Source organism: Pongo pygmaeus, chromosome 13 (genome assembly GCF_028885625.2).
Source record: "Pongo pygmaeus isolate AG05252 chromosome 13, NHGRI_mPonPyg2-v2.0_pri, whole genome shotgun sequence".
In the NCBI taxonomy this organism is placed as follows: Eukaryota; Metazoa; Chordata; class Mammalia; order Primates; family Hominidae; genus Pongo; species Pongo pygmaeus.
In genome coordinates, this window is record NC_072386.2 from 20,900,448 (window position 1) to 21,042,797 (window position 142,350).

A 142,350-nucleotide genomic window follows, 5' to 3' on the forward strand; every position below is an offset into this window, starting at 1 on the left:
GGTGGCATCTCCTCAACTCCTATCCCCCAGTCTGAATCTTGGGATCTTAGCAGTGCATGGGCCTGGAGACCAAAGCAATGTTAGGAGAAGGATGAAGGCCTGTAGGGAAAATAAAAAGTGTGAGCATGGCTGGCTTGCCCTGAGCCAATTTACTCATGGGGGTGCCTGGAAAGAGGACATGAAGGAAGAGAAAGAAAGAGAATACACACACACACACACACACACACACACACACATACACGCTAGCCAAACCCACAGAGCAGGCTTTAGTCCATTTTTCCTGCAGTCACCTATAAGGGAGAATGAGATGAGAAAGCGAATACAAGAAGCCAGGCCCTAACATAGATCCCTCCATGACTTCTGACCACTGCATGGAGGCAAATGAAGAGTAGAAGAAAGCTTCCAGCGCCAGGCCTGGGATTGAGTGCACCCTGACTTGGGTCCTTGGTAAATACACCACAGAACTTCCTAAGTCATCGCTCTTCTCAGTCATGGGAGCAACTGGGGTCTGGGATCAGCACAAGTGCTCAAGAGCTTAGAACTGTGCCAGGCTGTTCTAACATAAAAAGGCACCCTCCATAGCTGCTGAATGCACGACTACTTGAATGTATTCATTATAATGTATATTAGTTATATATTTTTGAGACGGAATATCTTTCTGTCACCCAGGCTAGAGTGCAGTGACGTGATCTCAGCTCACTCCAACCTCCACCTCCCGGGTTCAAACGATTCTCCTGCCTCAGCCTCCTGAGTAGCTGGGATTACAGGCACCTGAAACCATGCCCGGCTAATTTTTGTATTTTTAGTAGAGACAGGGTTTCTACTAAACCCTGTTGGCCAGGCTGGCCTTGAACTCCTGACCTCAGGTGATCCACCTGCCTCAGCCTCCCGAAGTGCTGGGATTACAGGTGCGAGCCACTGCACCCAGCCCTAAATATCTCTTGAATGAATGACTAAATGTATTTCCCGTGCATTGGAAAACAAATATATGATTGGCATGTTAAACCCATGATTTCACAAATAATATTGGTTAGAAAAGGCTAAGTTTAAAAAAATGAATTGACTTAAAGTTGATTTCAAGAAAGACATAAATAGAACCTGGGAGGTTAAGGCTGCAGTGAGCCAGGCTCACACTGCTGCACTCTAGCCTGGGTGATAGAGTAAGACCCTGTCTCGAAAGGAAAAAGAAAGAAGAAAGAAAGAAAAAAGAAAAGAAAGAAAGAGAGAGGGAGAGAGAAAGAGAGAGAAAAAAGAGAGAAAGAAAGGAGAGAAAGAAAGAGAGAAAGAGAGAGAGGGAGATAAAGAAAGGGGGGAGAAATAAAGAGAAAAAAGAAAGAGAGACGGAGATAAAGAGAGGGGAAAATAAAGAGAAGAAAGAGAGAGAGAAAGAAGAAGAAAGGAGAAAGAGAAAAAAGAGAGAGGGAGCGAGAAAGAGAGAAAAAGAAGGAAGAGAAAGAAAGAAAGAGAAAGGGGGAGAAAGAAAAAAGAAAGAGAAAGAAAAGAAAGAAAGAGAGAAAGAAGGAAAGAAAGAAGGAAGGAAGAAATAAGTAAAATAATATTACAAGCAGTGCTTGGTACAGCATTGAGCCCAAGGTGCACTGTCTCCCCCACTGCCTGCATCACCCACAAGGGCCTACATCACCTTCTGCCTGGCTGGCAGAGAGGAATGAAACCCACTAAGTGTCAGATGGTGGATGTGCACTTTGCCTAGGTATCTCCTTCACCTGCTCCCAGCCCTCTGAAATTTATTCCTCCAGAAGTACTATCAACCTTAGAGAAGTTAACTTGTCCAAGATCAATCAACTGTAAATGGCAGAGGCGGAATTCAAACTAAGCTCTGCTGACTTCAAAGCTTGCTCCTTTCACTGTCTGCCAGCCGAGTAGAAGAGAGCGGTCAGTGTATACAGCATTGTTCAGCTTGGGAGAGGAAGGACGAGGGAGTTTACCTAGGAGTTTCCCTGTCTTTATAAAGTCAGTGGCGAGAACTTCTGCTGAGCTACTGTGGGGGAATTTGATAAGAAATAACCCTGATTGAAGCTTTTATCCTGTTCTGATAGAAAATTCAAAGGAATAAAAGCACTGGAAAGGGGAGAACCCCGGGGAGTAAATGTACCACCATCCATGACACTTTATGGTGGGACCAATCGATTTATCCATTGGGTATATACTTTTACACTTATCCTCATATTTGAGGAAGGGCCAAATTTTTATGACTTTCCCTTACTGTAGAGATATGTAACTCCTTGTTACTCAAAGTATGGTTTATAGACCAGCAGTAGGGTGACCAACCATCCCGATTTGTCTGGAGCTCCGAGATTTTCTGGGACAAGGGACTTTCAGTGCTAAAACTGGGGTAGTCCCGGGATGAGTTGATCGCTCTAACCAGCAGCACCAACATCCCCTGGGAGCTTGTTAGAAATGGAGAATTCCAGGCTTACTGAATCAGAATCTGCACTTGAACAAGAACATACACACATTCAGGTCAGAAAAGCATCTCTCTAGGTTAAATATCTGTAGAGTGGGTTGAATGGTGGGTGGGCTTTATCTAATCAGTTGAAGGCCTCAATAGAAAAACCCCCTATATTAGTCAGGGTTTTCTATAGAAACAGAATCTATAAACTTAGTTTAAGGAATTGGGTCACACAATTGTGGGAGCTCGATGAAGTCAAAATCTGATGGGGGAGACCCAGGAAGGAGCTGCGGTTCAAGTCCAAAGGCAGTTAGGCTGGAGACCCAGGAAAAGCCAATATTGCAGATGAGGTCCAAAGCCATCTGCTGGCAGAATTCCCTTTTGCTTGGGGGAGGTCAGCCTTTTGTTTGATTCAGGCCTTCAACTGATTAGATAGAGCTCACTCACATTATGGAGGGCAATTCACTTTACTCAAAGTCCATCAATCTAAAGGCAAATCTCACCCCAAAACACCCTCACAGAAATATCCAGAACAATGTTTGACCAAATATCTGGGTATCATGGCCCAGGTAATTTGACATAAAAAATTAACCATCACAGAAATCCCTGGAACCTGTGTTATGTTATCTGAAAAAAGAGTCTTTGAAGATGTTAGAAAGCATCTTGAAATGAGGAGATTATCCTGGATTCTCCAAGAAAGCCCTCAATTTAATGACAAGTGTCCTTATAAAAAACACACAGGGCTGGGTGTGGTGGTTCATGCCTGTAATCCCAGCACTTTGGGAGGCCGAGGCGGGTGGATCACCTGAGGTCAGGAGTTTGAGACCAGCCTAGCCAACATGGTGAAACCCCGTCTCTACTAAAAAAATACAAAAATTAGCTGGGTGTGGTGATGGGAGCCTGTAATCCCAGCTACTCAGGAGGCTGAGGCAGGAGAATTGCTCGAGCCTGGGAGGCGGAGGTTGCAGTGAGCTGAGATCGGGCCTCTGCACTCCAGCTTGGGTGACAAGAGTGAAATTTCATCTCAAAAAAAAAAAAAAAAAGACACACAGGCTGCCATGGTGGCTCACGCTGGATCGCTGGAGGCTAGGAGTTCAAGGCCAGCCTGGGCAACATAGCAAGACCCCCATCTCTATTTTATAAAAAGAGAGAGAGAGAGAAAGAAAGGAGAGACATATCAAAGAGACGAAGGCTGCGTGAAGGTGGAGAAGAGATTGGGGTAATGTGGCCACAAACCAAGGAAGCCAAGGAATGCCTCCAGCCACCAGAAACTGGAAGAGGCAAAGAAGAATCCTCCCCAAGAGCCTCCAGAGGGAGCGTGGCCTGCCAACACCTTGATTTTGGACTTCTGGCCTCCAGAACTGTGAGAGAATGAATGTCTACTGTTTTAAGACGCCAGTTTGTGGCAATTGGCTATGGGAGCCACAGGAAGCTAATACGACTGGGAAATGGCAAGAAGCTTGTCTACCTGACTTCTCTGCAGGGCGGTGGGTCCACACCACGCACTTGCACACATACTAGGAGGGAGGCCAGAGGCAGTCTTCCTCAGGGACCCCTTCCTGCTGGTCTCCTCCCACCTCCTGCCCAAGTTCTGCTCTGCCACAGTAGCTCAGCTCTGTGTCCCCACCGCTAGCTGGCATCTCCTCCCTGCTCCGCACCACAGTCCTGTGTGCTTCACTCTGCAGACCCCAGGCTCCAAATATGTCATCTTTATTCTCTCTCTCAGGTTTAGGAGGCCTTCATCCCTCACCTCAGCCCTGGGCCCACCTGCTGCCACTGTCTCTCAAGTCACAAGCATTTATTGTGCATCTACTAGGAGTCGGGCACTTGAAGTGCTGGGGGCCCCTAGAAGTTCCTGCCCTCCAGAAGTTCACTGTCTGCTCAGTAATTTCCCATCGTCTCACCTCTCTGAAAACATGGCCTCTGGCCACTGATTTCCAGGAATCTGCTTAGTGCCTGCACCTCCTCCCCCTCACAGGATGCAAGGATACCTGTGTGTGGGATATTAGAGCTGAAATGTAACTGCAGAGTCTCTTTCAAAGGTACACAGTTTCATTTGTTGGTCGTCACTGTGGAAAAAACCATATGCCAAATGAAAGTAAAGCAAGGGGCTGGGCGTGGTGGCTCATGTCTGTAATCCCAGCACTTTGGGGGGCCGAGGTGGGTCGATCACTTGAGGTCAGGAGTTTGAGATCAGCCTGGCCAACATGGTGAAACCCCATCTCTACTAAAAACACAAAAATTAGCCAGGCATAGTGGTGCGCCCCTGTAGTCCCAGCTGCTCAGGAGGCTGAGGCAGGAGAATTGCTTGAACCCAGGAGGCGGAGGTTGCAGTGAGCCAAGATTGCGCTACTGCACTCCAGCCTGGGCAACAGAGTGAGACTCTGTCTCAAAAAAAAAAGAAAAGAAAAGAAAAGAAAGTAAAGCGGGGGCTGAATTTGACATAAATAATGACAAATTATTATTTCATTAAAGCCACAGACCTAAGGCCTAGTCTTATTTGTATAAGAAAAGATAAGGAACAATGATGTTACATTTTCTAATCTAGAGTAGCTAAAAGTTTACATAAATGTTAACCCAGTACTAGAAAATGTGAGGATAGGTCTGATTCCATATCTTGCATCTTAAAAAAATCATACAGTAAAATCCACTTCAATAATCAAGATGTTTCATCAGTATAGATTTGTGCGTATTTATCCCCGTGTTATGCTCTGTGAGTCCAAGCACAACTCATTCTATTGTGCTTTGCTTTATCACACCTTGCAGATACTGCACGTTTTACAAATGGAAGGTTTGTGGCAACCCTGCCTGGAGCAAGGCTATCAGTGCCGTTTTTCCAACAGCATGTGCTCACCTCACGTCTCTGTGTCACATTTTCATCATTCTTACAGCATTTCAAACTTTTTCATTATTATAATTATGACTGTGATTATTATTTCGAGACAGGGTCTCGCTCTGTTGCCCAGGCTGGAGTGCTGTGGTGCGACCACTGTAGCCTCAACCTCCTGGGCTCAAACAATCCTCCCACCTCAGCCCCTTGAGTAGCTGGGACTACAGACGCATGCCACCAGTTTTTTTATTTTTTTGTAGAGACAGGGTCTCATTATGTTGCCCAGGCTGGTCTTGAGCTCCTGGACTCAAGTGATCCTCCAGCCTCAGCCTCCCAAAGTGCTGGGTTTACAGGCATGATCAGTGACCTTTGATGTTACTATTCTAATTGTTTTGAGGTGCCGCAAATCACACCCATATAAGACAGCAAACTTAATCAAAAAGTGTGCATGTTCCGATTGCTCAACTGACCAACCGGGTATTTCCCCATCTCTCTCCCCACTTCCGTGGGCCTCCCTATTCCCTGAGACACAATAACATTGAAGTTAAGCCAATTAATAATCCTACAATAGCCTCTAAGTGTTCAAGTGAAAGGAAGAGTCGCACGTCTCTCACTTTAAATCAAAAGCTACAAATGATTAAGCTTAGTGAGGAAGGCATGTCGAAAGCTGAGATCGGCCAAAAGCTATGCCTCTTGTGCCAGTTAGTCAAGTTGTGAATGCAAGGGAAAAGTTGTTGAAGGATGTTGAAAGTGTCACTCCAGTGAACATACAAATGATAAGAAAGCAAAACATCCTTATTGCTGATATGGGGAAAGTTTGAGTAGTCTGGATAGAAGATCAAACCAGCCACAACATTCCCTTTAGCCAAAGCCTAATCCAGACCAAGGCCATAACTCTTCAATTCTGTGGAGGCTGAGAGAGGTGAGGTTATCTATAGAAGAAAACTTGGAAGCTAACAGAGGCTGGTTCATCAGATTGAAGGAAAGAAGCCAGCTCTATAATATAAAAGTGCAAGGTGAAGCAGCAAGTGCTGATGTAGAAGCTGCAGCAAGTTATCCAGAAAATCTGGCTAAGATCACTGACGAAGGCGGCTGTGCTAAACAACAGATTTTCAATGTAGATAAAACAAACAGCTTTCTCTTGGATGAAGAGGCCATGTAGGACCCTCATAGCTAGAGAGGAGAAGTCAATGCCTGGCTTCAAACTTTAAAGAACAGGCTGGCTCTCTTACTAGGAGCTAATGCAGCTGGTGGCTTTAAGTTGAAGTCAGGGCTCATTTGCCATTCTGAAAATTCTAGGACCTTTAAGAGTTATGCTAAAGCTGGCCAGGTGTGGTGGCTCACGCCTGTAATCCCAGCATTTTGGGAGGCCTAGGGGGGTGGATCACCTGAGGTCAAGAGTTTGAGACCAGCCTGGCCAACATGGCAAAACCCCATCTCTACTAAAAATACAAAAATTAGCCAGACGTGGTGGTGCATGCCTGTGATCCCAGCTACTCAGGAGGCTGAGACAGGAGTATCACTTGAACCCAGGAGGCACCCGGGAGGCGGATGTTGCTGTAAGCTGGGATCACACCACTGCACTCCAGCCTGGGCAACACAGCGAGACTCTGTCTCAAAAAAAAAAAAAAAAAAAAAATTATGCTAAAGCTACTCTTCTTGTACTCTATAAATGGAATAGCAAAGCCTGGATGACAGCATATCCGGTAATTAGCATGGTTTACTGAATATTTTAAGCCCAAATTGAGATTTACTGCTCAGAAAAAAAAAAAAAAGATTCCTTTCAAAAAATTACCACTCATTGACAGTTCACCTGGTCACCCAAGGGCTCTGATGAAGATGTGCAAGGAGATGAATGTTGTTTTCATGCCTGCTAACACAACATCCAGTCCATAGCCCATGGATCAAAGAGTAATTTTGACTTTCAAGTCCTATTACTTAAGAAATACGTTGGCTGGGCACGGGGGCTCACGCCTGCAATCCCAGCACTTTGGGAGGCTGAGGCGGGCGGATCATGAGGTCAAGAGATCGAGACCATCCTGGCTAACATGGTGAAACACTGTCTCTACTAAAAATACAAAAATTAGTTGGGCATGGTGGCGCACGCCTGTAGTCCCAGATACTTGGGAGGCTGAGGCAGGAGAATCGCTTGAACCTGGCAGGCAGAGGTTGCAGTGAGCCAAGATTGCGCTACTGTACTCCAGCCTGGTGACAGAGCAAGACTCCATCTCAAAAAAAAAAAAAAAAAAGAAAGAAAGAAATACATTTTGTTGGGGCATAGCTGCCATTGATCGTGATTCCTCTAATGGATCTGGGCAAAGTAAACTGAAAGACTTTGGAAAGAATTAATCATTCTAGATGCCATTAAGAACATTCATGATTCATGGGAGAAGGTCAAAATATCCACATTAACAGGATTTGGGAGAAGTTGATTCCAATGCTCGTAGTTGACTTTAGGGGGCTCAAGACTTCTGTGGAGGAAGTAACTGCAGATGTGGTAGAAACAACAAGAGAAGTACAGTTAGAAGTGGAGCCTGAAGATGTGACTGAATTGCTGCCATCTCACCATCACACTGGAATGAAGGAGGTGTTGTTTCTTCTGAATGAGCCAAGAACGTCTTTTCTTGATGTGGATTCTACTCCTGATGAAGACGCTGTGGACGTGGTTGAAATGACAACAGAGGATTTAGAATATTACATAACGCAGTTCATAAAGCAGTGGCATGGTTTGATAGGATTGATTCCAGTATTGAAGGAAGTTCTACTGTGGGTAAATGCTATCAAATAGTATCTCATGCTACAGAGAAATGTTTGGTGAAAGAGTCAATTGATGTAGCAAACTTCATCATTGTTTTATTTCAGGAAATTGCCCCAGGCATCCCGATCTTCAGCAGCCACCACCCTGATCAGTCACCAGCCACAACACTGAGGCAAGACCCTCCACCAGCAAAAAGATGACTCACTGAAGGCTCAGGTGATCATTAGCATTTTTCAGTAATAAAGTATTTTACAAGACCAGTGCTCTAACCCATGAGCTATGGAGCTGTAATAAAGTATTTTAAAATTCCAGCGGGCACGGTGGCTCACGCCTGTAATCCCAGCACTTTGGGAGGCTGAGGAGGGTGGGTCACCTGAGGTCAACAGTTCGAGACCAGCCTGGCCAACATGGAGAAACCCCATCTCTACTAAAAATACAAAAATTAGCCGGGCGTGGTAGCGGAGCCCTGTAATCCCAGCTATTCAGGAGGCTGGGGCAGGAGAATCGCTTGAACTGATGAGACAGAGGTTGCAGTGAGCCGACATCGCGCCACTGTACTCCAGCCTGGGTGACACAGTGAAACTCTGTCTCAAAAAAAAAAATAAATAAATAAGGTATATATGTTGTGCTGGGTGCAATGGTGGATGCCTGTAATCCTAGCACTTCGGGAGGTCAAGGCAGGTGGACTGCTTGAGCCCAGGAGTTTGAGACCAGCCTGAGCAACATGGTGAGACCCCATCTCTAAAAAAATACAACAAATTAGCTGGGTGTGGTGACTCATGCCTGGACTCCCAGCTACTCAGGAGGCTGAGGCGGGAGGTTCGCTTGAGCCCTGAAGGCAGAGGTTGCAGTGAGCCGAGATTGTGCCACTGCACTCCAGCCTGGGCAACAGAGTGAGCCCTGTCATTAAGAAAAAAAAAAAAAAAAACAGCCGGGCGCAGTGGCTCATGCCTGTAATCCCAGCACTTTGGGAGGCCGAGGGGGGCAGATCACGAGGTCAGGAGATCGAGACCATCCTGATCAACATGGTGAAACCCCATCTCTACTAAAAATACAAAAAATTAGCCGGGCGTGGCAAGCGCCTATAGTCCCAACTACTCGGGAGGCTGAGGCAGGAGAATGGCATGAACCCAGGAGGCGGAGCTTGCAGTGAGCCGAGATTGCACCACTGCACTCCATCCAGCCTGGGCAACAAAGTGAGACTCCGTCTCAAAAAAAAACAAAAAAACAAAAACAACAACATCAAAGCTGAACTGACCTTTAGCACCAAAGAGACCATTCTGTCTCTCCTCTCTCAGGTTTAACTTTCTCATAAAAATCTTACCCCCAGCCCATTTTAACTTAACTCACAATATATGCCTGGCACTATGCAAGACTCTGGAAATGTGAAGAGGAACAAAATAGCTATGGCTGACCCCCTAGTCGGCCGCAGTTTATAGTCTACCAGAAATAGTTATCAAAGTGTGGTCTGGGGACCTCGGAGGAGGGAGGGAGAGTCTTGGAGCCCTTTTCGGGCTCTGCGTGAAGCCCAAACTACATTCCTGTATTCATAATAATATTGCCAGTTCTCATTCTTCATGGTAGTTATGTTCTATAAAGTTGCTGTGAATGCTGAATAAGTGAATACTGAATTATTGCTCTTAAGGGAAATACAGGGTTAGGTTCCTACAAGCCTCTGGTCATTTTTGTCAACCAACCAATATGTAACCTTGTTTTCTGTGTATTTCTATTTAAAGATACCTTAACATGAGAGGATGGTGGCATGTATGCCATCTCCCATTCATGTTCCTACTTCCCTGGAAGGCTGAGACGATTTCTTATGCCTTCCAGGTTCTGATGAGATTAGGGCTTTATGCTGTGGCCCCCTCAGAATAGAGCTGCAGAATACTAAAGCCCTTAGCTGCAGCTAAGAATGAGCTTCTCAAGAGGGCATCCCATGGCTTGCCTTGCAGTTATCTGACCCCTTTTATTTTGGTGTTGTCCTTTTGGTAAGTGGGACAAAGACCATAGGAGCTGGCACCTTGAGCCACTCTTCCTTTTGCTGTTTACGTAAGTGCCATTCTGATCTAAAAGTAGCCTGTTGTACCTTTCCAGTTCAACCAGGCAGGCCTTGTCCTTGTCCTCGTGTGTGCTCGACAAATAGGAAAGACCAAGAGGCAGATATTAGATCAGCGTATTGCCTAGGCATTCTGCTCATTACTAGCCCATCTGACCCCTACATCTGCAGCCTGAAACCCAGTGATGAGAAAATTATCCATGTTACAACCCTCATAAATGGCATTAACCTCTTCTAGAAAAGATGGATTGCAAATGATTTTTAGATGTTCTTGTGGATAATACTCGCAGTATCTACACATTTAACGTTTGTTCATATTACCATCATTGCAGAACACAGGGGTAAAAAAGCTGCGAGTTGGAGAAGGAGTCTTTGCTTCTCCAAAGGAGACTTCTCTCCTCTTTTGCTCTCTCAGGAAAGAGGGGACTCTAAAGTAGTTCACTTGCGGTGGACCATGCAACATGGCTAAAAATGAGGCCCACCCAGAGACCAAGGCTTGTCACAACTTCCTCTGTCATTCTGTGAAACTTAGTCTTAAACAGATCAGGGTTTTGCCTGGCTAAAAACTGTATTCTCTGCTTTATCTGAAGTGAAATGTATTTCTCCTGTTCCAGCCAGTGACCAATCCAACCATCTTATCCTGGAAAAAAAAATAAATTGTAAGCATCCTCAAGATGCATTCACTTTCAAAGTTTTATTATTTACTGGCTCACAAAGTAATAATGTACACTGTAAAAAAGTGTGCAAGGCTGGGCTTGTGGTGGCTCACGCCTGTAATCCCAGCACTTTGGGAGGCCAAGGTGGGCGGATCACGAGGTCAGGAGATCGAGACCATCCTGGCTAACATGGTGAAACCCTGACTCTACTAAAAATACAAAAATTAACTGGGCATGGTGGTGCGTACCTGTAGTCCCAGCTACTCAGGAGGCTGAGGCAGGAGAATCACTTGAACCTGGGAGCAGAGGTTACAGTAAGCCAAGATCACGCCACTGCACTCCAGCCTGGCAACAGAGCGAGACTCTGTCTCAAAAAAACAAAACAAAAAAAAGTGTAAAATACAAAAAGTAGAAATAAGCACACAGAAAAATCAGTCTCGCATCTACAAGAAGGCAACAACTGTTAATATTCTAAGATACTTCCCTTAAGTCCTTTATGTTTTTTTTCCTTTACACAAGCACAACTCTATATGCAATCTTGTGCTTAGCCTTTTGATTCACATCATTTCATATTTCTCCATGATTTCACATTGTAAATATTATGTTGACTAACTGCATAGCGATTTGTGGATGCATCAAAATTTACCTAACTCTTCCTCAAACATGTGGCACGTAGGTTAAGAAGCTTGTCACTCTTGACACAAGCTATCTGAATGAGTGACAGACGGTATGGTGTGGTTAAAATAGCAGTGACTTTGCAGTCACATTTTTTGACCCATGTTTGAGATCTGGGTCAGCCACTTGTAACTTGTTTGTGTGACTTTAGGCAAACCACTTAATTTCTCTGAGCCTCAATTCCTTTCCGGGTCTATAAAATAGGACACGTAACTTCTACTTCACTGAGTTGTTCTAAGTCAGGAGTAGACAGACTATAGCTCAGTGGCCAATTCCAGGCCACTATCTGTTTTTGTAAAAAAAAGTCTCAAAGGCACACAGCCATCTCCATTCATTTATACATCGTGTATGGCTGCTTTTGTACCACAAGGGCAGAGCAGAGAAGTTGTGACAGAGACATGGCCTGCAAAAATATCTGGCCCTCTATAGAAAAGATTTGATGACCCCTATTCTAAATAATGGACATGAAAGTAATTCTGTAGACAGAAAAAAGCCTAAACAAATGTGAAAGATTATTCATGGCAGAGGTGCTGATTAAACATTTGTTCTAAGGATGTGTAGCTAGATGGAGAATTTTATTCACCAGAATCCCTGCAGAATGAGTCTCTGTTTGGGAGAAGCATGAAGGAGGAGGTGATTCAGAAGAGCATCAGGATGGGGTGAGAACCCTGTGCAGACGGAGAGAAAAGGAGATTTTTAACACCTGGGAAACTATAGGGACAAGGAGAACTGTGTGAAGATGTTTAGAAGCTTTCTGGATGATGCTCTGAATAAAACTCCCATGTAGCCCAATTAAAGTAATCTACAGTAAACATCAACGTGGTTCTTTAAGACTTTCAGAGCAAGACCAGTGTTTATTTAACCTCAACTCAATGTGGGGATTGGATCACAAGGAGTATAGTTTTCAAATAGGTTATCAAATGGACAGAATAAAAATAACAACTCAGGCTGGGCATGGCAGCTCACGCCTGTAATCCCAGCAATTTGGGAGGTCAGGGCAGGAGGATCACTTGAGCCCAGGAGTTTGAGACCAACCTGGGCAACACAGTGAGACTTCATCTTTATATTTTAAAATAAGCTAATTAAATAAAAACAAAAATGTCTCTGGGCATGGTGGCTCACGCCTGTAATCCCAGCACTTTGGGAGGTTGAGGGAGGCGGATCACTTGAGGTCAGGAGTTTAAGACCAGCCTGGCCAACATGGCGAAACTCCATCTCTACTAAAAATACAAAAATTAGCTGGGCACGGTGGCACGTGCCTGTAGTCCCAGCTACTCAGGAGGCTGAGGCAGGAGAATCACTTGAACCCAGGAGGTGGAGGTTGCAATGAGCTGAGATAACGCGCCACTGCACTCCAGCCTGGGCAACAGAGCAAGACCTCCGTTTCAAAAAAAAAAAAAATCAGCCCTAATATTGAATTTATAATACAAAATTTTAATTATTAGCACTCTCCCATAAAGCACAATGAAGAACATCTTATTTAATAAAAAGAGGATAATATTTCACTGAGCAGGCTGGGCACAGTGGCTCATGCCTGTAATCCCAGCCCTTTGGGAGGCCAAGGAGGGCAGATTGCTTGAGCCCAGGAGCCTGAGCAACATGGCAAAACCTCATCTCTACAAAAAATACAAAAATTAACCGGGCGTGATGGTGGGCTCCTTTAATCCCGGTTACTCAGGAGGCTGAAGCACGAGAATTACTTGAAACCAGGAGGTGGAGGTTGCTGAGCCGAGATCGTGCCATTGTGCTCCAGCCTGGGCGACAGAGCAAGACTCTGTCTTAAAAAAACAAAAAACAGGCTGAGCAAGGTGGCTCATGCCTGTAATCCCAGTGCTTTGGGAGGCTGAGGTGGGAGGATCACCTGAGGTCAGGAGTTCGAGACCAGCCTGGCCAACATGGCGAAACCCTGTCTCTACTAAAAATACGAAAATTAGCTGGGGTGGTGGTGCACGCCTGTGATCCCAGCTACCTGGGAGGCTGCAGCTGGAGAATCACTTGAACCTGGGAGGCGGAGGTTGCAGTGAGCTGAGATCGTGCCACTCTACTCCAGCCTGGGTGACAGAGTGAGACTCTGTCTCAAAAAAATAAACAAAAATAAATAAATAAAAACAAAAAACAATTTTAAAAAAGTAGTAAGGTCAGACTTTTGATCATATATTTTTTTGTGAGTTCCCTAGTGCTATTCTGCCAATTTTTTCTATTGGACAGCTTTTTCTCCCCCATTGCTGATTTGTAAGCTCTCAAGTGAGGTCCTATAGGCAGTCTATGGACAGTACATTAAATACTGGATATTTTTGTTTATTTATTTATTGAGACAGTGTCTTGCCGTGTGGCCCAGGCTGCAGTGCAGTGGCAAGATCGCAGTTCATTGCAGCCTCAAACTCCTGGACTCAAAGCAGTCCTCCCAGTTCAGCCTCCTGAGCAGCTGGGACTATAAGCATGTGCCACCAAGACCAGCTAATTAAAAAAAAATTCTTTCTGTAGAGATGGGTGTCTAACTATGTTGCCCAGGCTGGTCTTGAATTCCTGGCCTCAAGTGATCCACCTGCCTTGGCCTTCCAAAGTGCTGGGACTATAGGTGTGAGCCACCATGCCTGGATATTTTTATTGGGAGGAGGGGGTGTCTGTCAAGATTAACCAAGAGGAAGTGAAAAAGCATAACAATTATCCATGAAAGCTGGCCAAGTGGTGCACACTTTTAGTTCCAGCTACTTGGGAGGCTGAGGCAGGAGGATCACTTGAGTCCAGGTCTAGCCTGGACAATACAGCAAGACCCCACCTCTAAAAAATATTATCCATGGATCCACTGCTTTATCTGCCTAAAAAAAGAGGGTCCTGCCCTGGCACACTTAGAAGTGCTCTCTCCTGCCTCTCTATAAAGATGGAGGAAGGGGAGAAGACAACTTTTTTTTTTTTTAACAGAGTTTTTAGTTAAGAGAGAAAAAAGAGCAGACTGGATGTGAGGAAATAGATGGGAACAAAGAGCAAAGAGCAGAGATTTAACAAAAAATGTTGTTGAGGGTTATGTATACCTTTAACATATTTGAAAAATATAAGGGCCAGGAGTGGTGGCTCATGCCTGTAATCCCAGCACTCTGGGAGGCCAAGGCGGGTAGATCACCTGAGGTCAGGAGTTCAAGACCAGCCTGGCCAACATGGCAAAACCCCATCTCTACTAAAAAATACAAAAACTAGCTGGGCGTGGTGGCACGCGCCTGTAATCCCAGCTACTCAGGAGGCTGAGGCTGGAGAATCGCTTGAACCCTGGAGACGAAGGTTGTAGTGAGCTGAGATTGTGCCACTGCACTCCAGCCTGGGCGATAGGAGCGAGACACTGTCTCAAGAAGAAAAAAAAAATAAAGAAAAATGTAAGAAAAAAATCAGTTATTTTAGCATGGTGGCTCACACCTGTACTCCCAGCACTTTGGGAGGCCGAGGTGAGAGGATTGCTTGAACCCAGGAGTTCGAGATCAGCCTGAGCAACATAGTGAGACCCAGTCTCTTTCAAATAAAATAAAATAGACTTCAGACCATGGTTTACTTCAAAATCTATAAACATATAATGGTGAACTAAGAATTTCTGTGCCTGTGGGGGATACCTTTTAGTATAGTTTCTCTTAAGTAGAATGTGAAGTTGTGTGGTAGATAAGGCTAGGCTGTTCCTGTGGTCAAATGGGCATTTACCAGTGAAATGGAGAGTTGTTTGATAAGCAGATCATCGGTCAGTATCCCTTGCTACCAATCTGGCTGTGAGAGTCCCTAAGCACCAAAAGCAAGACAAGAGCAAGACTCCATCTCAAAAAAAAAAAAAAAAGTTTAGAATTATGTACGTGTGAAAACAACGTGAAAAAAGACTTTTGTAGATTTTTGTTTCTACCTTAAGAAACTCAGAAGAAAACTTTTTCTAGTGGAAAGTAAAATTATTGGATGGAATGGGAAATCCAAAACAGGGAAGTAACACTCAGACGCTGACTGACCACCTACTTTAGAGCTACTGTCCAGGAATATGAGAAGAATTCAGAGCCACATTTTTTTTCTTCCTTTTCAGAGAGGTGGGGCTTAAGATTTAGTCTGGAATTCAGATGCCTATTGGTGACTGCTCCGTGGCAGCTAAACCAAGAAAACAGCTGCTCTGCTCATTATTTCAAACCACACTAGGGTACAGAGCTTGTGCTTCGCGATGGAAACCTATGGTTATCTGCAGAGGGAGTCATGCTTTCAAGGACCTCATGTAAGTAATTCGGAATTCAATAGAGCTTTATTATTGAAATTGCAGTCAGAAAAAAAAGGGGGGGGGAAAGGAAAATTACAAAGAGGAAGAGGAAAGCTTTGGTTTTAAATCTCTCAAATCCATCATTTTTAAAGACTTTTTTACTGCTAACTCAGTTTAGTCATTGTGTGGCTGCTACTTGCTTCTCAGTCACTGTGCTAAAATTCATGGTCTTTCTGCATTTCCAAACTGAAAGCTGAAATTGAACTCTTTTCTCCAGATTCCTGGCACTTTCATCAGATAAAGTGGGGTTCCTTTTACTTTTTGAGATCTGTTTCATATATACAGTTTATTTCCAAAACATGCAATGTTTAACTATTTTGTTTCCTTCCCTTTTGAAACATGGCATGTAGAGCTGCCTAATTTGTACTTCTTTTCCCTCAGTTATTTAACTATTGACTGATCACATGATTGGGGTGGGTGCATTTACTACAAGTTAATTAGTATCTAAGTCAAATAAAAAGGAAATTATCATGTTTATCAATATATAAATGCGACATATAGGCTGGGCACAGTGGCTCAAGCTTGTAATCCCAGCACTTTGGGAGGCCGAGGTGGGCGGATCACAAGGTCAGGAGATTGAGACCACGGTGAAACCTTATCTCTACTAAAAATATAAAAAATTAGCCGGGCATGGTGGCGGGCACCTGTAATCCCAGCTACTCGGAGAGGCTGAGGCAGGAGAATGGCGTGAACCCGGGAGGCAGAGCTTGCAGTGAGCCGAGATCGCGCCACTGCACTCCAGCACTCCAGCCTGGGTGACAGAGCGAGACTCCGTCTCAAAAAATAAATAAATAAATAAATAAAAATAAATGCTACATATAGTGTGCTATACTATAGTGTAGTTTATTAAACCTAATTTTTCACTGAGGCATATGGAAATCCAAATGTTTTAGGAAATCATCATCGCAGTTCAATTAGCTGATTAAAATATATATTCAATTTAAAGATCATCTATAGTTAAGGAATGGCTTATACAAACGTGTGTGTGTGTGTGTTTAAAGACAGGATCTTGCTGTGTCACCCAGGCTGGATTGTAGTGGCATAATCATAGCTCACTGCAGCTTTCAAGTCCTGGGCTCAAGGGATCCTCCTGCCTCAGCCTCCCAAGTAGCCAGGACTACAGACACAGACTACCACACCCTGCAAACTTTAAAATTTTTTGTAGAGACAAGGTCTTGCTATGCTGCCCAGGCTGATCTCGAACTCCTGGGCTCAAGTGATGCCCCTGGCTTGGCCTTTCAAAGTGCTGAGATTACAGGCGTTGAGCCCCTGTACCTGGCCTTATAAAAACTTTTCAATCAGATGATATTATTCCTGCAATTGTTGCCAACACAGTTTACTCCTAGCTGTATCATTAATGCATACTTTCTATTTGCCTTCTTCAATGAGAATTTATTATTTTTATTTTTTATTAGCACACTTAAATTGAAATTCAAGGTCAGACTTTCTGAGCTTCTAGCTGGAACTTGAAGTTTTTTTCCTCGTGCCATCAATAAAATCTGCTTAGAAATGGTTGTTTCTAGTTATGAAAGTAATAGTTGCTCTACTCATCTCTCCATCCATTTTTTTTGTATGACTGACTTTAAAAATGTGGCCTGAAATAATCATTTCATTCATTTGCCTAATGTTTGGTGGTTTCTATGGCCATACAAGCTCTGAAATACTCTATATGGCCTTTAAGTTATCTTCCAAGTTACTCTGCCACTTAATAATTCAATTATCTTTTCCAATATTCCTCAATAAAACCTTTCTCCTGTCAGGCTGGTCTCCCTTGTATGCTATTCTCATGCCCATTTTATTGTCTTCAATCACATCATGTTCTCTCTTCCAGGAAAATACTCTTTTAAAATGTAAAACTGATAGGGTTTTGTGGCACACTGAATGTGAGAGAGAAAGGAGGTGGAGAGCTCAAGAATGCCTCCTAAGATCCTAGTAGGTGATAATAATATTCACTGAGAATTAGGACGGAAGAGAAAGCCCAGGTTTATGAGGAAGAAGAAAGCTCAATTTTGGACAAGCGGATTTGAAGTGCTTGTAGAACACATCCAAATAAAGATGTCCTATAAGTAGTTGAATATTTGGGTTTGGACTGAGAAGATTGGGATAGAAATTCACATCTAGGAATCATTTTAAATGATTGTGAAACCGGCCGGGTGCGGTGGCTCACGCCTGTAATCTCAGCACTTTGGGACGCCGAGTCCGGCGGATCACGAGGTCAGGAGATGAGACCATCCTAGCTAACACGGTGAAACCCCGTCTCTACTAAAAATACAAAAAAAATTAGCCGGGCATGATGGCGGGCGCCTGTAGTCCCAGCTACGCGGGAGGCTGAGGCAGGAGAATGGTGTGAACCAGGGAGGCGGAGCTTGCAGTGAGCCGAGATCGCACCAGGGCACTCCAGCCTGGGCAACAGAACGAGACTCCGTCTCAAGAGAAAAAAGGAAAAAAAGATTGTGAAACCATGCAAGTGGTTGAAGTCATGCTGGATATATACTAAAATGAGATATAAGGAAGACTACAGAATTCTAGAAAATACTTTTATTTAGGAGTTTGAGAAAGTATAAGAGTCAGAGAAGTTGGAAGTAGGCAGGAAATCAGGTGTCTTGCAAGCCCGGGATGTAAAATGTCTCAAGAATAAGGCAGTGACCAACAGTGTGAAAAAGAAAGGGTTAAGAGAAGAGAAGGCAGAGGGCAGAGAAGACTAGGTACATGGACAGTTGGAAAAAGAGGGTACGTGGCCAGGAAAGCAGCGCTAAATATTCAACAAAGGTGTAAGAGCCTGGCACAATGGCTCACATCTCTAACCCCAGCACTTCAGTAGGTTGAGGCAGGAGGATTGCTTGAGGCCAGGAGTTCAAGATCAGCCTGGGCAACATTGCCAGACCCTAGCTCTAAAAAAATTACAAAAATTAGCCGGACATGGTGGCACATGCCTGTAGTCCTAGCTACTCAGGTGGCTGAGGGGAGAGGATTGCTTGAACTTGGGAAGTTGAGGCTGCAGTGAGCCATGATCCTGCCACTGCACTCCAGCCTGGGTGATAGAGTGAGACCCTGCCACACACACACACACACACACACACACAAAGTACCATAGACCAAAGTACCTGGGTTTCCGCAGAATTGTATGCCCCATTAAATTTAGTGATGTCTAACAGTCATTCAGTTGTCTAAGATTTAGACAGCTACTATATGAAAAATACCATTAAAGAGTTCCAAATTGGCCGGACGCGGTGGCTCACACCTGTAATCCCAGCACTTTGGGGGGCCGAGGTGGGTGGATCACGAGGTCAGGAGTTCAAGACCAGCCTGGCCAAGATGGTGAGACGCTGTCTCTACCAAAACTACAAAAGTTAGCCAGGTGCGGTGGCAGGTGCCTGTAATCCCAGCTACTCGGGAGGCTGAGGCAGGAGAATCACCTGAACCTAAGCCAAAAGCACACCATTGCACTCCAGCCTGGGCAACAGAGTGAGACTCTGTCTCAAAAAACAAAAAACAAACAAACAAAAAAAGAGTTCCAAATTGGCCAAGAGCGACAGTAGAACAGAGTCAGGGGCAGAAAAATCTGGTGAAACAGGTAGGGTAAGAAATGTCTTTGGGTGCTTTGGGCTAAGAGTAAGCAGTGTATTTCAAAACACGTAAAGTTTATGGAGTGTGGCCAGGCGCAGTGGCGCATGCCTGTAATCCCAGCACTTTGGGAGGCTGAGGTGGGTGGATCATCTGAGATCAGGAGTTCGAGACCAGCCTGGCCAACATGTCGAAACCCCATCTCTACTAAAAATACAAAAATTAGCCGGGTGTGGTGGCAGGTGCCTGTAGTCCCAGCTATTTGGGAGGCTGAGGCAGAAGAATTGCTTGAACCCAGGAGGCGGAGGTTGCAGTGAGCTGAGATCACACCACTGCACTCTGCCTGAGCCACAGAGCGAGACCTTGTCTCAAAACAAAACAAAACAAAATTTATGGAGTGCATAATGTCTAGCACAAATGTGTGTCTCCAATGCATATCTTCCTCCAGATCCTCAATCTCATGGAAATGTTCTGTAGGTGCTACAAATTCAACATATCCAAAATTAAAGCTATTATCTTCTCACCTACTCCAGCCCATCTCCAAATCTGCTTCTCTAAGTGCAGTGGTGCAATCTTGGCTCACTGCAACCTCCACCTCCTGCGCTCAAGCAATTCTCCTGCCTCAGCCTCCTGAGTAGCTGGGACTACAGGCACACGCCACCATGCACAGCTTTTTTTTTTTTTTTTTGTATTTTTACTAGATGAGGTTTCACCACCACGTTGGCCAGGCTGGTCTTGAACTCCTGACCTCAGGTGATCCACCCGCCTTGGCCTCCCAACTACAGATGTGAGCCACTGGGCCCGGCCCCTTCTCCACATTCTTATGATTCCAATCCTCTCATTCTCTATTTCCATTATTACCACTTTAGTTGAGGTCCTGAAATATTATTCCTAACTGGTTTCCCTTCTTCTAGTCCTTCCTCCTCTTCCCAATCCCTCTTCTGTAGTTCTTTTTTTTTTTTTTGAGAAGGAGTCTCGCTCTGTCGCCCAGGCTGGAGTGCAATGGCACGATCTCGGCTTACTGAAAGCTCCGCCTCCCGGGTTCACACCATTCTCCTGCCTCAGTCTCCCTAGTAGTTGGGACTACAGGGGCCTGCCACCATGCCCAGATAATTTTTTGTGTTTTTAGTAGAGACAGGGTTTCACCGTGTTAGCCAGAATGGTCTCGATCTCCTGACCTCGTGATCCACCAGCCTCAGCCTCCCAAAGTGCTGGGATTACAGGCTTGAGCCACCGCGTCCAGCCATCTTCTGTAGTTCTAATTAAGCAAATCTGATCATGCCATTTCCCTGATTAAAAACTCTGCTGATTATAGTGAGGGAAAGTCTAACCTCCTTAGTATAACATCATGCAAGGCCCTTGCTGAACTGACCTTGCTCACATCTTGTCTGCATCTCCCAGTTACTTTCTGCCTCCACACATCTATCTCATAAGATCGCCAAACTTCCCACCTTGTTTTTAAATTCACCATGCTGTTTTATGCTTGACTTATTATAAAGACTGAGCAAGAGTGTTGTGTTACTAAGATCATGAGCCTAGATGGTGGAGGATGACCGGTGCAGGCAGTTGAGTAGAAGCAATTTGGCCTAGACAGAGAGAAAAGAACAAGGATGGCTAGGAATCTTTGGTAGAAGATGTGATCCTCCTTTGACTGAATGTTTATTGACTGTGTTTCTTACATAAGGTATGATTCAAGGAACTATGAGGGAGACAAGCATATCAAACAGGGCTAACTTCAAGGAATTTATGATCTGATTTTAAAAACGTAGGTCATATATAGTGAGGTGAGTAATATGACTGATTTTTCTCGGGTTCCTTATAATACATCAGATGTCTAATATAACAGTCACAAACATATACATTCAAAGATACCAGGTAATTCATCATAAGTATAACTAATAATAAGTTTGAGGTCAGGCACGGTGGCTCACGCCTGTAATCCCAGCACTTTGGGAGGCCAAGGTGGGCAAATCACCTGAGGTCAGGAGTTCAAGACCAGCCTAGCCAACATGGTGAAACCCTGTCTCTAGTAAAAATACAGAAATTAGCCAGGTGTGATGGCAGGCACCTGTAGTCCCAGCTACTTGGGAGGCTGAGGCAGGAGAATTGCTTGAACCCAGGAGGTGGAGGTTGCAGTGAGCTGAGATCGTGCTACTGCACTCCAGCCTGGGCAACAGAGCGAGGCTCGGTCTGAAAACAAAACGAAACAAAAAGTTTGAGATGAGTTAAGACAAGTGCTCCAGGAATTCAGAGAAGGAACAGATTATTTTGGGATAGGGTGTTCATATTAGGTTTCACAATAAAGATGGCATTTGAAACCTGATTGGGTGTAAGCAGCAGACAAGGAAGAGCCTTCTAACTTTGAGGAATGATACAAAGGTAGAGAAAGAACTGTTTGGGGCAGAAGGATCCGGGAGGGGAATAATGTTGGTAAGATCAGCAAAAGGTCAGGACCCTTAAATTGTGGAGGACCTTAAATGACAAACTTGTTCCGCTAGGCATACTTTATCTAGCAGGGAATGGGGGACCACTGAAGTTTTTCTTAAAGAATTAACGAGATGAAAGCAGTCTTTTAAGAAGATTTAATCAGGCAGTAATGTGCAAGATAGATGAAAGGCGCAAGGGAATGCAGGCAGGAAGGGCAAGAAGAAATAGAGTAATCCAGGTCTTTGTTAATTCCACTTATTTATTTTATTATTAAGAGATGGGGTCTTACAATGTTGCCCAGGCTGGACTCAAACTCCTGGGCTCAAGAAATCCTCCTGTCAGGCCGGGCACGGTGGCTCATGCCTGTAATCCCAGCACTTTGGGAGGCCGAGGCGGGCGGATCACGAGCAGGAGATCAAGACCATCCTGGCTAACACGGTGAAACCCCGTCTCTACTAAAAATACAAAAAATTAGCCGGGTGTGGTGGCAGGCGCCTGTAGTCCCAGCTACTTGGGAGGCTGAGGCAGGAGAACGGCGTGAACCCAGGAGGCGGGGCTTGCAGTGAGCCGAGATCGCGCCACTGCAGTCCAGCCTGGGTCAAAGAGCGAGACTCCGTCTCAAAAAAAAAAAAAAAGAAAGAAATTCTCCTGTCTCAGCCTCCCAAGTAGCTGGGATTACAGGCATGCACTACTGCACCCAGGTTAATAGTGGGCTTTGACGCCCGATTTTCTTGATTCTAAAACACTATTGATATAATAGTTTTTATAAAAAAAAAAACCTCTACATTAAATATTCACATTTACATTGATTATAAATATTGATTTTAGGTATATAAAATCATAAAAAAAAAGCATCTCAGAATTAACGAAATAAGATGATAAGATCCGAACTAAGGCCAGGTGCAGTGGCTTATGTCTGTAATACCAACACTTTGGAAGGCAGAGGCAAGAGGATCACTTGAGGCCAGGAGTTCGAGACCAGCCTGGGCAACAAAGCAAAACCCTGTCTTTACAAAAGTTTTGATAAATTAGCTAGGCATGGTGGCATGTGCTTTAAGTCCCAGCTACTTGGGAGGCTGGGGTCACAGGATCGCTTGAGCCCAGGAGTTTGAGGCTGCAGTGAGCCACAACCATACCACTGCACTACAAGCTGGGCTAGAGAGCAAGACCCTGTCTCTAAGAAAACCCAACAACCGGCTGGGCGCAGTGGCTCACGCCTATAATCCCAACACTTTGGGAGGCCAAGATGGGCGGATCACCTGAGGTCAGGAGTTCGAGACCAGCCTGGCCAATATGGTGAAACCCCGTCTCTACTAAAAATACAAAAATTAGCTGGGTGTGGTGGTGGGCACCTGTAATCCCAGATACTCAGGAAGCTGAGGCAGGAGAATCGCTTGAACCTGGGAAGCAGAGGTTGCAGTCAGCTAAGATCACACCACTGCACTCCAGCCTGGGTGACAGAGCGAGATTCCGTCTCAAAAAAAAAAAAAAGAAAGAAAGAAGAAAGAAAACCCAACAATGTAAACTGAGATAACATTTTGAATTATTTGAAAGATTGAATGTTAAAGTCAGAGAGAGCGAAGATTAAAATATGACTCCATGATTTTGAGTCTGAATGAAAGTGTCAAGTTAGTACCATTAAAAGAAATAGCAAAGTCAACAGGATAAAATGAACTTTCATATATTGAGTTTGAAGTGAGGAACTATGTAGTAGGCAATTAAACATATGGGCCTCAAGCTGGGAAGAAAGGCCAGGCTGGAGTATGTATTCCAGGAATTACCTACATGGAAGTGATAATGGAAGGCTTGACAGTGAGTCAATTTCTGAAAGAATGAGTAGGCAGAGGGGCAGGGGCAGGAGCTAATCATAAGAGAGTGTTCATGTTAAGGGGCAAGAGGAGGAGTAGGGACAAAAAACAAATAATTTGAAAGGTAGAATTATATTCATTCCAGAGTAGGGGCATGAAAAACATGAGGAGAGAGAGAGGTTGAGGCCTTATGTTCATGCTTAGGCTTTTTTTTTTTTTTTGAGACGGAGTCTCACTCTGTTCCCCAGGCTGGAGTGCAGTGGCAAGAACTTGGCTCACTGCAACCTCCGACTTCCAGGTTCAAGCGATTCTCCTGCCTCAGCCCCCGAAGGAGCTGGGATTACAGGCATGTGCCACCACACCCGGGTAATTTTTGTATTTTTAGTAGAAACCGGGTTTCACCACATTGATCAGGTGGATCTTGAACTCCTGACCTTGTGATCCACCTGACTCGGCCTCCTAAAGTGCTGGGATTACAGGCATAAGCCAACATGCCCGGCCTCATGCTTAGGCTTTATAGATGTCAATTATGTATATTTGGAGATGTCTTGAACACTCATGGAGGTATTAAGAACCCCACTTGAGTGCTCCACAGGAATGTCCATGTAGGACCGCAGTTTCATCCTTAGCTGCATGCTGACCCCCAAATGTAGTCTATTCTTTTTTTTTTTTTTTTTTTTTGAGATGGAGTCTTGCTCTGTTGCCCAGGCTGGAGTGCAATGGCACAATCTCGGCTCACTGCAACCTCTGCCTCCCAGGTTCAAGCGATTCTCCTGTCCCAGCCTCCCAAGTAGCTGAGATTACAGGCACACAGCACCACACCTAGCTAATTTTTATATTTTTAGTAGAGATAGGGTTTCGCCATGTTGGCCAGGCTGGTCTTCAACTGCTGACCTCAGGTGATCCACCCACTTTGGCCTCCCAAAGTGCTGGGATTACAGGTGTGAGCCACCACGCCCGGCCTGTGGGCTATTCTTCAGTTCCAGGAGTTCTGGACTAGTACCTTGGCTGTTTCCTTAGCTTATGTTGGGAAATAATAAAATTTCCCCAGAAGCGTGTTACTGATATTCAGTGCTGTTGATCTTAGCTAGTTCCTTTAAAGTCCAGAAGAACATACTTCCCACATAACTTTGTTTGTTTTTGAGATGGGGTCTCACTCTGTCCCCCAGGCTGAGATGCAGTGGCATGATCACGGCTCACTGCAGCCTCAGCCTCCCAGGCTCAGGTGATCCTCCCACCTCAGCCTCCCAAGTAGCTAGTTACTCCAGGTGCATGCCACGATACCCAGCTAATTTTCTGTATTTTTTGTAGACATTGGGTTTCACCATATTGCCCATGCCGGTCTTGAACTCCTGGGCTCAAGCGATCCACCCGACTCAGCCTCCTAAAGTGCTAGGATTATAGGTATGAACCACCACACCCGGCTTCCCACATAACTCTTAATGAGAAGTTTAGAGCATAATTGTGTTGATCCAACATTTTATAAGAGAGTCAAAGTTAAAGGCAAACTAGTTTTTAACACATTTCCAGTTCTTCTGGAATAGCTGTGCCAATTAAACTTTCTGAATTTCTATTAGTCAGGGACGACTGAGCATTCTCTGACTCACTTCATTTCCGCGCGACTGAGCATTCTCTGACTCACTTCATTTCCCAAGCAGCCAGATAAGAAATAATTTATTGGTTTACAATATGATACTTTTTTTTTTGAGATGGGGTCTCACTCTGTTGCCCAGGCTGGAGTGCAGTGATGTGATCATGACTCACTGCGGCCTCGACCTCCCAGACTCAGGCGATCCTCCCCCTTCAGCTTCCTGGGTAGCTGGGACTACAGGCAAGCACCACCATGCCCAGCTAAATTTTTTAAATATTTTTTGTAGAGACAGGATCTTGCCATGTTGCCTAGGCTGGTCTCGAACTCCTAGACTCAAATGATCACAAAAGTGTTGGGAGTGCAGGCGTGAGCCACTGCACTCAGCCTGGTTTACAGTATGATACTTTCAATTAGCAATAATCGTGCCTCGGATAAACCTCATTGGCTACAATACTGCCACTGCACAAAGCTACAGTATGATACTTTCATAGCCCATAAAGAAAAAAATATACATATAATGTTCATATATATATAATGTTCATATATATAATGTTCATATATATAATGTTCATATATATATAATGTTCATATATATATATATATATATATTTTTTTTTTTTGAGACACAGTCTCGCTCTGTTGCCCTGCTGGAGTGCAGTGGTGCGATCTCAGCTCACTGCAACCTCTGCCTCCTGCATTCAAGCGATTCTCATGCATAAGCTTCCCGAGCAGCTAGGATTACAGGCACCTGCCACCACGTCTGACTAATTTTTGCATTTTAGTAGAGATGGGGTTTCACCATGTTGGCCAGGCTGGTCTCAAACTCCTGACCTCAGGTGATCCACCTGCCTCGGCCTCCCAAAGTGCTGGGATTACAGGCATGAGCCACCACACTCAGCCAAAAAATATATTTTAAAATCCTGAGAAAAGGCAATATTTCACAAAAACAAAGTCATTATGTTAATTTGTACCTTTCTTCTATGATTGGCAAAGGAACATAGGGATGGCTCACCACCACAGGTGCTCTAAAAAGCTGACTGGTCGGCATGATAAACTGATTTGTAATTGGGGCTACAAATAGTGATTAAATGGTCCTGAAATAAAAATTTCAAAAAGATTATCTTCCAGTTATAAGTATCTTAATCAGTACATTTGTAAGTGCATCTTTCAATGTTATGCTCTTGCAAAGCTTAAGCTGATACAGTTTAGGATATTGCTGAATTATTTTCAGCCAATATAATCTCTTTTTTTGAGACTGAGTCTCACTCTGTTGCCCAGGCTGCAGTGCAGTGGCACGATCTCAGCTCACTGCAACCTTTGCCTCCCAGGTTCAAGCAATTATCCTGCCTCAGCCTCCTGAGTAGCTGAGATTACAGGCGGGTGCCACCATGCCCAGTTAATTTTTGTATTTTTTTTTGAGACGGAGTCTCACTCTGTCACCCAGGCTGGCACCATCTCGGCTCACTGCAAGCTCCGCCTCCCGGGTTCAGGCCAATCTCCTGCCTCAGCCTCCCAAGTAGTTGGGACTACAGGCGCCCGCCACCATGCCTGGCTAATTTTTTGTATTTTTAGTAGAGACGGGGTTTCACTGTGTTAGCCAGGATGGTCTCGATCTCCTGACCTTGTGATCCGCCTGCCTCGGCCTCCCAAAGTACTGGGATTACAGGTGTGAGCCACCGCGCCCAGCCTAATTTTTGTATTTTTAGTAGAGACGGGATTTCACCACGTTGACCAGGCTGGTCTCAAAGTCCTGACCTCAGGTGATCCATCTGCCTCGGCCTCCCAAACTGCTGGGATTACAGGCATGAGCCACTGCTCCTGGCTTCAGCCAATATAATCTTAATCCTTACATGCTTTTCCTGGGAGAAAAGAATTGCTTTCCCCATGTAGTGTAGCCTCATAAGGCTATTCTGCAACAGGAGCAATTTTCTTTTTTCTGGGGAGGCTATAAACAATCTGGTGTATGCAGTGATATCTGGTTTGTAAGGTGTGTTTTACCTCTGTATACTCTAGAGTAGGGGGTCCCCAACCCCTGCGCCATGGACTGATACTGGCCAGTATCTTGTTAAGAACTGGGCCGCAGGCCAGGCCGGGTGCAGTGGCTTATGCCTGTAATCGCAGCACTTCGGGAGGCTGAGGTGGGTGGATCACCTGAGGTCAGGAGTTCTCGACCAGCCTGGCCAACATGGTGAAACCCCGTCTCTACTAAAAATACAAAAATTAGCCAGACCCATGCCTGTAATCCCACCCAGCTACTCGGGAGGCTGAGGCAGGAGAATCACTTGAACTCGGGAGGTGGAGGTTACAGTGAACCAAGAAGCCAAGATTGCGCCACTGCATTCCAGCCTGGGTGACAGAGTGAGACTCCGTCTCAAAAAAAAAAAAAAAAAGAACTGGGCCGCATAATAGGAGATAAGTGGCAGGCAAGCAAGCATTACCGCCTAAGTTCTTCCTCCTGTCAGAACAGTGGTGGCATCAGATTCTCAGAGAAGCACGAATCCTATTGTGAACTGTGCATGCTAGGGACCTAGGTTGAACGCTCCTTATGAGAATTTAATGCCTGATGATCTCAGGGGGAACAGTTTCATCCTGAAACCATCCCCACCCCTGCTTCCCATGGAAAAATTGTCTTCCAGGAAACCAGTCCCTGGTGCCAAAAAGACTGGGGACCGCTGCCCTAGAGACTCTGGTAATTAAAAGTGTTGTGGCTCAGATACAGTATGGGGTGAGATACTTACCAGCTAGGGAAAGATATTTACTAAACAGGAATACCCAGCTTAATATGGTGATGAATTGCTCAGTTTATTCCACCTCTTGTTGATTTCTTCATGATATTGGCTTAGGGCAGAGATGGCACACACATGGCAACATCCTTGACTCCCTTCCATCTCCCTAGAAAACAACATGGCAGACATCACAATGTTACCAGGGGGTCCTTGCTCCCAGAGCTCCCAACATGGTGGCGGGTCGCTTCCAAGATGGTGGCAAGCCTCTTGTTCTCTGACCTGGGGTTCTTGGCCCCATGGATTCCAAGGAATGGAATCTTGGGCCATGCGGTGAATGTTATAGCTCTATTAGAAGACGTGGGTCATGGAAGAGAACCGTGGCACCCAGCGACTAGTGTTCATCTCAGTTAGGACGAACCCAGGCACTTAGCCGTGCAGGAACAATGGCAAGCCTTCAGCCCAATCGGGAGCAGCAGTGGGCGCCTCGCTGGATCAGGAGCACAGCAGACACGCTGCCGGATCCGGAGGGGTGGAAGGCAGCGGGGGGTCTGCGACTGCGGCAAACAGCAGTGGTGGACAGCGAGCGAAAGCTTAGCTTGAGCAGTAACAAACGAGGACCAGAAGAGTGTGCAGTTGCAAGATTTAATAGAGTGAAAACAGAGTTCCCATACAAAGGGAGGGGACCCAAAGAGGGTAGCCGTTGCCGGCTGGAATGCCTGGGTTTATATCCTGATCATTGTCCCTCCCGCTGTGCTCTCAGGCAATAGATGATTGGTTATTTCTTTACCTCCTGTTTTTGCCTAATTGGCATTTTAGTGAGCTATCTTTACTACCTGATTGGTCGGGTGTGAGCTAAGTTGCAAGCCCCATGTTTAAAGGTGGATGTGGTCACCTTCCTAACTAGGCTTAGGGATTCTTAGTTGGCCTAGGAAATCCAGCTAGTCCTGTCTCTCAACAGTACATACTCTTTTCCAGTAAACTCTAGCCCCAGAGTCATTTTCGACACAGTTCTCCAGGCAGCCACCATCAATCGGTTGGAAGTGGGGATCGAAATAAGGTTGGGGATCCTCCCTGGCTCACAGTTTTACTGTTAGTATCTTCTGAATGCAAGGAACAGGGCATCTTTTTTAAAAAGAGGATTTAGGCCGGGCACGGTGGCTAATGCCTGTAATCCTAGCATTTTGGTAGGCCAAGGCAGGCGGATTGCCTGAGCTCAGGAGTTGGAGACCAGCCTGAGCAACATGACGAAACCCCATCTCTATAAAAAATACAAAATAATTTAGCCAGGCATCGTGGTGCCTGCCTGTAGTCCCAATTACTTGGGAAGCTGAGGCACAAAAATTACTCGAACCTGGGAGGTGGGGGTTGCAGTGAGCCAAGACAGCACCATTGCACTCCAGCCTGGGTGACAGAGTGAGACTCTGTCTCTAAAAAAAACATAATAAAATAAATAAATAAATAAAAAGATGATTTAAGGATACATGTAGATTAAAATCAGAAAGTTGTTCAGGATTCAAGTCAAGTCAGGGCCTGGATTCTCTCCCTATGACCTCCCTGTACTACCTCTCACAGCATATCTGTGACTATGTTTTTAAGGTGCCCCATTTTCCTTTCATTTCCAACTGGCCAATCCTCTCCGTATTCCCCAGTCCAGTGTTTCAGAGAGCTACTTTAACATGCACATTAGCTAATTACCATTGTCACTATTAGCTAGCCACAGGCTTGGTGCCAGGTTTTTTCATGGGTAATGAATAGGCAGCTCTTGAGGAGGCCGCCTATGGGCACAGGTGATATTTTCTCTCTTTAATTTAGTGACGGTTTTTACTTTATGAAAATTTGAAATTCAACTGTGCTGCTTAGGTATTTATTAACACTTCAATAAAAACTTTATGAAAAATTTGTGCCAAATAATGTCCTTTTCTTTTTTGAAAGCCTCACTAAACTAATACATCAGGAGAATGCCATAGAGATTAGACCCTGATTTTAAAGATGTCTTTTAAAATCTCTTAAGACTTTGACGTGAGCCATTCAGAGAGATGTGGGCTGGATAATAGAAGAGTTATGTGAACTCTTAACTAATGGAACAACTTAACCAAAAAATGATGACTGTAGGTAGGGCGCGGCGGCTCACACCTGTAATCCGGACCCTGGCTGAGGCGGGCAGATTAGTTGAAGTCAGGAGTTTGAGACCAGCCTGGCCAACATGGTGAAACCCCGTCTCTACTAAAAATACAAAAATTAGCTGGGCGTGGTGACATTATGTCTGTAATCCCAGCTACTCGGGAGGCTGAGGCAGGAGAATTGCTTGAACCTGGGAGGCAGAGGTTGCAGTGAGCCGAGATCACGCCATTGCACTCCAGCCTGGGCAACAGAGTGAAACCCTGTCTCAAAAAAAAAAAAAAAAAAAAAAAAAAAAAAATTGATGGCTGAGATGAACCTTGAGATAGGTTTGTGTTATAAAGTGCAATGCTCTAGTTAGTGCAGAGAGAAACACTGGGTGGTAGTAGCTAAGCAAGTGGGATCAAGGGCTGGGCTCTTCTGTTTAACAGCTGTGCAACCTCAGGCAACTTCGCCTTCCGTATTTTGGTCTTTTTGTCTGTAAAGTAGGGGGTATATACAGAATTTACATCTTAATGTTGTTATGAGTACTGATGAATATAGATACAATGTTTAGAATAGTTTAGCCTATTTTAGTTTAGAAATGTTTAGACTACGAAATACATGGGTAGAATTTACAAAGAGGCAGAGTACTTTAAAATAATTAAACCACCAAATAAAATAAGACAAGTCTGTTACAAGAAATGTTCCCAAAGTGGCCAGATAAGCATCTGTCAGGAGTGCTGTAGGAAGGTCTCCCCCTCTGATGAGAAGGTTAGATTAGAGGATCTCTTAAAGCCTAGGAGTCATTGATAGCCTAATTATGCCCTGAATGCTTGAAGTTATATTTATGCTTATGGAGTAATCTCTAGAAAAATCTGATTTTATTATACTACAAAGCCATAAGTAATTTTTTTGCAACTTGTAGAGTTCTCAGACTAAAGTCAAATGAAACCAAATCATACAAACCAAACTTAACTAGTGACGATTTTTGGTATGTCAATTCACAATGTTAAACAGTAAAGTAACAGAAATCCAGAAATGTAATATTATGTACCCATAGGAAAATGATCTCAAAAAGCCAAGAGAAAATGCCTCCTAAGGGTCCTTGAGGCAATTAGATCTCAAGAAAGCAGAGAAGAAAATTCTAAAAAGATTATTTCATTTAAGGTTAAATGATTATGGAAATATAAAATTCTCAATGTTGGTCAAACACAAAACTCGCAAGTGGCTTAGAAAGTGCATACAATTCTCAAAATGTATTCCCTACTGTTGAAGGTATTTATATTTATAGTTACATTTTTCTAGCTATATTAAGCATTATTTTTAAAACACATTACAGTATGGGGTGGGGGGAAGGGGGAGGGATAGCATTGGGAGATATACCTAATGCTAGATGACGAGTTGGTGGGTGCAGCGCACCAGCATGGCACATGTATACATATGTAACTTACCTGCACATTGCGCACATGTACCATAAAACCTAAAGTATAATAATAATAATAATAATAATAAAAGAAAAAAAAACACATTACAGTAAAATAATACACATAAAAAGTACATATATATTACGTATATGATTTGAGTTTTTACAAACTAAACACACCTATGTAATCAGCACCCAGATTTTAAATTGTTTTTGAAGTTAATTTTTCTTACCTTTCGGGAAGAAAAATTTAACGTTCTATTCTGCATATTTGGAGGTACACTATGTAACTTTAAAAGCAACATACCCATCTTGACTTCAAGTGACTTTCTTTTTTTTTTTTTGAGATTGAGTCTCGCTCTGTTGCCCAGGCTGGAGTGCAGTGGCACGATCTCCGCTCGCTGCAAGCTCCGCCTCCTGGGTTCACACCATTCTCCTGCCTCAGCCTCCCAAGTAGCTGGGACTACAGGCGCCTGCCACCACGCCCGGCTAATTTTTTTTTGTATTTTTAGTAGAGACGGGGTTTCACAGTGTTCGCCAGGATGGTCTCGATCTCCTGACCTCGTGATCCTCCCGCCTCGGCCTCCCAAAGTGCTGGGATTACAAGCTTGAGCCACTGCGCCCAGCCTGACTTCAAGTGACTTTCAATACCTCTTGTGGTAAGCAGAATAAATAGCTCCCCAAAGACATCCACATCTTTTTTTTTTTTTTTTTTGAGACGGAGTCTCACTCTGTCACCCAGGCTGGAGTGCAGTGGCGTGATCTCGGCTCACTGCAACCTCTGCCTCCTGGGTTCCATTTATTCTCCTGCCTCAGCCTCCCAAGTAGCTGGGACTACAGGCGTGCGCCACCATGCCCGGCTAATTTTGTTTTAGTAGAGACGGGGTGTCACCATGTTGGCCAGGCTGGTCTCGATCTCCTGACGTCGTGATCCGCCCACCTCAGCCTCCCAAAGTGCTGGGATTACAAGAGTGAGCCACCGTGCCTGGCCTAGATATCCACATCTTAATTCCTGAACCTGTGACTATGTTTCCTTACTTGGCAAGAGGGACTTTGCAGATGTGACCAGGACTTTGAGAAGGGAAAATTATCTTGGACTACTGAGTGGACCCAATGTAATCACTGGGGTCTTTTTAAGTGAGAGAGGAAGGCAGCAGAGTCACAGAAGATGTGGCAAGGGAGGCAGAAGTCAGAGGTGCCATATGCCAAGGAATGTGGGCAGCCTCTAGAATCTGGAAGAGGGAAGGAAATGAATTCTCCCTGGCAGCCTCCAGTAGGAAGGCAACCCTACTGACACCTTGATTTTGGTCCCTTGAAACCCATTTTGGATCCTTAACGTCCAAAACTGTAGGATAATACATTTGTGGTGTTTTTTATTTTATTATTTTCTTTTTTGAGACAGAGTCTCGCTCTGTCGCCCAGGCTGGAGTGCAGTGGCGCGATCTCAGCTCACTGCAAGCTCCACCTCTCAGGTTCACACCATTCTCCTGCCTCAGCCTCCTGAGTAGCTGGGACCACAGGCACCCGCCACGAGGCCCGGCTAATGTTTTGTATTTTTAGTAGAGATGGGGTTTCACCGTGTTAGCCAGGATGGTCTCGATCTCCTGACCTTGTGATCTGCCCACCTCAGCCTCCCAAAGTGCTAGGATTACAGGCGTGAGCCACTGCGCCTGGCCAATTTGTGTTGTTTTAAAGACCCTAATTTTGTGGTAATTTGTTACAGCATATATGAAACTAATACACCATTTATAGTCTGGTGAGTCTGTCTTCAGATTCATATATCTCACTGCACATTTAATAGCTTCATGTGGCTCACAGGCATCTCAATCATAACATGCCCTAAATTAAAACTTTACTTTTTTCTTCCCAAACCAGGTCACTCTCCCAGCCTTTCTCATCTTAGTACACAACCAACCACCCAATTACTAATGGCAGAAACCTGGAAGTCATTTCTTTCTTTCTTTCTTTTTTTTTTTTTTTTTTAAGAGATGAGGTCTCGATCCAGCACCTAGGCTGGAGTGCAGTGGTTTGATCGAGCTCACTGCTGTCTCGATCCAGCACCTAGGCTGGAGTGCAGTGGTTTGATCGAGCTCACTGCTGCCTCGAACTCCTGAGCACAAGTGATCCTCCCACCTCTGCCTTCCAAAGTGCTGGGACTGCAGGTGTGAGCCAGCACACCTGGCCCAGAGGTCATTCTTGAGTCTTTTTCCCTGCCATCCCCTTATATCTAACCTATAATTAAGTATCATCCATTTTACTTCCAAAATAAACATCATATCCATCCACTTCAGTTGAGTTTCACTGCTACCAATCCATTCTCCACACAGCAGCCAATGTGATTTAAAAAAGAAATCTGGGCCTGGTGTGGTGGCTCATGCCTGTAATCCTAGCACTTTGGGAGGCCAAAGTGGGCGGATCACCTAAGGTCGGGAGTTTGAGACCAGCCTGGCCAACATGGTGAAACCCCCGTTTCTACTAAAAATACAAAAATTAGCTGGGCATGGTGGTGTGTGCCTGTAATCCCAGCTACTCAGGAGGCTAAGGCAGGAGAATTGCTTGAACCTGGGAGGTGGAGGTTTCAGTGAGCTGAGATCATACCACTGTACTCCAGCCTGGGCGATAGAGTGGGACCTCGTCTCAAAAACAAACAAACAAACAAAAAAGAAATCTGATAGCACTTCCTTGCAAAAACCCCTTAATGTCTTCTTTTGTGCCCAATGTGACCTTTTCGTGGCTCCAAGCTAGCTGCAGGGGAACTAAGAGTTCATAAGTATTTTACAAATTAGAGCTTCATTATTAATTGAAATGCATCACACACTGCAGTTTGATGAGATTTGAAATTTGCTGTACAGCAAGAAATCTCAATGAACTGTTAGACTTAGTTTCACCTGTGGTAAATTTTTAATGGTTGTAAAAAAAAGATGTTAATATTTTGTATCATCAACTTCATTCAAAGTTTCTTGTCAATGGTGACTCAGGAATCTGTTGCCCAGCCTGGTCTCGAACTCCTGGCCTCAAGCTATCCTCCCCCCTTGGCTTCCTAAAATGCTGGGAGTGACTCAGAAATTTGAAAGGGTCATTAAAAAGTCTTAAAGCCTGATTCGGTGGCATGGGCCTGTAGTCCCAGCTACTCAGAAGGCTGAAGCCAGAAAAGATGGCTTGAGGCCAGGAGCTCGAGTCCAGCCTGGACAACATAGTGAGATCCTTGTCTCAAAAACAACAACCCAAAGTCTTATTTATCTTCAGGAGCTGCGCAAGCCCTTTACCACCGCCACGTTTCTCCCTGGATGTCCCTAGGCCTCGGGACTGGCTGAGAGTTCCCTGTAGTGGAGGCCGCCGCTGAACTGATTATAAAGATGAGAGAGGCTCTGCCATGCCTTGGTCATCAATTCACACTCCACCAGTATCTTCTAGCAGTCACAGCAAGGTTTAACGTCAGGGACCGCTGTGGGGTGGCCGCGCTACACGACAGTATAGTTGCGGTCCTGGTTTATGAAATAACTGAGGGAACGAGAGGCGCAAGAAATCCCTCCTTGGGTGCAAGACCAAAACAACTACCCCGCGGGAAGACTCGGGCTTCAGTGCGTCTGTCGCCAGTGGAGGAGGACGCTTCGGGGCAGGAGCACAGGCTGGCAGGACAGCCCCGCAGCAGCTCCAGGGCGGCAGAGGCCATGGAAGATGCTCCGCTGGTCTGCACCCGGCCTGCGCCTCAAAATACCGCCGGGAAGGTGGGGGACGGGGACCGGAGCAGCCAATCACGCGAGCCCTCTCGGGCGGCGTCAGGGCGCGCTCGCGGATTCGGCACTCCGGGTGGGCGTGGCTGGGCGAGCGAGGAGTAGGGACAAGGTCGAGCGACGAGTCATCTACCCGCGCGCCCGAGCGCGGAAACCGAGGGGCAGGCTCGCGCTCTGCGTGTTTCGTGGCGCTTGGTTCGGCTCTCGCCGGAGGAGCGCGGTGGCGGCGTGGGAGGGAGCCTCTGACGGCGTCTGGTGAGAGCCGCGCGGCGGCGGGGGACTCCGGGAGAGCATCTTGCCCACCCCCAGGGCCGCCTCCCCCGGCCTCCTGCCCCAGGCCTCCCCTCCCCGGCCGCTTTCCACCCCACCGCGCCCCGAGGCCCACACTGGACCCGGCTCTCGCCCAATGTCCTGCAGGCCTGCACCATAGGGCACCTCTTTAGCCCAATTCAGGGCTCCGCCGTGTGGCTCGGGGTGGGCCCTGATGAGCAGGGGAGGGGATGTAGAGGGAGGCCCAAGTTGACTTGTCCCCTAGAACAGTGCTGTCCAATCGGGGGGATGCTGAGTGTCCCGTTAGGAGCGGGGCGGGGCGAGAGAGGGTGGCGAACTGCCTGGCAGGCGAGCTGTCCTGGCGTGAAAAGGCTGGGCTAAAAGGTCCCCTCCCTGCTCTGAGTCTACATTCTGAGTCCGGGCTTCCTTGTATATTTGAGAAGCGTTAATTCCCCGCCCTCACACCAATTTTTTTTTTTTTTTTTTTTTGAGACTGAGTCTCGCTCTGACGCCCAGGTTGGAGTGCAGTGGCGCGATCTCGGCTCACTGCAAGCTCCGCCTCCCAGGTTCACGCCATTCTCCTGCCTCAGCCTCCCGAGTAGCTGGGACTACAGGCGCCCGCCACCACGCCCGGCTAATTTTTTGTATTTTTAGTAGAGACGGGGTTTCACCATGTTAGCCAGGATGGTCTCGATCTCCTGACCTCGTGATCCGCCCACCTCGGCCTCCCAAAGTGCTGGGATTACAGGCGTGAGCCACCGCGCCCGGCCCCTCCCCCCAGTTTTACGCTTGTAAAAGTGTTAGAACACAAGAACGTATTTTTTACTACTCTGGTAGGAGGGGTGGGGTACAGTTTCGCAGTATAGGTAACTCGTTAACCCAACTGTAGGAGCGCCGCAGGAGAAGCCAAACCGAATTATAGCGTCGGAATGGGGCCCTGACTTTCAGACCGCTTTATATAGCTCTTTCCTTCTTATTCCTGTGAGTCCCATCCTCATTGCACTGACGAAAGGGCGATTTATCATGTTTTCGAGGAAGATTTGTACTCATGGATGTTTATGGAATGAACAGACACAAGGCAAACACTGGGTGTGGGACAGTGTTCTGAGCGCTGAAGTCATTCACACAAGGGTTTGATTTTCGGTTCTCTCAATGATGAACTTGGGTTCAAGCGATTCTCCTGCCTCAGCCTCCCAAGTAGCTGGGATTACAGGCGCCTGCCACCATGCTCGGTTAATTTTTGTATTTTTAGTAGAGATGGGGTTTCACCATGTTGGTCAGGCTGGACTTGAACAGACATCAAGTGATCCGCCCATCTCGGCTTCCCAAAGTGCTGGGGTTACAGGCGTCAGCCACCGCGCCTGGCCAATGATGAACTATTAAACAGTGATTTGGGGCAAGTAAATTATTTTTTCTGTGCTTCCTGTCTGTAAAATGGGGCTAATAACGAGGGCTGTGAGGATGAAATGAGTTAATACGTGTGAAGAAAGCTATTAGCACAATGGCACTTCAGAAGCGCTCAGCAAATGTTTACTGTTGTTTCCTCTGTTCAGTGACTGCTTGACCCAAGTGTTCTTTATTTTCAGTTGATAGCCTTAAAAATATTCTCTTCACAAAGAACTCTTTCCACGTTGAGTGGGACATTATTTTTCTGGAAAGGGTTAATCACCTTTTGTCAGCATTTATAATGGACAGTCTTGAGTTGAGAGAATGCAGAAAGTAGCCTTTAAGAATTGGGTTTCTGCCCGGTGGGGTGGCTCACGCCTGTAATCCCAGCACTTTGGGAGGCCAATGCAGGCGGATCACCTGAGGTCAGGAGTTCAAGACCAGCCTGGCCAACATGATGAAACCTCATCTCTACTAAAAATACAAAAATTAGCTGGATGTGGTGGCGGGCGCCTGTGATCCCAGCTACTCAGGAAGCTGAGATAGGAGAATCGCTTGAACCCGGGAAGCGGAGGTTGCAGTGAGCCGAGATTGCACCACTGCACTCCAGCCTGGGCGACAGGCTGTCTGTCTCAAAAAAAAAAAGAATTGGGTTTCTCTGGCTGGGTATGGTGGCTCATGCCTGTAATCCCAGCACTTTGGGAGGCCAGGCGGTGGATCACCTGAGGTCAGGAGATCGAGACCAGCCTGGCCAACATGGTGAAACCCCACCTCTACTAAAAATACAAAAAAATTAGCTGGGCATGGTGTCACATGCCTGTAATCCCAGCTACTTGGGAGGCTGAGGCAGGAGACTCGCTTGAACCTGGGAGGTGGAGGTTGCAGTGAGCTGAGATTGTGTCACTGCACTCCAGCCTGGGCAAGAGAGCGAGACCCTGTCTCAAAAACAAAAAACAAAAAAACAAGAATTGGGTTTTTCAGCGATTGCCAGTGAATTCAAGATGAAGGCAAACTTGTCTGAAAACTATCATCTATCTGTCTAACATCTATCATCCATCCATCTGTCACCTATTATTTATTTTTCTGTCTTTCTTTTGGTGGCTCAGGTACAATTATAGAATTGAAGAGTGAAATGGATGCAAGTATTCAGTCCCACCTTCTGACGTTCTGAGCTCTGTGCTGGACAATGCACCTACTTCATAATGTTCATTTAAAAGATTGCTTGTTTTTATTTTTTTTATTTAAATTTTAATTTTTTAAAGATAGGGTCTCACTCTGTCACCCAGGCTGGAGTGCAGTGGTCCTTTTCCAATTTGTACTATAGTTTCTTTCAGGGAAAAGAATTATATAGCTGGGGAACACATATGAGAAGGCTTTTTGCTATTTAGCCTCTTGTGGCTTTTAATTTACATTTTTAATTTTTGTGAGGCAAGGCCAAAGCAGATGACTTGAGGTCAAGAGTTCGAGAACAGCCTGGTTTAGTTGAAACCGCATCTCAACTAAAAAAATACAAAAATTAGCCGGGCATGGTGGCATACGCCTGTAATCCCAGCTACCTGGGAGGCTAAGGCAGGAGAATTGATTGAACCCGGGAGGTGGAAGTTACAGTGAGCTGAGGTCGCACCACTGCACTCCAGCCTGGGCAACAGAGTAAGACTCCGTCTCAAGAAAAAAGAAAAATACTGTGAGGCAAAACAAATCATTCATGGTTTGTCAATTTGTATTTATTTTACAAAGAACAGTAAATGTTCCATCTGGCAGTACTAAAATGCCTCGTACTTACCAGTTACTCAAAGGTTATTCTACCTAAACTGAGAGCAAGCTGGCCATATGAGTAAACTAAAAAATAGAACAATGTTACCTAAGGCCAGGTTTATAGACAAGTTTGCCTTCATCTTGAACTCACTGGCAATCTGAGAAACCCAATTCTGTTTTTTTTTTTTTTTTTTTTTTGAGATGGAATCTCACTCTTGTTGCCCAGGCTGGAGTACAGTGGCAGGATCTCGGCTCACTGCAACCTCCGCCTCCCGGGTTCAAGCTATTCTCCTGCCTCAGCCTCCGGAGTAGCTGGGATTACAGGCGCCTGCCACCATGCCTGGCTAATTTTTGTATTTTTAGTAGAGACGGGGTTTTGCCATGTTAGCTAGGCTGGTCTTGAACTCCTGGCCTCAGGTGATCCGCCTGCCTCGGCCTCCCAAAGTGCTGGGATTACAGGCGTGAGCCACTGCGCCCGGCTGAAACCCAATTCTTGAAAGCAGCTTTTTGCATTCTGTCAAATCAAGACTGTCCATTGTAAGTACTGATGAAAAGTGATTGCCTCCTTACAAAAGGAAATTTACTTGCCCCAGGCTGGATTTAAATTTTAATTTTTTTAAAGATAGGGTCTTGCTCAATCTTTCAGGCTGGAGTGCAGTGGCACGATCATAACTCACTACAGCCTCAGACTCCTGGGCTAAAGTGATCTTCCTGCCTCAGCCTCCCACATAGCTAGGACCACAGGTGTGCACAACCACACTCAGCTAATTAAAAAAAAATTGTTTGTAGAGACAGGAGTCTTACTATGTTGCCCAGGCTGGTCTTGAACTCTTGACTTCAAGGAGTCCTTCTTGCCTCAGCCTCCCAAAGTGCTGGGATTACAGGCATGAGCCACCATGTCCAGCCAGATTTCTTGTTTTTATTTATTTATTTATTTATTTATTTGAGACAGAGTCTCTTTTGCCCAGGCTGGAGTGCAGTGGTGCGATCTTGGCTCACTGCAACCTCTGCCTTCTGGGTTCAAGAGATTCTTGTGCCTCAGCCTCCCAAGCAGCTGGGATTACAGGCACGCGCTACCATGCCTGGCTAATTTTTCTTTTTCTTTTTTTTTTGAAATGGAGTCTCAATCAGTCTCCCAGGCTGGAAAGCAATGGCGTAATCTCGGCTCACTGCAACCTCTGCCTCCCAGGTTCAAGCAATTCTCCTGCCACAGCCTCCTCAGTGCTGGGATTGCAGGTGCACACCACGACACCCTGATAAGTTTTGTATTTTTAGTAGAGATGGGGTTTCACCATGTTGGCCAGGCTGGTCTCCAACTCGTGACCTCAGGTGATCTGCCCACCTCGGCCTCCCAAAGTGCTGGGATTACAGGCATGAGCCACTGTGCCCAGCCAAAGTTGAATGTTTTTGCTAAATTTTAGGGCTCTTATAACTCTTTGTATATTTGAAAAGTTGATGGCCAGCAATTTCCAAAACTTTGCACTTTTAGACTTGATATTTCCAATATCTTTAAATGTTCTCATTCTACCATTTGAGTCATAATTAAAAGCATTTTAAAAAGTAAGATTTGTGGCTGGGCGTGGTGGCTCATGCCTGTAATCCTAGCACTTTGGGAGGCCGAGGTGGGTGGATCACGTGAGGTCAAGAGTTTGAGACTGGCCTGGCCAACATGGTGAAACCCCGTCTCTGCTAAAAATCCAAAAAAAATTAGGTGGGTGTGGTGGTGGGCACCTGTAATCCCAGCTACTCAGGAGGCTGAGGCCCAAGAATCTCTTGAACTGGGGAGGTGGAGGTTGCAGTGAGCCAAGGTCATGTCACTTCACTCCAGCCTGGGCAACAGAGGGAGACTGTATTTAAAAAAAAAGAAAAGTAAGATTTGCCCCAACAATTTGCAGAATATATTACCAATTTTGTAATATACATTGTGTATGTGTGTATGTATACACATACATACATCATATATATACACATCATATATATATATATATATATACACATATATATATATATTTAGATAGAGACTAATTCTGTTGCTCAGGTTGGAGTGCAGTGGCACCATCTCGGCTCACTGCAAGCTCCGCCTCATATGTTCAAGTGATTCTCCTGCCTCGGCCTCCCAAGTAGCTGGGACTCATAGGTGTGTGCCACAACACCTGGCTAATTTTTTTTTGTATGTTTAGTAGAGATGGGGTTTCACCATGTTGGCCAGGCTGTTCTCGAATTCCTGACCTCTCATGATCCACCCACCTCAGCCTCCCAAAGTGTTGGGATTACAGGCGTGAGCCATATATTTATTTATATTATCATAGTTTATCCATGGAAGGACAGATAAGAAACCAGTAACTGTTTGCTTCCAGGGAAAAGAACTAGCTAGCTGGGGAACACAGATGAAAAGACTTATTGCTACTTAACCTCTTGTGACTTTTCAATTTTAAACCATGTGAATATACTACCTAATCAAAAATTGAGTTAATTAAAATTATTTTTTAAAACCTCCCCTTAAAAAGGCATTTTACCTTAATTTTATTTTTAAGATTTAACTTCTTTCCTTAAAAAAGCTTTGATTTTTTAAGGTTTTTTAGGTTTCTAGGTAACATTGTTGTATTTTTCACCTTTTATTTATGTGGCCAGCTTGCTCTCAGTTTAGGTAGAATAACCTTTGAGTAACTGGTAAGTACGAGGCATTTTAGTACTGCCAGATGGAACATTTACTGTTCTTTGTAAAATAAATACAAATTGACAAACCATGAATGATTTGTTTTGCCTCAGCAAATTAAATATTACCAACAATTTATTCAGCTCAAATTTGATCACTGGAAGAAAGACTATGTACAAGAACACTTACGACAACCATTTTTGGAAGAATATTTTTGTCTCTTTAAAGATTAGATAGTGCGCCGTGTGCGGTGGCTCATGCCTGTAATCCCAGCACTTTGGGAGGCCGAGGCGGGCGGATTATGAGGTCAGGAGTTCGAGACCAGTCTGGCTAGCATGGTGAAACCCCATGTCTACTAAAAATACAAAAAATTAGCCCAGCATGGTGGCGCATGCCTGTAATCCCAGCTACTCGGGAGGCTGAGGCAGGAGAATTGCTTGAACCCAGGAGGCGGAGGTCACAGTGAGCCGAGATTACGCCACTGCACTCCAGCCTGGGTGGCAGAGCGAGACTCTGTCTCAAAAAAAAAAAAAAAAAAGATCAGATAGTGCTTGGGTCTTCTGAATATAACTCTCTTGGCGGAATGCCCGTTTCATTATATTGTAAGTGTTTGCCATTGGGGGAAATTAGCTTTTACTGGGGATTATAAATTCAGAGTGGACCTAATGATGGGACCGTTTGCATGGCCACAGAATTTTAGCCTAAGAGAGTGTTGAGGTACCAACAGCAGAGGGCTACTGATGGAATTTCCAGTGAATTTCAGAGTTTACCCTCATCTAAAGGATGGCACCCCTAGAATTGGAATCCTTACTGAAGTGTCTCTGGATTCCTGATTACAAGTTCTAAATATTGATACACTTACTGAAACATGAACATCGAGATCAGAGTCCATGAGGTGAAATTTTATGTTGATTTAGAGAAGTTTAACATGTTCCAAGTCTGGCTCAGTGGTGTATGCCTGTAGTTCCAGTTACTTAGGAGGCTGAGGTGGGGGATTGCTTGAGTCCAGGAGTGCCAGGCTGCAATGAGCTATGATCGTGCTTGTGAATAGCTACTGCACTCTAGCTTGGGCAACATAGCAAGATCCCATCTCCAAAAATGTAAAAACTTTAAAAAAATATTCCATAAAACAAATCTCTTATTCCTTGCCCGTGATTTTACTTTTTGAATGGAGGGTATAGCATGGCAGGGAGGGATGAGCAAGCAGTGGAGCTGAGCAATAGTATATCTGTGAATGGGAGGGCCATAACGCCCAGAGCGAGGCAGCAACTGAGAAATGTGGGGGAGGAGGACCTGAGGTTTGTGTGAAGCCTTTCCAGAAAGGATGACACTTAGATTGAGTTTTGAAGGATGAGTAGAAGACCAGCAAGGAGGAAAGGAAGTTTCAGGAAAAAGTAGGTGGCATCTATAAAGGTACAGATATACGGAGATTCACTAGTTGAACTGGAGGCAGTTTGGTATGGCTGGCACTTTGGCACAGAGAAGGGTAATTTTAGGCAGGGAAGAGATGGTGGAAAGGAAGATCACTTTGAAAGTTTGTAGGAGGCTAGGCGCAATGGCTCATGCCTGTAATCCGAGCACTTTGGGAGGCCGAGGTGGGCAGATCACTTGAGGCCAGGAGTTCAAGACCAGCCTGGCCAACATGGCAAAACCCCATCTCTACTAAAAATACAAAAATTAGCTGGGCATGGTGGTGGGCACCTATAATCCCAGCTACTCAGGAGGCTGAGGCAGGAGAATTGCTTGAATCTGGGAGGCGGAGGTAGTAGTGAGCCAAGCTCGTGCCACTGCACTCCCACCTGGGCCACAGAGTGAGACTTTGTCTCAAAATAAATAAATAAATAAACAAGAAAGTTTATAGGAGGCAGGCAAACCACTTGACAGCTGTTAAGATCGTCCAGACCTAAAATGAGGGACTGGACTAGGGGAAGTCCTTGTAAGGATGAAGAGGAGGAGATAGATTTGAAAGATATTTAGGGGGTGGAATTGACAGCATTTTGGAGATATGGGGTGAAGAACAGAAAAGACAAGGATTTGAAGGCATTTGGATGAATGAAATTGCATAACTCAGAGAACAATTGAGGAGGAACAGGTTCCGAAAAGAAAATGAGTTCAGTTTGGGACACTGACTTTAAGGTGGCTATAGGACATACAGCAGGAGATATCTGATAGGCATTTGGAGTTGTCAGTTTTGTTGGCACTGGTGTGTAGGTACTAATGAGGGCTTGAAGGTCAGGTTTTTATCTTACTCATCTTTCTCCTGCCCAGCATTAATCACAATACCTTGTATTTAGGAAGTGTATAGTGTGAGAGTGAATAGACCGTGTTCCTTATGAGACATGATCTTGAATGTTGGTGCAGTAATTTTCCCTCTTAAGACCTGTATTTCCCTTTCTATAAAGTGATGGAGTTGAACTCGATCAGTGGTCCTCAACAACTGATTTTGCAACAACCTACTATGTTGGGCTCATCTGTGAGTTATGGCAAGTAATTTTTAATAATAAAGAGCTGATATTTCCTCACCTTTTAAACAAGAGCTGATTTATATCACTCCTTCTTAATGGCATTCCAGTGTGTTTTCTTGAGTGTGAGAAGATGGGGTGGTGTTACAGTTAGTCTGCTGGAGTTTCTTCTTTTTTTTTTTGAGATGGAGTCTCGCTCTGTCACCCAGGCTGGAGTGCAGTGGTGCGATCTCAGCTCACTGCAAGCTCCGCCTCCTGGATTCACGCCATTCTTCTGCCTCAACCTCCCAGGTAGCTGGGACTACAGGCGCCCGCCACCACCCCCAGCTAATTTTTTTTTTAATATTTTTAGTAGAGATGGGGTTTCACCGTGTTAGCCAGGATGGTCTCGATCTCCTGACCTCGTGATCTGCTCACCTCGGCCTCCCAAAGTGCTGGGATTACAGGCATAAGCCACCACTCCCAGCCTTGGAGTTTCTTAACTCTGGATATACCAATGGGAGAGTCACACATAAGTGGAGGTGCAAAAAAAGATTAAGAATCACTGTACGAAATAGTGGTTAAGGACTTGAAACTGAAAATTTCTATTTCTGATTTAGAGAAGTTTAAAGTTTAGTTATATCTAAGAGTTATTCTGATTATAAAGTTTTTATTTTGGCAATTTCAGGAACTCTATTTTAAGAACCTCTCAAAACGAAACAAGCAAATCATGGAGAAGAATGGAAATAACCGAAAGCTGCGGGTTTGTGTTGCTACTTGTAACCGTGCAGATTATTCTAAACTTGCCCCGATCATGTTTGGCATTAAAACCGAACCTGAGTTCTTTGAACTTGATGTTGTGGTACTTGGCTCTCACCTGATAGATGACTATGGGTAAGATGAAAGCATTTTCTTATTCTTCATTGCAACAGTGTGCTAGAAGGAGCTTGGGTTTTGTAGCCATATGGGCCCAGCTTCAAATTCCTGTTCTGCTGCTTAGTTTTTATGTGGCCTTAGAGTAATCACTTGGCATCTCTGAGCCTCGGTTTCCTCATTATAAAATGGAGTGAGAACTTACATTGTAAATTATTGTGAGGAATGGAGGTCATGATATGGAGCACCCACCACAGTGATGCCGCTTAGATGATTGATAAATGGTAGCTATAAATAATATTACTGTTTATTAGTTGTTACAGTCAAAGAAATGCCACTTATAAATACATATTGTATAAGTACAATAATGTGATTCCATGTAATCTGTTTTGTGAGCTCTAATGGCAAGCTTTAAAACTGGTTTATAGGCCAACAGCATTTAAAGTAGTAGATATGGAACAAGATTTTAAAAATCTAATCTGCAAGGTAAAGTAGAGAGTTACATTACTGTCACCATTGGCATTTATTTTGCTGACATTAGGTTTGTTATTAATCACAGGCTACATTTAAAAAGTGAAAGTTGGGAAGGGCACGGTGGCACACGCCTGTAATCCCAGCACTCTTGGGGGACTGAGGTGGGTGGATCACCTGAGGTCAGGAATTTGAGACCAGCCTGGCCAACATGGTGAAACCCTATCTCTACGAAAAATTAAAAAAAAAAAAAAATTAGCCAGTTGTGGAGGCGCATGCCCGTAGTCCTAGCTACTTGGGAGGCTGAGGCAAGAGAATTGCTTGAACCCGGGAGGCAGAGGTTGCAATGAGCCGAGATCACACCACTGCACTCCAGCCTGGGCAACAAGAGTGAGACTCCGTCTCAAAAAAAAAAAAAAAAGCAAAGGTTGGATAATCTGAGAGAACAAGGCGTATTACATACATCTTAATGTATGTAATAAAAAGTCATTTAGTGCACCCTTGTGGCATGAATATATTAATGCAGTCTCCAAAGAGGATCACAAATACAATACTGTATCTGAAAGAACCTTGCGTTAAAATAAAATTGTCCTTTTCAGACTATTTTTTAAAAACAAGGTGGGAATTTGCTACTAGGAAATACTTAAAGAGTAGAGAAGGAACTTAATGGATAGCTCAGGGATCCACAGATTTTTTTTTTTTTTTTTTTGAGACGGAGTTTTGCTCTTGTTGCCCAGGCTGGAGTGCAGTGGCGTGATCTCGGCTCACCGCAACTTCCACCTCCCGGATTCACGTGATTCTCCTGCCTCAGCCTTCCGAGTAGCTGGGATTACAGGCATGCGCCACCATGCCTGGCTGATTTTGTATTTTTAGTAGAGATGGGGTTTCTCCATGTTGGTCAGGCTGGTCTCAAACTCCCAACCTCAGGTGATCCACCTGCCTCGGCCTCCCAAAGTACTGGGATTACAGGCGTGAGCCACTGCGCCCGTCCAGATTTTTTTTTTTTTTTAATATAAAATGAATTCTGGCTATTTAGGAGCATCCTCTCAGTAGAACAGAAATTTTAGCTAGAGCCTGAGATGAAAGTTTGAGTGGGTTCTTTTACTGCTGTGAGAAAGCTTTGACAGGAAGACTAGTGGAAGAGAGGCTCTCAGGGAAATGGTAGTAGGTTTTTTATCTGCCTACCACAGTTACCAAGGGTGGAAAAGTAGTATTTATCTGATGAGACCGTTAAATAGGAAATTTGACTAGTACTTAATGAAAATGCATGTTTAAAGTACATTCTAACACAAGAAATTTGTTGCTTCTTGGGAGAAGAATTGGATGACTGGGAGACAAAAGTGAGAGACTTTTCACCATGAAATGTTTTCTTAAAGAAAAAAGGTTTGGCCGAGCACAGTGGCTCACACCTGTAATCCCAGCACTTTGGAGGCCGAGGCGGGCGGATCACGAGGTCAAGAGATCGAGACCATCCTGGCCAACATGGTGAAATCCTGTCTCTACTAAAAATACAAAAATTAGCTGGGTGTGGTGGTACACGCCTGTAGTCCCAGCTACTCGGGAGGCTGAGGCAGGAGAATCGCTTGAACCCGGGAGGCAGAAGTTGCAGTGAGCCTAGATCGTGCTACTGCACTCCAGCCTGGGCAACAGAGCAAGACTTCATCTCAAAAAAAAAAAAAAGAATCTTAATCAGGCTGTTTACACTTATGGTCTATGCTTTTTGTTTGTAAGTTATACTTCAATTTATTTATTTTAATGTTTATCACTTCAGAGTTGGTGTTAGATTGCTTTTCTTGTATGTTACGGCTCGGTGTTTAAGAACATGTTCTTATATCTTTATTTCTCCCTGGCTTTAGAAATACATATCGAATGATTGAACAAGATGACTTTGACATTAACACCAGGCTACACACAATTGTGAGGGGAGAAGATGAGGCAGCCATGGTGGAGTCAGTAGGCCTGGCCCTAGTGAAGCTGCCAGATGTCCTTAATCGCCTGAAGCCTGATATCATGATTGTTCATGGAGACAGGTTTGATGCCCTGGCTCTGGCCACATCTGCTGCCTTGATGAACATCCGAATCCTTCACATTGAAGGTGGGGAAGTCAGTGGGACCATTGATGACTCTATCAGACATGCCATAACAAAACTGGCTCATTATCATGTGTGCTGCACCCGCAGTGCAGAGCAGCACCTGATATCCATGTGTGAGGACCATGATCGCATCCTTTTGGCAGGCTGCCCTTCCTATGACAAACTTCTCTCAGCCAAGAACAAAGACTACATGAGCATCATTCGCATGTGGCTAGGTACGTATCTCAGACTTTAGTCAGTCTAATGGCTGTTTTTGTCAGAAAATGTTCCGTCTATTTCAATCCCTTTGAAAACTATTATGGATAGAAAACTCTGTTAGCAATGAGGCGGCCAAGGTTTTAGTTCATAGACCTTGCCCTATGGTATGACTTTACCTCTCTGAGGTTTACCTTTTCTGTAAAATAGGCTTAGTGGATTGATTTTTAAAAATCTCTGCTATATTTATAGAATGGAATGCTTTTAATCCATTAAATATATTAGTTGTAAGAACGATCCTAATATGTCAAAGGGGGGAGCTATAAAATTATAAATGTAATATGCTATTTCATTTTATTTTATTTATTTAATTTTTTGAGATGGAGTCTTGCTCTGTTGCCTAGGCTGGAGTGCAGTGGCGTGATCTTGGCTCACTGCATCCTCTGCCTCCCGGGTTCAAGTGATGCTCCTGCCTCAGCCTCCCGAGTATCTGGGATTGCAAGCGTGCACCACCACGACTGGCTAATTTTTGTATTTTTAATTTCACCACGTTGGCCAGGCTGGTCTCGAACTCCTGACCTCAAGTGATCCGCCCACCTTGGGCTCCCTAAGTGCTGGGATTACAGGTGTGAGCCACTGCGCCCAGCCGTAATCTGCCATTTTAATAAAAACTGTAATAATGGAATGGTTAGGAAGTATGTACACCAAGTCATTTATTATATTTATTTCTGGTGTGGGATTATGGGTGTTTTTATGTTTGATTTTCTGAATTTTTTTTTTTTTTTTTTTTGAGACAGTCTTGCTCTGTCATCCAGGCTGGAGTGCAGTGGCACAATCTCGGCTCACTGCAACCTCTACCTCCCAGGTTCAAGCGATTCTCCTGCCTCAACCTCCCGAGTGGCTGGGATTACTATGCCTGGCTAATTTCATATTTTTAGTAAAGACAGGGTTTTGCCATGTTGGCCAGGCTGGTCTCGAACTCCTGACCTCAGGTGATCCGCCCACCTCAGCCTCCCAAAGTGCTGGGATTACAAGCGTGAGCTACCACGCCTGGCCTGATTTTCTGAATTTTTTTACTACATTGGCAAAATGGTCATTTTTTTTTTTTTTTTTTTTTTTTTTTTTTGAGATGGAGTCTTACTCTGTCACCTAGGCTGTAGTGCAGTGGCTCAGTCTTGGCTCACTGCAACCTCCACTTCCCGGGTTCAAGCGATTCTCCTGCCTCAGCCTCCTGAGTAGGTGGGGTTACAGGCGCACACCACCACACCCGGCTAATTTTTTTTTGTATTTTTAGTAGAGACGGGGTTTCACTATGTTGGTCAGGCTGGTCTTAAACTCCTGACCTCATGATCCGCCCACCTCGGCCTCCCAAAGTGCTGAGATAACAGGCATGAGCCACCATGCCCGGCTCATTTTTATTTTTAATGCTTTTCTTATAGAATTGTTGGAATACTCAGATTATGAATGTTGGAAGCAGTAAGCCATAAGTACTTATTAATATAAGGGATTATGATGATTATTATTAAAAAGCAAAAGTCATAGTTGTAGCCTTAGAGTATATATTTGTAAATAAGCCCTATGTTCCAAAATTTTTATTGTTCAGTGCTCTAGCTTCTTAGAAATTATCTTTTGCTAATCAGAGGTAAAAAAATCCAAGTTTACAAACAGAATGTCAGTTGGTTAATTTATAGTAAGAGTACTACCTAGGGGACAAATTAGGACTAATAATCTATTTAGGACCTTTATTTCTAAGAGGCAGATCTATTGAATTATAAAATTAATGAACAGAAAATTGATTTGGTTGGGTCAGGTATGGTGGCTCACCCTCAAATCCCAGCACTTTGGGAGGCTGAGGTGGGAGTATTGCTTGAGCCTAGGAGTTACAAGGCCAGCCTGGGCAACATAGCAAGACCCTGTCTCTACAAAAAATAAGAAAATTAGCTGGGCGTGGTGCTGTGTGCATGTAGTCCTAGTTACCTGGGAGGCTGGGATGGGAGGGTCACTTGAGCCTGAGTAGTTGAGGCTACAGTGATCTGTGATTACACTGCTGCACTCTAGCCTGGGTGACAGAGTAAGACCCTATCTCAAACAAAACAAAACAAAAAACAATAACAAAAAAAAAACCACACAGAAAGAGAAAGAAAATTGAATAAGTAAAGAGATTTTGTATATTTTTAATCTAGATTACATTACATCAGGAAAGGAATTGGGCTTTCCTGCTATATAACGTAATCCATTCTACATATTTCTGTTGTTCAGTCTGGAGTGCAGTGGTGCAGTCTTGTCCTCCTGGGCTCAAGTGATCCTACCACCTCAGCCTCCTGAGTAGCTGGGACTATAGGCATGTACCACCATGCCCAGCTAATTTTTAAATTTTTTTTGTAGAGATGGGGGTCTCACTATTTTGCCCAGGCTGGTCATGAATTCCTAGGCTCAAGCAATCCTCCTGCCTCGGCCTCCCAAACTGCTGGGTTTATAGGCATAAGCCACCGCACCTGGCCAATTCTAAATATTTCTTATCCTTGGACAGATTTGTAATTATCAAGGGATCATCTAGATAATGCTGGTGGAACAACCTTCTGTCTCTTCAGTCTCTCCTTTTAGTATGCTTCCGATGAAACACTCTTGGATTCTGTTCTAATTATACCATTAGCTCTCTAGGTATTCTGGAAAACTTGTATTACTGAAAAACTTGTAATGAATAGAAAATAATAGTGTGCCAGATGTGGTGGCACATGCCTGTAATCTCTGTACTTTGAGAGGCCAAAGTGGGCAGTTCACCTGAGCCTAGGGGTTTGAGAACAGCCTGGGCAACATGGTGAAACTCTGTCTCTACAAAAAATACAAAAATCAGCCGGGTGTGATGGTGTGTGCCTGTAATCCCAGCTACTCCGGAGGCTGAAGTGGGAGGATTGCTTGAGTCTGGGAGGTCAAGACTGAAGTGAGCCATGATTGTGCCACTGCACTCCAGCCTCGGTGACAGAATAAGACCCTGTCTCAAAAAAACAAAACACTAGTTTTGGTCAGGTGCAGTGGCTCATGCCTGTGACCCTAGCACTTTGGGAGGCCCAGGTGGATGGATCACTTGAGGTCAGGAGTTGGAGACCATCCTGGCCAACATGGTGAAACCCCATTTCTACTAAAAATACAAAAATTAGCCAGGTGTGCTGGCACATGCCTGTACTCCCAGCTACTCAGGAGGCTGAGGCAGGAGAATTGCTTGAACCCAGGGAGGTTGCTGTGAGCCGAGACTGCACCACTGCACTCCAGCCTGGGTGAAGAAGTGAGACTCCGTCTCAAAAAAAAAAAAAAAAAAAAAAAGCATACAACCCAGGCCAGATGCGGTGGCTCACACCTGTAATCCCAGCACTTTGGGAGGCCACAGCGGGCGGATCATGAGGTCAAGAGATTGAGACCATCCTGGCCAACATGGTGAAACCCCATCTCTACTAAAAATACAAAAATTAGCTGAGCATGGTGGCGCACGCCTGTAGTCTCCAGGTACTTGGGAGGCTGAGGCAGAAGAATCGCATGAACCCAGGAAGCAGAGGCTGCAGTGAGCCAAGATTGCGCCACTGCACCCCAATCTGGCAACAGAGCGAGACTCTGTCTCAGAACAAAAAACAGCAAATAACCATTAGAAAGTAGAATGTAGCAAAATTGAATTGTACTTGTAGGGCTTAAAGTCCTATTTGGGACAATTTAAGCAGTTCTTTATGAAAAGAAGGACAACAGAACAGCTAAAATTGCATTTTTTTTTTTTTTTTTTTTTTTTTTTTTTGGTCTTTAAACCAGTGAAAAAGAAAACTCAAGACAATGAGGCAGAGCCATCCACCACTGGGCAGTAATACATTTTATATAAAACCTGTGCCTGCTTCTTGATGTGTAACTTCTTTTTTTTTTTTTTTTTTTTTGAGACAGAGTCTTGCTCTGTTGCCAAGGCTGGAGTTCTGTCACCTAGGCTGGAGTGCGTTAGCGCAGTCTCGACTCACTGCAACCTCTGCCTCCCAGGTTTAAGCAATACTCCTGCCTCAGCCTCCTGAGTAGCTGGGACTACAGGTGCACACCACCACACCTGGCAAATTTTTGTATTTTTAGTAAAGATGGGGCTTCACCATGTTCACCAAGTTGATCTCGAACTCCTGACCTCAGGTGATCCACCCTCCTCGGCCCTCCAAACTGCTGGGATTATCGGCGTGAGCTACCGCACCTGGCCTTGATGTGGAACTTCTCATGCTATCACTCTGCTTACAGGAAGATAGGGTTGGGTAGGCCATATATAACATTGCAGCTTTGTAACCAGAATGTTAATATATAACAATCTTAATTTTAAAATTAGCAAAGTTAAAAAGGCATGTTAAATTCCTAATAATGAAAGGCATATCACAGTAAATATAGGACTTTACGACAGAAAACAAAATGCCTTTATGGAAAGGATTTATGAAAGGGCTGAGGCTGCTGAATTACGGATAGATACAAAGACCGGTAATAATATCAGAAGTGCCAGGTGGAGAAGCAGGTGCAAACTTTGTATGAAATGTATTATTGCCAGGAATGAGTTGCTCTGGCTCATTGTCTTGTGTTTTACTTTCCCTGGTCTAAAAAGACTTCTTGTTTTTGCTACTTTGCCATCCTTCTTTCATAAAGAAACTGTTGCCCAGCACAGTGGCTCCTGCCTGTAATCCCAGCACTTTGGGAGGCCAAAGCAGGCAGATCACAAGGTCGGGAGATAGAGACCATCCTGGCCAACATGGTGAAACCCCATCTCTACTAAAAAATACAAAAATTAGCTAGGCATGGTGGCATAGGCCTATAGTCCCAGCTACTCAGGAGGCTGAGGCAGGAGAATTGCTTGAACCCAGGAGGTGGAGGCTGTAGTGAGCCCAGATCGTGCCACTGCACTCCAACCTGGGTGACAGAGCGAGACTCTGTCTTTAAAAAAAAAAAAGTAAATGAAACAAAAAGCTGGTTCTTTGAAAAGATAAATAAAACTGTTAGACCACTGGCAAGATTAACCAAGAAAAGAAGGGAGAAAATCCAAATAACCTCACTAAGAAATGAAACAGGAGATATTACAACTGACGCTACTGAAATACAAAAGATCATTCAAGGCTACTATGAACACCTTGACACACATAAACTAGAAAACCTAGAAGAGATGGACAAATTCCTGGAAAAATACAACCCTACTAGCTTAAATCAGGAAGAATTACATACCCTGAACAGATCAATAACAAGCAGCAAGATGGAAATGGTAATTTAAAAATTACCAACAAAAAAAATTCCACGACCAGATGGATTCACAGCAGAATTCTACCAGACATTCAAAGAAGAATTGGTACCAATCCTTTTGACACTATTCCACAAGACAGAGGAAGAAGGAACCCTCCATAATTTATTCTGTGAAGCCCCCATGACCCTAATACCAAAACCAGGAAAGGACATAACAAAAAAAAACAACAGGCCAATATCCTTGATGAACATAGATGCTAAAATCCTTAACAAAATACTAGCTAATCAAATCCAACAACATATCAAAAAGATAATCCACCATGATCAAGTGGGTTTCATACCAGGGATGCAGAGATGGTTTAATGTATACAAGTCAGTAAATGTGATGCACCACATAAACAGAATTAAAAATCACATGATCATTTCAATAGATGCAGAAAAAGCATTCAACAAAATCCAGCATCGCTTTATGATTAAAACTCTCAGCAAAATCAGCATACAAGGGACATACCTTAATGTAATAAAAGCCATCTATGACAAACCCACAGCCAATGTAATACCGAATGGGGAAAAGTTGAAAGCATTCCCTCTGAGAATTGGAACAAGACAAGGATGCCCACTCTCGCCACTCCTCTTCAACATGGTACTGGAAGTCTTAGCCAGAGCAATCAGACAAGAGAAGAAAAGGGCAACCAAATCAGTAAAGAGGAAGTCAAACTGTCACTCTTTGCTGACAATATGATTATTTACCTTGAAAACCCTAAGGACACCTCCAGAAAGCTCCTAGAACTTATAAAAGAATTCAGCAAAGTTTCCGGATACTAGATTAATGTACACAAATCAGTAGCTCTTCTATACACCAACAGCGACCAAGCGGAGAATCAAACCAAGAACTCAACCCCTATTACAACAGCTGCAAAATAAAAATAAAATAAAATTATAAAATTATAAAATAAAATAAAATACTTGGGAATATACCTAACCAAGGAGTCAAAAGACCTCTACAAGGGAAATTACAAAACACTGCTGAAAGAAATCATAGGCTGGGTGCAGAGGCTCACACCTGTAATCCCAGCAATTTGGGAGGCCAAGGCGGGCAGATCATTTGAGTTCAGGAGTTTGAGACCAGCCTGGCCAACATGGTGAAACCCTGACTCTACTAAAAATACAAAACTTAGCTGGGCATGGTGGTGTGCACCTGTAGTCCCAGCTACTTGGGAGGCCGAGGCAGGAGAATCGCTTGAACCTGGGAGGCGGAGGTTGCAGTGAGCCGAGATCACACCATTGCACTCCAGCCTGAGCAACAAGAGTGAGACTACATCAAAAAAAAAAAAAAAAAAAAGAGTGAAAAAGAAAGAAAGATAGAAAGAAATCATAGACAACATGAACAAATGGAAACACATCCCATGCTCACGGATGGGTAGAGTTGATATTGCAAAACACATCCCATACTCACGGATGGGTAGAGTTGATATTGCAAAACACATCCCATACTCACGGATGGGTAGAGTTGATATTGCAAAACACATCCCATACTCACGGATGGGTAGAGTTGATATTGCGAGAATGACCATACTGCCAAAAGGAATCTACAGATTCAATGCAATCCCCATCACAATACCACCATTATTCTGCACAGAATCAAAAAAATAATTCTAAAATTCATGTGGAACCAAAAAAGAGCCCATATAGCCAAAGCAAGACTAAGCAAAAAGAACAAATCTGGAGGCATCACACCACCTGATTTCAAACTATACTATAAGGCCATAGTCACCAAAACAGCATGTTACTGGTACAAAAATAGGAATATAGACCAATGGAACAGAATAGAGAACCCAGAAATAAACCCAAATACTTACAGCCAACTGATCTTCGACAAATCAAACAAAAACATAAAGTGGGGAATGGACACCTTTCTCAACAAATGGTGCTGGAATAATTCGCTGGCCACATGTAGGAGAATGAAACTGGATCCTCATCTCTCACTTTATACAAAAATCAACTCAAGATGGATTAAGGACTTAAATCTAAGACCTGAAACTATAAAAATTCTAGAAGATTACATGGGAAAACCCCTTCTAGACATTGGCTTAGGCAAGGATTTCATGACCAAGAACCCAAAAGCAAATACGATAAAACAAAGATAAATAGCTGGGACCTAATTAAACTAAAGAGCTTTTGCACAGCAAAAGGAATAGCAGAGTAAACAACCACAGAGTGGGAGAAAATCTTCACAATCTATACATCCGACAGAAGACTAATATCGAGAATCTACAATGAACTCAAACAAATCAGTAAGAAAAAATCCCATAAAAAAGTGGGCTAAGGACATGAATAGACAATTCTCAAAAGAAAATATACAAATGGCCAACAAACATATGAAAAAATGCTCAACATCACTAATGATCAGGAAAATGCAAATCAAAACCATAATGCGATGCCGCCTTACTCCTGCAAGAATGGCCATAATCAAAAAATCAAAAAACAGTAGATGCTAGTGTGGATGTGGTGATCAGGGAACACTTCTACACTGCTGGTGGGAATGTAAACTAGTACAGCCACTATGGAAAACAGTGTGGAGATTCCTTAAAGAACTAAAAGTAGAACTACCATTTGATCCAGCAATTCCACTACTGGGTATCTACCCAGAGGAAAAGAAGTCATTATTTGAAAAAGATACTTGTACACGCATGTTTATAGCAGCACAATTCACAATTGCAAAGTCATGGAACCAATCCAAATGCCCATTAATCAACGATTGGATAAAGAAACGGTGGTGTGTGTGTGTGTGTGTGTGTGTGTGTGTGTGTGTGTGTGTGTGTGTATATATCTATATATATCTACATCTATATATCTGTATCTACTGGAATACTATGCAGCCATAAAAAGGAATGAATTAACAGCATTTGCAGTGACCTAGATGAGACTGGACACTATTATTCTAAGTGAAGTAACTCAGGAATGGAAAACCAAACATTGTATGTTCTCACTGATATGTGGAAGCTAAGCTGTGAGGATGCAAAGGCCTAAGAATGATACAGTGGACTTTGGGGACTTGGGGGGAAGAGTGGGAGGGGGCGAGGGATAGAAGACTACAAATATGGTGCAGAGTATACTGCTCAGGTGATGGGTGCACCAAAATCTCACAAATCACCACCAAAGAACTTACTTATGTAACCAAATACTACCTATACCCCAATAACTTATGGAAAAATAAATAAATTTAAAAAGAAAGTAAGTGGAGCTCACTTTCAGTTTTATGGGATAATATAGGCCCTACTGGTAAATACCTTGCATTGTTTGACATAGCACTGTCAATCTAAACTTTTTACATTTTAAATTTTTGCTGAGGAACCGTCCTTGGGATCCCAGCCTAGGGATGAGCGAAACTCTCCTATTCCTTCAACAGAGTTAGAAACACTTGCCACTTGTTGAATCTGGTAGGTGATAGTACAGGGAAGCTCCTGTGCATTCTAGGAAATATGTTTAATGCTTGTTCAGCTTCAAAATGCCCTGATATGCAACATATTATTATTCGTTGATATTGCTGAATATTCACTAAAAACATTAGTTAGAAATTGGAAAGAGTCACATTTTTCAAGTGCTTTGGAATAGTTTGGGTTTTAAAACAGTGAATTTCTAGTGCCTGCTATTTAAAGTTATGTTTGTGGCAGCATGTCTTTGTAAAATGTTAAGTTTGCTGAATCCTTGGATTTGTTGCTGTAAATTCTTATCATTTGACTCTAATTTGGATGCCCTGTTCACAATTTGACAAACTGTTTCTATCTCAGAATTTTGAAAAGCACAGACTTAGAGTCTTGCTTTCAGAATTTGCTTCTTTCTCTTTTAAGATTCTTAACTAATGAAGCAATGTGGTTTGATTTTCTCTAAACAGGTGATGATGTAAAATCTAAAGATTACATTGTTGCACTACAGCACCCTGTGACCACTGACATTAAGCATTCCATAAAAATGTTTGAATTAACATTGGATGCACTTATCTCATTTAACAAGCGGACCCTAGTCCTGTTTCCAAATATTGATGCAGGTAATTGAACTTGAAAATGAAATTATGCCACCTACTTTTTCCAATTTTATGTTTCTATTACTTCTTCTTTTAACTGCCTTCCTATCTTGCTCATCTTATCATTGAAGGGCACTCTATTCTGAAATGCATTCCAATTTTCAAAGGATTACCAATTTTGCTATAACTCAAAAAGTTTGTAATGTTTTTGCCAAGTCCAGTAGAAACTTAATAACAAAAATAGTCTGTCTACTGTCTACTTTAGTCTCATGTTTAGTACTAATATTTTCCCTCCAGTTTCCACCAGTTAAGAAACTGCAGAAGCCAAGAGACACAAATCTTAGAAGTTGAAGTGAAAGATGGCCAGGCACGGTGGCTCATGCCTGTAATCCCAGCACTTCGGGAGGCCGAGGCAGGCAGAACACTTGAGGTCAGGAGTTCGAGATCAGCCCGGCCAACATGGTGAAACCCTGTCTCTACTAAAATACAATAATTAGCCAGCCACAGTGGTGGACACCTGTAGTCCCAGCTATTCAGGAGGCTGAGGCAGGAGAATCACTTGAACCTGGAAGGTGGAAGTTGCAGTAAGCCGAGATCATGCCACTGCACTCTAGTCTCAGTGACAGAGTGAGACTCCATCTCAAAAAAAAAAGAGTTGAAGTGAAAGAGAATCTCTAGAAAAGCAGTGATTCCACTATCCACAGTAAAATAGCCACTAATATTTTTTCTTGCTTTCTTTCATATTTATGTTAGCTATACCTTAAAGTAATCTTGAGCTGAAGCAGTTTAAATCTGGAGTCCCCAGCCAGTCCCAACCAGTTCATCCTCAAGCCTGCCCTGACTGATCACTTGCTTACCAGGGGATGGTACTATAGATTTTGGTACTGCTGAGACCTTAGGCGAGTTAATGGGGGTGTGAGATATTAATGAGAAATGCCAGAACAGAGCCTAACACTGAAGAATTTCCAAATACTGGTTATTGTTAGCTGACACCACTCATTGTTGAGTTCTTAGGCTTTTTTTTGGTAAAGGAGGCAGAACCCTTTCTCTGCAATGTCAAGATATCACCAACTTACTCTGAAAGAACCCCTGTCTTAGTATTCCCTTGAAGAATCTTTTCTGTTAGGGAGAACAAAGTAGGATATTAGTTGAAAACAGATTTAAGAATACCCAACCCAGATTTTTTCCAGGTAATGTATCAATATTTCAAAAATGTTAATATTTATTCTTTTCTGACCTTTAAATTTTTTATAAATATGTGTAATGTAACTATGTATCATTCTTGTTCAGCATTCATTGTCAATGATATATTCTGTTTTTAATACACTTTCCTGACTGTATATACTTTAGAATTAGAGGTATTTTTTTTCTATGAAAGTAAAGGGTCCCAGGTATATCTAAGTCATGGCTGCCACTTGCCTCTACCCTCCACAGGGTTTTTGATAAGCTATACACAGGGAACAACAGGAAAATAAGAATCAAGGCATCACTTTATCATTATCTGGCTTAGTGCCCTGTTCCCCAGTACATGACTCCCTCCGGAAAATGGATTATTGAAGCCTTAAGCCAAAGAGGAGCTTTCAACTGAATCGAAACCTGAATCTTGGAATAGTAGTGGTGCCTTCTGGTGTGCCATGTACTACAGTTTGAGTATCCCTAATCCAAAAATCTGAAATCTGAAATGCTCAAATTTTTGAGCCCAAACTTTTTGAGCACCAACATGACGCTCAAAGCGTTTATTGGAGCAGTTGGATTTTGGATGTTCAGATTAGGGATGCTGATCTGGTAAGTATTACGGAATAACAAATATTTCAAAATCCAAAAAAACTTGAAACCCAAAATATTTCTGGTCCCAACCATGTCAAATAAGGGATGCTCAACCTGTACAGTAATTACAGATGGTGCTCTGGCAAGACTGTATATAGAAAGTGGCCAGGCCTTCTCCAGAGAGTTAGACCCTGAGTCCATTTACCTACGTTGCCACACAATGAAAGTTAAAAAAATCGAGAATCATGCATGCACAGCTTTGGTTAAATGAGTGGCACCTGCCCACTGGTGGGCATGGTGCGGTCAGACTTCTGCCTTCTAACCAGTCAGATTAGCAATTTTCCTCCCTAGGTATGGGGTAGTTAGGAGAGGGTCAGTTGAGAGGCAAGCAGAGGGACATTAAATATTGCCTCCCCTTCATGTATCTTTAAATTTTTATTAAGTCATGTAGTTAAAATATAAGCCACAGTTATCAGAATCTATTTGTATTTTCTTGGAGTTTAGGTCACATAAATGGGAGTGCTATCCCACTGAGTTCTTGTTAGTGTAAAGGTGAGTGTAGCTGGGCAGAGGCTCTCTGATCAGCTTGGTGTGTGGAGCCTGAGAGGGTTCCATTTGGGAACTCTCAGGTTAAGAGATACAGGCTGTTGGCCTGTCTTTAGCCTCTTAATTGTTGTTTAAGGTAAAGGCTTTTACTAGGGCATTGATAAAAGTTATTTGCTTTGCCTAGTTCTGTTTGAAAAGTCCCAACTGCTGCTTTTTGAGTTCCTAGATGAGTGAAGCAGAGGACATTTTAGATATCCATCATTCATGAAAAAGCCAGTAGTTAAAATTACTATTTCCCTAATAACTGATGTGAGGGTTTTTTAGGGAGATTTCTTTACGTGGGCTATACTTGGCAATGAAAATGGTTTCTTTATCTCACAAACCATTTACCAATTGGTTCCTTTCATTTTCATAGGGAGCAAAGAGATGGTTCGAGTGATGCGGAAGAAGGGCATTGAGCATCATCCCAACTTTCGTGCAGTTAAACACGTCCCATTTGACCAGTTTATACAGTTGGTTGCCCATGCTGGCTGTATGATTGGGAACAGCAGCTGTGGGGTTCGAGAAGTTGGAGCTTTTGGAACACCTGTGATCAACCTGGGAACACGTCAGATTGGAAGAGAAACAGGTATTTACCTTTGCTCATACTTCAACTGACTCGGCTTTATACATACGTGAGTTGTTATAAGGTATGCATATATCAGTGCTGAGCATATATTTTGTGAACAAGTGAGTGAATGAGGTTAATAACCAGTTGAAGCCTAAAATCTATAGTCGATAAATAGCACACAGTGATTACCAAATATTTTAGATCTCTGCTTACATTTTATTGTCTTTGTAATATCAATTAGCACTAAGTGGTTCTTTTTTTTTTTGAGATGGAGTCTCGCTCTGTCGCCCAGGCTGGGGTGCAGTAGTGTGATCTCGGCTCACTGCAAGCTCCGCCTCCCGGGTTCACGCCATTCTCCTGCCTCAGCCTCCCGAGTAGCTGGGACTACAGGCGTCAGCCACCATGCCCGGCTAATTTTTTGTATTTTTTAGTAGAGACGGGGTTTCACCATGTTAGCCAGGATGGTCTCAATCTCCTGACCTCATGATCCGCCCACCTTGGCCTCCCAAAGTGCTGGGATTACAGGCGTGAGCCACCGTGCCCAGCCTAAGTGGTTCTTAATTATGGTCTTTCATGGCTGTGTTTAAGACAGAATATGGTTGAATGTTTCATGAATATATGAATGCTAGTCTTTTATTTTCTGGGCCTAATATAGAATCCCTTCAATCAGTACTTTAGAGTATGGTAGTTCTAAGTAAAGTGCCCCTTAAGTATAAGTAGGATTATTATTAATGAATTTGCTAACTGAGCTAGGTCCTGTTATTAACATTAGCTCAAGTTCTAATCCTGTTTACACGCAGTGGAATTTAACGGAAGCTGTAATGGAAAAGTGTGTATCATTAAACGAAGAAGAACTGGACTAGAACCAAGGAGATGAGTTCTAGCTCTGCTCTTTCTCCAGTTCTTCATAATTGCCACCTTTCTGTTATATTTAGATGTTCTTCCCTTCTCATTCCCAGCATATTACTTTACTCTCCACTTCATAGAGAAAATAGAAGCCATGAGATGGAAGTTCTTTCAAATTCCTCAATTCATTCATTTAGAAAATATTTAGTAAACACCTACCATGTACTAGGCACTGGGATTTGGCAATAAACTAGACCAAGAAGAGCTGGGCTCTCATGCAACTTACATTCTAGTGGGAGAGGAGATAGATGATAGACATACGCAAAAGAAATAAGAAAAATATCAGGAATTCTATATGCTGTGCCTGCTGTAACACAAGGTATATGATGGACTCATATGGTTTGTGAGATAAAGAAACCATTTTCATTGCCAAGGTATATGATGGTTAAAGAAAGACCTCTTTAAGGAGGTGACACCTAAGCTGAAATCTGAATGACAAGGAGTCAGCTATGTGAGGATCAGGGAGAGGCAGTGGGAACAGCCAGTGTGAGGGCTGGGAGGTGAACTTGGTGTATTTGAGAAATGGAAGCGCTATTGTGGCTGTAGAGTAGTGAGCAAGAGGCAGAGTGATACAGATGATGTTAGAGAAGGAAACAGATGCATGTAAGCCAGGGTAAATCATTTGGAATTTTTTCTAAGTGTAATGGGAGGGAATGACATGACATGACTTGCATTTTGGAAAGATCACTCTGGTTGCTAATATAGAGAATGGAATGTCGGGGGGGTGGGTGGCAAGAATAAAAGCAGGGAGACCAGTAAGGGGGCTGATTCAGTTGCTCAGATGAGAGATGATAGTGGCTTTGATGAAGTATTAGAGATGGAAAAAAGTTAGATTTGGGTCTTGTTATAGTACTTGCTGATGCTTGGATGTGGAGGTAAAAGGAATCAACAAGGAAGCCTAGATTTCTGATTGGGCAGTGATATGCTGGGAATGAGAAGGGAAGAAGATCTAAATATAATAGGAAGGTGGCAATTATGAAGAATTGGAGAAAGAGCGGAGCTAGAACTAATCTCCTTGGTTCTAGTCCAGTTCTTTTTCCTTTAATGATACACACTTTTCCATTACAGCCTAGATTTCTGATTGGGCAGTGATATGGGGACACTGAGGGAGGAACAGATTTGGGGAGGAATTGAATTAAGAGTTCTCTTATAGCTATGTGAAGTTTGAGATGCCTATTAGATATCAAAGCAGACATGGCTAGTAAACAGCTAGACAGTTCCAGGAAGAGTTGGAGTTGGAGATAGAAATTTGAGAGTCATTGGTATAGAGATGATGTATAATTGGTTGTCAGTTTGGCTGCTATAACAGAGACCCTAAATAATAGTGGCTGAAATAAGTTAAATGTTCTTTCTTTCTCAGTGGATGGCAGCTCCACAATCATCAGACTTAGCCCCCATCTATTTTCTTAGTGGTCGCTCTAGCTATTGCTTGCAAGTCTCTGTTTTAGCCTTTGGAAGAAGGAAAAGAGAAGATGCCTTTCCCTTTAAAGGCAAGACCTGAAAGTTGCAAATCTTTCTTCTCACATCCATCTTAGTCACATGGCCACATCTGGCTGCAAGGCAAGCTGAAGAATTTAGTCTTTTTTGTTTGTTTGTTTGTTTTGTTTTTGTCTGAAATGATATTGTTCTGTTGCTCAGGCTGGAGTGCAGTGGTGTAGTTAATAGCTCATCGTACCCTTGAATTCCTGGGCTCAAGTTATCCTCTCACTTTAGCCTCCCCAGCCATGCCTGGCTAATGTTTTTACAAAATGTTTTGTAGAGACAGGGTCTTGCTTTGTTGCCCAGGCTTGTCTCAAACTCCTGGTCTCAAGTGATCCTTCCTACCTTGGCCTCACAAAGTCCTGGAATTATGGATGTGAGCCACTGTGCCCAGTCTGTGTTTTGTTTGTTTTCTTTCCTTCTTTCTTTTCCTTCCTTCCTTCCTTCTTTCCTTCCTTCCTTCTTTCTTTCTTTGCCTTTCTTTCTTTCTCTTTTTCTCTCTCTTTTTTTTTTTTTTTTTAGTGAAGCAGTGCTGGGGGAGGAGGAACTGGTTGTGATCAATTAGTTGTAAACACCACTGTACTTGGACCAGCCAGAATATAATCTTTGGCTGGGGATCAGATGCCTGGCTAAAAATTCTGTTTCTAGTATGAAGAAAAGATATTGAAGATAATAGCACCAGCCATAGATAGTATTTAAAACCCAGGCCAGGTGCAGTGGCTCAACGCCTATAATCCCAGTGCTTTGGGAGGCCAAGGTGGGATTGTTGCTTGAGGCTGGGAGTTCGACCCTAGCTCGGGTCAAGATAGTGATATTTTATCTCTACAAAAAAATTTTAGCGTGAACCCGAGAGGCGGAACTTGCAGTGAGCCAAGATCGCGCCACTGCACTCCAGCCTGGGTAACAGAGCGAGACTCCGTCTCAAAAAAAAAAAAAAAAAGATAGTGATATTTTATCTCTACAAAAAAGTTTTAAAATTAGGTGGACCTGGTAGCATGCGCCTGTGGTCCTAGTTACTCAGGAGGCTGAGGTGGGAGGATCACTTGAGCCCAGGAGTTTAAGGTTACAGTGAGCTATGATCGTGCCACTGCACTCCAGCCAGGGTGACAGAGCAAGACTCCGTCTCAAAAAAAAAAAAAAAAAAAAAAAAGACTTATAAATAGGGCAGAGAATGGAGCCTAGGACCAACCTCTGGAGCCCTTCAATCTTTAGAGTTCTGGTGAAGAGGGAAGGGCCAGCAAGGAAGACTGAAGAGGAACACCAGTGAGGTTGGAGGGAAACAAGGAAAGTGTGCTATCTATAAAGCCCCCAAAATAAAATGTTTTAAGGATGGGGTAGTGGATACTGCTGAGTTCATTTAAGATGTGAAAGGAGAGCCATGCACAGTGGCTCACGCCTGTAATCCTAGCACTTTGGGAGGCCAAGGCAGGTGGATCACTTGAGGTCAGGAGTTCAAGCCAGCCTGGCTAACATGGTGAAACGCCATCTCTAAAAATACAAAAATTAGCCAAGCATGGTGGTACACGCCTGCAATCCCAGCTACTCAGGAGGCTGAGGCAGGAGAATCGTTTGAACCTGGGAGGTAGAGGTTGCAGTGAACTGAGATTGTGCCACTGCACTTCAGCCTGGGCAACAGAGCAAGACTTTGTCTCAAAAAAAAAAAAAGTGAAAGGAGAATTGAACCATATGCCAACATGGTCTCTGTACTTTTTGCCACTACACTTAAATAAACTTATATAAATGTGCATGCCCATCCATCCTTTCCTTCTTACCTTCTTTATAGCAGGGTGTGGGCATGGGTGTGGGTGTGGGTCTCTCTCCTGCCTGTCCACTGCCCATCCTTCTACTTGTGTTTTCAATCCCAACCACTCCTGCCTTCTCAGGGACCTATCCATGAGTGATCTTTTCTCATCCTTTTTTATTTAACCTCCTCATCATTTAAACATGCCTAAGCCTCTCGCATCTTAAAAACAAACAACACAAAACAAACTCCTTTCTTGACCCCACACCTCTCTCCAGCTGTTACTCGTCCACTCTTCTCTTCTTAGCCAAACCCATTGAACAGTGTGGCCATTTTCGCTAGATTTACTCCCTCATATTGGTCAGGAAATGTCTGGAGGGAAAGTGACTGCCTGACCAGCCGAGTGAACCACTGGCTGAGTAGATGGAAGGCAGGGCAGGTTGAAAGAGAGTGGATCTCATAGATGACTAGGCAAATGGTAAGTGGATGCCAGGTTAGTCTACCTTATTTATTTTAATAAACAAAAACTTGATTTCTTCTCTTTGGGAATAAAGGACCCTAGTGCCCTTAAGTGTTTTATGTACTGAAATCTTGCCAAGAGTACTTTAAAAGGTATAAAGTAGAAAAGTTGAATTTTCCCTAACAAAAGACTTACCTGAAGTCAGCTGGATTTCAGGTCTAATTATGAGCATAGTACACTGATAATTTCTTTATTCTTTGGATATTCCCACTTCCAAATCCTTGTAATGTGTCACTGGTTTTACCTAGGGGAGAATGTTCTTCATGTCCGGGATGCTGACACCCAAGACAAAATATTGCAAGCACTGCACCTTCAGTTTGGTAAACAGTACCCTTGGTGAGTATAAAACATTCTTTGTTGAGTGATTTAAAAGGGGAGCTACCTTCAGTACCATTTTAGAGCTACAATCACTGTTTAATCATCCTAACAGAGCTTTCCTTCTTATGCCTATGGGCCCCTAGTTGCTGGGGAGACAGGGATTGCTAATATCATACCCATTATTACTGTACCAAACGTTCCAATGTAGAATATATATTTTATTTATTTATTTATTTATTTTGAGATGGAGTCTTGCTCTGTTGCCCAGGCTAGAGTGCAGTGGCGCCATCTCAGCTCACTGCAACCTCCGCCTCCTGGGTTCAAGCAATTCTCCTGTCTCAGCCTCCCAAGTAGCTGGGATTACAGGTGCGCACCACCATGCCTGGCTAATTTTTGTATTTTTAGTAGAGATGGGGTTTCACCATGTTGGGCAAGCTGGTCTCAAAACTCCTGACCTCAGGTGATCCACCTGCCTCAGCCTCCCAAAGCACTGGGATTACAGGCGTGAGCCACTGCGCCCAGCCTTATTTTGTTTCTCTTAATTAATACAGCACTTTTGCTACACTTATTTAACCTTATTTGACTTTCTATAAATATTAGAAAATAATGTAACTGATTTTTTTTAAAAGTCTAGTTCAGCTTTTTAATTAATTTTGACCACCCTCCTGTTTCAAATCGATGAGATTTCCCTGTATTTGAATATTTCTTTCTGAAAATAATTTTGTTTTCTCAGAAATATAAAGATAAAAACTAAAAAAAGCAAAAAATGCAGGCACTTAGTTACAATGTTGCTGAAGAGATCTAGATATTTTATATAAAATTTTTTTAGTTCTGTGTAATTATGATTTATATTTTTTAACTTTTAATTGACAGATAAAATTGTATGTATTTATTGTGTATAACATGATGTTCTGAAGTATGTATACCTTGTGGAGATATTATTTTATTTCTTTTTTGTTATTGTTGGTCTTTTTTTTTTTTTTTTTTGAGACAGAGTCTTGCTCTGTCACCCAGGCTGGAGTGCAGTGGTGCGATCTCGACTCACTGCAATCTCTGCCTCCCAGATTCAAGCAGTTCTCCTGCCTCAACCTCCTGAGTAGCTGGGATTACAGGCACCCACAACGCCTGGCTAATTTTTGTGTTTTTAGTAGAGCTGGGGTTTCACCGTGTTGGCCAGGCTGATCTTGAACTCCTGACTTCAGGTGATCCGCCAGCCTTGACCTCCCAAAGTGCTGGGATTACAGGCGTGAGCCACTGCACCCAGCCTATATTTCTTTAAACATGATTTTTTAAATCTCTACTTTTTTGTAGAGATAGAGTTGCTACCTCTATGTTGCCCAGGCTGGTCTCAAACTCTTGGGCTCAAGCAATCTTCCTGCCTCAGCCTCCCAAAGTGCTGGGATTACAGGTGTGAGCCACTGTGCACGGCAGGAAGATGTCACTTTAGAAAGAAGCATGAATTATTTTTACTTGAAGTCTCAGTTTCCATTATATTATACCCTCACTACCATTTAACATGTATGGCAGAAGCATATAATTTAATTGACTTTTTGTATATTGCAGTTCAAAGATATATGGGGATGGAAATGCTGTTCCAAGGATTTTGAAGTTTCTCAAATCTATCGATCTTCAAGAGCCACTGCAAAAGAAATTCTGCTTTCCTCCTGTGAAGGAGAATATCTCTCAAGATATTGACCATATTCTTGAAACTCTAAGTGCCTTGGCCGTTGATCTCGGCGGGACGAACCTCCGAGTTGCAATAGTCAGCATGAAGGTAAAATAACTCCTAAACTCCTAACTTTATATCCCATATGAGCGATTGATTTTTTTTAAAGTATATATAGTTGGAAGGTAAGACTAGAAACATACACAAGAGCTTGTAATCATTTGCTCATAGTATTGACTTGTGGATCCTTTACAATGTTTGTCTCACTATTTTACTGATCATTAACATTTCAAAGAAGTAAATTCTTTGGGAATCCAAGACAGTAGACTTGACAGCGGGAGGACCCCTTTAGGCATCGGATTGGGCTTTTGCCACCCAGAAGACCTGAAATTCTATACTTGGTAACAGCTTGGAGTGTGGAGTATGCTGATTACTATCACTGCCCAGGTGAGGGGTATCAGCAAATGGTGAAGGGAGCTGCCTCTTCTCTAGAATGTGATCAGTTGTGTGGATTTTCCATTTTGCATTTTTACAGTTCTCCTCTTTATTGAGTACAGCATACCTTCAATCTGTCAACCAAACCATCATCCAGTGTTGACAGGTGAGAGAACATTCATAAAAATAACAAACTGCTCATGTTAAAGTGATCTCTAATGACTTAGAATAAACCTACTAGAAATATCTTTGTTTGAAATAGTGTGAGTGTATAAAGCGTCCAGAGACGATGAGAAATAGCAAAGATTTTAAACATAAAGTTGTAGGAAATTTACTAATACCATTAGGTCAAATAAGGAAAGCAAAACAAAACATAATTTTCTCAAGAAAAGCCAAGAGGCCTCCCTTGTAAATACTCTTTTTAGAAACTAATAGAAGGCTGGATGCAGTGGCTTATGCCTCTAATCCCAGCACTTTGGGAAGTCCAGGTGGGCAGATCACTTAAGGTCAGGAGTTTGAGACCAGCTTGGACAACATGGTGAAACCCTGTTTCTACTAAAAATACAAAAAAAAAAAATTAGCTGGGCATGGTGGCAGACACCTGTAATCCCAGTTACTTGGGAGGCTGAGGCAGGAGAATCGCTTGAACCCAGGAGGCAGAGATTACAGTGAGCCAAGATCGCACCATTGCACTCCAGCCTGGGCAACAGAGTGAGATTCCGTCTCAAAAAACAAAACAAAAACTAATAGAAGAATAGTTTCTTAACAGAAAGATGATTTATTCCATATGAAAGGCCAACATCTTTTTCAATGGTAAAATTCTAGAGGCATTCCTGTTGAAATCAAGAAGAAAAGAAAGATGTTTTCTGCAGCATTATCTCACATAATTTTGGAAGTTATGAAGGGAATAAAGGAAGGAATAGCAAAAATGGAGATTATTGATAGGGTAAAACAAAAAACATTAATAGACAAAAAAATGCTTGGCTCCCACCTCGGACTGGTTAAATTAGAGTCTCTGGGAATGGGGGCCAGGCATCGCTCTTCGTTAAAAGCTGTCCAGGTGATTCTGATGCATAGCGAAGATTGAGAAGCACTACTCTAGATTTTTTATTCTCTTAATTAAAAAAAAATTTTTTTTAGAGACAAGGTCTTCCTATGTTTCCCAGACTGGACTCAAGGTCCTGGGCTTAAATGATCCTCTGCCTCAGCCTCCCAAGTATAATAGCTAGGACCACAGGCACATGCCACTGTGCCCGGCTCTAGATGTATTTTTGTTTTTTTGAGACGGAGTCTTGCTCTGTCACCCAGGCTAGAGTGCAGTGGCGTGATCTCGGCTCACTGCAACCTCTGCCTCCCGGGCTCAAGTGATTTTCATGCTTCAGCCTCCTGAGTAGATGGGACTACAGGCTTATGCCAGCATGCCTGGCTAATTTTTGTATTTTTTGTAGAGATAGTGGTTCACCATGTTGCCCAGGCTGGTCTTGAACTCCTGGGCTCAAGGGATCCGCCAGCCTCGACCTCCCAAAGTGCTGGGATTACAGGTGTGAGCGACCGTGCCTGACCTAGATTTATTTTTAATGACAATCCTAGTGACAGCTCTAACCCTGTATTTGAGATATAAAAATCCACTAATAACAAAATAATATAAATGGAAAGAGAGATCTTATTCAGAACAACAACAAAAACTCCTAAGAATAACTGAAACCAGGAACGATGTAATCTATATAAAGAAAATTGTAAAACTTTACCGTAAGACATAAAGCCTTGAAAAAAATGCCCTGGATGGAAGTGCTGATTATTTTTAAGATGTCAGTGTTTTCCAAATTGGATTTATAAGATCAATGTAATTCTAGTAAATATTTCTATGGTATTTGTTTTACATTTAGTAAAATTATTGTAAATCACAGTGGAATTTCTCGAAGTTTAACATTAAAAGTACAAAAGTCAGTTGTGCAAAGAAAAAATATAAAGACAAGTAATCAGGAGGGACTATCCCTGTTTGGTATTAAAACATATCAAAAAGCACAGTAATTTATTTTATTTTTTTGAGACAGGGTTTCACTCTGTCGCTCAGACTGGAGTGCAGTGGCATGATCTCGGCTCACTGCAACCTCCGCTTCCTGGGTTCAAGTGATTCTCCAGCCTCAGCCTCCCAAGTAGCTGAGACTACAGGCGTGTGCCACCACGTCCAGCTAATTTTTGTATTTTTTATAGAGATGGGGTTTCCTCTTATTGCACAGGCTGGTCTTGAACTCCTGAGGTCAAAGTGATCTACCTGCCTCGGCCTCTCAAAGTGCTGGGATTACAGGCGTGAGCCACCATGGCCGGCCATACAATAATTTAAACAATGTGGTATTTCTGCCAGCCAGGATGGAAATTTACCCTAAGGAAATAGAGTATCCAGACCATCACTGAATTCAGTTACAGGAGATGATGAAAGCTCAGCTACTTAGTTGCCTCAGTTTTTTTTTTTTTTTTTTTGAGAAAGGGTCTCACTCTGTTGCCCAGGCTGGAGTGCAGTGGCGTGATCTCAGCTCACTGCAGCCTCAACTTCCCAGTCTCAAGAAATCCTCCCAGCTCAGCCTCCCAAGTAGTTGGGACTACAGGCATGTGCCAACATGCCTGGCTAATTTTTTGTAGAGAGGAGGTCTCACTGTACCTCCCAAGCTGGTTTTAAACTCCTGGGCCCAAGCGATTCTCCCGCCTTGGCCTCCCAAAGTGCTGGGATTACAGGCGTGAGCCACTATGCCTGGTCACCTCAGTAAGCAAGAAAGTTTTGTCAACCTGAAAGAGTAAACTATGGTCTTTTAATGAACTAGGCTCAAATTAGCCAACATTGAACTTAAGCTTAAGAAAGGGGCCTGGCCGGGGGCAGTGGCTCACGCCTGTAATCCCAGCACTTTGGGAGGCTGAGGTGGGCGGATTGCTTGAGGTCAGGAGTTTGAGACCAGCCTGGGCAGCATGGTGAAACCCCATCTCTATTAAAAATACAAAAATTAGCCAGGCGTGGTGGCAGGCACCTGTAATCCCAGCTACTTGGGAAGCTGAGGAAGGAGAATCGCCTGAACCTGGGAGGTGGAGGTTGCAGTGAGCTGAGATCGCGCCATTGCACTCCAGCCTGGGCAACAGAGTGAGAGGCCATCTCAAAAAAAAAAAAAAAAGAGAGGGGCCCATCTTGCTGGCTGTAGAGTTGTCATTGCTTCAACAGCCCCATATTAGGACAGATTACAAGAACTACTTGAGCTTATCCCAGGGCTGGCCCAGGCCAGGCAGTGGCTCATTCCCCAAGCAGTCATCTAAGACTGCGGGGCCATCCTATAGCAGTGTCTGATTTGTCATGAAAAAGATCACAACACTCACAATATGCTGCTTAGCTAAGACCAGTGAGACAGAACTTGTTGTTTTCTCTTTTAGGGTGAAATAGTTAAGAAGTATACTCAGTTCAATCCTAAAACCTATGAAGAGAGGATAAATTTAATCCTACAGATGTGTGTGGAAGCTGCAGCAGAAGCTGTAAAACTGAACTGCAGAATTTTGGGAGTAGGTAAGATGGTAAATTATAAATCCAAGAAATGCTCATTTTAATGTACAAAATTTACTAAGTTGTGATGCATGCCTGAGCATCAAGTCAGTGTCTGCCCTGTGCATAGATGGCTCTAGGTGCTGTCTGTGGGCCCCAAGCATGGGGACTTCCTGGGACACCAACAAGCATTAGGAGAGAAGCACTGACAGTTCTAGAAATCTTCAAGGCGCTATGGCTTTAATTCACAACTGTCTAATATTTCCTTGCAGTCCTTGGTAATGTTTGTCTTAGGAGATCTGGGGTGAATGAATCTGTGTTCTTAAGACAAGAAAGTCAGCACACTTTCCTGAGATTGCTCATCAGCATTATTTCCTTGTGTTTGTGGTGGAGCACAGGCATTTCCACAGGTGGCCGTGTAAATCCTCGGGAAGGAATTGTGCTGCATTCAACCAAGCTGATCCAAGAGTGGAACTCTGTGGACCTTAGGACCCCCCTTTCTGACACTTTGCATCTCCCTGTGTGGGTAGACAATGATGGCAACTGTGCTGCCCTGGCGGAAAGGAAATTTGGCCAAGGAAAGGGACTGGAAAACTTTGTTACACTTATCACAGGCACAGGTAAGAGGGGTAGGGGGAGGTTGGTTCAGGAGCTAGAATGTATATTGGAGCATGTCTTCAACATGGTCAGGTGGTTACAACTCTGCCTTAGCCTTCACTTCCTGCTTGACTAGAGCCTGAAGGTGAGCCACATGTGGCCTTTTCTGAGCATGTTCCTAGCCTTAGACATGCCTGTGGCCTTCTAAATTCCAGGAACTTGTCAGAGCTATTCAAAGCTCTTATTTCCCAGAGCTTCTCATTTCCCAGCTTTTCCTCCCAGTCTTTTTGGTTAGTGTGTTGGATGCCCCAGGTGTTATCCTTTGCCCTAGACAGCACAGACTAATACATTTTACCTTGAAGTGTTTTTGATAAACATCCTTCATGTAACCCCCTCAGCACTGGGATAGTTCCTAGTTAGTTGAGATGAAAGCAGGCCCTTTGAGGTGGTCCTCCAGGGAGCTGACAGGCAGGTCAAAACAAACAACCACAATTTTTTTAAAATAAGTTTGTCCTGCCCTGTCAGGTACTGGTATCCAGTACTGTTTCTGTACACCAGTACTGGGAGTGTGGACTGTTGTTCAAGGTCACTACCAAGCTGGAGAGTGGGTGATGGGACCAGGGTAGGTTACAACACCAGAAAGTTCTCTTATCAAGATTCAGCTGGTTTTGTTTTGTTTTTAGACAGGGTCTCACCATGTTGCCCAGGCTGGTCTTAAACTGCTAGGCTCGAGGGATCCTCCTGCCTTGGTCTCCCAAAGTGCTGGGATTACAGGCATGACCCACTGCACCTGGCCCTGGTTTTTGGTTTTCTTTTTTAAATTAAGCATTCCTCTGTTTGTTGCAAACTTTGGTTAGTTTCTAGAGTTCCAAAAAGGTTGATTCTGACATTTTTACCAGTTTTTTCCTTGCTTTAGTGGCAGAATGGACCTTTGGAGTTCCCTGCTCTGTCATTTTTTTATGACATCCCAATTTGTTACTTTTGTTTTTTTACTCTTTTATTTTTATTGTATATATTTTAAGCATATAACTTGATTTTTAAATGAGGAAACAGACTTAGCTAATAAGCGGTTAAGCCAGCATTTGATACAGCTATGTCTAACTTCAAAACTTGTATGTGCTTAAACTCTACATTACACCACTATCCCTTTAAGCTCATGTACCTATTTATTTATTTATTTAGAGAGTGAGTCTCTCTCTGTCACCTAGGCTGGAGTGCAGTGGCACAATCTCGACTCACTGCCTCCCAGATTCAAGTGATTCCCCTGCCTCAGCTGAGATTCCCCAAGTGGCTGAGATTACAGGAATGTGCCAACACACCCGGCTAATTTCTCTATTTTTAGTACAGACAAGGTTTCACCATGTTGATCAGGCTGGCCTTGAACTCCTGGCCTCAGGTGATCTGCCCGCCTCAGCCTCCCAAAGTGCTGGGATTACAGGGGTGAGCCACCACACCCGGCTTAAGCTCATGTACTTTAGCTCATGCTCATCCTTTTAGTTCCAGACACAGTTTTAGCAAACTTGGATACCATTTCCTGTCTCAGAGCAGTGACTAAGCTGTAAATCAGAGGGCTAGGGGTTGAGGAATAAGTGCCCAAGAAGTGACAGATGGCAAGACAACCCTTAAAAGCAGAGCCTTCTCAGGCACAATACCCTTTACTCCTTTGTAAGTGCTAAACACCATAACAAAAGACAGTCACTGATATTTGTAATTATTGAATCACAGATTTTTAGACATGGCAGCATCAAAAAAGGCAAAATCATATTTCATATTTTCTGCTTCAGGAAGCAGGTAGTGTGTGATACATTTTAAAAGACTTATCTTGGGTATTCCTCAGAGCAGAGCCTGAGACAAGGATTTAGATATAGGTATGGTTTTTTGGAGGTGACCCCAAGAAGCAGGAGGGTGAGTGGGAAGAATGAAACAGAGCAGGAAGAAAGCCATTAAGGATATATTAACATTATTGTAGTTGACTTGAGGGCAAAGGGGGCTGAACTCCACCAGCACCTCCTAAGAAGCCTGCAGAACAGCATCCAGAATTGTTCTGTGGATCTGCTGGCTCCTGCCTTGCCTCAGTTGCAGGTTGCCCCTGGGTGCTGTGCCTGCATGGCTGAGTAGGCTCTTGCTTCAGTGTTGGAGAAAGCCTTGGTGCAGAAAGATGGACAGCGTGTGCTGGGCCAGGGGGTCTACTACCCACAAGGTGGGCATGCACTTTCGCTGCACTGTCCCCACAGCTGTGTTTGAAATCACAGTGACCCAAGCAGATGGGTCACAGGGCATCAGAGGATCTGCTAAAAACATTTCCATCCAAAATGCTGCCAGAGAATGCTTTGATGCCTAGTGGGCTTCAGCTGTCTAGAGAAGTATCTATAGACCCTCACATGCCAAAGCTCTGCTAAATAGATGAGGCGTTGTGATATCATAGTTCTCTGTTTCAGGTAAAGCACCCTCAGTGATTTCTGTCCCTCACTGTAGGAATCGGTGGTGGAATTATCCATCAGCATGAATTGATCCACGGAAGCTCCTTCTGTGCTGCAGAACTGGGCCACCTTGTTGTGTCTCTGGATGGGCCTGATTGTTCGTGTGGAAGCCATGGGTGCATTGAAGCATACGCCTCTGGAATGGCCTTGCAGAGGGAGGCAAAAAAGCTCCATGATGGTTGGTGTCCCTCTCTCGAGGAATTAAGTAACCAAATAGTAGACAAGTACTTCAAAGTGGAAATTCCAAAGAGAGCTGAACACTGAAGCCAGAAGTTTCCCCCTTTTCACTTCTTAGGGAAAGAGCAGGGCTCCCTCGCACTAAAACTGCACAGTTTTCTTGGCTGACCCATATTGCCACTCTTCCTCCCCAGGGGTGGTGGTGGACAGAGGTCTAGAGTTCCAAGATAGCAGGGAAGATTTCCTTCAGTTTTGTTTTCTCAGCCAGTATCACAGGGAGGGTACTTAATACACATTTTAATGAAGACATAAATGGACAAAACATGTTATGTATATACCACACATACATGCACTGTGTGTGTAGTATATCTGTGCTTCATACATAAAAAGAGTGTAGATTTTTGGCCCCCAAAACCAATTTGTGAGCATATGCTGAAGGAAAAGAGATGGGGAATGGAGGCCGAGAGTGCAGGAGAGAAGTGTATAGAGCCCTACAATAGGGTTCTGAAGAGGTGGGAAGAGATGAGCTGCAAAGCCAGGCAGAGGGCCCACGAGAGGGCATGGCGAGCCGAGATGATGGGTGTATGGGATGGGAAGCAAAAAGGTAGGGGATCACTGCCTGGTGGTGCCCCCATGAGAGAGGTAAGAAGTATGCTCATCTGTTGGCAGTGGGGGTAGAAGGACTGGGAAGGTGGTGAAGGTATAGAAAAGCGCAGTCAGGGAGAATGGGTGAGAGCTGTGAGGGCCCAGGGGAGACAGGAGACCACCAGCTGATGTCTAGGTAGCAGTTTGCACAGCTAGGGATTTTTTTCCTTCAGGGTCCAGATATTCTAGCAGATTAGTAGGAGGCAGATTGATCTGAGTTGGTGACGGGCAGAAGACAAGAACTACAGATAACCACAGAAATACCTGCTGCTTATTGAGCATTTACTGTGGCCAGCACTTAACTAAGTACTTTATGTCCATGATCTCATTCCATTCCTCAAATAACCCTGCTAGGGTAGGCACTATTGGCCTCATCTTCTAGGAAGGAGGAATGTGTAGAGGTGAGGTGACAGGCATGGGGTCATGCAGCTGGGAGTGGCAGAGCTGGCACTGACCCCAGGCCTGTGTCTGTTCCTCAGCCACTGTGCCTCGCTGCCATAGAACGTGTGGCGCTGGCAGATGGCACAGCATTGTGTCTGGGATGAGTAAGGAAGGAGTGAATGTGGGAGGAGGGTGATAATTTGGAGAAAAGAACACTTCAAAGACTGTCTGCTACTGGAAGTGAGAAGTGAGGGAACTAGAGGGGTAGGAGGCTGTCGTCAGACTTGAGGTTTTTCCAGGAAGATAGGTTCTGGGTTATGTACAACCAATTAGCAAGAGGGTAGCAAAGGCCTTAGGGGCAGTGTATAGAGATGTTTGTGAACGATAAGCTTTGCAATTGTGAAAAGAAAACACCGTCTTCCCGTGTAGGGACTTGCTTTCCACAGGCCCAGTGGTGAGCTTGGCCTCCCCACAGCTCATTAGTGACTGCTTTTCCTTCTTACTCTGTTCAGAGGACCTGCTCTTGGTGGAAGGGATGTCAGTGCCAAAAGATGAGGCCGTGGGTGCGCTCCATCTCATCCAAGCTGCGAAACTTGGCAATGCGAAGGCCCAGAGCATCCTAAGAACAGGTGAGCATGTGGCTGCAGGTGGCTGTGCTGCAGGGGGTGGCCTCAGATATCATATGGCCCAGCCCGGCCCCAGAAGAGACCCTGCTTCCCTAGGGACAGGTGCTTTGCAGTGTCTGTTCAGAGGTTTCTTTTCTAATTACTCAGAGGTCAAAAGGGAATTGCATTCAAGGTATTTGGCAGCATTGCCTTTTTCAGCAGGTGGTTGGTTTGGTTTGACAACTATAAAAATGCTCCTTTCATTTTACAGGAAATTTAGAGAAATATAGGACAGTTGTAAGAAAAAATATCACTTAGTTTTCCCGTTTGGAGATATCAACTATTAACATTTCCTTCGAGTCTTTCTATTCATTTTTTTGCCTAGCAGAGATCATGTGGTACACCCGGCTTTTTCCACTTGAGGCTGTCACATGATCATTTTCTCATATTAAGAATCAACCGTGAACTGCTTTTAAAACACTGCCTCCCACTGCATGCCATGGATGTTCTTTAACATTTCTGCTGCTGGCTCTTTTCTGCCTTCCTCTTTGGTATTTTGATTTTGGCTTCTCTCAGAAACTCATTTTAATTTTTGTCTCCCTATAGCTGGAACAGCTTTGGGTCTTGGGGTTGTGAACATCCTCCATACCATGAATCCCTCCCTTGTGATCCTCTCTGGAGTCCTGGCCAGTCACTATATCCACATTGTCAAAGACGTCATTCGCCAGCAGGCCTTGTCCTCCGTGCAGGACGTGGATGTGGTGGTTTCGGATTTGGTTGACCCCGCCCTGCTGGGTGCTGCCAGCATGGTTCTGGACTACACAACACGCAGGATCTACTAGACCTCCAGGAACAGACATGGACCGTCTCTCCAGAGCTCCTGAGTGGAAACAAGTTCTTGTCTTTAGGATGACCGTTTCTTAACAATCAAATCTGGTATTGAACTGCAGGTGACTTTGGCAGAGAAATGTTTTCACTTTTGGTCTCCTCTTCCAGAGTCACCTTTCCCAACTCCTATTTTTGTAGATGCTATTCTTTCTGATGTTTTCCTACTAGGGGTCATTTTAGCTCAAACCCTGTAAGTTGCAGTCACAATTTTCTGTGCCAAAGTAGCTACAATAATAGAGAGGAAGCCTAGTATTAATACCACTGAGACCTTCAGGCCTTGCCTGGGATATCACTTCATCCTGAAGTTTGTATTAATAATCCTTCCAGGCCGGGCGCGGTGGCTCACGCCTGTAATCCCAGCACTTTGGGAGGCCGAGGTGGGCGGATCACGAGGTCAGGAGATCAAGACCATCCTGGCTAACACAGTGAAACCCCATCTCTACTAAAAATACAAAAAATTAGCCAGGTGTGGTGGTGGGTCCCAGCTACTCAGGAGGCTGAGGCAGGAGAATGGCATGAACCGGGGAGGTGGAGCTGGCAGTGAACTGAGACTGCACCACTGCACTCCAGCCTGGGTGACAGAGCAAGACTCCATCCCAATAATAATAATAATAATAATAATCCTTCCAGCTGGGCACAGTGGCTCATGCCTGTAATCCCAACATTTTGGGAGGCCGAGATGGGTGGATCACCTGAGGTCAGGAGTTTGAGACCAGCCTGGCCAACATGGTGAAACCCCATCTCTACTAAAATACAAAAATTAGCCGGGCGTGGTGGCATGTGCCTGTAGTCCCAGCTACTCGGGAGGCTGAGGCAGGAGAATTGCTTGAACCCGGGAGGCAGAGGTTGCAGTGAGCCGAGATCATGCCACTGCACTCCAGTGACAGAGCGAGACTCCATCTCCACACACACACACACACACACACACACACAAATCCTTCCTCCTCTAACCCCAAACTAAGATAACAGAAGGTGATCCAGTCAGAGAACAGAGGGAAATCTTACCAGGAAGGGCTTAAGTACACTTTTTTTAAACAGCTTTATTGGTTTTTAAAGCCTACAATTTGATAAGCCTTGACATATGTATACCTGTGAAAGCATCACCACAATCAAGACATTGGACATATCTGTCACTCCCCCATCTCAGATATCCCCCCTAATCCTGGATACCATTTGCTGAAAGATGTTATTACTCTAGCTGAACTTACAAGAGACTTTAGACCAGGGATCTAAATTACAGTGGCCTTAGTGACCTTGTCCTTATCTTCTTAGGACAGCTGAGAAGCCACTGGGACTTAGAGCCTTTAAAAGGAGATTAACTGTCCCAAAAGGATCTTTGCTACTGACCAGCAGACACTTCTTCCTTCATAGCCTTTCATACTGTGTTGAGTAACACCCTAGGGTGTCTATTAAAGCAGTGTTTTGAGTTTTACCTAGAGCCCAGAGCCACGAATCAGGATTCTGTCTACATGATTCGTGTTTCCATTGGTGTCAAAATACAAAAGCCAAAGTTCTGGCTATGAATTGTAACTTGGAAGAAATACTAACTGCCACCACTTATTAAGTGCCTACTGTGTGCCAGGCTCTGAACTAGGTGCTTCATACACATTATCCTAAATTCTCTCAACATATGAGGTAGGTGTTTTAATTTTTATTTTATAGAACTTGGTGTGTTTGACTGTTAAGCTATGGGGCTAGAGAGAGGGTTTGATCCCAGGTCCCTCTGTGCTTTTTCTGCTGAGCCACAGAACCTCTCATTTCAAAAACACTTTCAAAATGCTAACATATTCTAATTCACTCTAGGCCACCAAAAACTTTAATACTAATATCTGATTTGTAAATGACTTAATGTATCCTTGACCCTATCAGCTGAATTTAATCAAATATTCCTCTCTGCTGTGAAATTTTACCAGTATAGTATTTGGTCTAGTGACAGGTGTTTTATTTTTTTGAGATGGGTCTCACTCTGTCACCCAGGGTGGAGTGCAGTGGCTCAATGCAACCTCCGCCCACCAAGTTCAAGTGATTCTCCTGCCTCAGCCTCTTGAGTAGCTGGGATTACAGGCACACGCACCATGCCCGGCTGATTTTTTTTTTTGTATTTTTAGTAGACAGGGTTTCACCATGTTGGCCAGGCTGGTCTTGAACTCCTGACCTCAGGTGATCCGCCCACCTCTGCCTCCCAAAGTGCTGGGATTACAGGTGTGAGCCATCACACCTGGCCCTAGTGACAGGTTTTTATGGGTACTTTTAGATGATCTAAAAAATCATGTGCATATATTTTTCAGATTTTTATTTTGGGAAAATGAAGGTTTCTACAACATATTGTTTCAGTGTTCAAATAAACTGTGAAGGAATCAATGTTACATTTGAACTATATCCTTCCTAGTGGGTTAGTGTGAAAAAGAGTTTGGCTGATTCCTAAAACTCTGCAAGCCCTGCAGTAATCTCCAGGGCCTGGTTATTGTTCAGACATTCCATGGTGATTCCTGGGAAGGAAGCTTGGCTGCTCAGTTTCTGAGTCTGGGGTGAGATAATGTTCTGGGAAGGGACATCTGTTCTTTGGTGTAATCTCTTATGGGGAAATCTGCTCTGTACGTCAGACATTGCATTGCTACCAAGTTTCATACCAAATATTTGAAAGGATGGTATTGAATCTAAAACCAAATATTAGTTTTCATTAAACTCATGGGAAGGCTAATATATTCCAACGTAAATTATTACATATGGTTAAGTAATTGCATGTTAATTTATTTTAATGTAAATATTTGTTACTGTTCTGAGCCAGATTCTAAAGAAAAAATAAATACATTTCCTTGTTGAAATCCTGTTGTATTTTGTTTTGTTCGTAACTCATTAGCCAAAAGCATTTTCCTTCCCAGAAGAGATTTAATTGTTGCACTGCTTACGTTTTGAAGGTTATGTAACTTCCTTAAGGCCTCTAATGTCATTGCTTTCTTAACCAAAAAAAGTCTATTAATAGAAAGCATGGCTGGGCATGGTGCCTCATGCCTGTAATCCCAGCACTTTGGGAGGCTGAGGCGGAAAGATTGCTTGAACCCTAGAGTTCAAGACCAGCCTGGGCAACATGCCAAAACCCCATCTCTACAAAACAATACAAAAAAAATTAGCCAGGCATGGTGCAGTCTCAGCTACTCAGGAGGCTGAGGTGGGAGGATCACCTGAGCCCAGGAAGTCGAGGCTGCAGTAAGTTATGATCATGCTATTGCACTCTAGCCTGGGCGACACAGTGAGACCCTGTCTCAAAAACAACAAAAACAAAACATTGTTATATGTAACATTGAAAATTTGGCATAAAAAAGCAAAGTAGCCCCAAGAAAGAGGTTTGAAACTAAGTGTTGGGTACTTAGTGAGTCCCTAGACCCACTCCCTCTTTTTATGAGGCCCCATGTGGGTCTCATACAGGCATTAGAAACAATCCTAAATTACTATTGCTGTGTAACCTCAAAACTGAAGAGCTTAAAACAACAGTAATTGTTTCACATCGTGGTTTCTGTGGGTCAGGATTTGGGAAAGGCTCAAACTTGACAGTTGTAGCTCAGAGTGTCCTGCACTTGTAGTTGTCAGCTGGAATAGCACGAGGCTGGCTTGGCCAGGCATCTCTCAATGTGTGTGGTTACAGGGTCTCTCAGGTGGCCTCTCTTTGTGGGCTAGTTTGAGCTTCCTCACCACATGGGTGGCTTCAAAGGTAGAATTTTTTATGAGGTGGCTCAGGGCCACCAGCTAGTTGTTCCAACAAATCAGCCATCAGCAGCACTGCCTTTTCTGACCTAGCCTTGGAAGTCATCCCAGCATCACTTTTGTCACATTATTCAGTCACCTCTCCATCTAGAGAATGTCACAGATTTTGCTGACATTTAAAATTGCCACCTCCCACCTCAAGAAGCCCAGCTGGTGTGGGAGGCAAGGCTGGTCCAGACGATGGCACCAAGACTACCAAAAATAAGCTGCCCCAGGTAGATGGCCGTGGGAGTTCAGGGGAAGGGGGGTGGCCTTTGAACTAGTTCTTAAATTGGATTTTGACATTTGGAATGGGATTAGCAGGTCCCGTAGGAACAAAAGTCTTCAAACAGTGATTGCTTGATTGTAATCAGATTTGGCTAAAGGGGGAGGAATAAGCAGAGGCCAGAAATGTGGGCCAGGTCAAGGAAAGCCCAACTAAGAAGCTTGGAAACGGGGAGGTAGCAGGAAAAGTAATGAAAGCTCCTTCCAGCCAAAAATAATTAACACTGAAGAGATAGTGGCCTTTCTTTCTTGGCAATGGCAACACCTAACCCCCATCCTAAGCATGGTATTACAGTTTACCTCAATCTCCAGTTTGGAAGTACCAGGTAGTTATAAGCAGATTACTGAAATATAGCTTTAATAATTGCTTGGAACATCACCTAAAACGAGCCAGGTACTATGCCAGGTTCTGAAGGCAGATAATGAACTTACTGGTGTCTGAACAAAGCACGGGCTCCTGGAAACACCTGTGGTAGATCAGCATGGTCCAGTGCAGCTGTCACCATGGACATGTTCTATAACCTGTGATATCCAATTTGAGTGCCACCTAACCACATATGGCTACTGAGCACATGAATTGTGACTAGGACTAGAAATGTATTTTAAATTCGTTTAAATAGCCACATGGGCCTGGTGAATACTGCATTGGACAGCACAGGTCTAGATGAAGGATTTTACAAGAGAAATATGAACCAAGTGCTTGGGATGGCACAAAACCCAACATGTGCTACAGGACTCAACAGTAATGGGGCTAGCCACACATGAATGCCGTCCTGACTCAGGCTTACTGGCCGGATCCAAAGGAGTCAAGGTCTTACTAGAGTCTACACGCTCCACAGACTCCTGCTGAAATATACTATCCAAGACCCTAAACTGAGGGACACTGGCAAGCAAGAGCCCATCTGGGAGAAAACGACTAGGTTGGTGAGAGGATTCACAGCTGTGTCTTAGGTAGATAATGAGGGGGTTAACCTTCAGCCACTAAACTCCCTTCTCAAATGAAAATGTCCACAGGATCCCACTCTAGATCCCGGTGCTATCTTAGTTCAAGGCAGAGCTGTGTGCCCAGTGGCTGTGCCTCCTCAGCCCTAGAAATTCAAGGAAATTCCTCAACCCTTCCAACCTCACTCCAAACTACAACACATCTTGAGGTCAATAAAGAAGCTTCACATAATACAGTTTGAAACAGAAATTTATTCTCAGAATAATGCACAGAAGCACAGGTTGAGGCTACTGTTGGAAGGCTTCCCTCCCCTTCCTCTTCCTCCTCTCCCTCCACTCTGAATGCCAGGGACAACACAGTTGAAGGAAACATGCAATCACAAACAATGAACAACTCTAAAGACAAAAAGGTTTGGTCCAAAAGAACTCAACATAATTAATCCAATGACTGTGAAGAGCTTCACTGAGTAGGATTAAGATATTGCAGATGTAGTGTTTCCACAGGGTGGCTCTTCAGTGCACCAGCGGGGCCTGCTTGAGGGAGATGAGGACTGAGCGCATGCGGGAGACATCTTTGGCCTGCTTGCTAGACTTGGGGTTAAAGTCACACAGCCGGGCCACCCGTTCCCACTCAGTGCCTGGGGACGACTCATCAATGTCATTTACAAAGGCTTCTTCTGCTGCCCTGGAAGCAACAACAAAATATGTTGGTTTATGTAGAACCCCCTTTGAGCAACCTGGTGGCTGCCTTGCTGCACAAGCAACTGCCTATTTGTCCCTTTCTTAATGACATTCTGGCTTTCCCAAGATAACAGCCCCTGGCCCAGGTCAGACTCAGGTAGACACGTAGCTGGCTCTCCTAGGCACAGGGTGCCCAGACCACTGTGTAAAATGTTGGAATACAGGTGTTTGGTTCAGGGCTCACTATGTCTCTCTGTCTGGCTGTCTCTGCTCCTGTGGAGCATTAATAAAACAAGTCCTTAGCCAGCTACACACTGCTTTTACTAATAAGAACAAAGCAGCAGGCTGATCAAGAACTTGAGTAGTTTATGCTGGGCTGTACTGAATTTCAAGGAAATTTAGAGACTTCTAAAAAGCCCACAGATCATTGCACAATAGCGTCTAGATTTATTCCTAAGGCTGGAGAGAAACGGGGCAGATAAAAGGAATTCAAGACAAAGCTCCCATGCTAGCAGGCACTAGAGACTAAAGCCATTCTGGAAGGGGGTTTGTTAGGACATTCTCCAGTTCAGCCAAAAGTTTGCCATTTTCCCTCCAGCCAGGTGCCTTGGGGCCACTCAGGGCACACTGGCAGGAGAGCCAACGTGAGTTGCTTTTTGGCAGGATGCTGCTCCAACATTCTTTCACATCAAGGTCAGCCCACCCCCAGTTCGGAATTAACTGGTGGGAGCTACAGCCGGAAAGGACAGCGGTACGACACACTATATTCATCTACTCCAACAAGCATCACGGGCAAAGCAAAAGCAATGGAGATGACTGGTCTGTGGGGACGGAGGGGTGGCACTATCACAGGGATGGCCGTGGCAAACACCGCTGAAGCCCAGAGCCACTACAACACTGCGACTTCATGGCACACACAGTTAGGGGCAGTGAGAAAGGTTTACTTAACTGTTCTAGGCTGTAGCAAGGATGGTTTATGTTTGTGCTTAAAGGTGAAGAGAAGAAAAGAAACGAGAGAAACTTTAAGTCAGATATAGAAAATGAGAATGAGCTCAATGCAGATGGTCAGTAAGCTGGACATGCCCTTGCCACTCTATCTGTGCTTGGGGACGTGCAGCTGGCTTTGCTGGCCACCCAGCTGCCCAGCAAAACCAGACTCGACCTTTCCAGTCTCCATTTCTACTCCAGAGGGAATGTGCAGAAATCAAATCAAACACCACCTGTAAGTCCAGCATTTCACAAGTCTCACTGCAAATGCATCTGGGGGCCCAGGAAACCCAGTTCTGTCTTCTAAGGGGATGAACATCTCAAGGTCATAGGCCCTGAGAGGCTCTACAGACCTGAGCTCATCGCCCACCTTCCACAGGTTCCTCTCCTCTTCCATTCCACCCTTACTTCTCATGTAAAGCCAGCCCTAATTTTTAAGGAGGAGACAATGAGAACTGTTTCCAACTCTTCAGCAATACTGCTTTGATAAAAGAAATCCTTAAAAAAAAGAAAAAAAAAGAATAAGAAAAACACCTTCTCCAGAGAAGATGCAGGTCATCTTCTTTTGGGGGGGTCAGGGGGAGAAGCCCAAGTGGCCCGTATCAAGACACTTTGACTATCCTGATCTCAAAGCTGGGGGCTTCCCTGTGCTAGGAGACAGGACATCAGAAGCTGATCACTAAATAGCAATTTCTGACATGCAAGACCACAGAGAAACAATTATAGACACCCACTGGAGACAACCCCCTCTGCTCTGGACTCTTCTGCCTGAGGGAGAGGCAAATGACCCCACGTTGTTTCAATGAACCAAGTATGGAAAATGCTGCCCCACAGCTCTGACTTTGGCAATGCAAGGTGCTGCTGCTCACTGGCTCCTAACCTCCTGGGACTGCCACCTGCTCCCAGGTGGGGAAACCTCCTTCCCACCTGTGGCAGGCAGGCAACAGGGCATGGCAGCAGTGATGGCAGCAAGAGCAAGAGGGCAGAGTTCCCCCGAGCCTCAAACCCTTCCCAGATAAGATCGCAAATGACACATTTTGAAAATGAGTTAGCTTTCTTCCCTCCAAAACCCCAAATATGAGAAATAGCCATCAGAGGATGCAGGGAGTCACAAATCTGGAAGATTCATCAACGGATCATACTCCGCTTATCAATTCTTAGGCAGCCCCCAAAGTGCCAATTTGAAATAATTTAAAAAGCAAAGCAACTTGTGATATAAAAGGAGCATTAACTCTAAACAAAAGTAGAAAGAATCACAGATGTAGAAAAAGGAATTAGTTTTGCAACATACACATAACCAATCACGTCAGCGAAGGGTTGTTTGTAGAAAGCTTCATCTGCCACCCTAGACAGCAAGAGGTCCAAAAGGCAGGCAAGCAGGCAGGAAAAAAGAGAGAACATTGAGAAGCAGAAACATCTAAAATCCACAATTGAGGTACAACTGTGCTCTGAGGAGCTGCTCCCAAGGCTCCTTCCTAACCCCCGTGAGGCTTCCAGCGCTGGAGACTTCAGCAGGCCTGGTTTCCCGCTGGCCTTCCCACATGGGGACTGCTCCACGACAGAGCAAGCACTGCCAACTTCATCCCTTTGGCTCACCCCAGAAACACGGGCATTTATTAAGCACCCAATCACGGACTAAGCCCTTTCACATACATTATGTTGATTCAATCCTTAACTGTAACAACCTATGACCCTGACTGTTCTCACCCCCTGTACAGATGAGGTAATTGAGGCTTAGAGATGAACAACTTGCTCAGCTACACCACAGTGGCAGCATTCAGGACTCACAATCAAGGCAGCCTGGCCCTAAGTCCAGGGCTCTTTCTACTGTATAGTCATGCTTCTTCCCTGCTGGTATGTGCCCAGAAAGCCACGCCACCTTCCTGCCTGTCTCAGTAAATGTCACTGGGCAGGAATGCTGCCAGACACCAGATGCGCTAGGACCCAAAGCCAGTTTTATCTTGGATTATCTAACTACTGCTTCCCCACACTGTCTGGGTGGGATACACTTCCAGAATCCTGGGAACACATATGGTCATTTTAAAATCTCAACCTTACAGGAAAAAATGGCTGGAGGCGAGTGGTCTGGTGGGAAGAACACTGGACTAGGATCCTGGCCCTGGCTTCTGTTGTTCCTGAATATGGCTCTCTACTCAAGAAGTGGGTACAGTTTCTGAATATTTTTACACCAGACTCAACTGGCTTTGACAAGGTGCAGCCCAGAATCCAGAACTTCATCCCTTCTTAAGTCTCAACGTGGCAGGGCTCTCAGACGGGAAGGAGGGGGCAGACTGGGTGGAGAAATTTTCACAGCAGGGGCCAGGCTGGCTTTGATTCTGTTGCCCTGGACTGACTCCCTGGGCTCAGCCAGCCCACTCTTCTCCACTGTGGCTGGGCAAGGAACCTCCCTCACGGAGTCTCACCCTGTCCTTTGTCAAGTCGATTTGGGGTGGGCAAGGGGAAAGACATTTTTCAAGGATAATCATGCCTGGTCATTAAGCTAACCTCACATATTTATTTGAAGGCAAATTCTAGTAATTTTAAGTTAATTTTTAAGCTCACACACGCCCTTCCTTCTTTCCCATTTTGGTTTATACACAGGAGGTGTTTTGTGGAAATTTAAAGAAAGCAAAAAGAGCAGGCTGATTGTAACTTAAAGTGACTCAGCAGGAAAACAGAGTTGTTTGTGGGGAGAATGAGTGGGAGGAAAAGGCAAGGCAGGCTGGCTTATAAACCCATAACCCTTTTAGTTTACACAAAGGACTAAACCTGATCGATTTCAACTTGGGTTTCCCTCCACAAGAAGAGTAGAGGTTTCATGACTCCTGTCAAATCATCACTAAGATAACAAAGTTTGAATGTCAGGCTCTTGCTCCTTTGCAGCTAGTCCAAGACCAAACAGCTTCTCAGTGACAAGCACATCCCCTGTCAAGGTTGCAGGCCCAGAACAAACAGAAAATCAGACACACACACAGGTGGCCCTCCACTTATTTGTCCTTCACTTGAAAGTAGCAATCCTCAGCCAAGGCAGGAAGGGACTCAGGGAGGCTCAGGAGAGGGGAGAGAAGAGGAATGCCTGACCTAGGACAAGCTCTGGAGGAACAAATACAATGCAGAACTTCATTCCATAAACAGCCTCAAAGTGGGCACAGAAAAAAATGCCATCTCTGAGAACTGTGGGTTCCCCAAACCTTCTCAAGCCTTGAAAGAGCTGACAAGCACAAGTGCTACCTGTAATAGGGGAAATGTTCTGGGGTTGTTCTTGATGAGCAAACTCATCCAGCTGCAGGAGTCAGTCACTGCTCTGGCTGGCTGGCTATGAAAAGGAAATTCTTTTCCATGGCTGTCACTGAATAATTCACAGCTCTTGTACTCTGACATTGAGGCCTCAACTTGGAATAAAAGAAGGGAGATGCAGTCTGGGAACTGACAATAGAGTACAGATTGTGCGGGGCAGGAACCACGTCTACCCGCCGCACACCCACCCCCAGTGCAGTGCCAGGCGCGATGTGCTCCTAGTGCTTTGGTGACCCAGTGGTGAGGCAGCTGGAAGGCAGGAGGCCTGAGGATGCTCTCACAATTAACTGGATGCCCTTCCTGTCTCCGAGTTTCCTCTTTCAAACTTCTCATCTTTCTGCCTTATCTCTCGGGTCCCCTTAACATCCAGCTACTGCAGAAGTCACCCAGAGAGAATCATACTTGCTTGAAATGAGCTCCCCGTTTTCTTTTTTCTTTTTTTTTTTCAGACTGAGTCTCGCTCTGTCGCCTAGGCTGGAGTGTAGTGGCGCAATCTCAGCTCACTGCAACCTCTGCCTCCCGGGTTCTAGTGATTCTCCTGCCAGCCTCCCGAGTTGCTGGGATTACAGGCACACGCCACCATGCCCGGTTAATTTTCACATTTTTAGTACAGATGGGGTTTCACCATGTTGGGCAGGCTGGTCTCAAACTCCTAACCTCAAGTGATCTGCCCACCTCGGCCTCCCAACGTGCTGGAATTACAGGTGTGAGTCACGGTGTCTGGCCCCCATTTTCTTTTCTAAAAATATTCACTCTTTACCCATAGACAGATAACAAGGATGAATTACTTTATACATCTAAATGGGACCTATTCCTTTGAACTCTAAAGTTTAGAGTCAAACATGGATGGAGAGGGGGAGTAGTCAGCAATATAAAAATCTCCAGGGGAGGGTGTAGACCCTTGGAAGAAGTCCCCCAAAGTGACTCTCAAATGGCTCCCACCTCCAACCAGTGAAGAATCACTGGAATAAACTGTAAAAACCATCTCTTCTGTCCTAGAGCCCTGGTGACAATGGCTAGTGTGCCACTAGCTTTATGCTCTCAGAGTCAGCCCTGTGCTGCAAGGTTCCCACAAGGCAAATGACCTGCTTCCTAAGCAGCTCTATATTCTCAGTGAGCAGTGGGGAAGTCCCTTCTCTCTGGAACTTAAGAGGTTCATCTGTGAGACCAGCTTAACCAGCATCTACAGTTCCAAGTAAAGAAAGGTACCAAGGCCCAAATTCAATGCCTGGAGGGACTAAACTTTTAAGACTGAGCTCCTAAAACAAGTGTCATGGCCGGGCGTGGTGGCTCATGCCTGTAATCCCAGCACTTTGGGAGGCCAAGGAAGGCAGATCACGAGGTCAGGAGATCGAGACCATCCTGGCTAACACAGTGAAACCCCGTCTCTACTAAAAACAGAAAAAAATTAGCTGGGCATGGTGGTGGGCACCTGTAGTCCCAGCTACTCGGGAGGCTGAGGCAGGAGAATGGCGTGAATCCGGGAGGCGGAGCTTGCAGTGAGCTGAGATTGCGCAACCGCACTCCAGCCTGGGCGACAGGGCAAGACTCCATCTCAAAAGAAAAAAAAACAGGTGTCATTACTCCCTCTGAGAAGAACGGATTCTGTATACAGAGAGTATCCCTTTCTTGACAGTTTAGCAAAACTTCCTTGAAAAAAATTTCTGCAACAGAAAGGCTGTTACCAACATATTCGTTATCTAAGTTTGAAAATTTCTAAGTTCTTGAAGCATCACAGACCCAGAGCAGGGAGGGTCGGCACGGCTACAGTACTTCAAACTAAACTTAAGTGCTGGGGCCACAGGCTGGGGGAGTTCTCAGAGCTCGCAGGGTGCTTGCACACAGTCCCCACTCGGCTTTACCAATCTGAACTTCCACCTGGGAGAAAATCATCTTGAGGGAGCAGAGGACACAGGAGCCTGGACCTGTCAGCACCACCTACTGACCACAGGCTCAACAACAGCCCCACGTAGCTGATGGAAGCCATCACCACTGGCAACCCAGCCTGCACACCAGAGAGCAGTCCCACAGAACTCCACATGGAACCTGACAGGCACTCCTTGAGCACACCGCCCCCAGAGGAAAGTGACCAGGACACAGGCTCAAGCTGGAATCCAATGAGCTGAAGGGCTGCTAGCATACAAAAGAGAGTCCAACTGCTCTGTCATACTGGACCCACAATAGCACTGGCTGGCTGGCTAAGCTGTTAGCTCTCTCTCCTGCCACATCTCTGTCTAACAGAGCTGCCAGAGACAAGGACACTTAACCCAACCTGCTTCCTGCCTCTGCATACGAGAACCCAAGGCTCTACCCTGAAAATTAAAAATATCCCCAGGCTCGGTCTTGCCCGTTTATACACTGAAGTGAATGGATTGACTATTCAGTGAAAGTTGGGCTCTGAACCTGCCTGCCCTGAGGGAAGCAACACCACATATCCTCTCTTTGCTGCTTCCAAGAAGGGCTCTAAGTGTAGGGCATTAAAGCCCAGCTGCTGGTGAGTAGTGATATGAGAATGAAAGCATTTTTCTCCTCACAACTCCTTAACTATCAGTAACTAAATAAAATCTATTTCAAACAGAACATTTTTAAGAAGTCAATTCAAGACTTTTTAAGGCACAGATAAGTACCCACAGAACCCTCAATTCTAAAATAATTATGTTGGAACATCCTTGGCTGCCTAACTACAAAGCACATTTTCCTCCCAATGGACCCCTTCATGAAGTGGCTTTCAGAGGGCAGGGCTATATTTAGGAGACTCAACATGACCAAGTCTATAATCATATCCAAAGTAACTAGATCTGGGTGTATTCATGACACCCAGCTTTCATTTCAGGGTTCCATGAAAAGTAACTTTTCCCTTGGCTGAATCACACCATTACAGGTTATGCATATTAACCAAACTCTCAGAGAGCTAAAGTCACTACAATTGGGATGGCTAAACAATAGGGTGAATTATGCTCACAAGACCTGAGAGACTTGCAACCTGTTTCAAGCACTTTCTTTAAAAACTGAAGACATTTCACACTAAAGGAGGCAGAAGCCAAAAACCTAGACTGGATGCTGAGAATGGATTTGATTCATTTTTGGAAAACAAAGTGTGCTACAACCACCACGGACTGACCTGTTGTTTGCTTTTGTTTTCTGTAGCTGCTCGTCCTGTCTTGCATACCATTCTTCTAACTCCTTTATTGCCTTTTCTTTCCACTCTGCTTCTTGCTTCCGAGAATTGGCATCTTTGAAGGGAGAGAAGAGAAAGACAATACAATTGAGGCAAAATGCAAACTAAGTTCATCAGTTTATTTTTGGTCTTACTGAACTTATGGTGGGTGCAGGTCCATGTCTGTGTGCCTGTTGGGGGAGAAGAGTAGAGAGGGGAAGATAAACTTCTGTTTTCTCTGTTTGCACAACCAACTCTGATTTCAGTGCTTCTATTCCTGCCTGGTCTTTCCCACAGTTCTATTCCTGGTCTTATCCCAGTCCACTGACATCTTAGTGGGTCATTAGTTTTGTTTTGTCTTGTTTTGGGCAGAGAAAAAGAGAAGGGTGTATGTGGAAATACTGACTTCTATTATTAATAGGAAAAAAGCCTTCTGGGCACCAATTGGGGGAGAAACAATTATAGATGATTCTTTACCAATGCTGCCAATATTAGTTCACAGTAGGGTATTCATCTTAATCTTTTACCTCTTCTCCCAAACTAGTCCATATTCCAGGTTTGACAATGGTTTTGTGGAACACAAGGTGGCACTCTCATAACTAAATATGGTAGAAGCACTTCTGTGAAGCAGGGTGCTATTAGGACAATTACCAAAGGTAGAGATGATTCAGGAACCAGAGAATGATAGAACACAGAATATTAGCACTAGAGAGGACCACAAAGCATCTACTCCTACTTGGTCTGCAGTGTGTTTGTGGCAGAGCCAGGGCAGAGCTACAAAAGAAACTCCACTGGAGAGAAGTGCAGGGGGTAGAGGTATGGGATCATTGTTAACAGTTAACCTAAAGGTTCTAGAAATGAGAGCAAGAAAATGCATACCTAGCAGGTTTGCTAGATTGGATTCTCAAACATGAAACATGAAGTTTCTGAGGACTAAATATGGTTTTCTCTAAGACACTGAGCTGAAGAGACATACATCAGTAGATAGTGAGAGATAAAGAAATACATGCCGGCTGGTCGTGGTGGCTCACGCCTGTAATCCCAACACTTTGGGAGGCCGAGGCAGGTGGATCATCTGAGGTTAGGAGTTCGAGACCAGCCTGGCCAACATGGTGAAATCCCGTCTCTACTAAAAATACAAAAAATTAGCTGGATGTGGTGGTGCATGCCTATAATCCCAGCTACTGGGGAGGCTGAGGCAGGAGAATCGCTTGAATCTGGGAGGCAGAGGTTGCAGTGAGCTGAGATTGCACCACTGCACTCCAGCCTAGGCAACAAAGTGAGACTCTGTCTCAAAAAAGAAAAAAAAAAAAAAAAAAAGAAATATATGTCATAGCTACTGAGGCAGCTGACACTTGAAGTTAACCTGATACTTCACTTTAAACAAGTTCTTCTGGACATTCTGTCTGGCAGGTGTTTTATAGACATCTAACTCAATCTTTACAACAATCCCAAGAAGGTAAACTCTGATCCCATTTTCAGCAGTGAGAAAAACTAAAGCTCAGAAAGTTTGAGTGAACTTCCTAAAGGTTATAGTAAGCGACAGAGCCAAGATTCAAACTCAGATCTGGCTCTAAAGCTTATACTTTGCTTACCTCATTATGCTTCCTCCAAAGGGAGGGACACAAAAGGAGGTAAGCCTAGAAATAATCACAAAATGTGACCACCAGTGATCTGGACAGAGTTTTGAAAGTGCAGAGCAAGAGCCCAAACTGTAATTAGTGTCTTTGAGTAGATAGCAGTAGCAGTGTCAAGTAACTACTAGAAGGGATGAAAAATGAAGTATTCTTGGGCATTTTTAGGGCCTTTGCAAGAAAGGTTATAGTAACAACCTGCAAAAGACTGTGTGTAACTATAAGAAAAAGCCTAATAGCAGCTAGAAACTCCCCCAAGTTTCAGGTTAGAAAGAACGTTCATCTCGGTATCTAATTTGTTGGAAGGTGATCTGTCGTTCAGAAGAATCATTTTCTCAGATTTTTCACTGATGACTCTAAAGTATATACAGTAAACTTTTTTTTGTTTTGTTTGAGATAGGGTCTCGCTCTGTAGCCCAGGCTGTAGTGCAATAGTGCTATCACAGCTCACTGCAGCCTCAATCTCCCAGGCTCAAGTGATCCTCCCACCTCAATATCCTAAGTAGCTGGGACCACAGGCATGCACCACGACCCCCAGCTAATTTTTTTTTTAGTAGAGATAGGGTCTCACTATGGTGCCCAGGCTGGTCTTGAATTCCTGAGCTCAAGTGATCCTCCCACCTCAGCCTCCTAAAGTGCTGGGATTACAGACCTGAGCCACCCCACCCAGCCTCTACAGTAAATATCTAATATGTGTCTATCCATGGCATGAAGTACAGATGTGAAATGGAAGATTTAGCTATGCTGCAATGAGAAGCTGTGGGCTGGAAGTGCCATGTGACAATACCTAATTCAAAATGTAAGGCCCCCTTTTCAATCATGGTGAAATTACTTCCAAATAATTACCTGTTTGATTGGACAGTATTTTCTTTCAATGTATTTTGATGTTAACATTTACTATACATTAGGACTAAAATATAAAATTTATCTCTGAAAAATGAATTTAAATAAAAATGGTGACCTGCTGAACAGACTGTGGTTACTGCATAAAACAGCACATTTAAATTGGTCTTCTGGCTTTTGCAGCTTTAGTGCCACTGCAATACTAATTTAGAATTCTTCCCCTCAGAGGATGAAGAGGAAGAGTCCCCTTAGAGAGCAAAGCACATTCACAGTTGCCTTCCATTCTGGCCACCCTCGTTACTGGTCAGAGAAAAGAAAATTACTTGAGAATGTAGCCAGTAGCTAGGCTGAAAACCACTGGCACCAGTTCTCTATTTTTAGCATCGCGTGCTTTCTCACAGTTTTTGCAAGGAAAAAAGGTGAAATTGAAGGAACACCTTGTTCATGAACCAAGTGAATTCAATTCAGTTGGAATGCAAGGCCAAATGTTGTACTTCTCTCAAAAAAGCACTTTGAATTAAGAAAACAGCTCATAAGAGTATTCCCTAAGTACCCAATTTCATAATTGAAAAATTAAATCTTTCCAGACACCAAAGTAGACTCTCTCCATGGAGAAGAAAAACTGCTAGAGCTTGGTGAAACAGAAAAGATAAATTTGGGTTCTGTAACATGAAAAATACTACAGCAGTACTAAGACCAGCTAAATCTTGCCTCTAAGCATACTCAAGAGACACAAAGAACAAGCAAGGACCAAAGCTGTTAGGACCTGTCTTCATCTTCCTACAGCTCCACTGTCCAATATGGTAGCTACTAGCTACATGTGGCTACTTCAATGTAAATTTATTAAAATTAAAGAAAATTTAGAATTCAGTTTCTCAGTCACACTTGAAATGTGAAGCCACACTTCAAGTACTTAACAGTTACATGTGGTTAGTGGTTACCATACTACACAGCACAGATACAGAATATTTCCACCAAAGAAATTACTAATGAATGGCGCTATAAAGGTTCAAATATTAAGTGCGTTCTTTGTTCTGAAAGCCACCTAAATTGGACTAGAGCGATAAAAGGACTAGAGAGATCAATGATTTGGCACTAATTGGCTGTGTCATCTGGGTCATGTCCCTTCCTATTTCTGGGTGTCAGTTATCCCATCTGAAAAATAAGGACTCATGTTTTCACTAGTTCAACAGTTCCCAAGAGGGAATAATAGTGCTGACATTGTGGTTACATAGAATGTCATTATTTCTAGGAGGTGTACATTGAAATATTTAGACATGAAGTATATGATGTCTTTATCTTAAAGTAGGTAAGCCAAAATAATTTGTGTATGTGTGTATATGTCTAAAACATATCACTTATATAAAGATAACCCATTAATTACTGAATCTGGGGGTGCACATGTTTATTTTCCTCTTCTTTCAATTGTTCTGTAAAGTTGAGAAAAGATGAATCTTAAAGTCAGCTGATTAAAAAAAGAAAAAGAAAAAAGAAAAGGCCACAATGTGGATTATATCCTCACACTCTGCATACTTCTCCAATCCACCATGTACAGACACAAGTCTCCCCTGATCATGAACCAACAGGTGACACTCCATGTTACACATCTCTTTATCAAAGGCCAGGCTGTGTGGCTAGACGGCCATGCACATTAAATGTTTAGAAAGCAACGTGGCTGATGGGGATGGGTAGTGACTTTGAAGCAAGGCAGACTTCAGCTGAAATTGTGACTCTTACCATTCCTTAGTTGAGTATTCCAAATACTTATTCTACCTCTCCTCCACTTTTCTTACCTGTAAAATTGTAAAACTTACCTTACAGAGATATTAAGGTAGGAAAAACAAATTGTACATTTTTTCCTAACATACCTCATTTTCCTCGTGTTATCTTAAATTCATTCAGCCTTCAAATGAAAAATGGAGGCTGGGCGCGGTGGCTCACACCCGTAATCCCAGCATTTTAGGAGGCCAAGGTGGGTGGATCACAAGGTCAGGAGATTGAGACCAACCTGGCTAACACGGTGAAACCCTGTCTCTACTAAAAATACAAAAAAAAAAAAATTAGCGGGGCATGGTGGCAGGCGCCTGTAGACCCAGCTACTCAGGAGGCTGAGGCAGGAGAATGGTGTGAACCCGGGAGGCAGAGCTTGCAATGAGCCGAGATTGCGCCACTGCACTCCACCCTGGGTGACAGAGTGAGACTCCATCTCAATTAAAAAAAAGAAAAAAGAAAAATGGACTGTTAAAGTCCATGGACATGGGCAACTTGAATCCTTCAAGTTTATAAAGCACTCTATAAACACCACCTGAGGCTACTCTTGAGGTCAGGTGCAGCATCACTATGCTCTTCCTGTGAGAGGATCTTGGGGGTCTCCGGCTACCCTACTCCTCACACAATGGCCTGTGATTAGGCATCTCTATGCAGGTAGCCTTGTAACCTTCAGGCTGAGAAGATATCTTCCCAAAAACCAGACAATGACACTGGTTAATGTGAGCTAAAAAGGAATAAAAGTAGAGTCCAGGTCAACTACTCCAATGAAAACAGACACCAAAAGACAGAAGGGATTCCTTACCAAGGGCTTCCAAGCGTTCCATTTGTTCTTCTCTCCATTTACGGATACTTTCAGGCTCTGACTGCAATCGATCCACTTGTGAAATAGCCGCGTAACTGTCTGTTGGACCATTACTTTCCTTAACACAAAACACAATTGTGCTATATTAATACCAAAAATTCCTTCCTAAAATGCACTTCACCTGAGTTAGAAGTGCTTTTTTTTTTTTTTTGAGACAGAGTTTTCACTCTTGTCGCCCAGGCTGGAGTGCAGTGGCACGATCTTGGCTCACTGCAACCTCCACCTCCCAGGTTCAAGCAACTTTCCTGCCTCAGCCTCCCGAGTAGCTGAGATTACAGGTGCCTGCCACCACACCCAGCTAATTTTTGTATTTTTAGTAGAGACGGGGTTTCACCATGTCGGTCAGGCTGGTCTCAAACTCCTAACCTCAGGTTATCCACCCACCTTGGCCTCCCAAAGTGCTGGGATTACAGGCGTGAGCCACCGCACCCGGCCAAAGCCACCACAACCTCGGCTCACTGCAGAACCCGTTTCTAACAACAATGGTGGCTTTTGTAAAATGTTAAAGGATTACCTTAAAAGCAACAACACAGGCCGGGCACGGTGACTCACGCCTGTAATTCCAGCACTTTGGGAGGCTGGGGTGGGTGGATCATTTGAGGTCAGGAGTTCGAGACCAGCCTGGCCAACACAGTGAAACCCGTCTCTGCTAAAAATACAAAAATTAACCAGGCGGTAGTGGCATGTGCCTGTAATCCCAGCTACTGGGGAGGCTGAGGCAGGAGGAGAATTTGCTTGAACCCGGGGAGTAGAGGTTGCAGTGGGCCAAGATTGCACCACTGCACTCCAGTCTGGGTGACAGAGTAAGACCCTGTCCCGTCCCCCCTTCCCCCCCACAAAAAAAAAAGGCAACCACATAGGCCAGGCACGGTGGCTCACGCCTATAATTCCAACACTTTGGGAGGCCAAGGCAGGCGGGTCACTTGAGCCCAGGAGTTCAAGAGCTGCCTGGCCAACATGGCGAAACCCCATCTCTACTAAAAATACAAAAAATTAGCCGGGCGTAGTGGCATGCGCCTGTAATTCCAGCTACTCAGGAGGCTGAGGCGGATGAATCACTTGAACCCAGGAGGTGGAGGTTGCAATGAGATAAGATCGTGCCACTGCACTCCAGCCTGGGCGACAATGAGACTGTCTCAAAAAAAAAAAGACTCAAATAAATGTTAATCTTTACAAAATTATTCCATATGCCACTCACTGAACTAAGCAATATTAATATTACCAGGTTAACCTAATCAGACTATAAACAAAGATGGAAGGAGAATTATTTAAAGTATTAGTACTAACTTACTGCACTTAACACAGTGTCATTTGAATGGTGATTTCTTTAGAATAAAAGTGATAACACTAGGGGCAGGTAAATAACATTTTTAAACAGTTCTCTTTTTATCAATGCTACCTCTCTTTAAATCTTTCCACTTTGGTAGATAACACACCAGCCAGCAATACATTCAGGAAAGTCAAAGGACTGGGGTTTCTTTCTAGGTCAGTCAATTAAAATCACAGGAAAGGAAGATTCTCAATCACTATCAATGAACAGAATCAGAGTACTCTGTACCTGGTAGTATTCACCATTCATTACTCCATCAACAGCATCTGCAAGACATAAGATTTTGGTCTATCAATAAAGACTGGTCAAACACTGGGCCAAAGGGTTGTACAGTAGAATACAGCATTATATGCTGTATGAACCTTGAGCTACCAAATGCTATCCCTGTGGTAGGTGCTATATACAACAAATAAAACCAACATGTGCTTATATACAAATTTCACCAAAATGTGGACACATCTGTCCTTAAGCTCCCAAGTCCAAAAGCTTTTGATTTTATTTTCTGTTTTCTATTTTACAGTGGTAACAAATGGAAGACTAGCAGAAAAAGAACAGTGTTTCTCTATGAAAGTTCTGCAAGAGGGGGAAAAAAAAAGCGTGGCCTGGAATCACCCATAGTGAGCAGAGACCTGCAGCTTCATCTTTGAGACAGTCTTGCTCTGTCACCCAGGCTGGAGCAAAGTGGCCCAATCATGGCTTACTGTAGCCTCGACCTTTTGGGCTCAAGCGATCCTCCCACCTCAGTCCCCACAGGAGCTGGGATTACAGGCATGCACCACTACGCCTGGACAATTTTTCTATTTTTTTTGTAGGGAGGGGGTTTTGCCATGCTGCCCAGGTTGCTATTGATTTCCTGGACTCAAGCTATCCACCCGCCTCGGTCTCCCAAAGTGTTGGATTACAAGCATGAGCCACCATGCCTGGCCTCTCATATTTTTCTTAATTTTCCTAGTTGATTTTACTCCTATATGTCAGTACAAAAACGAGTTTCTTATAGTTTGTCAGTGGCCTTTTACCACTTTAAGCCATGTGCCACCTACCTATATAGTTTTTTAAGCATTCTATAAAGTTTTGGAAATATGAAGCTTATCAAACTAGTGAAAGTATGGGGGAAGCATATTCAATTTCACCTCTGTAATAAATTCCTTGGTGTAGAATTGCTGGGTTACAGCTGGGCACAGTGGCTCATGCCTGTAATCCCAGCACTTTGGGAGGCCAAGGTGGGAGGATCACTCGAGGTCAGGAGTTCGAGACCTGCCTGGCCAACATGGTGAAACCCACCTCCGTATATTAAAAATACAAAAATTAGCCAGGGTGGTGGCATGAGCCTGTAATCCCAGCTACTCAGGAGGCTGAAAGAGAACTGCTTGAACTCGGGAGGTAGAGGTTGTAGTGAGCCAAGATTGCGCCACTGCACTCCAGCCTGGGCGACAGAGCGAGACTCCATCTCAAAAAATAAAAAAAATTAAAAAATGAAGGAAAAAAAAGGAATTGCTGGATCACAGGATGTGTATTTTATTTTTTTTTGAGACAGAGTCTTGCTCTGTTGCCCAGGCTAGAGTACAGTGGTGCAATCTTGGCTCACTGCAACCTCCGCCTCCTGGGTTGTTCAAGTGATTCTCTTGCCTCAGCCTCTGGAGTAGCTGGGACTACAGGTGTGAGCTATCACACCCACCTAATTTTTTTTGTAGTTTTAGTAGAGACGGGGGTTTCACCACGTTGGCCAGGATGGTCTCGAACTCCTGATCTCAAGACGATCCACCCACCTCAGCGTCCCAAAGTGCTGGGATTACAGGCATGAGCCACCGCGCCCAGCCAGGATATGTATTTTTTTATTTTATTTTTTTGAGACGGAGTCTCACGCTGTTGCCCAGGCTAGAGTGCACTGGCGCAATCTCAGCTCGCTGCAACCTCCGCCTCCCAGGTTCAAGTGATTCTCCTGCCTTAGCCTCCCGAATAGCTGGGATTACAGGCACGTGCCACCATGCCTGGCTAATTTTTGTATTTTTTAGTAGAGACGAGGTTTCACTATGTTGGTCAGGCTAGTCTCGAACTCCTGACCTCAGGTGATCTGCCCACTTCTGCCTCCGAAAGTGCTGGGATTTCAGGCGTGAGCCACCGCACCTGGCCCAGGGTATGTATTTTAAAGACTTCTAAAACTCTACCCACTTGTTCCTATTAGTCTACCAGTTTATATTACTACTAGCAGCACAAGTGCCCCATTTCTTAGACCTTCCCTGATACTAGGGACTGTGCTTGATCATGTTTTAAAATTTTTGCTAATTTGATAATGGAAAAAAAAAAAAAAACAAACCTCATGGTGGCTTTGTTGTGCCAATCTTATTTCCAGTGAGGTAATCACATACCCGACATCTGATTCAGAAAACTGAATTTTCTGAGTTTGCCTATTTTCCTGCTATTTTTTGATCTCTAAGTATTTGCTCTCTAATAGTCAAATATTTTCCCTAGTTTCTCTTTTGATTTGGTTTATGGTATTTAACACTTGGAACAACTTAATTTGTGTATGTAGACATGATCGACTTTTTCTTTATGATTTCTGTATCTGCTTTTATGCTGAAGGCCTTTCCTACTATGAGATAGACAAATATTCACTTTTCTTCTTTTACTTTTTAAATGTCTCTCTTTAATCCACCTGGAATTTATTTTTGTGTAAGACAGAAGAGTGAGATAGTTTTAAATCCTAGATCCTACAATTGCTAGTCTGGCCAGGCCTACATTATGGTTAATATAGTACAGTTGACATATCAACTATCCACTAATATAGTCCAGCTCTGGGCTGGAATATAAGAGACTTTGATCACTACTCCATATACAAAACAAGAAGCAATCCTCATCCCACATCTCCTTAAAAATCACATGCTGTCTGAAGGCTCCTCCAGACCCACTGGCATCTGCTTTCCTCTTTATTAGTTACTGTATTACTGCACTAACATTCTTACAAGAATCAACTGGCTCAAGCCAAGGGATCGTCTGTTGCTGTGGAAACATGCAGAAAGGACATGCAGGGCCTTGACTTACTACGACAACTAAACTAAGCAACATGATGCTTCAGAAGGAAACTTTCTAGGGCTTTTCAGGAACTCCAGACAGAAAAAGGGCCAAAGTTTTCTAAAGTGAAAAACTGTCCCAAATCCACTTTCAACTTTCCACATTCCAGAAACATTTGAAGTCAAGCAGACCTACGTTTGAAGCTGCACTTGAGCCATTTATTACCTTGCTACCTTAGGGACACTGCTCAACTTCCACACTGATCTATTCTCATCTGAAATATGAAACTACCACTTAACCTGTGGAGCTACTGCTGGGATCTGAAAGTGTACCTGGTATACAGCAAATGTGCAGTATAATTAACTATCACGCATGAGATTTCCCTAAACTTCCCTCCACCACTGCTATCAATAGAATTACTTCTCCAGAAAGCTTCCCTTTAATTCACCCATGTCTCTTTCTTCTCCTACAAGAAATAACTTGTCACCGGGTGTGGTGGCTCATGCCTGTAATTCCAGCACTTTGGGAGGCCAAGGCGGGTGGATCACCTAAGGTCAGGAGTTTAAGACCAGTCTGGCCAACATGGTGAAACCCCATCTCTACTAAAAATACAAAAAGTTAGCTGGGCATGGTGGTGGGCACCTGTAATCCCAGCTACTTGGGAGGCTGAGGCAGGAGAGTCTCTTGAACCCAAGAGGCGGAGGTTGCAGTGAGCTGAGATCGTGCCATCGCACTCCAGCCTGGGCAACAAGAGCAAAACTCCATCTCCAAAAAAAAGGAAGAAATAACTTGTCAAAAGCATAATAAATAGGCTGGGCACAGTGGCTCACGCCTGTAATCCTAAAAACTTTGGGAGGCCGAGGGAGGCAGATCACTTGATGTCAGGAGTTCGACACCAGCCGGGCCAACAGGGTGAAACCCCGTCTCTAGGAAAAATACAAAAATCAGCTGAACATGGTAGCACACGCCTGTAGTCCCAGCTACTCGGGAGGCTGAGGCAGGAGAACTGCTTGAACCCAGGAGGCGGAGGTTGCAGTGAACCGAGATCGCACCACTGCACTCCAGCCTGGGCGACAGAGCGACTGTCTCAAAAACAACAAAACACCATAATAGTGCCCTACTGCTGTACTCTCTGTGGCTTGTCTCTCCTGTTCTCTTCCCCAACTCAGCCCTCATGATTGAGAGCTTTTCAACAGCTGCACTTGTGCTGCCTCCTTCATGGCCACCTGTTCTTCCTCGATATCCCCCACAGCTGGTCACCTCAATATCACTTCACCCAGCTGGTTTCTTCCTGCCTCTAAACCTACGTCTCTTTTCTGGATCTCTTAACAACCAAAGGAGTCATCCAAGGCTCAGCCCTAACCCCTCTGGTTTTTGCCTGTGCCCATCCTCCATAGGCGCTTTCCGCCAAGGCTGGGGCCAGTTTATTTTCCTCTCATCAATCTGTCATAGCTGACTGCCTATATATCTCTGTATAACACATCAGAAAGAGAGCTCCCGCCTAAAACCTCTCAATTTACTCAGCACACTTCAAAGCCTAAAGGCCTTGTAACTCCTTTCTCCCACTAATAGTAGCTGGAATTCACTAGATACTTTTATATATAACTGTAAGCACTTTATAGACACGCTTTAATGTAATCCTAAAGATGCCACATAGCATTATAAATTATATTATGCAACTTTTACAAAGGAGAAAACTGAGGCCGGGCAGTGGTGGTAGTTATATACATTGTCTGAGATCACAAAGCTAAACTCACACACTCAAGCAGTTTAGGATAGCATAGAATCTTAACCGCTAGAGCATATCTTAAAAAAAAGAAAGAAGGAAAAAGAAAACTAAGAGAGAAAAAGTGTCCAATCAGTTCTCTAAACCCCAAAGGAAATGCTGACCACTGCATATTACCAACCTCAATTACACTGTCAGGAATCTGGCTTTAAGTCACCAAATGCTTAGTTCACTAAGAAAGTCCTTCCTAGGAACTAAGTCAGCAACCATCTCTTTCCTTCCCTTTGCTGAAGGCTTGATGCACAAAGGACCGAGTATCCAACTCTATTCTCTCCCTTTTACCTTCCCTAACTGCCCGTCACCAAGATCTGTCAGTTCTACATAGGACCCTTGGATCTGACATTTTTGCCCATTTCTTTGTCAAACATGAGCATCTACTACATGTCAGACACACGGCTAGGCAGTGGAGATAAAACAGTAAGGGTAACACTGTCCTTGAATCAGGACAATCTTCCAACTACAGATCTTGGGTTCTGCTTCTCCCAAATCTGTTACACCTGGGACAGCCACAGCTGCCTGTCTCTTATCGCACCACACCCCTGCTAAAACAACTAAACACTGCAACAGAATGTGGTATATTCTAAGAGTGGGTAGACTTGGGGCTCAGCTACTAACTCGTGCTTTTTTAAGCAAGTCATTTCTCTCTAGGATTGCTTCTCTTCTATTAAATGAGGAAGGTAAACTAAGGATCTAAGAAGTCAATTTTAAAATTCTCAGACAAATGTTAGAGACCATCCAATGAAAATATCTCCTAATCACTTAAGGCCAACTTCATCTCGCAATCACAGCCCAGTTCAGTCCAACCTACCCGCTATAAAGTTGCATATTCGGGCATGTTACATGTTCCCACTAAGTTCTTATTGGGGGACTGATTTGCTTAGGAAGCAACATGGTGCAGTCAAAAATTCAGAGGCTGCAAACTAGCAGCACACCCACCAACCCATCCATCAAAAGGTTCCGCCTGGTTGGCACAGTAACTTGAGATTGCTGGGTCTGAATGCCTTTACACAGAGCACCACTATAGTGCATCAAAGCCTCAGTCTCCAACACTTCTACTGTCTCATGTCAAGCCAGCTTCTCTCGTATATGTTACCTACCTGGCCCCTTAAGGTTTGAATTTAGGGTAGACACTACTCCTATATGCCCCAGTAGTGCCCTATTCTCCCTTAGTTGGAATTTTTTAAGTGAATGAAAAGCCGCATTTCATTTCTTCTAGCTAAATTTCCTACTTCTTTGTATTATTAAACAGGTCTTTTCCACTCATGATCCTAAGCATCACACACAGGTAAGGCATCCAAAGGTCAAACTGCCATCCTACCTACCCCATTTTTACTTGAGTTTGGCTGAGAACATTCTCTATTCACCTCTTCATCCCTCCCTGATTGGTTTAGGCTAACCTTGGGTTCTGCTTAGGCAATATTGCCTACCAAAGCTGTTCCCAGAGGGAGAGCTCCAGAAGTCCTAGCTGTAAATCAATCGCTCAACGATAGCAAACTCCTACCCCGCTTGGCAGTTCTTTCTCCAGACCTAGGTCATCTTTCGAGTTCCCTACTCACTCCTTCCTTCCTCGTAATCCAACACTCTGTACACCTTAAGTGCTTAAATGCTGAACTGCATTGCTACTTTTGTTTGTATCTCTCAAAAACGATACTTCCATTCTTATTTTTTTCTGCCCTCCTTTTCTAATAACTGGAGTTCTGTGCTCGGCTCAGACTTGCTTATAAGTCTGGAAAAACTGCGCCAATGCGGTTGCTTCAGAGACCGGACTAAAGGCACAGCAAATGCTTAATGAAAAGTTGCTGAATTGAACGGGCTTCTTCCGGCTCCGGAGCCTGCCGCCCTACACTTGCTTTCTCGCTCCGCCCGCGCCCAGAAGCACTCAAACACGCTGAGAACCGAGCAGGCTTCTCGAGCCTAGGTTTCTGAATGACTGGGCCAGGGTCTCGTTTCCTCTTTGCACTGCTCCCTAACCTCCTAATTCAGCAAGGAGCACGAGTCACACACAAGCTCTCGAACCCACTGTGGACCGAGTTTCCAGACAAGTCCTCTCGCCCCAAACGCGCCCGCACTCTCACCCGGACCCCCCGGCGGCTCGCCGTGCGGCTGGGGCCCGGGGGCGCCGCCGTCCAGGATGGCGAAGGCCTCGTCGTTCTCGATGCCCGCAATCTCGCTCTCTTGCTGCGCCAAGAAGGCCGCGGCCGGGTCTTCTTCGCCGGCGCCGGCCACTCCGTTCCCCAGCGCGGGACCGCCAGGGGCGCCGGCAGGGGCGCCGAACGGATCCAGCTCAGCCATGGCGGGCAATTCAACGGCACGGACACCAACGGTGAGAGAAAAACCGATCGACCCACCGACACCACGCCCGGCAGCCACCGCTGTGGTGCCGACCGGGAGAGGAGAACAAGCGCGAGGAGAGAGACGGGTAAAGCGGAAGCCCTACCCGTGTATCCGGTCGGTCTAGGCGATGTTGGAGAGCCCAAAAGGGAGCAGCCAATCAGAGGACAGCAATGGTTCAGGAGCTACCCAATCAGCAAGTGGAGGGGCGGGCCCCCTAAAACAACTCGTGACTGGGGTAGCGCGGGAGGTGAAGGAGGTGAGCTGCGCGGGCCCCGGGAGGCGGAAGTGCTGCCTGGCAGGGAGCGTCCTACCCACACGGTCTGCTGGAGCTGGACTGACCAGGGACGGCCACCCCTGAGGGGACTCTAGTGCTGCACTGGGAGGTGAGGTGAAGTTAGGGCGGCGACGATTGGCCGATTACTGAAGAGGCATGCCACTTAGGCTTTCTGAACCTGTTTCCTCACTCGTAAAATGGAAACAAGAATCCTGGTCTTGCCACCACCCCCCCCGGGATTATTAGAAGATTGAATCCTAAAAAAAAAAAAAAGAATAAGAAGAAGATTGAATCCTTTTATGGATTTGCCCTGGCTTTATAAATTTAAAATATTTAATTCTTTCAGCCAGCCTGGATTATTTGCTCCCTTAGAGCCCATAGATTTACTGTAATTGATTCAGTCCACTCCGATTTTTCTCGCCCATAAGTATTTTTATTTAAAAATGAATATATCTTCTTCAGCGAAGCACTTTTGCAGCCATTACGTCTTTTCAGAGCTAGACAGAAGTTACTAAACCTGGAAAATTCCTTAAGGATCACTTGCTTCAAAGGGAGACACGGTGGCCCTGCTGTTCAAGGGGCGTCAGTGACCCAGAGAGTCAGTGACCAAGAGGAAACGCCTGTCTCCTGGGGACTTCCAAGATACTAGCTACAGTCTCTTATATTTACACCTTTCCTCCCTAAGGACAGCAGGAAAAAGAAAGTTCCGTGTTTCTTTTTAAATCAGGGAGATGTTGATAGCTACATGGCTCATTTTGTCTACATCACAGAAATAACAGTGGTTCCAGTTAATCATGCTCATGTTGAGGGGGAGTGCTTATGCAGGGGCCACCAGAAGACCCCTCTCCTTCACCACCACCACCACCACCCTAAGAAATGAAAAGCCAAAAAAAGAAACCAAAGAGCCAGAGGTCAACAAGAAGCTTCCAGAGGTAGTCAGCAGGGGACAAGAAAGTGTTTTTATAAAAAACACACATATCTTTGATGACAAAAAAAAAAAGGGGGATAGTTATGAAGGAAAAATGAAGCAAGTAAAAATTATTTAAAGCATATATTTACTTAAAGCATAATTTTAAAGTCATTTAAAGTATGAACTGTAGGAAAGTGTTGAAGAAAAACATTTAAGAAAGTTAAAATGTTAGGGTCTGCAATTGATTCTGTTTCCCTTTGTCTGTTGTTTTATGCTCATCCCTGACATATATTGGCAACAGTGCATGAAGTATTTTCACATTAGCCTTGACATAGTCTCATGAGGAAAAGAGGGGCAGGGACTACTATGAGAGAGCCCAAGGAAGACAACTTTTAGTTGCTCACAACAGTAGTAGCTCCGGAACAGACAGCATTCTTTCTGGGGAAATGCATGACTTTGGGAACTCTCCTGTGATTCCCTTGCTAGAGGAGGCATTACATATTATGCAAAAGCAACAAACATGTATACACTCAAAATTGGAGGAATAGCTGATGTGTTTACGGATGATTTCACAGAGGTGGCTTGGAGCTCAGTTTTGAAATATGGAGGAACATTTAGAAGAGTCAATAATGAGGGTCTAATGTTAGTGTCACGTAAAAGTTCAAAGGTGGGAAAATGGCATGTTTTGGGGACAGTGAGTAAATTAGTTGGAGTCTGAAGAGCTCAGCAAAATGAATAATTGAAGGAAAATGTGGGGACAGATTCCGGAGCCCTGAAAGCAGTCCATGTTAAGGAGTCTTAATGGCAATAAGGAACCGTAGAAGGTTTCAGATAAAGGAATGTTTTGATCAACTGCTGCTTAGGAGGTTAATCAGGTCCCTGGGTGCAGGATGGATGGGGCAGAGATGTCAGGAGTGACATGATGAAGGTCTGGGCAGGGCAGAGGTATGGAGCTGAGTGGGGAGCGTTGATGGGAAAGACGGTCCCAATAGGGAAGTGACTAACTTGGTGACCGACCAGAGGTAGGGGCTGGGAAAAAGGCAAGGGGAAAGGATGGAGTCATAAATCATGAATCTGTGAAATTGCCAGAACCATTAGTTTGAGGGCTTTGGGGGAGCTCAGGTGATTGCTGGGAGACAGAAGATTTAGAAGATGTCCAGGAACTAGAAGTGTGTAGCCTGCCATGATCCCTGGTGGACTGAACAAAGGGGGGTGGGCAATGGGAATGAAAGACAAGAGACAAAAGAGTATATTTGGAAGAAGGGGTCAGGGGGCATTTTGCCTCTAGTGGACAAGGGCCCTGAGTTTTACACAGCCCTCCGTATTTATTAGGCAAAAGAGAGAGAGAAAGGGGGGGTGATTGTCGGGTAATTGTTAGTGGAGGTTTGATTTACAGCAGGCTTGCGAGACTGCATCCTTTGAACAATAGGCGCTAGATTTCTTAGATAACATCAAGGAGCCCTGCACCAAAGAGTGATGTCCATCAGCAAACATTTTGGTGGCAGGTGCAGTGTGTTTGCTCACATCCTACATTCATGATAAACAGTTTGCTGTTTGATCATATAGCCTCCAGTGGAATGCTGAGTTGGTCACGATCCCTTTGGCCTTTTCGGCTCCCAACGGAAGTGTGTATAGGAGAGAGTGGGACCACAGATGGAGACTAGAGAGGGAAGGACTGAAGCCTAAATCTTGGAGGATGGCTATATGTGAAGGAGGTAGAGGGGTGAGTCAGAGAGATTGGAGGGAATTCAGTTAGAGCTGGGTGATGGAAGTCAAGGAGAGTTTGCAGAAGGAAGGAGTGACTAGCAGAAAGGTGAAGAATGAGAGCTGAGCAGATGCTCTTGGCCATCAAGTTCCCTGGTCACCTTGGTGAGAGAGATGTCAGTGAATGCCAGGAGTGGAAATCAGTTTGCACTAGGTTGAGGGGTGGAAGCATAGTGGACATCTGTTGGTTCTGCCTGCCTACATCCAATTCCCTTTGTTCTGATACCAGCACTCCAATATTCCTTTGGGGAACCGTTCTTCCTCATTTTCAGTTTTGTGGTTTGGATTGAGCGGACCACCCCCATGTGGCCCAGGCCTGGCCAATTAGAACATCCCATTCCCTGCCCAAATGATTGGGAATGGACAAGTGAGTCAAACCAGGCTCATGAGACTCAATTCCAGGACTGTTACTAGAATCTTAGGGAAAGAGCTAACTCTTTCTGCTGGAGCTGACAAGCAGGCAAAGTGTAAGCTTAGAGCTTCTTGTGGTCTTCTTGTCATCAAGAGGAGAGATTGAGAATGAGAATGAGGTTAACATGGAGGAATGCAGAGAGTGAGAAAGACAACTTCCTGTTGGTATCATTGAGGACCTGGATTCAGCCATGCTTGAAGTGAAAGATCTACTTCTGTACTTTTCGGCTCTGTGAACAAATAAATTCTATTTTTTTTCCCCTTAAGACAATTTTGAGTTGTGTTTCTGTCATAAAGAATTCTGCCTAATCCAGGCCAGGCACAGTGGCTCACGCCTATAATCCCAGCACTTTGGGAGGCCAAGGTGGGTGGACCATTTGAGGTCAGGAGTTCGAGACCAGCTTGGACAACATTGTGAGACCCCATCTCCACTAAAAATACAAAAATTAGCCAGGCATGGTAGCGTGCACCTGTAATTCCAGCTACTCAGGAGGCTGAGGTAGGAGAATCGCTTGAACCCAGGAGGCGGAGGTTGCAGTGAGCCGAGATCACGCTGCTGCACTCCAGCCTGGGCAACAGTGTGAGACTCTGTCTCAAAAAAAAAAAAAAAAAAAAATAGAATTTTGCCTAATATAGAATGAGAAGTGAGGGCAAATTTAAATGTAGAAGACATTAGAAAACTTTGTGGCTGGGCGCCCTGGCTCACGCCTGTAATCCCAACACTTTGGGAGGCCGAGGAGGGTGGATCATCTGAGGTCAGGGGTTCGAGACCAGCCTGACCAACATAAAGAAACCCTGTCTCTACTAAAAATACAAAATTAGCTGGGCATGGTGGCACATGCCTGTAATCTCAGCTTACTTGGGAGGCTGAGGCAGGAGAATCACTTGAACCCAGGAGGTGGAGGTTGCGGTGAGCCGAGATCACGCCATTGCACTCCAGTCTGGGCAACAAGAGTGAAACTCCGTCTCAAAAAAAAAAAAAAGAAAAGAAAAGTTTGCAATGAGGGCCGGGCACGGTGGCTCATGCTTATAATCCCAGCACTTTGGGAGGCTGAGGCGGGCAGATCACTTGAGGCCAGGAGTTTAAGATCAGCCTGGCCAACATGGCAAAAACCCACTTCTACTAAAAATATAAAAATTAGCCAGACATGGTGGCATGTGCCTGTAGTCCCAGCTATTGGAGAGGCTGAGGCATGAGAATTGCTTGAACCTGGGAGGTGGAGGTTGCAGTGAGCTGAGATCATCCCACTGCACTCCTGCCTGGGTACAGAGTGAGACTCCATCTCAAAAAAAAAAAAAAAAAAAGGAAAGGGGAAAGGAGGAAAGGAGGGAGAGCTGTGGCTAGAGAGGGCTCTAAGATTGGGATGATGTTTAGGTAGGAGAGACCTGAATGCTTGAATACATTTGTATGCCGAAGATAGAGGTTGAAGTTATAGAAGAAGGAGAGGTGGTGGAAAGGATGGGCTAAGGAGGCAGGATTCTAGAGGCAGAGACAAGGCTGAGGACAACTCTGAGGGACTCAATTGCTCCAGTAAAGTAAGAACCAGTAGAAAAGAGAGGAGAGGTTTAGAACCACCAAGGGGAAACTCAATAGATGATGGCCAAGAAAGACCTAGAAGGACTGTATTGTTCTAGTCAGGGTTCTCCAGAGAAACAGAATCAATAGAAGATGCATAATATGTATACATGTATATATATTCATATGCTGGGGAACAAAATATCATGGATTGGGTGGCTTAAACAGCAGAAATTAATTTTCTCACTGTACTAGAGGTTAGAAGTTCAAGATTAAGGTTCCAGCTGATTTAGTTCTAGTGAGGGCTCTCTTCTTGGTTTGCAGATGGCCACCTTCACTCTGTCCTCACATGGCCTTTTCTCTTGTGTCTCTTATAAGGGCACTAATCATATCGGATCAAGGCTCTACCCCATATTACCTCATTTAACTTAATTAGTTCCTTAGAGGCCTCTACTCCAAATATAGCCACACTTGCGGTTAGGGCTTCAACATGAATTTCTGAGGGGACACAAATACATAGTCCATAGTAATGTGTATATCTCTGTGAATGTGTATATATACATGTATAATACACACATACATGTATGTATATGCATATACATGCACACATACATATACACATGTATACATATGCATATGCACATACATGCATATATACATACACACATGCACATACATACTTGTATACATATGGGCATACATATGTGTATGCATGCATACATATACACATGTATACATACATGCATATACACATATACATACACATACACACATATGTATATATACATGCACATACGTACACGTATGTATATACATACACATATGTATTTATACATACACATATGTGCATATATGTATATATACATACACATATGTACATATATGTATATATACATACATAGAGACTGAGAGTGAGACAGATAAAGAGGGGCACAGATACAGAGATTTGTTTCAAGGAATTGACTCACATGATTATGGAGCCTGGCAAGTCCAGAATCTGCAGGGTAGGCCAGCAGGCTGAAGTCCCAGGAAAGAGTCGATGTTGCAGTTTAAGTCTGAAAGCAGTCGTCTGGCAGAATTCCTTCTTTTACAGGGAAGTCAGTCTTTTTCTTTGTTTCTTTTTTTAAATTAAAGTCTTTGGCTGGGTGTGGTGGCTCACGCCTGTAATCCCAGCACTTTGGGAGGCCGAGGTGGGTGGATCACCTGAAGTCAGGAGTTTGAGGCCAGCCTGGGAAACATGGGGAAACCATTTCTCTACTAAAAATACAAAAATTAGCCGGGCATGGTGGTGGGCACCTGTGATCCCAGCGACTTGAGAGGCTGAGGCTCAAGAATCTCTTGAACCCAGGAGGCGGAGTTTCAGTGAGCCAAGTTCACACTATTGTGACAGAGTGAGACTCCGTCTCAAAAGAAAACAAAATTAAAGCCTTTGACTGATTGGATGAGTCCCGCTTACATTACAGAGGAAGAACTGCTTTACTCAGAGCTTACTGATTTAAATGTTAATCTGAAAAAAAACCTTCAGCCAGACGTGGTGGTTCACGCCTGTAATCCCAGCACTTTGGGAGGCTGAGGCGGGCAGATCACTTGAGGTCAGGAGTTCGAGACCAGCCTGACCAATATGTTGAAATCCCGTCTCTACTAAAAATACAAAAATTAGTTGGGTGTGGTGGTGGGCCCCTGTAATTCCAGCTGCTTGGGCGGCTGAGGCAGGAGAATCGCTTGAACCTGGGAAGCAGAGGTTGCAGTGAGCCGAGACCATGCCATTGCACTCCAGCTTGGGCAACAAGAACCAAACTCTGTCTGAAAAAAAAATTAGCCAGACATGGTGGTGAATGCCTGTAATCCCAGCTACTCAGGAGGCTGAGGCAGGAAGAAATGCTTGAACCCGAGAGGCAGAGGTTGCAGTGAGCCGAGATAGTGCCACTGCACTCCAGCCTGGGCAACAGAGCGAGAGTCCGTCTCAAAAATAAATAAATAAATAGATAAACAAATAAACAAACAAATAGATAAATAAATGAATAAAACTTCATAGGAACATCTAGAATAATGTTTAAAATTTTTAAATTTTTGGCCAGCTGCGGTGGCCCATGCCTGTAATCCAGCACTTTGGGAGGCCGAGGCAGGTGGATCACCTGACGTCAGGAGTTCGAGACCAGCCTAACCAATATGGTGAAACCCCGTCTCTACTAAAAATACAAAAATTAGCTGGGCATGATGGTGTGCACCTGTAGTCCCAGCTACTTAGGAGGCTAAGGCAGAAGAATTGCTTGAACCTGGGAGGCGGGGGTTGAAGCGAGCCGAGATCACACCACTACACTCCAGCCTGAGCAATAGAGCGAGATTCTGTCTCAAAAGTAAAAATAAATAAGTAAAATTTTTAAATTTTTTATTTTAATTTCTTTGTATTTATTTATCTATTTATTTTATTATTATTATTATATTTTTTTGAGACAGAGTCTCGCTCTGTCACCCAGGCTGGAGTGCAGTAGTGCGATCTGGGCTTACTGCCAGCTCTGCCTCCTGTGTTCACGCCATTCTCCCACCTCAGCCTCCTGAGTAGCTGGGATTACAGGCGCCTGCCACCACGCCCGGCTAATTTTGTTTTTGTATTTTTAGTAGAGAAGGGGTTTCACCGTGTTAGCCAGGATGGTCTCGATCTCCTGACCTCGTGATCCGCCCGCCTCGGCCTCCCCAAGTGCTGGGATTACAGGCGTGAGCCACCGCGCCTGGCCTGTATTTAGTTTTAATTTTTGTGAGTACATACTAGATGTGTTTATTTATGGGTACGTGAGATGTTTTGATACAGGCATGCAATACATACTAATCACATCAGGGTAAATGGGGTATCCATCCCCACAAGCATTTATCCTTTGTGTTATAAACAATCCAGTTATACTGTTAGTTTTTTTTTTTTTTTGAGACGGAGTCTCGCTCTGTCGCCCAGGCTGTAGTGCAGTGGCGCAACCTCGGCTCACTGCAGGCTCTGCCTCCCAGGTTCACGCCATTCTCCTGCCTCAGCCTCTCCGAGTAGCTGGGACTACAGGCGCCCGCCACCACGCCCGGCTAATTTTTTGTATTTTTAGTAGAGTCGGGGTTTCACCTTGGTCTGGATCTCCTGACCTCGTGATCCGCCCTCCTCGGCCTCCCAAAGTGCTGGGATTACAAGTGTGAGCCACCGCACCCGGCACTTTTAGTTATTTTTAAATGTACTATGAAATTATTTTTGACTGTAGTCACACTGTTGTGCTAGCAAATACTAGGTCTTATTCATTCTTTTTTTATTTAATTAAAAATAGAGATGGGGTTTCCCTATATTGCCCAGGCTGGTCTCAAACTCCTGGGCTCAAGCGATCCTCTCCCCTTGGCCTCCCAGAGTGCTGGGATTACAGATGTGAGTCACCACACCTGGCCTACTCATTCTACTTTTTCAGTACCCATTAACCATTCACACTTCCTCCCTTCCTGCTCCCCCTATTCCCAGTCTCTGGTAATCATCCTTCTACTGTCTGTCTCCCTGATTTTTAGCTCCCACAAATAAGAAACAACATGCTGTTTGTATTTCATTTCTTTTCTTTTTTTCTTTTTTTTTTTTTTTTGAGACAGAATCTTACTCTGTCGCCCAGGCTGGAGTACAGTGTCTCAATCTTGGCTCACTGCAAACTCCACCTCCTGGGTTCGAGCAATTTCCGTGCCTCAGCCTCTTGAGTAGCGGGGATTACAGGCATGCACTGCCATACCTGGGTAATTTTTGTATTTTTAGTACAGATGGGGTTTCATCATGTTGGCCAGGCTGGTCTTGAACTCCTGACCTCAGGTGACCCACCTGCCTCAGTCTCCCAAAGTGCTGGAATTACAGGCGTGAGCCACCGCGCCCAGCCCAAAGTTTGTATTTCTGTGCCTGCCTTATTTCACTTAATATGATGACCTCCAGCTCCATCTACGTTGTTGTAAATGACAGGATCGATTTCTTTTTTTATGGTGAATAGTATTCCATTGTGTATATGTACCACATTCCCTTTATCCATTTGTCTGTTGATGGACACTTAAGTTGCTTCCAAATCTTGGCTATTGTGAATAACGCTGCAATAAACAGGAGTGCAGATATTTTTTTATCTACTGATTTCCTTTCTTTTGGGTATATATCTAGGAGTGGAACTGCTGGATCATATGGTAGCTCTTTTTTTGGTTTTTTGAGGAACCTCCCAAGTGTTGTCTATAGAGATTGTACTAATTTACATTCCCACCAAGAGTGTCTGAGGGTTCCCTTTTTCTCCACATCCTCACCAGCGTTTGTTTTTGCCTGTCTTTTGGATAAAAGCCATTTTAATTAGGAATGAGATGATATCTCACTGTAGTTTTTATTTGTATTTCTCTGGTGATCAATGATGTTAAGCACCTTTTCATATACCTGTTTCCCACTTGCATGTCTTCTTCTTCTTTTTTTTTTTTCTGAGACAGAGTCTTACACTGTCGCCCAGGCTGGGGTGAAATGGCGCGATCTCCGCTTACTACAATCTCCACCTCCGAGGTTCAAGCGATTCTCCTGCCTCAGCGTCCTGAGCAGCTGGGATTACAGGTGCCCGCCACTGTGCCCGGCTAATTGTTTGTATTTTTAGTAGAACAGTGTTTCACTATGTTGACCAGGCTGGTCTTGAACTCCTGACTTCATGATCCACCTGCCTCAGCCTCCCAAAGTGATGGGATTATAGGTGTGACCCACCACGCCCAGCCTGCATGTCTTCTTTTGAGAAATGTCTATTCGGATCTTTTGCCCATTTTTAATTGATTAGATTTTTTTTTCCTGTAGAGTTGTTTGAGTTTCTTATATATTCTCCTTAGTCCCTTGTCAGATGGGTAGTTCTGCAAATATTTTATCCCATTCTGTGAGTTGTCTCTTCACTTTGCTTTGTTGTTTCCTTTGCTGTGCAGCTTTTTAATTTGATGTGTCCATTTTTGCTTTGCTTGCTTGTGCTTGTGGGCTTTTACTGAAGAAATCTTTGCCCAGTCCAATGTCCTGTAGAGTTTCCCCAGTGTTTTCTTGTATTAATTTCATAGTTTGAGGTCTCAGATTTAAGTCTTTCATCCATTTTGATTTGATTTTTGTATATGATGAGAGACGGGGATCTAGTTTCATTTTTCTGCATACGGATATCCTGTTTTCCTAGCAGTATTTATTGAAGAGACCATACTTTCCCCAATGTATGTTCTTGGCACTTTTGTCAAAAATGAGTTTACTGCAGATGTATGAATTTATTTCTGGGTTCTCTATTCTGTTCCACTGGTCTATGTGTCTGTTTTAATGCCAGTACCATCCATTTTGGTCACATTTGGTTATAGTGTATGCTGAGATCAGCTCGGTCGGGGAGACCCTAACCCAGCAGTGCTACAGGAATTAAAGACACACACACAGAAATATAGAGGTGTGAAGTGGGAAATCAAGGATCTCCCAGCCTTCAGAGCTGAGAGCCCTGAACAGAGATTTACCTACATATTTATTAACAGCAAAAGAGTCATTAGCATTGTTTCTATAGATATTAAATTAACTAAAAGTATCCTTTATGGGAAACGAAGGGATGGACCAAATTAAAGGAATAGGTTGGGCTAGTTAACTGCAGCAGGAACATGTCCTTAAGGCACAGATCGCTCATGCTGTTGTTTGTGGCTTAAGAATGCCTTTAAGCAGTTTTCCACCCTGGGCAGACGAGGTGTTCCTTGCCCTCATTCCCGTAAACCCACAACCTTCCAGTGTGGGCATTAGGGCCATTATGAACATGTTACAGTGCTGCAGAGATTTTGTTTATGGCCAGTTTTGGGGCCAGTTTATGGCCAGATTTTGGGCGGCCTGCTCCCAACAAGTGTAGATTAAGTCCAATGTTTGTTGATTGGCTTTCTGTCTGGAAGATCAGTCTGGTGCTAAAAGTGGGGTGTTGAAGTCACCAGCTCTTATTATTTTGGGGTCTATCACTCTCTTTAACACTAGTAAATTGGTTTGTATTAATTTTGTCTGGGTCCTCCTGTGTTAGGTGCATACATATTTGCAATTGTTATATCCTCTTACTGAATTGACCCATTTATCATTATATAATGGCCTTCTTTGTCTCTTCTTATAGTTTTTGTCTTGAAATCTATTTTGTCTAAGTATAGCTACTCCTGCTCTTTTCTGGGTTTCCATTGGCGTGGAATATCTTTTTCCATCCCTTTATTTTCAGTCTATGTGTGTCTTTTTTTCTTTTTTTTAGATGGATTCTCACTCTGTTGCCCAGGCTGGAATGTGCAGTGGCATGATCTTGGCTCACTGCAACCTCTGCCTCCCAGGCTCAACCAATTCTCATGCCTCAGCCTCCCAAGTACCTAGGATTACAGGCATGCGCCACCGTGCCTGGCTAACTTTTTATATTTTTAGTAGAGATGGGGTTTCACCATGTTGGCCAGGTCTCAAACTCCTGACCTCAAGCAGTCTGCCTGCCTCGGCCTCTCAAAGTGCTGGAATTACAGGTGTGAGCCACTGCACCTGGCACACTCTAAGTCTTTTGATTGGTGATAGGGTTTGGCTCTGCGTCCCCACCCAAATCTCATGTTGAATTGTGATCCCCACATGTTGGAGGAGAGGCCCGGTGTGGGGTGATTGGATCAAGGGGTGGACTTCCCCCTTGCTGTTCTCATGATAGTGAATGAGTTCTCATTAGATGGTTGCTTTAAAAGTGTGCAGCACCTCCCACTTTGTTCTTTCTCTTCCTCCTGCTCCACCATGGTAAGAAGTGCTTGTTTCCCTTTCACCTTCTGCCATAATTCTAAGTTTCCTGAGGCTTCCCAGACATGCTTCCTGTACAGCCTGAGGAACTGTGAGTCAATTAAACCTATTTTCTTCATAAACTACCCAGTTTCAGGTAGATCTTTACAGCAGTATGAGGACAGACTAACAAAATTGATGAGTTTGGTGCCTTAACATTCAATGTTATGCCAGGCACGGTGGCTCACGCCTGTAATCCCAGCACTTTGGGAGGCTGAGGTGGGCGGATCTTGAGGTCAGGAGATCAAGACCATCCTGGCTAACACGGTGAAACCCCGTCTCTACTAAAAATACAAAAAATTGCCGGGCGTGGTGGCAGGTACCTGAAGTCCCAGCTACTCAGGAGACTGAGGCAGGAGAACCATTTGAACCTGGGAGGCGGAGGTTGCAGTGAGCTGACATCGCGCCATTGCACTCCAGCCTGGGCAACAGAGCCAGACTCTGTCTCAAAAAAAAAAAAAAATTCAATGTTATTATTGATAAGTAAGGACTTACTCCCGCCAGTTTGTTATTTGTTTTCTGGTTGTTTTGTGGTCTTCTCTTCCTTCTTTTCTTCCTTCCTGTCTTCCTTTTAGTGAAGGTAATTTTCTCTGTGGTATAATTTAATTTTTTGCTTTTTGTTTTTTGTGTATCTGTTGTATGTTTTCTGATTTCATATTATCCTGAGGCTTGCAAATACTTTTAACCCATTATTTTAAGCTGATAACAACTCAACACCGTTTGCATAAACAAATAAACTTACAAGCAAAAAGAAAACTAATAAAAACTCTAACTTTGTCCCTCTGCCTTTTTTTTTTTTTTTGAGACAGAGTCTCAGTCTATCGCCCAGGCTGGAGTGCCAGTGGCACAATCTTGGCTCACTGCAACCTCTGTCTCCTGGGTTCAAGTGATTCTTCTGCCTCAGCCTCCCAAGTAGCTGAGATTACAGGCGTGTGCCACCACACCCAGCTAATTTTTGCATTTTTGGTAGAGATGGGGTTTTCACCGTATTGGCCAGGTTGGTCTCGAACTCCTGACCTCAGGCGATCTGCTCGCCTCAGCCTCCCAAAGTGCTGGGATTACAGGCATGAGCTACCACGCCCGGCCTGTCCCTCTGCTTTTTAACTTTTTTTTTTTTGAGACAGGGTCTTGCTTTGTCCACTCAAGCTGGAGTGCAGTGGCAGCTGGGACTACAGGAGTGCACCACAACGCCCAACTAAGTTTTGTATTTTTAGTAGAGATGGGGTTTCACCATGTTGGCCAAGCTGGTCTCAAACTCCTGACCTCAAGTGATCTGCCTGCCTCGGCCTCCCAAAGTGCTGGGATTACAGGCATGAGCCTCTGCGCCCGGCCAATAGTCTGTCTTTTTCTGTATATTTACTATTACCAGTGAGTTTTGCATCTTCAGGTGATTTCTTTTTGCTCGTTAACATCCTTTTCTTTCTGACTGAAGTATTCCCTTTAGCATTTCTTGTAGGAAAGGTCTGGTGTTGATGAAATCTCTCAGCTGTTGTTTGTTTTGGAAAGTATTTCTTTTCCTTTTCTTTTTTTTTTTCCTTTTTTTTTTTTTTTTTTTTTTTGAGACAGAGTCTCATTCTGTCGCCCGGACTGGAGTGTATTGATGTGATCTCTGCTCACTGCAACCTCTGCCCTCCGGGTTCAAATGATTCTCCTGCCTCAGCCTCCTGAGTAGCCAGGACTCACAGGCATGAGCCACTGCACCCAGCCTGTTTGGGAAAGTATTTCTCCTTCATGTTTGAAGGATATTTTCTGCAGACATACTATTCTAGGGTAATTTTTGTTTTCCCCTTCAGCACTTTAAATATGTCATGCCACTCTTTCCTGGCCTATAATGTTTCCACTGAAAAATCTGCTGTCAGAAGTATTGGAGCTCCCTTGCATGTTATTTGTTTGTTTTCTCTTGATGCTTTTAGTATCCTTCCTTTGTCCTTGACCTTTGAGAGTTGGATTATTAAGTGCGTTGAGGTAGTTTTCTTCGGGTTAAATACGCTTGGTATTCTATAACCTTCTTGTAGTTGAATATTGATATTCTCTAGGTTTGGGAAATTCTCTGTTATTATCCCTTTGAATAAACTTTTTGCTTCTATCTCTTTCTCTACCTCCTCTTTAAGGCCAATAACTGTTAGATTTGCCCTTTTGAGGCAATTTTCTAGATCTTGTAGGTGTGCTTCTTTTTTTTGTTGTTGTTGTTTGAGATGGAGTTTCACTCTGCCACCTAGTCTGGAGTGCAGTGGCACGATCTTGACTCACTGCAATCTCCGCCTCCCAGGTTCAAGTGATTCTCCTGCCTCAGCCTCCTGAGTAGCTGGGATTATAGGCATGCAATACCACGCCTGGCTAAGTTTTGTATTTTTAGTACAGACAAGATTTCACCATGTTGGCCAGGCTGGTCTCGAACTCCTGACCTTAGGTGATCTGCCCACTTCAGCTTCCCAAAATGTTGGGATTATAGGCGTCAGCCACCGTGCCCGGCTGTGCTTCATTTTTATTCCTTTTTTTGTCTTCTCTGACTGTATATTTTCTTTTCTTTTTTTTGAGACAGTCTCTTTCTCGCCCAGGCTGGAATGCAGTGGTGCAATCTTGGCTCATTGCAAACTGCCTCCCTGGTTGAAGTGATTCTCATGCCTCAGCCTCCTGAGTAGCTGGGACTACAGACGTGCACCACCATGCCCGGCTAATTTTTCTGTATTTTTAGTAGAGATGGGGTTTTGCCATGTTGGCCAGGCTGGTCTCAAGCTCTTGGCCTCAAGTGATCCACCTGCCTCGGCCTCCCAAAGTGCTGGGATTACAGGCATAAGCCACCGTGCCCAGCCAAGTTTTAATTATTCTTATAATTTATTTATAATATTTATTTTAATTATTCTTACTTTATAATTTCTTACTATAAAAGCAGAAATTCTGAAGTTGAAAAATGCAATTGACAAGAACGCATCAGAGTCTATTAATAGCAGAATTGATCAAGCAGAAGAATTAGTGAGCTTCAAGACAAGTTATTTTGAAAATACAAAGGCTGGGTGCAGTGCCCATGCCTGTAATCCCAGCACTTTGGGAGGCCAAGGCAGGCAGATCACTTGAGGCCAGGAGTTTGAGACCAGCCTGGCCAACATGGCGAAACCCCGTCTCTACTAAAAATACAAAAAAATTAGCCGAGCGTGGTTGTGGGTGCATGTAATCCCAGCTACTCAGGAGGCTGAGGCAAGAGAATTGCTTGAGTCAGGGAGGTGGAGGCTGCAATGAGCCGAGATTGCGCCACTGCACTCCAGCCTGGGCAACAAGAAACAAGAGCAAAACTCCGTCTCAAAAGGAAAAAAAAAAGAATAATTAAAACTTCTTTTAGGGCCTGGCGTGGTGGCTTATGCCTATAATCCCAGCACTTTGGGAGGCGAGGCAAGCAGATCACCTGAGGTTGGGGGTTCAAGACCAACCTGACCAAAGATGAAAAAACCCCGTCTCTACTAAAAATACAAAATTAGCCGGGTCTGCTCGCGCATGCCTGTAATTCCAGCTACGCAGGAGGCTGAGGCAGGAGAATCGCTTGAACCCAGGAGGGAGAGGTTGCGGTGAGCTGAGATCACACCATTTACATCAGCTTGTTGCTTGGGCAGCTTAGTCAACGAGAGCGAAACTCCGTCTCAAAAAAAAACAAAAAACTTCTTTTAAATTATTTCGGTCTCTTTGTTAAATTTATCTGATAGAATTCTGAATTCCTTCTCTGTGTTATCTTAAATTTTGTTGAGTTTCCTCAAAACAGCTATTTTGAATTCTCTGTCTGAAAGGTTTCTCCAGGATTGGTCCCTGCTGCCTTAATGTTTGTTTGATGAGGTCATGTTTTCTTGGATGTTCTTGATGCTTATGGATATTTGTCAGTGTTTGGGCATTGAAGGGTTAGGTATTTACTGTAGTGTTTGCAGTCTGGGGTTGTTTGAACCCGTTCTTCTTGGGAAGGCTTTCCAAGTATTTGAAAGGACTTGGGTGTTGTGATCTAAGCCATATCTGCATTAGGGTGCACCCTATGCCCAGTAATGCTGCTCATAGAAATACCACCTTGGTGGTCCTGGATAAGATCTAAAAGAATTCTCTGGATTACTAGGCAGGGGCTCTTGTTCTCTTCCCTTACCTTCCTGCAAACATATGGAGTCTCTCTCTGTGTGTTGAGCTGCCTGGAGCTGGGGTGGAGTGACACAAGCATCTCTGTGGCCACCATCACTGGAAGTGCTCTGGGTCAGACCTGAAGCCAGCACAGCCCTGGGGCTTACCCAAGGCCTCTGTAACCGCTACCAAGCTACTGCCTATGTTTGTTCAAGGCCCTAGGGCTCTTCAATCAGCAGGTTGTAAAGCCAGTCAGGCTTCTGTCCTTCCCTTCAGGGCAGTGAGTTCCCCCAGGCCCTGAGTAGATCCAGAGAGGTGTCCTATTGCACTGCTGCTGAGCCGTCACACAGTTCTTCCCACTCTTCCCTCCCCTTTCCATAAGGAGAGGAGCCTCACCCCATAGCCACCACCACAAGCCCACAGGGAGTACTGCCAGGCTACCACTGATGTTCAGTTAAGACCCAAGTGCTCTTTTTTTTTTTAATTTACTTATTTTTTGAGACAGAGTCTCTCTCTTTTGCTCAGGTTGGAGCGATCTCAGCTCACTGCAACACCTGCCTCCCGGGTTCAAGCGATTCTGTTGCCTAAGCCTCCTGAGTAGCTGGGATTACAGGCACGTGCCACCACACACAGTTAATTTTTGTATTTTCAGTAGATACAGGGTTTCATGATGTTGCCCAGGCTCGTCTTGAACTTCTGACCTCAAGTGATCCACCCACCTTGGACTCCCAAAGTGGTGGGATTACAGGCGTGAGCCACTGCACCTGGGCCCAAGTGCTCCTCAGTCAGCTGTGGTGAATGCTGCCAGGCCTGGCTGGGGACTCACCCTTCAGGGCAGTGGGCTTCCCTCTGGCCCAGTGTAGGTTCAGAAATGACATTTAAGAGCCAAGGCCTGGAATTGGGGAACCTAAGAGCCTGCTTGGTGCTGTACCCCACTGCGGCCAAGCTGGTACCTAAGGTGCAAGACAAAGTCCCCTTTCCTTTTCCTTCTGCTTTTCTCAAGCAGAAGGAATCTCTCCCTGAGGTCACCACAGCTGGGAATGTGCTGGGTCTCACCTGGAGCCAGTACGTCTCTGAGTCTCACTGTAGGCTCACAGCTTATAACCTGGGTATCGCTGCTGGTTTTTCAGGGCCCAAGGGCTCTTTAATCAGCAGGTGATGAATCCTGCCTGGATTGGATTCTTCCCTTCAAGGCAACAGGTTCCCTTCTGGCCCAGGGTGTGTCTAGAAATGTGTAGGGACTAGGGCCCGGAATAGAGGCTTTCTGACTCTGACTAGTGCCCTATCCTACTGTGGCTGAGCTGATATCCAAGATGCAAGACAGAGTCCCCTTTAGTTTTCCCTCCTGTCCCCAAGCAGAAGGAAGAGGTTTCTTTTGTAGCTGTGAGCTGTCCTGCCTGTGGTTGGAGAAGGGGTGATGCAAGCACTCCCTTAGCCAGCTGGCTGGTATCTCAGTAGGTTGCATGCCCCCCAAGTCCAATGGCTCTGAGCCCAGTTCAGCACCAGGACTTGCCTAGGAATTGTAATCCTTGTGGCCTTCAGGTTCACTCAGGGCCCCATCTCTACTAAAATACAAAAATTAGCTGGGCTTGGTGCCGCATGCCTGTAATCCCAGCTATTGGGGAGGCTGAGGCAGGAGAATGACTTGAACCCAGGAGGTGGAGGTTGCAGTGAGCTGATTGTGCCACTGCACTCCAGCCTGGGTGACAGAGCAAGATTCTGTCTCAAAAAAAAAAAAAAAAAAAGAAATTAACCATCACAAAAATGATTCCATTTTAGACCATTTGAATGCATAGTGAGCCCCGCCAACAGTTCTGAGACTCTGAGAACAGAAAAAGTCCAAGCGGTGAAGGTCTGGGATTGGAAAGGAGTCTAGCCAGGACTTAGGGAGAGGACAGTGTGAGGCGAGCCCCTGGCCTGGGTGGGGTGACAGGGATGAGGAGAGCACTTGACAGCCTATCAGGAAAGAGCCCTGGATTCTCGGGGAGACAGAGATTAACCTGTGTAGAATTCCTCCTCAGCACTCTCCCAGGGCAGATCAAGGGCCACACAATTATTTCTGAAGGGTACTGGGTGAGACATTAAGACAGAGTTCCCATCTTTCAAAGTAACAAATGCTAGGCACAGTGACTCACGCCTGTAATCCCAGCACTTTGGGAGACCGAGGTGGGAGGATTGCTTGAGCCCTGGAGTTCAAGACCAGCCTGGGAAACAAAGTGAGACCACATCACTACAAAAAATTTAAAAACAACAACAACAACAAAAAAAACTACCCAGGTGTGGTGGCAAGCACCTGTAGTCCCAGCTACTCAGTAGGCCGAGGCAGGAGGATCCCTTGAGCCCAGGAGTTTGAGGTTGCAGTGAGCTGTGATTGCACCACTGCAGTCCAGCCTGGATGACAAAGTGAGATCCCATCTCAACAACAACAACATCAAAAGAGCAAAAATTGATCTTAGCTAGGAGAAAGGCAAGAATAAATGCTTATAAATTACTATATGATAGATGCTGGTGGTGATAGGGGATAGGGAGGTGGCCAGGGCAGCAGAGGGCAAGCACTGAAAAGATAGAAGGGAAGCTAGTCATATGTGATTGAGAAGCCCCAGAAAAGTGATTTTTGTTGGGACCCTAAAGGGCTACACACTAAGAATAAAGATGGAAATAGTCTAAAGCCTAACTTTGAATCATATAATGCCTTGATTGAATTAAAACGATCCAGGCTTTCTAGCACCCTTAGTCTAGCTGCTTGCCAAATGCAAAAGTAGATTCTGTTTTTTGTTTTTTTTTTGAGACGGAGTTTCACTCTTGTCACCCAGACTGGAGTGCAGTGGCATGATCTCGGCTCACTGCAAGCTCTGCCTCCCGGGTTCAAGCGATTTTCCTGCCTCAGCCTCCCGAGTAGCTGGGATTACAGGCATGTGCCACCACACCCCACTAATTTTGTATTTTTAGTAGAGACGAGGTTTCACCATGTTGGTCAGGCTGGCTGGTCTCAAACTCCTGACCTCGGGTAATCCACCTGCCTCGGCCTCCCAAAGTGCTGGGATTACAGGCGTGAGCCATCACCCCCGGCCTTATTATTATTATTTTTTTATACTAGAAACGGGATCTCACTTTATTGCCTAGGCTGGTGTCAAACTCCTGGGCTCAGGTGATCCTTCTGCCTCAGCCTTCTGAAGTGTTGGGATTACAGGCATGAGCCACTGTGCCCGGCCAGGATATGTTTCTTTCTTTTCCCTTTACTGGCCTCTCTTTTATCCCCAGTCCCTCAGACTCATATTCCTGGAGAAAGTTCTCAATGTACTTGGCTTAGTAGAAACAATTGTAAGGAACCTCCAACTTTCCCACAAATGAGACACAAACTACCATAGCTGCACGGGCAAATACAGAAGCTAAGTAACCTTGCCTCCCCTGTTCCTTCTGCCTTCTCTTCTGAGTCTTACCCAGGTCACCTTCTCCTTCCTGGCCATGAGGTTCCTCTCTCAGACCTGGGACGGGTCCTCCCCTGCTTTTGTGGAAGACCGGAGGGAAGCAGGTGCTGGAGGAGCTTGATGCTTCACAGCTCTGAGCGGATGTTTACCTGCCGATCTAGCAGATGCCTGAGAGGTGACCACAGGGGTACAGAATAGGGGACAGACGTCGCCTTGGCCAGTGCCTGGGAGGGGCCTCAATTCCACCCACCAGGGGTTCCTTTCCAGCCCCTGTTGGATACCTTCAATGACGTAGTGGCCCTGAGTTTCCACCCACTGGGAGCAGCCCTCCCCTAGGATCTCCACCTTCAGGGCCAAGCATGGACTGGAACACTAAGAAGGAAACAACAGGCCATCTTCCTCTCTTTCTCTCATTAAATTGTGAATAATAATGCATTTACTTATTCTCCCACTTAAAATGTTTAAATCCTTTGAAGAATCTTGCAAGGTAGCTTGGCTAGACAGCAGGCAGGACAGTCCAGTGCCTCTGGTGGGGGAGCCAGGGTCTTCCACTTGCCTGTCTTTTGGTCCAGCAAGAAGGCATTTGGATTGATGGTGTAGTCCTTTGTCTGGACATCGCTGGCAGTGGTGACACCACCACATACAAACACCTTGCTGTCTCCAATGGAGCATATAGCATGGGACACATCCAAGGGGCAGCTGTTGGGCAAGAGAGGCACTGAGGTGGTCGTCTTGCTTGCCTTCACCTTCTGCAGATTGATTTCCACACTCTGCCGGTGGCTGTGCACGCAGAGGATGTTGTCCTGTTGGAAAGAGAGCAGGGGCCGATGGTTGAACTCAATGGGGAAGGTGATACACTGGACCACGTCCCCAGTGCTGGTGTCAAAGCAGTCCACTACCCCGACCCGGGAGATATAACCTTTCACCAAGCACCGTCCAGTGACAATGTACAGATGCTTGTCTCCTTTAGTGATCACGGTGGTGCCATCCATGGGGATGCTCATCTTTCCTGCCAGGCACCAGACTTCCTTCCGCTCATCATAGCGATAGATGTTGGAGACATACCGCCTTGGGGCAATGCTCCCGCCCACTGAGTACACTGTCCCCCCACAGGTCACCATGGTGTGGAAGACAAGCCCGATGGGCAGGTCAGGCAACTTGGTCCAGGAGTTGTCATCCGTGTCATACCGCCAGGCTGTCTTCAGCCCTGAAATCTGCTCAGTGGTGCCACCAGAGATGTAGATGTAGCGACCAGCAGAGGTGGCACTAAGTGCTGCAGCCCGATAGGGCATGTCTGAGAGCTTCATCCACAGGTTCTCCTGGATGATATAGGCAAACACTCCATCATTGAACTGGCCGTGGGCCTTCTGGCCACCCAGGATGACCACGGAATCAAGCAGGGCCCCTTTCCGCTGGCAGACCAGCAGGCTGCATGGCCGCTCCTGCTTGCGGTCCATCAGGACATTCTCAATCAGGGTTGCATGGGATGAGGTGTTCTCCATGCCCACCAGCTTGTTGCTGGCAAACACCAGCATCTTGTTGGAGACAGCATTGAGATTGATGTAATTGAAGAACTTCTTGAAATACTTCTCCCGATCCTCCTTCTGGAAGTACACCCAATTGATGAGTGCGCTGAGAGCCTGGTCTTCATTGAGCACGTGAAGGTTTTCATCACGGAGCAGGCGGCCAAAGATAACAGGTGGACAGCGCATGAAGTGCATGGAGCCCTCAGGACTGGCCCAGTAGTGGAAGTTGTCCCGAATGCCAGAGTAAGCTAAGTCTGATACCTCTTTGAGCTCAAACAGCTCAGCCAAGAAGAGGTAGCGCAAGCAGTTGGCACGGCAGATGGACTTAATAAGGAAGTCGTTACAGTGAACTCGAAGGCGTGGTGTGTTGAAATACTGAGCCCCACGAAGCAGCTCCTCCACGTTTTGCTCGGAGATCACCACCTTGCCGCTATAGAAGTAGTCCAGAAGCTGGTCCACTGTGACCGGGCTCAGGTAACTGGAGTCAATGGTGATGAAAAGCTCATCGGTGGTCTTCATGTCATTGCTGGAGATGAGGCTCCTCACCAGCGGGGAGACAGCAGCCAGCACGTTGCGATGTGCAAAGAAGACGTGGTGGTCCACGCTCAGGGCCATGTCCCAGTACTCTTTGCGTTTCCTCTGTCTGTTCAGGTTCTGCAGCACGAAGCTATTGTAGTTTTTCTCCGTGAATTCCAATTTCATGGTACTTCTTGTTGGCTGAAACAGATCAGCAGCAGGTACTGGAGAGCAGACTTTCTCAGGCCTTTGGGATTCAGATTGATGGTTGTTTGCAGAGCGGTTGACCAGGGAGAAGGGAGGGTGGGAGAGAGGATGATGTCATAGAGTGGATGAGGTCATCACAATGCAGGCTTCCCTGAGGCCTGTCTCAGAGGCACTGGGCCTTCCTCCCCTCTGATCTCTCCAACCTGCCAAGGCCACATACCCTAGCAGGACCTAAAGCCCTGGGCCCAGAGCTCAGGAGGAACCTCAGGGATGGGCGGCAACTTCCACCTGGGACTTTCAAACCGCAGTTCAAGGCTTCTGGAATGTCAGAGCCAGTCTGGGTGGGGCAGTGGGGAGCAGTTTGTGTAGAAGAGATAAGAGGAGGTGGGGAAAGGGAAGAGATTATCAGACCTAGAAGAATCCTCCCATTTTGAGGGAAACTGAGGCCCAGAGAAGAGAAGGCACTTGCCCAAAATCACATTGCCAGTTGGAAGCTGAGCAGGGCCCAGAACCTGAGTAACTTGGCATTCTTCCTACCCTTCTGGAAGCTCCTGACTACCCAGCTTTCCCCAGTCTCTGACTCTCAACTCTCCAAGCACTCTTCCTGCCAAGGCTCCTGGGCATCAGAGAAAAGCTCTGTCCTTTGGCTTCTGACCTTGGTGGCCACGGACATCATTCTCCTTGAAAATGGAGAGGTGGAGGCCACTCCCTGGAACAGGGATGAAGGAGTTAACCACAAATGGGGGCATGGGAGGGTCTTTAAAGATCGGATGATTTCAGCTCCTTGGCAAACTAGAATGTTCCCCCCACATTTCCAAGTGTCCAGTTGGAAAATGTTGGGGGCTTCAGTGGGTCAGCTTTCTCCATCAAAGGTGGACTTGGGCGAGTTGATCAGACTTTCTAAACCTCAGTTTCCTCCTCTGTGAGATGGAACTAATATTTGATAGTAATACCCACTTCAAAGATTATTATGAGTTTATTTTTATTTTTATTTTTTTTGAGACAGAGTCTCGCTCTGTCACCCAGGCTGGAGTGCAGTGGCACGATCTCAGCTTGAAACCGCCTTTGCAAAATTATGACTGAGACAGTGAAAGAGATCAACTTAACTGACTCCATCTTGCTTCTAACCTCCAAGCTGTCCTTGTTCATTCCTTGGCAAAGGCTGAACTAACTTTGGGAGAAACCTATATATATACAGTTTAAACAAAGACAGCCCTTTCCCAAAGCAGACCTCCTTTCCTAAAGCAGACCTCCTTTCCTGGGGACTAGATTGCCTTTGTAGGACTAACATTAGCCACAAGATTAGAAATTATGGTTTAGGAGTCATGTAGCTGGAGGCTACAAGATTCTAACCCTCCCTAAACTGCTCCTAAGACCAGTGCTTGAGATTTTTTTTTTTTTTTTTAAGACAGTTTTGCTCTTGTTGCCCAGGCCGGAGTGCAATGGTGCGATCTCAGCTCACCACAACCTCCAACTCCCGGGTTCAAGTGTTTCTCCTGCCTCAGCCTCCTGAGTAGCTGGGATTACAGGCATGCACCACCACACCCGGCTAATTTTGTATTTTTAGTAGAGATGGGGTTTCTCTATGTTGGTCAGGCTGGTCTCAAACTCCCGACCTCAGGTGATCCACCTGCCTCGGCCTCCCAAAGTGTTGGGATTACAGGCGTGAGCCACCATGCCCGGCCAGTGCTTGAGATATTTTGCAGACCCTGCACTTGATGGATCAGCTGGCACCACTCAGATCAATAAACTGGCTCATCTGATCTTGTGGCCCCCGGACCCAAGAACTGACTCAGCCCAAGAAGACAGCTCCGACTCCCATGATTTCATCTCTGACCAATCAGCAGCACTCCTGGCTCACTGGCTTCCCCCTACCCACCAAGTTATCTTTAAAAACTCTGCTCCCCCAATGCTCCGGGAGAATTTGAGTAATAATAAACCTCCAGGCCAGGCGCGGTGGCTCATGCCTATAATCCTAGCACTTTGGGATGCCAAGGCTGGCGGATCACCTGAGGTCATGTGTTCGAGACCAGCCTGGCCAACATGGCAAAACCCTGTCTCTACTAAAATTACAAAAATTAGCTGGGAGTGGTGGTGCATGCCTGTAATGCCTGTAAATCCCAGCTATTGGGGAGACTGAGGCAGCAGAATCGCTCAAACCCGGGAGGCGGAGGTTGCAGTGTGCCCAGATCGCACCATTGCACTCCAGCCTGGGCGACAGAGTGAGATTCCGTCTCAAAAAAAACCCCCAAAAAACAAAAACAAAACCCTCCAGTCTCCCGCACAGCTGGCTCTGTGTGAATTACTCTTTCTCTGTTGCAATTCCCCTGTCTTTTATTACCCACCCCCCCCAACCCCCCTCACCCCCCCCAACCCCCCTCACCCCCCCCACCCCCAGTAGCTGGGATTACAGGCGCCTGTTACCACGCCCGGCAAAGTTTTGTATTTTTAGTAGAGACGGGGTTTCACCATGTTGGCCAAGCTGGTCTCGAACCCCTGACCTCAGGTGATCCGCCCACCTCGGCCTCTCAAAGTGTTGGGATTATAGGCGTGAACCACCGTGCCCGGCCTATTATTAGGGTTTAAATGAGAAAAGGACTGGAGAGTAGTGGGCTCGTCATAAAGCTCAATCAATGCTAGCTGCCGTTTTCTTACTCATATTACACCAGTCCGCCCAGCGCCGGCGTTCGTGGCTGCTCCCTTCATAAAAACCTGTGGTCGTCGTGGTTCTGGTTTCGCGGCAGCTGGGGAGGCTGTGGCTGCCTCCCGTCTCTTCTGGGCCCGCCGCCCGAACCCAGTCCAGCCACGCGGTGGCGCTGGAGGGTCGTCCCCGCCCCCGAGCGCGCCGCCTCTGCGCCGGGCACCACCCCAACCCCTCTCCAGGATGGAAAAGAGGCGCGGAGCGTCCCCTTTTTCGCTTTGCCTCCACGCGCCACCGTGCAGAGGCGGCAGCGCCGTGCCGTCCGCCGCGACCCTGGAATTCAAACGGCAGGATCGGGGGCTCTCAGCCTTGCAGGACTCCTTAGATCTCCCCAGACACACACCTGTCCCCACTTTACAGATGGGGACGCTGAGCCCCCAACGGAGACGCGCCCTCCAGAGGCCAGAAGATTGTCTCCGACTCCCAGTAACAGTTAGGGGGGGTTCCTGACCCCTGCGAGTCCTTTGCGGGGAGAGAGGAGGGTGCCCGCAGACTCGGACAGATTCCTGGCCGGCGTGGGGCTCCCGGAGTCCTGTGGGGCGTCTGTGGCACTGCTGTTCGTGCAAGGCGGGGATAAGGGCCAGCTGAAGCGCCGCGAGCGGGAGGGAGGGGGAGGCAAAAGAGCCCAGTGGCCCCACCCGAACCAGCCTTTGGGAAGAGACCCTAGAGAAGGGCCTGCACTTGCATCTCGCCCAGGCATTCGCGAGAAGGTGCAGAAAGGACTTACCTCTCTGATTATCCTCCAATCTGGGCCCAAGCCCCCCTCTAGACCCTCGGGCCGTCCTCTGCGCCCCTCCCAGGAAATTTCAGTATCAGCCTCGGGAATCTGAGCGGTTCCAGCTCTTTCCCTCCGTGGATTAGTCATATTCTCATTCTCATTGTCTCCCTCCCTCGTCCTTTCATTCCAGACTAGCCTTTTCCTTACTTTTAGATTTGGTAACTTGAAAATTATTTGAAAATACGCCCCCCTCCCTTTTTTTTTTTTTTTTTTTTTTTTTTGAGATGGAGTCTCTCTCTCTGTCCCCTAGGCTGGAGTGCAGTGGCCCGATCTCGGCTCACTGCAACCTCCGCCTCCCGGGTTCAAGCAATTTCTTGCCTCAGCCTCCCGAGTAGCTGGGATTACAGGCGAGCGCCGCCACGCCCGGCTAACTTTTGTATTTTTAGTAGACACGGGGTTTCACCGTCTTGGCCAGGCTGGTCTTGAACTGCTGACCTCGTGATCCACCCGCCTTGGCCTCCTGAAGTGCTGGGATTACAGGCGTGAGCCACCGCGCCTGGCCAAAAATACCCTTTTAAACTGAATTTGTCCACCTTCCCGCCCGAATGGGATAGAAAGACTTGGTCTCTTGGGATATGATACATGCACAAGATGAAGAACTTCTGTTTTCCCCATTGGAAGAAGACTTCAATTTCAGCCTCCTCTTCCGGAGACCAGTCTCCCTGGGAGAATAATTAAGCCCTTAATGCCTCTTCAGCCCTTACCTTCCGCAAAGCAGCAGCAACTTGGGTGAATGATGAGGCCTCTTGGTGCTGATGCCAGACACCTTCTGGCTCCCATGGACATGCAGGCTGGCAGATCTCACCTCCTGGGACATCTTCACCCAGGAGCAGGGGGTGGGTGGGTCAGGCCCTGCTGCTTCACACCTTCTTTGTCCTCTCCCCTGCCCTCCCACCTGCGAGCTTCAGCCTTGGGAGCATTTCAGTGGAGGAGGTGGCCATGCCTGTTTGTTTTTGTTTCAGGTCCCAGAGCACCAAGGCAGGAATGAGCTCTCTCATCAGACACTTCCAGCATTAAGTTGGGTCTGGAGGTGTCATGGGGACCTGAGAGAACTGATAGACCTAACTCCATGTGACAGACCTCGTACAGTTGGATAAATTGAGGCCCAGGGGAAGGAAGAGGCTTGCACCCAGAGAGCTGTCTTCTTCCTCTGCCCTCTGGCTACAAAGGAGAGCCGCGGTTTGGTTTGTCCTTGTTCTTTTTGGATTGTGAGGCTTGCCATCTTCAAGAAATCCTTGAAAGTGAGATTAGTGCCCACCTGCTCAGCCAGCTTCGCTGTCTGGCATTTCTTCAGCCCAGGAAAGCTCCCCGGTCCAGCTTTTTCGTCAATCCAGCCAACTGTGGAAACAAACTCCAGCCCATAGAGGCTGGCTGCATGCTGGCTTCCACCACCTGGTTGTGTGTGTGTGTGTGTGTGTGTGTGTGTGTGTGTGTGTGTGTGTGTGTGTGTGTGTATTGGGGTGGGGGTGACCCGAGGAGCCACCAAGAAGTTCATTGGCTGGCAGCTTGCCAGGTGGGGCCAGAAAAGGATCTTAGCAGGGTCTTTTCACCCACCGTCAGCTTCCTGCCAGGCGCCACATTTTCTGTTCATGGTGTCTCCCGTTAGGAAGAGATGGTATGATTCTAATCTTTGGGGACTATCGGCTGGTATATCAGTTTGTTTGGAAGCCCTGAGGAAAATGAGGGGCATATTTTAAAGATATACAGATTTGGGCTGGAGCTAGAAAACTCAGGAACATTCAAGAATATTCTCAGCATCTCCTCCTCTTTTGTACCTCCAATAACTGGCTTCTTCGCTTCTATGTATTTGCTATTCATAACTTGGCTTGCAAGTAGTTTTGGTTTGCCATGGCCCTAATTCCAATTCATGGCATCCTTATTTTTTTCAGTTCCACTGGTAAATTCTCTCCACAATTCTTAGCTGAAATTCCCAGTCCATGGCCAGCCTGGTGATTGGCTGCCGTTGGATCCAGTGTCTACTCTAGTCCAGTCAGCTCTGTGCTGGTGGGTCAGATGGCTTAAAACTTGGCCACTTAAGCAACACAGTCCACGGGGAATGGGTTGCAGGTATTCTGGGGTTAATCAAGAGAGGGATTCAGAGTCACAGATTGTCTCAGCCACCGAGAATGAGGTATGAATCACATTGGAGGAGATTATTACACAAAGAAAAAGATTTTATTGTCTTCTTAGTCAATATCCCTGGTGAAATTAGAGGCATAGCTTGAGACTGGTCACAGTGCAACACAGACCTTCAGGAGCTGCTTTGAGGACTGGCCTGCCCAGATGCCTGCTGTTAAGCCAGCAGCCCCCTCACTCCGGCCCCTGCCATCTTGACAGATGGAGCTGCCATGGTTTCAGGGACACTCGGCAGGGCATCTGGGTTGGTCCCTCCCACATGGACCTTGTAAAGTTGCTATTCAGGGGAACCTGGTATCGTTTCAGGCAAAACACAGAACCATATTAGCATTTCTAAGCCCCCTGCCCCGGTCGTCTCCCTGGAACATTTGGGCTTGTCACACATTCCAGGAGGGAGCAGCAGCACAGCTGCAGCCACAGCTGCCAGGAACAGGCCTGGGCTCCCGCCCTGTGTGGGGGGAGGGCAGAGGCTGAGGGCTTCCTCTGGGGGCCCTGAGTAAGCTCACCCTCACCCCACCTCTCTGACTTCATCCATCCAAGGCCACTTGGCCAAGAGCCCAGGCAGGGTGAGGGGCTGTCTCCCAGACCAGGCCTGGGCTGCCTATCAGAGGTGGGGGAGGGGGAGCTTCAGGCCTAGCCCAACTCTCCAGAAACCAGGGGTAGCCTGCTGAGCTCTGAAATGCCAGAAGTTTAAGAAAAGAGGGACGGGGGCAAGAGGTGATGGTGGTAGTGGTACTTTGCTATTTAAAGGTAGAAGAATGCGAGGAAGTAAAACTTTTTTTCTCCATTTGTTCTTTGGTGACCCCATTGGAGAATTCCAGCAGACATGCAGGATGACGTCATGTTTTACAACTGAGAAATCTCAATAATTCTGTAAAATGGAGCCCCTGCCTGCTCCATGTTCCTGATGGAAGCTGCTTTATATTTACGTGCTTAAAGCTGTATTTTATGTCACATTTAAATGAGGGTTTAATAATCTTAATTATCTATCAAAAGTAGATTACGACGCATGAAGGTCACATAAAATGAACTTCACTTCTCAGCATCACAAACATTTGGAATACAAAAAGTCCAGGGATGGATATTAGAAGTAAGAAAAGTACAAAAGAAGTTTGCTTAAAAATAACAAAAAATTTAAAAAAACGGATTTCCCCCCGCCCCCAATCCAGATAATCGTGGTCTAGGTAACCATCGGGGTAAATGCTTCGTTTGCTCACTCCTGTAATAAGAATGAGCACACGCAGAACTGTATGTCCAAGTGTGTGTGCCAGAGACGCTCACATGCATCACACACACAAGCACATACACCCACAGGGACAGACGCACAGCCAGGTTGTGGTTGTTCTAGGCACTTCATATCCACGTTCTTAAGTCTGTCACCTTCCCATTACATTTAACAAGTTACTTCTTTGGCGGCAGGACGTTTTCTTCGAAGAAGCCCTCATTGACAACATTCCCCGCTGGGAAGTATCTGGCCACCACAAAGGAGGACCCGTCACTTGCGGACGCCTTCCCCACGCCCATCTTCTTTGTGTTCTTCCACACCATGGCCGTGAAGTGTCCTGTAGGGGAACGGGCAGAGGGAGAGGGACACGGCTGAATTAGCAGAGCCTGAAGAAGGATGTGGCAGGGGATTGTTGAACCCCTGTACCATCTCGCCAGGCTCAGGTCAGCATGGTCTTCACAGACCCCCTGCAGGGGAAGGAGAGAGAAAACACTCTGACTGCCTGACTTCTTTTTTTTTTCCCCAAGATGGAGTCTCGCTCTGTAACCCAGGCTGGAGTGCCGTGGCGTGATCTTGGCTCACTGCAACCTCCACCTCCTGGGTTCAAGTGATTCTCCTGCCTCAGCCTCCCAAGTAGCTGGGACTACAGTTGCATGCCACCACGCCCAGCTAATTTTTTTGTATTTTTAGTAGAGATGAGGTTTCACCATGGTCTCGAACTCCTGACCTCAGGCGATCCACCTGCCTCAGTCTCCCAGTGCTGGGATTACAGGCGTGAGCCACCGTGCCTGGCCAGACTGCCTGAATTCTAAAGCAGGTCCTTTCCATCAGCCACACAGACCTTACCCACCTCACCACCTTCCAACAGTCTCCCAGAGATCACGACAAAGCCCAGTGGCCCCAACAATTAGGATGCCACTCTACTGCCTATTGCCTGTGTCTAACCCTGTCTCCAAGCTGCAATCTTGAAGCTCTCCAGTGATCCCCTTTTGTCTTCATCTTACTTGACACCTGAGGAACACTTCCTACTCTTCTCCTTTTCAAGGCACCCCTCCCCCTTTTGGTTTCTAGGATGCCACAGTCTCTTGCCATTCCTCTTGTCTCACGGCCTCCTCTTCCTCCTCCTCGCCCTCACTTATAGATATTGAAGGACCTGCACTTCCCAGGGCTCAATCCTGGGCTCGTTTTTCTTTTCCCTCTAAGCTCTCTTTAGGGAATTTCATCTTTCCCTGGCTCCCAAATTTATTTCTCCAGCTCAAATCTCTGCTCTGTGTTCCAGACATAACTAATTACTGGACATTTCCACATGGATGACTCACAGGCATCTCAGATTTATTTAACCTTTCCAAACCTCACTCCCAGTTTTTGTCCCCCTAGATTTATTCCTCTCCCAGTCCTCCCATCTCCATCAATGGTACCTCCATGCACACACTGCCAGGGGGGAGTCTGCATCCCTCCTCTTCGTCCTTTCCCCCACAACAACCTAGCATTCAGTCTTGAAGAATCCGACTCTAAAATGCATCTCAGGTCCACCCACTCCCAAACCCTTGGTCCCAACTGCAAACTTTTCTCACATGGACCATTGCAATAGCCTCCTGACTGGTTCTATGGTATCCACCTTGGCCCCTCAAATTCATTTTCTTTTTTTTTTTTGAGACGAGTCTCACCCTGTCACCCAGGCTGGAGTGCAGTGTCATGATCTCAGCTCACTGCAATCTCAGCTCACTGCAACTTCCACCTCCTTGGTTTAAGTGATCCTCCCACCTCAGCCTCCTGAGTAGCTGGGACTACAGGTGTGTACCACCATGCCCAGCTATTTTTTTTTGTATTGTTAGTAGAGACAAGGTTTCACCATGTTGTCCAGGCTGGTGTTGAACTCCTGACCTCAGGTGCTCTGCCCATCTCGGCCTCCCAAACTGCTGGGATTACAGGCATGAGCCTCATTTTCTACTTAGTATTCAGAGTGACCATTTTGAGATACAAATCATATCTATTTACCTCCCTGCTTAACAATCCTTCACTCGCTCCCCAATGCACCTAGAATGAAAGTGAATCCTTTGGTACAGTGGCCTCCTCTCCATTCCTTGAACACACCAGAGTATGTCCCACCTCAGAGCCCTTGCACATTTTTTTCTTCTATTTTCCTTCTTTCTTCTTCTCTTTTTTGTTCTCTCCCTCCTTTCCTCCCTCCCTCCCTCTTTCCCTTCCTTTTCTCTTTTTCTCTTCTCTTCTCTTCTTTCTGACAGGATCTCTGTCACCTAGGCTGGATGGAGTTCAGTGGCATGATCATAGCTTACTTCAGCATCTACCTCCAGGGCTCAGGAGACTCTCCCACCTCAGCTTCCTGAGTAGCTGGGACCACAGGCACATGCCGCCACTGCCGGATCATTTTTCAAAAAGTATTTGTAAGGCCGGGCGCTGTGGCTCATGCCTGTAATGCCAGCACTTTGAGAGGCCGAGGTGGGCGGATCATCTGAGGTTGGGAGTTGGAGACCAGCCTGACCAACATGGAGAAACCCCATCTCTACTAAAAATACAAAATTAGCCGGGCATGGTGGTACATGCCTGTAATCCCAGCTAACTGGGAAGGCTGAGGCAGGAGAATTGCCTCAGTTTCCCAAAGTGCTGAGATTACAGGTATGATCCACCACGCCTGGCCAAGACACTCTTCTGATGACCAACAGCTTCTTGTCCCTCGGTCTTAGCCTAAATATCACTTGTTCAAAGAAGTCGTTTGCAAACACCCTTTTATTTATTTATTTATTTTTGAGACGGAGTCTCACTGTCGCCCAGACTGGAGTGCAGTAGCGTGATCTCGGCTCACTGCCACCTCCGCCTCCCATGTTCAAGCAATTCTCCTGCCTCGGCCTCCCAAGTAGCTGGGATTACAGGTGCACGCCACCATGCCCGGCTAATTGTTGTATTTTTAGTAGAGATGGGTTTTACCACATTGGTCAGGCTGGTCTTGAACTCCTGACCTCAGGTGATTCACCCGCCTTGGCCCAGCCAAGTGTTGGGATTACAGGCGTGAGCCACCATGCCCAGCCTGTAAACACCCTTTTATTTACCGAACATCTCCCTCCCAAGATATTCTTACCACACCATTTTTTTCCCCTATGTACCATTCTTCCCATTTGTGTGATGCATTTGCTTGATTACTTGGTTACTGTTTGGCTCCTTCACCAGGCTATGAGTCCATATGGGCAGAAGCCAAGTTTGTTTTAATCACCAAAATACACCCAGGACCTTGGCATAGCCTGGCACATGAAAAGTGTAAAATAAACATTTGGAAGAATGAGTGGAATTGATGAATAAAAGTAATACAGAAGATCCATCTTGGACTCCAGTTCTACCTTCACTAGAAGTGCAGCATTCTATGTTTTGAGGTTTTTGAGATTTCGACACATTACAGCCTCGTTCAAATCCTTCTGCTCTGAGACAAACATCTCAGCTCCTTTTCAAGCTACTGCTCCATCCTCCAGACACCACTAGGTCTTGCTGAGGCCTCTTAGCATCAGTCTCCCATTTCTCAGGCTTCCTGTCCTTCACTCGCTTGTCCCTTGAAGCTACGAATATAGCTTAGCTTCCAAATCTCCTCCCATTTGGGAGTCAAAGAGTTGATGCTGTAATGCATTCTTTGCTCAACGATCATAAATTCTTTTTTTTTTTTTTTGAGACAGAGTCTCACTGTGTTGTCTAGGCTGGAGTGCAGTGGCGCGATCGTAGCTCACTGCAACCTCTGCCTCCTGTGTTCAAGTGATTCTCATGCCTCAGCCTCCTGAGTAGCTGGGACTACAGGTGAGCACCACCACGCTCAGCTAATTTTTGTATCTTTAGTAGAGATGGGGTTTCACCATGTTGGCCAGGCTGGTCTGAAACGCCTGACCTCAAGTGATCTGCCTGCCTCAGCCTCCCAAAGTGTTGGGATTATGGGCGTGAGCCACCATGCCTGGCCTAAATTCTTTTTTCTTGGGGAATAGCGGCGGATGTTCATCCCTTCCATCTTTATGGTTTAGCATTTACACAGATCAATGAGACATTTATTTTCTGTGTCACAGGATAGCATTCATTTGCTAAAGCAACACTGAAGAGATTGTTCCCTCCTAAATATCTGACTTATGATTGGGCAAGCTATGTGAGGGCACGTGCCACATCTGTTTTATTGATCACCATATACCTAGTGTTTAGCACCGGGCCTGGCACATAGTAGATGCTCAATAAACATTTGATGAGGAAAGGAAGAAACAGAGGGAGGGAGGGAGGAGGAAAATCATGATCAGAGTATCTAAGATTCCCATAGGGTGGTTAAGAAATAAAAAGGGCAACCACTTCACACCCAGTAGGATGGTTACTATGAAAAACAGAAACAAAAACAATAGAACATAACAAGTTTTGGCAAGGAAGTGGAGAAACTGGAACTTTTGTGCACTGCTGATGGGAATGTAAAATGGCACATCTGCTCTGGAAGACAGTATGGCAGTTCCTCAAAAAATTAAACATAGAATTGCAATGACTCAGCAATTCCACTTCTAGGTATATACCCAAAAGTACTGAAAACAGGGATTCAGATATTTATACACCCATGCTCCTAGCAGAGAGGTTGAATGATTGGCCCAAAGTCACATAGCCTGGCCGGGCGCAGTGGCTCACGCCTGTAATCCCAGCACTTCGGGAGGTTGAGGTGGGCGGATCACTTGAGGTCAGGAGTTCCAGACCACCCTGGCCAATGTGATGAAACCCCGTCTCTACTAAAAATAGAAAAATTAGCCAGGTGTGGTGGCACACGCCTGTAATCCTAGCTACTGGGGAGGCTGAGGAAAGAGAATGGCTCGAACCTGGGAGGCGGAGGTTGCAATGGGCCGAGACTGTGCCATTGCACTCCAGCCTGGGTAACAGAGTGAGACTCCATCTCAAAAAAACAAAAAAACTCACAAAGTCACACAGCCCAAGTGTCCATCAACAAATGAAAGGATAAGCAAAATGTGGGAGATATATATATATATGTATATATGTGTATATATATGTGTGTGTGTGTGTGTGTTTGTTTAACAGATATTATTCAGCTTTAAAAAGAAATTCTGAGGCCGGGCGTAGTGGCTCATGCCTGTAATCCTAGCACTTTGGGAAGCTAAGGTGGGTGGATCACCTGGGGTCAGGAGTTTGAGACCAGCCGGGCCAATGTGGCGAAACCCTGTCTCTACTAAAAATACAAAAATTAGCTGGGCATGGTGGTGGGTGCCTGTAACCCCACCTACTTGGGAGGCTGAGGCAGGAGAGTCGCTTGAACCTGGGAGGTGGAGGTTGCAGTGAGCCAAGACTACAACACTGCATTCCAGCCTGGGCGACAGAATGAGACTCCATCTCAAAAAAATAAAAAATAAAAAAATAAAAATAAAAAGGAGACTGGGCGTGGTGGATCGCGCCTGTAATCTTGGCACTTTGAGAGGCCAAGGTGGGCGGATCAAGAGGACAGGAGTTCGAGACCAGCCTGGCCACCATAGTGAAACCCCATCTCTACTAAAAATACAACAACAACAACAACAACAAAAAAATTAGCTGGGCATGATGGCGGGTGCCTATAATCCCAGCTACTCGGGAGGCTGAGGCAGGAGAATCGCTTGAACCCGGGAGGCAGAGGTTACAGTGAGCCAAGATAACACCATTGCACTCCAGCCCAGGCAACAGTGTGAGACTCCGTCTCAAGTAAAATAAAATAAAATGGAATTCTGACACGTGCTCTAATATGGGTAAACCTTGAAAACATGATGCTAAGTGAAATAAGCCAGACACAAATGGGCAGATATTGTATGATTCCATTTATATGAGGTAGCTAGAATAGTTAAAACCAAAAGTAGAACAATGGTTGGGGTGGGGTGGGGTGGAGATGGTTTCAGGATGAAACTGTTCCACCTCAGATCATTAGGCATTAGATTCTCATAAGGAGCGCACAACCTAGATCCCTTGTGTGAGGAATTCATCATAGGGTTCATGCTCCTACGAGAATCTAACGCCACTGCTGATCTGACAGGAGGCGGAGCTCAGGCAGTAATCTCACTCACCCACTGCTCACCTCCTGCTGTGCGGCCCGGTTCTTAACAGGCCATGGGCCCATGCAGGTCCACTGCCCAGGAGTTGGGGACCCCTGGTCTAAGGGGTACTGAGTTTTAATCTGTGAAGATGAAAAGAATTCTAGAGATGGATGGTGGTAATGATTGCATAACAGTGTAAATGTATTTAATGCCACTGAATTGTATACCTAAAATGGTTAAAATGGTAAATTTTCAGTTATATGTGCTTTACTACAATTTCTTTCTTTTTAGACATGGCTTCACTCTGTTGTCCAGGCTGGAGTGCAGTGGTGCAATCTTGGCTTACTGAAACCTTCACCTCCCAGATTCAAGCGATTGTTGTGCCTCAGCCTCCCAAGTAGCTGGGATTACAGGCGTGTGCCACCACGCCTGGCTAATTTTTGTATTGTTAGTAGAGATAAGGTTTCACCATGTGGCCAGGCTGGTCTCGAACTCCCAACCTCCATCTGCCCACCTCAGCCTCCCAAAGTGCTGGGATTACAGGCGTGAGCTGCCGTGCCCGGCCTAGTTTTTAAATGTTTTTGTAGAGATGGGGTCTTGCCATATTGTCCAGGCTAGTCTGGAGCTCCTGGCTGAAGGGATCCTCTTGCCTTGGCCTCCCAAAGTACTGGAGTTACAAGAATAAGCCACCACACCCAGCCTATTTTACTAAAAAATTAAAAAAAGAAAGTGGGAGAGAGAGGAAGAGACTGGTGTACACAATCTTCTAGTTCTTTAGGGAAGAGACAAAGTCAGTCCTTCCCATTGCATCCTGTGTATGGTAAGGACGAAATAAATGTTTGTAGATTAAATTCTATTTTTTCCCCTGTAGTTAAACTCCATTTAAAACTTTTTTTTTTTGAGACAGTCTCACTCTGTTGCCCAGCCTGGAGTGCAGTGGCACGATCTCATCTCACTGCAACCTCCGCCTCCTGGGTTCAAGTGATTCTCCTGCCTCAGCCTCCTGAGTAGCTGGGATTACAGGTGCACACCACCACACCGGCTAATTTTTGTATTTTTGGTAAAGACAGGGTTCCCCATATTGGCCAGGGTGGTCTCGAACTCCTGACCTCAAGTGATCCACCCACCTTGGCCTCCCAAAGTGCTGGGATTACAGGCGTGAGCCACCATGCCCAGCCATTTAAAACATTTTAAAACTTAGCTAAAATTTATTTCTTTGTCTACATTCACAGAGGACTGAAAGTTACTAAATTGTTTATGAAAATAATCAAATATAAACACAAATTCATATAGTTGACATGATACAATTGAAGCAAGAATGAAAAGAAAAGAAACCCTAAGTACAATTATGCATATTTGCCACTATCTTTAAACTTGTACTAACTGCTGTTTAATAAACTCTGGTTTCCACCCAGAATAGAGGATAAAGACTGCTTGCCTATTTGCCCTTGGTTCTTAATACGTTTGGGTCACAGCTCCAGGCTCTCGGCAGCCTGGTGTCCCTACTTCTACAGGCCGTTTCCAAATGCTCAAGTCCTTTCTCACACTAGCCTGCTCTCACAGGAGACCACACGCTTGGGCCATCGACCCTCCCACTCTCTGTCTCCCAGAAAAGGAAGAAGCTGCCATTTATCCACTGGTTGCCAAGAAAATAATTAGACACAAAGTGCACATCAGCAGCATGAGTGCCTGTGGTAGCCTTTTCCAAGCTGATGAGGCTGACCAATCTTTCTTCTCGCGGGGGAGGTTTCTGTCTGCACAGAGAGGATTAAGCTATGGGTATTCAGAGATGAATTAAATGACACAACTTCCTTAGCAACCATCAAATACACAGTGGTTTCTAACTCTAGTCCACTAACGAAGCTTCCTTTTTCTTTTTCCTAAAGGGATGACATCCTCTTTCCTGCTGTGAATCAAACTCCCTAGAATATATCTTTGAAAAACACACCAAATACGTCACAGTATATCCACGCAAGGGAATAATGTGCAGAAGTAAGAAAGAATGAGCGAGCACTATTTGTATGCTGTGGCACAATCTCTGACAAGCATAAAACAGGTCATACGCTCTGACACCAGCATGCGGAAAAGGGAAAAGAGAACATTTATACACACATGCTGGTGTAAGCACAGGATAACTCCGGAATGATTCACAGGAAACTGGTATCTCTGGTTGTCTCTTGGGCGGGAAAGTGCTAGGGGTCAGGGCTGGAAAGAAAACTTTTCACCTTCGATAGCTCTCAGGGTTCATATCATATAAAAATATTATTCATCAGGAGGCTAAAGTGGGAGAATCGCGTGAACCTGGAAGGTGGAGGTTGCAGTGAGCCGAGATTGTGCCACTGCACTCAGCCGGGGCAACGGAGTGAGACTCGGTCTCAAAGGGAAATATATATATATATATATATATATATGTAAAATTCATTCAGAATACATAAAATAAACATACTCATTTAAACAGAATATATCAAAGTAATGATAAGACATTATTTCTCTTCACTCAGCACACAGCAGTGACTGACCAGCATCCTTCATCACAAGATGCTGGCCTGGCCTCGGTGGGGCTGGGGGTGGGGATGGATTATAGGGTATTTCTTTCTATTTTTTTGTTTTTTGTTTTTTTTGGAGACAGTCTCACTCCTCTGTCACCCAGGCTGGAGTGCAGTGGCGGGATCTTGGCTCACCACAACCTCCGCCTCCAGGGTTCAAGCAGTTCTCGTGTCTTAGCATCCCGAGGAGCTGAGATTACAGGCGTGCATCAACACACCCGGCTAATTTTTGTATTTTTAGTAGAGACGGGGTTTCACCATGTTGGCCAGGCTGATCTTGAACTCCTGACCTCAAGTGATCTGCCTGCCTCGGCTTCACAAAGTACAGGGATTACAGGTGTGAGCCACTGCACCTGGCCAAAGGGTATTTGAAAGGCTCTTTCACCTACAGCAAGGACTCAGGTCAGGGAATCCATGAACAGAGATGCAGCAAGGAGGAGTTGCAGACAGGGTCTGGGGGAGGCTGAGGCAGGATGGGCACAAAGATCTTTAAGGATCCTGAAAGCCCCCATTATGACACCACCCAAAATCTCACTCCTGTCTTAGGATCAGGCTCTGGCTGCCCCCAGGCACTGCCTGTTGGTATCTGGAACAGCACAAGGGCTGGCTGCTCTGAGATTTTCCTCTTTAGGGGTGGGGAGTGTAGGGCAATGAGTGAAACGAGTAGTCAGTGATTATGGAAAGTTGGGCTCTGACTCTTGTGAGATTCCTGTTTTGGAGTGAGAGTGGTGGAAAAAGCATCAGATCAGGGACGGAAGGCATGAGAAAGGCTGCTTCCCTTTTCTAGGCCTCAGTTTCTTCCTCTTCAAAATGGGTAGAATAAAGCCCTACTTTCTTTCTTTTTTTTTTTTTTTGAGACAGAGTCTTGCCCTTATCGCCCAGGCTGGAGTGGGCGATCTCCGCTCACGGCAACCTCTGCCTCCCAGGTTCAAGTGATTCTCCTGCCTTAGCCTCCTGAGTAGCTGGGATTACAGACACCTGTCACCACACCTGGCTTTTTTTTTTGTTGTTGCATTTTCGGTAGAGACAGGATTTCACCATGTTGGCCAGGCCTGTCTTGCTCTTGATCTCAAGTGATTCGCCTGCCTTGGCCTCCCAAAGTTTTGGGATTACAGGCATGAGCTACTGCGCCTGGCCAAACTCTACTTTTAAATGGTATCCTGATGCTTACGTGGCAGTAGAGGCACTTTTTTTTTTTTGAGACAGAGTTTTGCTCTTATCACCCAGGCTGGAGTGCAAAGGCATGATCTTGGCTCACTGCAACCTCCACCTCCCGGGGTTCAAGTGATTCTCCTGCCTCAGCCTCCCGAGTAGCTGGGATTACTGGCATGCGCCACCATGCCCAGCTAATTTTTGTATTTTTAGTAGAGATGGGGTTTCACCATGTTGGCCAGGCTAATCTTGAACTCCTGACTTCAGGTGATCCACTCGCCTTGGCCTCCCAAAGTGCTAGGATTACAGGTGTGAGCCACCGCACCCAGCCCATAGAGGCACTTTCTAATTACCACGTGGTATGCACACACACACACACAGTGCTAGTTAATAACTTGCTCGGACACATGTCCGATTGCTGAAGAATCTTGCTCATGGGAAAAGCAAATCCAGAAGCTATGAAATAAGAAGTCTTCTGGACACCATCTCTATTAAAAGAAGACAAGGTCCTGCCTACACATCCTTAATCAATAGCAGGAGCTTGTTACTGCTCCCTCCCCACACCCTCAGGTATCCTTGCCCCAGAATCACCTATTCACACTCAAAGCCCTGCCAGCCTGGCCTGGAGTCCTGCAGGGGTTAGTGGAGAGGAGGAATGCCTCAGCAGATGCTTCTGCCTCTGCCCCAGAGTCCCAGGAACAATGTAATGCAACACGGTTGCAGAAACCCCCACCCAGAAGGGCGGGCAGCAAACCACAGGAAACGGTGACTGGCGCTGAGAACCTGTCACTTCCTGCTTCTGAAGCACCCCTCTAGAGGGTGGAAGGCCGCAAGGCTCTACTTGTGGGTGGAACAGGTGGGGTAGGAGGAACGAGGTGGGTAGAGAGTCCCTTTTTCTGTTTTCCTGGCGCCTTCTGGTCAGAGAAACTCCCACCCACTTCTAACACCATCCTGGGCCCCAGACGCCTGAGTCGGTTTTGAGGAAAGACAAGGAGCCTGGTGAGCCCAGCAAAAGGCAGGGGGAGCCCAGGGCACAGGGCGGCTGCCCAGAGGGACCCCGGGGCACAGGGCGGCCACCCGGAGCTTTCGTCAAGGGAAGCCTATGAGAAGGGAGCATGGACCCACAGAAGGTTCTTCCCTGCGCTTGAATCACCGGATCTCAGGATATCCCTTAGAAGCCACCTTCTCCCTCTCCCCTGGGAAGAGGGGACAGGAATTGACTCAAGTCCACACAGCAAAGGGTGCCAGAGCTAAGACTAGATCCAGGTTCTCTGCAACCCAAGCTCCTGAACTGCAAACTAGTGCAGAAAGGGGAAGGGAGAAAGCCAGAGAGGCCGCAAGGGTGGGGGAGGGTGGGGAAGGGTGTGGGGTGTGGAAGGAGGAGTGCCAGCAGCTTAAGCCTTCTCCTGATGGCCCCAGGGAGCCATGGCAGTTGAATCAGGAGAGCACCAGGGGCAGGGACAATTTTAGAAGTATTGAGGCTGCTGGAGAGCAGGATGGATTGCAGAAAACAAGACTAGACGCAGGGTGACCAGTTCAGGAATGAAGCTCCAAGCAGCTTTGGAAATCCAGTCTCCTATGACACACTCCAGGAATGGGAAGAGCTCTGAGCTGGTGGGGCAGGATTCAGCAGCTGGGGGCTCTCGGAGCAGAGCATGTAGCATGGGGAAGCTGGGGATGTAATGCGGAAAGGAGAGCTTTGGTCTCTGGTCAAGGTCAAGCCAGAGAAATATGGAAAAGATTAAACAGGAAGGAAAGGATTGATTTTTTAAGAGGGCTGGTTCCTCCCAGAAGTCAGACACCCAACCTGCATTGCTGCCCAGGGCCAGGCCACTGGTGAGACCCTGCCACTCACCGGTCCCCGAGGTGAAGCCAGGCTGCTGGAAGTTATAGTTCTTGATTTCACTGTACCATCTATCAGCCACCTCCTTTCCTGTGTGGAAATGACATTGTTCTAAAACTCAGCCACAAAATCCACCCACT

General features: G+C 45.2%; 4 protein-coding genes, 1 long non-coding RNA gene and 1 other non-coding gene across 17 annotated transcripts in view; 1 reads left to right on the forward strand and 5 right to left on the reverse strand.

Moving 5' to 3' along the window:
- Nucleotides 1–7,136: 7,136 nt before the first annotated feature.
- Nucleotides 7,137–27,936, reverse strand: LOC134737948 (uncharacterized). The gene is made up of 2 exons (XR_010123409.1): nucleotides 27,787–27,936; nucleotides 7,137–7,894 (listed from the first exon to the last, which is right to left on the reverse strand). It is a non-coding gene; the product is annotated as an uncharacterized LOC134737948 (long non-coding RNA).
- On the forward strand, nucleotides 15,472–76,337 carry GNE (glucosamine (UDP-N-acetyl)-2-epimerase/N-acetylmannosamine kinase). Of its 4 annotated transcripts, none has more exons than XM_063650166.1 (12): nucleotides 15,472–15,616; nucleotides 44,228–44,433; nucleotides 46,740–47,191; nucleotides 56,299–56,451; nucleotides 59,156–59,368; nucleotides 64,245–64,332; nucleotides 65,878–66,088; nucleotides 69,830–69,959; nucleotides 70,334–70,555; nucleotides 73,008–73,190; nucleotides 74,728–74,844; nucleotides 75,427–76,337. In XM_063650166.1, exons 1-12 carry the CDS (start codon nucleotides 15,566–15,568, stop codon nucleotides 75,660–75,662), a joined length of 2,262 nt encoding a protein of 753 aa, XP_063506236.1. In that variant the 5' UTR covers nucleotides 15,472–15,565; the 3' UTR covers nucleotides 75,663–76,337. The 4 variants fall into 4 exon arrangements, with proteins under 4 accessions (XP_063506236.1, XP_063506235.1, XP_054358507.1 ...); XM_063650165.1 differs by lacking the exon at nucleotides 15,472–15,616 and adding an exon at nucleotides 34,556–35,025; XM_054502532.2 differs by lacking the exon at nucleotides 15,472–15,616 and adding an exon at nucleotides 35,131–35,286.
- Nucleotides 25,381–25,519, reverse strand: LOC129044842 (U4 spliceosomal RNA). Its single transcript, XR_008504818.1, has one exon. It is a non-coding gene; the product is annotated as a U4 spliceosomal RNA (small nuclear RNA).
- A 4,571-nt stretch (nucleotides 76,338–80,908) lies between the features above and the next one.
- Nucleotides 80,909–102,497, reverse strand: CLTA (clathrin light chain A). 4 transcript variants are annotated; one of them, XM_054502535.1, is made up of 7 exons: nucleotides 102,108–102,474; nucleotides 95,466–95,503; nucleotides 93,848–93,965; nucleotides 88,763–88,874; nucleotides 83,636–83,689; nucleotides 82,307–82,342; nucleotides 80,909–81,361 (listed from the first exon to the last, which is right to left on the reverse strand). In XM_054502535.1, the coding sequence occupies exons 1-7, from the start codon at nucleotides 102,322–102,324 to the stop codon at nucleotides 81,190–81,192; spliced, it is 747 nt and encodes a 248-aa protein (XP_054358510.1). In that variant the 5' UTR covers nucleotides 102,325–102,474; the 3' UTR covers nucleotides 80,909–81,189. The 4 variants fall into 4 exon arrangements, with proteins under 4 accessions (XP_054358510.1, XP_054358512.1, XP_054358511.1 ...); XM_054502537.2 differs by lacking the exon at nucleotides 83,636–83,689; XM_054502536.2 differs by lacking the exon at nucleotides 82,307–82,342.
- A 5,712-nt stretch (nucleotides 102,498–108,209) lies between these two features.
- Nucleotides 108,210–127,561, reverse strand: CCIN (calicin). Of its 6 annotated transcripts, none has more exons than XR_008504706.1 (2): nucleotides 126,456–126,633; nucleotides 108,210–108,469 (listed from the first exon to the last, which is right to left on the reverse strand). XR_008504706.1 is itself a non-coding variant. In XM_054502544.2 (2 exons), the coding sequence occupies exon 2, from the start codon at nucleotides 123,777–123,779 to the stop codon at nucleotides 122,013–122,015; it is 1,767 nt and encodes a 588-aa protein (XP_054358519.1). In that variant the 5' UTR covers nucleotides 123,780–123,840; nucleotides 127,229–127,561; the 3' UTR covers nucleotides 121,948–122,012. The 6 variants fall into 6 exon arrangements, 5 of the variants coding, with proteins under 5 accessions (XP_054358519.1, XP_054358517.1, XP_054358515.1 ...); XM_054502544.2 differs by lacking the exons at nucleotides 108,210–108,469; nucleotides 126,456–126,633 and adding exons at nucleotides 121,948–123,840; nucleotides 127,229–127,561; XM_054502542.2 differs by lacking the exons at nucleotides 108,210–108,469; nucleotides 126,456–126,633 and adding exons at nucleotides 121,948–123,840; nucleotides 126,845–127,197.
- A 1,874-nt stretch (nucleotides 127,562–129,435) lies between these two features.
- GLIPR2 (GLI pathogenesis related 2) overlaps nucleotides 129,436–142,350 on the reverse strand; it is a 27,159-nt gene continuing 14,244 nt past the window's right edge. Inside the window, exons 4-5 of the mRNA XM_054502545.2 lie at nucleotides 142,223–142,300; nucleotides 129,436–130,977 (exon numbers count right to left, since the gene is read on the reverse strand). Of these exons, the coding sequence (XP_054358520.1) occupies nucleotides 130,817–130,977; nucleotides 142,223–142,300 (239 nt within the window). The 3' untranslated portion in view covers nucleotides 129,436–130,816. The remainder of the gene's footprint in view (nucleotides 130,978–142,222; nucleotides 142,301–142,350) is intronic.

What these genes read in the sequence shown, in the direction of transcription:
- CCIN (XM_054502544.2), bottom strand. Translation starts at nt 123,779, where the DNA reads ATGAAATTGGAATTCACGGAGAAAAACTACAATAGCTTCGTGCTGCAG.
- CLTA (XM_054502535.1), bottom strand. Translation starts at nt 102,324, where the DNA reads ATGGCTGAGCTGGATCCGTTCGGCGCCCCTGCCGGCGCCCCTGGCGGT. An exon ending in CGAGCCGCCGGGGGGTCCGG is followed by an intron (nt 95,504 to 102,107) that starts GTGAGAGTGCGG and finishes TATGTCTTGCAG; the next exon opens with ATGCTGTTGATGGAGTAATG. An exon ending in CCTTGCTACAGCCTAGAACA is followed by an intron (nt 81,362 to 82,306) that starts GTTAAGTAAACC and finishes TGTTGCTTCCAG; the next exon opens with GGCAGCAGAAGAAGCCTTTG.
- GNE (XM_063650165.1), top strand. Translation starts at nt 34,654, where the DNA reads ATGAGAGAGGCTCTGCCATGCCTTGGTCATCAATTCACACTCCACCAG. An exon ending in CTCAAAATACCGCCGGGAAG is followed by an intron (nt 35,026 to 44,227) that starts GTGGGGGACGGG and finishes TGGCAATTTCAG; the next exon opens with GAACTCTATTTTAAGAACCT. An exon ending in CATCATTCGCATGTGGCTAG is followed by an intron (nt 47,192 to 56,298) that starts GTACGTATCTCA and finishes TTCTCTAAACAG; the next exon opens with GTGATGATGTAAAATCTAAA.